Here is a 114,518-nt window from a genome sequence, read left to right on the forward strand (position 1 = left end):
TTTTAGCTTTCAAGTACTTGAGAGAAAATGAGGATTGACAAAGAAAATGACAATATAACTTTTTAATCACATTGATATGTCATTTCTTGCTACACTTCATTTGATGATACTTAAACCTACTACTAATGTGATTAATTATTTACAGACTTTGGACACCTAATTTTGATTAGTGTGAGAAAATAATGTGGGACTAACCACTGGACCCATAATAGGAGGTGTTCATAGTTAACAAATAACAAGGCTAAATTTCCTTTGCCATCACATTATTAGTTTCTCTCTAGGGTTGCTCCCATTAAAAACTCTAGAATTGGAGCATGTGGTAAGATAAAGGAAGGTTTGACTTTTGAGTTTCTGCAAGTCATGCTATGCAGAAACGATTCTCATCTTTTTTATCATGTCTTCAACAAGTAGGTGTTACATCGGTGTTCTATACTCATAATTTACTTCTTGGTAAATTTATTTATCTTACATTGTCCTTATAAGACAATTTTCAAAAATGAATGTAGAAAGTCACAAGAGATAAAAGAGAAAGATGAATAGTTGAATGGTTGTTGTACATATATAGAAAAAATGTTTTTGATAGTATTGACAATGAAAAAAAATCATATAACATTTTCAAAATATGAAAATTACATAGAGATAAAAGAGAAAGATGAATAGTTGAATGGTTGTTGTACATATATAGAAAAAATGTTTTTGATAGTATTGACAATGAAAAAATTCATATAACATTTTCAAAATATGAAAAATACATAGAAGGCAATCATAATTTGTAAAACATTAAGTATTTTAGATTTTTTTATCTTGAAATTATGTATCTTGTATAGATTTATAATATATATTTTTTTGTGAAAATATTTAAGTTATTTTCTTATCCCCACTAAAGAAAATTCTAGATCTGTCATTGTGTGTAATTACATTAAATACTAAAATGAAGAGTTTTGTTACTTATAGTAATCCTACATGATTTAAGCACGATGACCTAGTCCTAATGAATTATATTTTAGATCTGTATCAAAATAAAGCAAAAGGATAATGTATGTTGACATACAACTCTTTTATTTAAAGTAAAAATGTCTCTTAGATCAACCTTTAGGACTAGTCTTGTTTTAGGTTTTTCTCAATCTTAAGCCAACCCTTAGGACTAACTCAATGGTAAGTGAAATCTAAAATAAATTTTAAGAAAAAAATTATTACTTTAATTAAAAGTTATATGTTAAGTTTTTTTTTTGTTAATATGAGACTTTTTGTCAACATGAGACTTTTTTGTTTTTATAATATCTAAGAAAAAGTAATGTTGTTGTTGGTACGACTAAAGTTTGAGTTTCAATTATTTGCTTTACCTTTGAGCCAATTGACCTTGTACTAAAAAAGAGAATTTTATTATTTACAATAATTCTATAATTTGATATGACATGAGTAAAATTATCTCTTATGTTACAAATTCAAGTAAATAAATTTTCATATACGATGAATATAATTATCTTTATATCATCAACTAATTAAAAACTATTTCAAATATAATTTAAAAATAATTTTATTATATATAAATACATAATATAATAATTCATAAATAATGTCGTATCCAATTCAACAGACTATCCACGTTTTATGGCTTTTCCAAAAGGCAAAATATGATAAGAGATTATTTAGTTAAGAAGTGGGCAACCATTTTGTTTTTGTTTTGGAAAAGTCGGTAGTGAGCTATGTGGCATGAATGGCACCACGTGTCGAGACGAAGCCAAACAGGTCATATCCGAGGAAGCCGCAGAGCCACGAATATGGCCGCCGAGTCAAGCGTTCAAATTCTTTTACTTGATTGATTTTACTCTAAACTAATAAAAAAATTATGTAATTGCCTCTCTTCTCTCTTATTCTAGGTTTGTTATTCTTTGCCTCTTCTGGAAATGCAACTTTTTTATAACATGCTAACTCACTCTGTTTCCCTATATTATGTAATTGCAAAGTCACTCATTTCTCTCAAGGTCAATTTTAAGATTCACATTTCATTCCATTCTACACTGCTCTTATTTTCTTTAATCATTTCCGTCTTCTGATTTTTCAATGCTTTAATTTGTTCTAGAGTTTCATATCATCATTATTTTTTTCGCTTTAGATTTTACTTTTATTAAATATACATTTTGGCCTTTTTATTCATTAACAGTAATTGCAGAATTTGGTTGAAGTGGAATCACTGTTCGGAACACTCCATAAATCAGTAAAACTAGGAATAATAATAATAATAATTTCGACACATAAATTTAAATTATATTATTAAAAATTAAACAAATATTATTTAAAGTAAAATATTTGACTATTTTAAAAACCTTATTTTTAATTTTTATGATATAAAAAAACAGTTGCATAAATAAAATATAATTTTGTATAGTTTAGTTATTTTTTTTAATTTTCATAGTTTATAAAAAAGTTGTAATAAAAAAATTAAAATTTTATTTTTAGAAAATTATAACTAATTGTTATGAAACAATATTTTTTAAATTTAAACATATCCTATCGTTACGTGGTGCATACCAAACATTAAATAGAATTAAAGATTATCATGCTAACATATCCTATTATATCGTATTCTATTTTAACCACCAAATGAGTCCCTTATGGGTCAATTCAAGCAAGGGTATCTTTCAAGATGGAAGCTAGCGTGGCAGACCCAAATCAGTGAAAAAGTAATTTTTCCATTAGATTTATTAGTTTTTAAAATCAAAGCTAACATTTTTTCTTCTCTTTTTCTTCTTCCATTTTTCAGATATACCCCTTCCCCAACTCTCTCTCTCTCTTCCAGTTACTCAAACCCTTGAAGCCACCTAAGATTCAAACTTACACACCAGGAGGACGAGGAGGAGTTTCTCCTCAAACGCGAAGGTTTGAGATCTTAGAATTTTCATACTACAGTATGATAATCTCATCTGCAACATGAGGTGTGATTTTGACATGTGTGGCCACGTCGAAGATTGAAGATGGCGATGAAGTCCAAAGGTGGCTAGCATCGCCAGCAAATCCGACGACGAATGGTGGAGGGTGAAGCGACATTGGATTTGTCGGAGTGAGATGACGACACTAGTTGGTGGCTGTGGCCAAAGGTGGCCGGCAGTGTTACAGGTTAAGCAAATGATACTACTCTGATACCATGTTGAAAGGGTATACTAATGTGTTGTGTCTTTGAATGACCATACTTGGACTATGTTTGAATATTTGTTCATTGTCCTCCCAACATACCTTGAAAGCAAAAGTAATGAATTACATCTCTAACCGTAGGTTGAAAGCCCCTCCACGTATTTCCAAACATGTACTTAGTCTTTATAATAAAAAAATATAATCTATATTGATAGGATCAACCTAATAATGAATAATAAGGATTAAATTCCTAATTGCTATCTAATAATAAAATAGAAGAATAAAATATAATCTGATACATGCTTTGGAATAACCAAGTTATTCAAATCTAGGAATTTAAATCCTCTAAAACGATGTATAAATTAAGAGTGAAGATATATTCATCATTCTTTAAAATTATAGTACCTTACAAACTTGAGTACTTAACAAGCTTCAAATTGACGATGGATACATAATTTCTCAATTTATGCAACTAACTTTAAAGAATGAGTCGACCAATATCACATCGCAAAAGCTTACGATAGCAAAAAGTAGCTTGTTAATTTGATACTGATTAATAGTACCCATCCACAACAGCTTCATCTTCCTTTACTTTGTAGTAAGAAGCATCATTATTAGGCATCCAGATTACGAGAGAAGCCCACTAATTAAAATCTCAAAATGCCAAATCAAAATATATTCAGATACACTGAAATGGCAATGAAGCATAACAAGAAGTTGGGAAGAGGTAGCTTTTATTTGCAAAATGATGGCATTCCATCCCATAAAAATATAGATCCACACAATTTGTAATGAACAAGAATGTAATACTTCTTTCTTTAAACCATGATAACACAGATTGTCAGGAGCAACTGTTGTCTTCTAGATGTTGGCAATCGATACAGGCTCACGGAGGATCCTCTCCATCTGTTGTGCCCTGGTCTTAATTGACATGTCAAAGACCTTCTGGCTAAATTCAAGCACAAGACCACCAAGTATGCTTGGATCAATCTGAAAAACCAAAAAGAAAAAAAAATCCCAAATTAACAACTTGAACTCAGAAGACAGGCGTGCGTACACATTATCAGACGGGGGAAATGGAGATACAAGGCTGGCTTGGTGGTTGGGAATGGGTTTAAGGGGTTGAAGGGAGGAGGGGGAGAGAGGTTGTGGATTTGAATCTTTCCATTAACATTATAACAAAATATCTTTGGCTGATAAAATATAAAAAAGAAATTGAGGCACGAAAATATCACACTAGTACCTTCTGTTCAAGATGAACCTTTGCTCCAGAACCTATTATTTCCTGAAGAGTCTCCTTCAATGCCTTTTCCTCTTCAGGGGGAAGAGGCTGTTATAAAAATGTAGTTAGGTAGTGGAGTAACTTCATATCACATATCCAACTAATCATTCAAAAGCCAATGTTTATATAATTTCCAAAACACCAGCATACACAACCACCAATATAAGCATATGGGCATTTAGTCAGTTTACAACAGGAAATATGAAGCAATTTTTTTTTGGTCAGCAGGAAATATGAAGCAATAAAACAGCAATGATCTGTAAGTTGCAGAAATTCAAAAACAAAGAATGTCAGGGGGGTTGGGGTATGCTAATATACTAGCTCTTGCTACAAAAAGGGCATTTAGCAAGCTACAACTTGAATTTGTGAAAATACTCTCAAAGGTGTAACACTACTTACAACAACAGTGGTCACAGTTGCTTGCACTTCTCCTTTATATGCCATTGACAACTGCGCAAACCTCTTTGCAATGGTGTCTATGTTTTTAAGCCTTCCATTCTCAGCAACAATAACTTCACAAAAAAAAAAAATAATAATAATCAATGATATGAACCAAAGTATTAGAAAAATAATGTAGCTAGCATCTAATTAGTTTTAGATAAATGAAATCATCCGAAGTGCTACAAAAGTGGCAGCAAACTAACTTGCAGTCTTCCAAGACAAGAGTTTTAAAAATACAAATGCATGTTACCTTTAAGACTAACACTATTATTATTAAATGGCATCCTCATCAAGGTTGTCAAAGTTGAGTTTCAAATAGGAATGAAGCCAGGGGGGTTGGATCATAACATGTCAGTTTCAACTAAAATGCAAAATTTTAAACACGCACACAAGAAACCTAATAACACAGCAACCTAACAGAGCACACAGCAATTACCTAAAATCACAGAACACAGCAACAACACAACCAGAGAAGAAGAAAAAGACGCAGGCACACAGCCACAGCAAACAGAGGGAAGAATGTGCTGTCGGTTAGGTAAGTGAGGGAGAGCAATTGAGCAAAGGTTAGGAAGGGCTGGGCACGAGGGAAAAGAGGGGAACCAGCACCCAGAGGCAGAGAGACAATTATGACTTAGGAAAGGGTTGCAGAGCAATTTAGGCACAACATATGCAAAAATAGGGCAATTTTTGCAAACCAGGCTGCACAACCCAACCTGCCCAATTCACGCCTGTGGCACATGTTTTGCACACCTCTCCAATGATCTAGCACATTGGAGAAATGATCCGGAGCACTCCACCTATCTCTGTTATCCAGCTTGACACTCAGGAGGAAAAACATGGATCGTCAAACAAGTAGGTGTGCATTTGACAATACTGGTTTTCGTACTTAATGAGAGAAATAAAAAATTGTGATACTTCAGAGTTCACACCTTTTCTTTTTTATGTACTATGTAGCACTCTCAAAGGCATTTTTTTAATGGTATTATTCTAAATGGCCAAACAAATTTATAATTCACCCAAAATCAGCCAAGTAGAATAAGAGCATTGAATTCAGGTGACTCTAGTAGGTCCCAATTTGTGGATTAGGGAAGTGACCTAACGTTTAGAGTCTACACTAGGAGAGGTCCCCAATCTATCAAATAGAAACCAAGTCCCCAACACAGGGACCTGGACCAGTAGCTCATAATAGATGACCAAGGGAATCTATAATCTATAATATGTATAATTAATTGAATATTAGTATTTGAAAAACTATAACCGATTTTCCGATGTTTTATGATTCACATGCAGACAAAGCAATGTAGGAGACCTCTGAATTCAGGTGACTCACACAGATACAGTCAATTGATGTTCTAAAGTCAGAAGGAAATTGCTTCTTTCAGGATTAATGTTCTAAAGTCAGAAGGAAATTCACATGTGTCATGCCAACTAGTGGATTGAAGATCAGATTACACTGCTGTTTTATTATATTAAGGCTTATGTAATATCTGTCTCTAGGGATTAACCCCAAAATAGGTCAACCATTGAAGTGATATACCTAAGTTACATTAGTATTGATCTTATGAGCCCTTAAATGTTAAACAACTAGGAATTCTTAAAAGAAATTTAATTGAAAAATCCCATCAAATTTTCAAGGGGTCATCAGTGCAAACAAAATTTCCTCTCTCTTGTTTGAAGGAAATTCTTTTTCCAGTGCAACAATAAAAGGAAGTCCACTAAGGCTAAGAGAGAAAACAAATTGCAACTAGGAAGGAGATCTTTCAAAGTAAATAAATTAATAGAAAACAAAGTGCCAGAAAGGATCTAAATGCAAGAAAGCTATCCAATCTCAGCATGACAAATGAACTATTTCTCAATGCATTATAATAGGGTCAGAAATACATTCTTGAAAATTTGGGCACTCCAACCAATTCACAAGAGAACAACGAAAATGTTTGGTCTAGGTAAAACTAACCTAATGTGGAATTGTTGATATTGGTTTACAATTTACAATAAATCTTCACATCCAAAAGGTGCAAGTAGAAGCCAACATCATTGACAGCAAATATGTGAATAATTTATCTCACTCAAGCCATTAAAACCACAAAGATTTAAAGTATCTCAATTAATTTTAGCAATGTAAATGTGAGTATAACTTTGTAACAATCATACTACAATACGAAGATAATCATACCAAGGAAGTTCTTTGTAACGTCTGAAAACTTAGCTTCACCACAAATATCCTGGATGACTTTTACTCTAACATCCTTAGCCACAGACAAGTCCCTTATAAACTGTGAAAATATGGGACTATTCTTTACAGCCTCAACAAATTGCAGAAGCTCAGACTCAACCTTTGCCACTGCATTAGCTTTCACAGATGCAATATACAAAGCAGAGGCATAGTTTCCTGAACCTCCAAACAAAGCCAGAGGGACCTAAAAAGCAACGAAAAAAACAAGACAAAGAAAAACCAGATCAACCCATCTATAACAACAATCAAAGCAGGGGAGAAAAAACTATTTATAAACATTCAATTAGCCCTAACAGAAATACACTATACGGTGAAAAAATAATATTCTTTTGGTTCCCCATAGGTATCCTCCTTCGGAGATAAATCTAATTCGAAGTGCCGTCAAACATTAAATATGAACACCTCTTCTAGCGAGGACCTGAATCTTAATTCGTCACGGTGTGACTGGGGCAACTAACCCCTTCTGCTAAATATAACCACTCCAACTAACAAACTATTTAACCAAAAACATATCGAATTTAGTCATTGCAGTTTTATACTTTTATTGAATCGAATGCACAGTTTTCCATACATCTTATTTTCTTCTATGAATCACATGCAAGAAAGTCCAATTCAAGACCAATGTATTATTACATGTATTATATTACCTTAACTTTGTTTTCCTTTTGCCCCGGCACGTTGGCGTAATTTCTGGAGGCCTGCAGAGCACAAGATGCACAAGTTATTCCAAAAATAAAAAAGCAGAACAATTAAAAATCGTAGATTTCGAATTTTAACGCGAATTAAGGGCATGGAAGCGAAATCAGATTGGTTTGGGTTTTTTGGTTCTTACGAAGGAAATGGAAGGGGCAACGAGGAACCGTTGGAGAGTGGATCGCTCGGAAGTGAGGAACGTGGATTTGGTGAAGAGAGAGATTCCCGATCGGACGCGGTTGGACAGTGCCATCACTGCAAAACCCTAATTTTTGCGAGTTTCAGTCAGCGAGTTCAGTTCTGTTTTGTTTGAAGAGAGACGCGAAGGGGAACTGAATCTGAATAGGGCAAATGAGGCCCCAGGTGACGCAGCAGTAAATTTGAACACGTGACTGTTCTATTTCTTTTTAACCTTATTTCTTTTCTTTTTATACTACACTCTTGCATGGTACCCATGAGCACCCATTAATTGATATATGCAAATTTTTAATCTAAAATTTAGTTATAATTCCGGTAAGAATGTGTTTTGTGAAAAGAAATTATTTATTCTACAATTATGATAATTATTCATGTATAATCGTTCAATCATGTCATCAAATTTTCTTTCATAGAAGTTAAAATTATTGTTTTCTACTTAGAGATTTATAATAAATTTGAATTAGCTTGGGCAGAGAAGGCAAAACTTGTGTGCAGATTTATTTGTCATGTTGTTTTGATTGGTGTGGTTTCTATGTCGCAATTTGTCTCAACCGAGATAGATATTAAATAGAAATATAACAATGGTCTTTCTAACTAGATTCAAATAGTTGCTTCTTCATGGGATTGATTTTGCCCCCCATGTTCTGTGTATGTCTCATCTTTATTTTGATTTATGATATTTGGAGTGCAACAAGTAGAGTTTGTGTTAATAATGTGAACATAGTTGGAATCACATCAGCTAATGTTTAGCTGGTTGTCACCCTCTTTTTTGGGCTAAAAAAATAATGGGTTGGGGGCAGAGCGTGGCAAGTAACGATAAATAGGCAATAGTCTCCCATACGTTGAAATTTATATATGTCTAATAAAAAAATTAGAGCAATTTATCTTATATTTTTAAGAGTATTTAAATAATTCTAAAATATGATTCCTAATTTAGTACCTTACTACTTGTCCCTCATTTCGTTAATAAATAAGATTTTGAATAAAATTTTAAATTAAACTCACATTTTTGTAAATAAGATTTTAAATTTAAGTTTTATGGATAAAAACTAAAAGAATTTTATTAAAGATAATTAACCTAATTCTCAGGTAGATATTAATTATTTATAAAATTGATGAATATTTTACATTAATAATGTGATAACTAAAATATATAATATAATATAAATAATTATTTATTATTTATTTTCACAATTGATCATTCAACATCTTAGAATTATAAGATTTTATTAGTGTTGTCAAGGTCACTTTTTCTAATTTAATAATAATAAATAAGGTGGGTGTTTCCATAAAAGAATAAATTTTTAAGATTTAATTTTTATATGAATTTTATTTTTAAAAACTAATATTTTAACAATTATAAATTCAATAATGATTACAAATAATTTAAATCATCCTAATCGAATAATTATATAAATTATTATTTTTATAGAATTTTATTTAAATCTAATTTTTAGTAATATTAAATAACTATTTTATGTAAAATAATGGATGAGAAAAATAATATATTTAAATTTTGAAAAAAATATTATATTCATAGCTAAAATAAATTTTTAGTAGTCCATTTAAGTTAAAAAATCAAGCGTAAAGATTTTTTTAATAGACAACAAATAATTAGTGTAACTTTCAATTATGAAACTTTCAGTGCAAAAGTAATAATATAATAGAAGTATTAGATTTATAAATTAAATATTATAATTATTTTTTAACTAAATAATTTTTATATGTCATGCAGTATAATAATAAAAAGAAAGAAGGGAAAAAAAGAAGAAGAAAAAGTAAAAGGTGGGAGGAACAAAAATTCCTCACATCTTGACATGTGGCATCTGAAATGATGAAATGTGACATTCGAGGTTTTGAAAAAATAATATTATAATCATAGTTAAAATAAATTTTTAGTAGTCCATTTAAGTTAAAAAAAATTAAGCGTAAAGTTTTTTTTATAGATAACAAATACTTATGGTTTAACTTTCAATTATAAAACTTTAAGTCCAAAAGTAATACTATAATAGAAATAATAGATTTATAAATTAAATAATTTTTTATATGTCATGTAGTAATAAGGAGAAGAAAGAAAAAAAAAGTAAAAAGAAAGAGAGTAAAAGGTGGGAGGAACAAAATTCCTTACATATTCACATGTGACATCTAAAATGATTTTTTAGATGACATGTGTCACTAGATGATTTACTTTTATAATATAGTAAATAATAATAAATAGTAAATAGATAAATTACATTGACATGCTATTTTTATGCTTACACGAGTCGCATTAATTTTCACTCATATTTTAAAACGATTTATGTATATATTAGTTGTTGTAAAAAAAGTTAATATATATTAAATTTCTTAATGTATTACAAAACAATAAATTAATATATATTAACCCTTAATCACAATCTTAGTTGTAGTTATTGTTTTTCATTCTTTGTAGTAATATGTTTTGTGAGAAATTTTTTATTTATTCTACAAGTATTTTAATTACTTGTTCGAATACAACAATTTGAGTGCTTATTTATTTGTATTAATTCCTATTTGTTTTAACAATTATAATTTAAATACTACTATAATTTTTTTATATAAATAGATCCACCCCAAATGAAATCCTTGTTCATTTGTTCCATCTTATTGCATATACCTTTTGGAAGAAGCACTCTCTACATGGCGAAGGTAGGAAGGGCTCCTATGAATGATTGGGCAACACTAGGGATCTGTTGCAAAATTTGGTTTGAGGCAAAAGTAATTTTGTCAATGAATCAAGACTCTTTTTTTGTGTTTACTTTTCTTTTAGTCATTGAATTTATATTGGAACGCATGTCAGAACATTTTCTACTACAAATCAAACATGTACTAAGTCGCGAGTATGAGTTTTACAAGGTATATGTATGACTTATTACACCTCCTACTATAAAATAATAGGAACACCCGGTTACTAGCCTAAGTCATTCTTGAGGGGAAATCCTGATTGCTTTTGTTGAAAGCATAGGAATTGAAATTTCCTTATCTTGTTTTTTTTTCCATCAAAATAAATAAATAAATAAATTTAGATTCATGATCACAACGCAACTTTTTGACAGAAGTTGGGCAATGATATTAATAATTTGGGTCATGGCCCTTAATGACAGAGATTCATAAATCTAAATCCTTTTCTAAACCTTTGTCAAAGGTTAACTTAGAGTGTCTTCTTCTGCGATGTATCTTTGGGAGATGCTTTACATGAAGTTTTTTGCAGCATCCCTTATCCAACAAGTTTAATGTTTTTTCTCCACACACAAAGTAGTGAACTTTTTGTTCCCTCAAAGCTCAACAACAGGGGTATCTAGGATCTTCCATTAAATTTCAAGCAGTGAGTCATCTTTTCTATTTAACAACCTGAAACGACTCAACCGGAAGTAAGTTCTAGTGACAGGAAAAACACCATATCAAACATATATTTAACACAGTCCATGTGCAATCTACAATAGATAACTTTGGTTTACCATATGAGCCAATTGGCACCTCTCAATTAAACTACTGTCAATGCTACAAAGTATCAATTATCTACCCAAAGATACTTATCTGGTTGAAGTCACTACTTCTTAAATATCAGCGATCCATATGATGGTGCTGCAGTGCTTAATTAGAAAGATAGAAGAATCGACGACCCTTGGGGAAATGAACAATCATTTTGCACGGATGATGGAAGGAACACCAAATCAACTTGAGATAATTATTCTGTGATGCTGGAGGCAGGAAGTCAGAAACTGAATGAGCCGCATATTATTGAAAGCTATTTCAGGACAAATGTGTTGTGTGTTCCTTGTTTGGCTCAAGGATTCTTATTGAAATAAAATAGGACAGCACCGCAGCAGTAACGACCATTATCAAGATTTTACTATCATACAATTTTACTATCGCTAATGTTATGGAACCCTAGCCCCCTTAATCCCCATTGAAAATTAATAGCATGATATATATCAACTGAAATTTGATAAATGATTATTTTGGAATGGGTTAAATATATTTAAGGTCCTTGATAAATAGTTGAATTTTGTTCTGAGTTCCTAATAATATTTTTTATTTTTTTGAGTCCTAGGTATATGAAAAACTTTTGTTTTGAGTTTTTGCTATTAATTATGCAATGACATGTCACCTTATCAATTGATCTTTTTAATATTTTTAGCGGTGATGATGATGTCACGTCATCACTTAACTGATGTCCGTGACTCAAAATAAAAATTTTAAAATATCAGGGACCCATTACAAAATTCAGTCATGTATCGATGACCTTTACCATATTCAAGTCTCTTGGAATTTATTGAGATTTGGCTAACTCAAAAGTGTTCAAACAGTCTCTTGTGTTGCACTCTAATTAAGGCAACATGTTTCAAACTTCCAATGGAGTTATACAAGAGAACAAATTGGAAAATCTTTACAAAAAAAGTTCCCTCAGTACAAATTTTCCTCATCTAATCTATCTCAGTCTCCATTAGCATGATTTACAACTTATTCAAGCAAGAGGGGACGCTTAGGAACTCATCCTCTTGACATGGAATTGTGAGACCACCTGTTGGATGATCATATCAAAACTCTTCTTCTGCTTGACTTAATAATTCTTGTAATGAGGGTTGGTTCAAGTACAATGCATGAATCACAAACCGCCTTATCTTGTCTCCAACATAGACTGCAAGATGGCCTTTTGGGACTCCGAGTCCCTTGTGAGTTGCTTTGGTTGCAGAAAATGATGCTCGTCTAATAATACCTGATACGCGGAAACCCATTGATTGTGTTGCTCCCCACAACAAATAATATAGTGATGTCTAAGAACTTGTATAGGAAAGAAATAGTTGAATTCTGATACTTTAGGAATGCGATGACTTGTGTTGCTCTAGAACCAAAGAAATATTGTATGTATAGTTGTCAAGGGCATTTGCAATCCAAATCCATACAATGAATGATTTTTGGTGGGGCTATGATGTAGTCTACCCGAGAGACAATGGATAACAAGATCTCTTTGAAGAATTAGGAAGTTCAATGAAAGTGCATACCCTACCTTCTGTGATAATGGTCGACAGATTTACCCACTTGAAATTAAAAACATCAGCAAAGGTAAAATCTAATGCTTCTTCCTTTATTATGCTATAGCTATTTCAAAGATAGACATGCTTTAGACATCAAACATGTTTCTTTAGATAAATAAAATTGCCATTGATACATCTACCATCCACCAACTAATATCAGAGTTAGAGTAAGCACAACTTGTAAACCATTAACAGACAAAATCGAAATTGGAGGTAAGAAGAGAACCAATGTTTAACACAAGATCTATGAACCACATTTTTGGTGTACGTGAAATTTTAAGCAACACCATGTGAAAAGTACATGGAGTTTTTGGTCCTCTCCACCCCAAATAAGTGTCAACATCATCCTATAAGATTTTCTTTTACATGGATACGTGGACTTGTTTATCTACCATAACATGTTACTTTCCTCTAAGACATTATCATATGTCCTTGTCTCTCAGGTTGTCCCATGAATCATATCACATAGCCCTCCTTTCCAATAATTCAAGTAGCTAGTCTCCTTACATATCCCTTTTTATCTATATATATTCATGGTTTCAGTAGCAACATATCATTCACACGCTGAAGTAGTCGAAATACATAGGTCTGAACTTTCAAGTATTTTTTAGACCATTTTCTTCTCAAGTCTAACCACATACAATACAAAAATGGGTTTTCGTTTACCCAGCATCAGAAGGTCATCATTCGCTGCTAACCAAACATCTTCAAAAGCTGTGGAGGTGCCAAAGGGCTATCTTGCAGTCTACATTGGAGAGAGAATGAGGCGGTTTGTGATCCCCATATCATACTTGACCCAACCTTCATTCCAAGACTTGTTGAGTCAAGCTGAGGAAGAGTTCGGATATAATCATCCCTGGGGTGGTCTTACAATTCCTTGCAGCGAAGATGTCTTCCAAAGCATAACTTCACATTTGAATGGACTATAAATCTCACTGTAGAACACTGACATAGATTTGTAGAGACATTGCAAAAATAGGCATCTTCTCAATTTGTAAAGATCTCCTTTTTGAGAAATAGAAGAGAAGAAAAGGCCATTAGAATGACAAATTTGTTCCTTTTTTTTGTTTAATGACAATGAATTCAATTACTCAAGCAGCTCCTCTGTGTTTTGTGCTTATTAGTTACAATGCCAACGTTCCCTTCACCCTGTATGAGAAGGGTTGCTTGTTATAAGTAAAACAGGACTTGGTTGTTCTGATAAATTTTTCAACGAATCAATTGAACATGTGATTCCTAGCAAGGAAGAGCAGAGTATTTTTACTAGGACCAAGGAGAAAGATTAATTTACTTGGGGGCAAAATTAAAATGTTCTTATAAATAGATATTCACAACGTGCATATGGAATTTAAATTTTGGGACCTGATCACACGAGGTGTACCTTCCTCGATATGGATGGTGTGCAATATTAATAACAATGGATCTGACATCAAGGAAAACATGTGACATGCCCAATGTGTGTCAATGGAAATATAGAATAGAAATCACATTTCATTGCAAGTACCATTGTTTTGAGTTTTGAGGATCTTAGTAGGTTATGCACTCTTGTACAACTTGATCTCAGTTAGGATCAAGGAGAAATATATCATATTTGGGATGAAGTTAATCCTTATTAAAAGATGAGATAATCTGATATATATAACTGAAATTAGATGATGATATATAAAGTTGTATATAGAAGAAATAAGAATTCACTAAAATTGGGCAAAAGCAAAAAGTGTTTATAGAAATGTCTAGTTTTAACATTGAGATCAAAATTTCCAACTTCAGTTGGATCACACAAGAAAAAAATAGAAAGTATTTGCAATAAAAGAAAACTCCTTCTGTACAAATTTGACTCAACCAATCTATTTGAGTCTCCATTATTGCATGATTTACAGCTCATTCAAGTGAGAAGTGAGGTTTAGAAAGTCATCCTCCTTGCAAGGAATTGTGAGACCACCTGTTGGATGATCATATCCAAAATCTTGTTCTGCTTGACTCAGTAATTCTTGAAATAATGGTTGGTTCAAGTATGATACTGGAATCACAAATCGCTTCATCTTATCTCCAACATAGACTGCAAGATAGCCTTTTGGGACTTCGAGTCCCTTTTGAGTTGCTTTGGTTGCAGAAAATAATGTCTGTCTAATAATACCTGGTATGTGGAAACCCATTGTTTTTTATTTCTCCACAAACAAATAATATACTGAGAGGCGCCAAAGGACTTGTCTGAGAAAGAAATATTTGAATACTTATGCTTCAGGATGCAAATAACTTGTGTTGCTTGAAGACGCAAGAAAGTGTATATATAGTCGCTAATGGGTAGTTTGCAACTGCAGTTCAATTCCAACATCGATTTAACTGAGGGACAAAGGATCACATGGTATTGTCTTAGAGATCTCTTTCAAGGATTAGGAAGATAGATGGAGGAGCATACCATACCCCACCTTCTGGGATAATGGCCAACAGATTTACTCACTTGAAATTAAATATGTCAATAATTCATTCATTGTGTTGTCGCTACTTCAATGATAGACATGATATAGACATGCTTTAGACATCTCACATGTGTATTTAAAGAAGATGACATTGCAATTGATATATATCTACCATATACATCAACTAATATCTGGATTGAGCAGACCTTGGTGATAGCTTTGAAACTGTTGAGAAAAGAAGAGGACCAATATTGAACACATGATCAAGCTAAGAGGTCCTATGAACCACATTTTTTATGTACTTCAAATTCTAAGCAACGCGACATGAAATTTGCATAAATGAAGTTTCTGCCCCCACACACTCTTAGTTAGTGTCAAGATGAACCATTTAGGCTTTCTTTTTCATAGATCCAGAAGGCTGGACATGTATTAGCTACTATAACATGTTACGTTTATTCGTAAGATAAGTCCTCTTAGACAACACCATATGCCTTGTCTCTCGTTTTGTCCCATTATCATATCCCTCGGACAATAATTCATTTAGCCAGTGGTTTCTTACATATCTTATTATTATATATATTCATTGTTGCAAGCATTCAGGACCAACCCAAATCATTCACATCCAAAAGCATTCAAAATCCAGAAGCATATTTTCAAGGACTTTTCTCAAACCATTATCTTCGCAAGTCTCTAAGACAACCATTACAGCAATGGGTTTCCGTTTACCTGGTATCAGAAAGGGAATATTTGCAGCCAACCAAGCATCATCAAAAACGGTGGATGCACCAAAGGGATACCTTGCAGTTTATGTTGGAGAGAAAATGAAGCGATTTGTGATCCCTGTGTCATACTTGAACCAACCTTCATTTCAAGACTTGTTGAATCGAGCTGAGGAAGAGTTTGGATATGATCATCCCATGGGCGGCCTCACAATTCCTTGCAGCGAAGATGTCTTCCAACATATAACTTCTTGTTTGAATGGACAATAAATCTCACACTTTAGGAAGCTGACATAGATTAGTAGTGACATTTTGTACAATAGGCATCTTCTCAATTTGTAAAGATCTCCCTTTCTTCAGAAACAGGGAAAGAAAGACAAAATCTCAATATGTCAAATTTTTTGTTTAATCAGAATGAATTCTATTGCTCAAGCATCTTCTCTATGTTTTTCGTTTATTAGTTGCAATGTTCCATTCTCCCAGTATGAGCAAGGTTGTTTGTTGCAAAAAAGCTAGACTTTGCTCTGGTAAACTTAAAAGCAGGAAAATAATACGTGATTCCTAACAGGGTTGTGCTAAATTAGTTTCCCTAGGACCAAAGAGAAAGATAAATTTATTTGAGACAAAGTTAAAGTATACTTTTTCTTAATAAATATACATATGAAATTAAAATTTTGAGGTGCCAAGGCAGCTTAAAAATATCCCTGGACTTAACATCAAAACAATGTTTACATATTCCCTTGAATAACATTGGCCTACTCCTACGGCAAAAGCCTTCACTTATACCATTGACATATGGTTTGGCTTTAACTATATATCTTCAAAAGTCAAAGAACAATTACTTTCTATAAGATATGTCATTTAGATAGAGTGAAACTATGACCTTCATATGCAAGAGTTGCCTTAAAGCAAAACAGTTGGTCTGGGTCTGTAACAATTATGACTGCCAATATTTATATCATAAATTATCATCTGAAAATATTCATATGGCAGGACTTGGAAGCCAGAGATCCATATTGACAATTATGCTGATAGCCTGACATATATCAACTGGAATTAGATAGTGATATTGTAATATATTTTAAAATTCATTAGGATTTTGCAAAAAGTGTTTAAACAAAGTGTTGTATTCTCTTAGGGAACAGCATATATCTATACCAGCTGAGCTACTTGACACCTTGCAGTTATACTAATGTTTATGCTGCTAACTATTTTCCAAAAACACTAAGTATCTACTTTTTAAATATAGAGGTCAATGTAATGGTGCAGCATAATTAAGATAATAGAAGAATCAATGGCCAGGGAAAATGATGATTGATTTCGCAGGGATGATAGCATTGGGAGGAGCATGAAATTGACTCAAGATAATTATTCTGTGATGCGGAAAGCAGGAAGTCAGGAACTGAATGTGTCCACAAAAAGTGTTTAAAAAATGTTATGTGTTGCACTCTCATTCAAGCAACAGGTTTGAACTTCCACTGGAGTTATACAAGAGAAGAAAATGGAAAATCTTTACAATAAAGTGAAAATTAGCCTCATCTAATCTATCTCTGTCTCCATTAGCTTGATTTACAACTCATTTAAGCAAGAGGTGGCATTCAGGAACTCATCCTCCAGACATGGAATTGTGAGACTGCCCGTTGTAAAATTCTTAGCAGGGACCAAATGTAAAATTCGAGTATATATAAAGAATCAAAAACATATTTAAGCATAAAATTTAAAGCATATGTATTACAAATGGGTCCTTTTATGACCATAATTAAATGCTATTGTTTTGTTCATCAATCATAATTCTATGTAGAATAAATTATCATCGTAATATAAAAATAATAACATGTACAAATAAACTTTATTGTTTAATTGAATACTTCACCTTTTTTTTTTACTAAATTACTAATTTATTCATTTAAAGATTTACTTAACATTAATTTGGTTCTCCAAATGTTTTTAGTATATATGAAGTAATTAAGTTCTCCAAATATTTATAGTAGCAATCTCCAAACATAGAAAGACGTACATAAAAATTGTCCTTATTTTTTATATCAAGTAAATTTTTAAAAAACTAAATAGGTAGTTTAGTATTTTAATTTGGCCATCCATTGACTTTGGAAGTAATAGATTCCAACTTCTTTGAAAGAAAATATAGAAGAATGAGAGAATCTTGAACATTATGAAAGAATTCCTAGTGATAAAATCTTTGAGATACTTAAAGTAAGCTTCGATGCTTTGGGGAAAAAGAAAAGAATGTTTTTCTTGGCATAGCTATTTTCTTGAAAGGATGTGAATTGAAAGAGGTTGAACATATACTTCGTCCTCTTTATGATGACTGCAAGAAGCATCATATTGGGGCGTTGGTAGAAAAATATCTCTTGAAGGTTAGGCATGGTACAGTTGAAATACACAACTTGATTCAGGACATGGGTGGAAAAATTGACCAGCAAGAATCACTGAAATTAAAGAGCTAGGAAAGCGCAGGAAATTATGGTTACCGCAAGATATAATTCAAGTTTTAAAAGACAACACTGTAAGTGAGACTCATGGGTAGTTTGCAACTGCAATCCAATTCCAGCATAAACGATTTGACAGAGCTAAGACGGGTCTACTGAGGGACAAAGGATCACATGGTATTGTCTTAGAGATCTCTTTCAAGGATTAGGAAGATAACAGAGGAGCATATCATACCCCACCTTCAGACATATAAACATGGTTTAGAAATCTCACATGTTTATTAAAATAAGATGGCAATAAAAAACTTGTAATCGTTAAGGATTGAGCAGACCTTATTGATTGCTTTGAAACAGTCAAGAAAAGAAATTTATCGCATGATCAAGATGCCGTATGAACCACATTTTTTATGTACGTCAAATTCTATGCAACGCGACATGAAGTTTGCATAAATGAAATTTCTGGCCCCCACCTCTCTGAATTAGTGGAAAGATGAATCAATTATTAGACTTTCATTTTCATAGATCCAGAAGGTGGGATATGTATTAGCTGCTGTAACATGTTACATTGATTCGTAAGATAAGTCCTCTAAGACAACACTATATGCCGAGTCTCTTCTTGTTTGGTCTCATTATCATATCCCTCCTTCACCAATAATTCATGTAGCTACCGGTTGTTTTGATATTTTAGGGATCTTAATAGAATACCAATAATAACTGAAAACACATTACGCTAAATTATCAAGAGGGGTTGTGAATAAAATACCTGGATCCATAATAAGCTATCGAAATTGATGAGTCCGAGGAACTGTTGATTTTGTGTTCTTCTTCAACCAAATCATCGTTTTCCTTCTGGGACCTTAGGTTTCTGTGGTGGTTTAGGGAGAAAAGAATACAATTTCTGATTGGCTACCACAACCTTACTTTAGAGTTCTCATTATTTCCTACCTGAACAAACTCGTTTACTTAAGCCCTCATGATAGTGCAAGCTCACAAAATTAGATCACTTTTATTGAGCCCATAAATATAAATAACATAAATATAATATATAATATGTAGCCCACACTAATTACTTAATTAGGAATTATAAAATTCTTACATATCCATTTATTTATATATATTCAAGGCTGCAAGAATTTAGGACCAACACAAATCATTCACATCCTAAAGCATTCAAAATTCAGAAGCTTATTTTCAAAAAAATTCTCAAACCATTCTCTTTAAGTCTCTAACACAACAGTTACAACAATGGGTTTCCGTTTACCTGGTATCAGAAAGGGAATATTTGCAGCCAACCAAGCATCTTCAAAAGTGTTGGATGCACCAAAGGGCTACCTTGCAGTTTATGTTGGAGAGAAAATGAAGCGATTCGTGATCCCTATGTCATACTTGAACCAACCTTCATTTCAAGACTTGTTGAGTCGAGCTGAGGAAGAGTTTGGATATGATCATCCCATGGGCGGCCTCACAATTCCTTTTAGCAAAGATGTCTTCCAACATATAACTTCTTGTTTGAATGGACAATAAATCTCACACTTTAGGAGGCTGACATAGATTAGTAGTGACATTTTGTACAATAGGCATCCTCTCAACTTGTAAAGATTTTTCTTTCTCCACAACTAGATTTTTCTTTATGTTGGAGAGAAAATGAAGCGATTCATGATCCCTGTGTCATACTTGAACCAACCTTCATTTGTTGAGTTGAGCTGAGGAAGAGTTTGGATATGATCATCCCATGGGCGGCCTCACAATTCCATGCAGTGAAGATGTCTTCCAACATATAACTTGTTTGAATGGACAATAAATCTCACACTTTAGGAGGTTGACATAGATTAGAAGTGACTTTTTGTACAAAATTACAATATATCATTATTATTTTTTAATGAGAATGAATTCTATTGCTCAACCATCTTCTCTGTCTTTTCCGTTTATTAGTTACAAATTACAATGTTCCATTCTCCCTGCACGGGCAAGGTTGATTGCTGTAAAAGAGCTAGACATTGTTCTTATAAGATAAAAAGCAGGAACAGAACATGTGATTTTAACAAGGGTAGTGCTGAAGTATTTTTCCTAGGACCAATAAGAAAGATTTATTTGGGACAGAGTTAAAATATATTTTATTAGTATATATATACATATATATATATATATATATATTTATATATGTATATATGAAATTAAAATATTGAGGTGCCAAGACATGTGCAAAATAACAATGGACTTTTCATCAAGGTTTGCATTTTCCCTTGAATAACACTGGCCTACTCCTCCAGCATAAGCTTTCTCTTATACCATTGATGTATCACTTTAGCTTATTATCTATATATAACCCTATATCTGTAGAAATCAAAGAATCAATGCTTTTTATAACTTTTGTCTTATAAATGAAATTATTACCTTACAATGCAAAAAGCAAAGGTTTAATGTCTTCAAACAAAACAGAAAATTTTGCCTTAAAGAAAAACAACTGGTATGGGACTGTAACAATTATGACTTACTAATAATCATATCATATATTATCATCCCAAAATATTTATACAGCAGGACTTGGAAGCCAGAGATCCATATTAACAATTATGTTGATAGCCTGTTATATTAAAACTGAAATTTGATACTGATATTTCTATATATCTTAAATTCATTGCGATTTAGCAAAAGCAAAGTGTTTAAACAAAGTCTTGTGTTGTATTCTTATTTAGGGAACAACATAGAACTACCAGCTGAGATAATTGGCACCTCCCAGTTACACTAGTGTTTATGCTACAAACTATCCTCCCAAGTCCCAAAATACTTCTTAAGTTAAACTATTTTCTTCATAAATATCAGGGTCCATTTGATGGTGCTTCGCTTAATTAGGATAATAGAAGAATCGATGGCCCTGAGAAATGAAGAATGATTTTTTTGCAGGGATGATAGCATTTGAAGGAGAGCACCAAATTAACTAGAGATAATTATTCTGTGATGCTGAAAGCAGGGGATGTCAGGAACTGAATATGTCACATGTTACTAAAAAATCTAGAAACAAGTGGTTAAAGCTGTTTCAGCACAAATGTATGTGTTCCTTGTTGGGCTCAAGGATGGATATTGAAATACAAGATTGGCTAGTGCACTTAATCTCTACTCTCTAGTAAAAGCTAATAGCCTGAAATATCTCAACTGAAATTTGATAACGATATTGTTGTATATATTAGAATTCATTGAGATTTGGCAAAAGCAAAAAAGTGTTTAAACAATGTCTTGTGTTGCACTCACATTCAGGCAACAGGTTTGAATATCCAATGGAGTTACACGAGATCACAAAACGGAAAATCTTTACAAAGCTCCCTCTGTACATATTTGCCTCATCTGGTCTATCTCAGTCTCCATTAGCATGATTTACACTTTGTTCAAGAATTTAGGAACTCATCCTCCTGGCATTGAATTGTGAGACCGCCCGTTGGATGATCATATTCAAATTCTTAAATGACAATGCTATTCATCTATCTACCATCCACCATTTAATATCAGAGTCTATTGGAATTGGAGGTAAGAAGAAAACGGATATTGAACACACAATGATGAGGCATTATGAACCATATTTTTTTTGTCTGCCAAACTTTAAACAACATCATGTGAACTTGAATACATTAAGTTTGTGATCCCCTCCATCCCACGTAAGTGTCAACATCATTCTATTGGATTTTCTTTTACATAGATACATGTGTTTTATTTCAAGTAGGGTAACCTGTTACTTTCCTCTAAGACATTACCATACCATATGCCCTTGTCTCTCAGTTGGTCCCCCGACTCATATCTCATAGCCCTCCTTCACAATAATTCAAGTAGCTAGCCTCCTTACATATCCTTTTATCTATATATATTCATGGTCGCAAGCATTTTAGAAACAACACAAATCATTGGCATCCTGAAGCATTCGAAATACATAAGCCTGAACATTTTCAAGTATTTTTTAGACCATTTTCTTCTCAATTCTAAGCACATACAAATACAACAATGGGTTTTCGTTTACCTGGTATCAGAAGGCCATCATTTGCTGCAAACATAGCATCTTCAAAAGCTGGGGAGGTGCCAAAGGGCTATATCGCAGTCTATGTTGGAGAGAGAATGAAGCGGTTTGTGATCCCTATATCATACTTGTCGCAACCTTCATTCCAAGACTTGTTGAGTCTAGTGGAGGAAGAGTTCGGATACGATCATCCCATGGGCGGCCTCACAATTCCTTGTAGCGAAGATGTCTTCCAACATATAACTTCTTCTTTAAATGGACAATAAATCCCACACTATAGGAGGCTGACATAGATTAGTAGTGACATTTTGTACCATAGGCATCTTCTCAACTTGTAAACATCTTTCTTTCTCCACAACTAGATTGACAAAATCTCAATATATCAAGCATCTTCTCTATTGTTCGGGAAAAAACACACTCATATCTTTAATATTAAAAAATCACACAACTAAGAACAAAAGACAACATCATAAACGAAATAGAAAAAGATTATAAATTTATTTAACATGATTTAGGTCCTCACTTCTACATCCACAACTTCAACTTCAATTTGTTTATGGTAATTCGAACTCTCATTCTTACATCCACGATCTCTCTCAAACAAGTTTTTAGGATAAGTTACACAAACTTATAAATTTTCCCTCAATATAACCTCTCTCTCATGTATGGTGGTGACCATCTTCTCATCTTAAGAACCCCTCTCTCTATATATAGATTTAGTATCATAATCTTAAAAGAATAAATAAATTTCTAATTTAGAAAATATATCTTTAATTCTAAACAGTATCCTAAATATAAGATAATATCTTTTTTTTAATCTAAACAATATCCTAAAAATTTAAAATTGCTTCCCAACATTTATGTTTTCCGTTTATTTGTGTTGCAATGTTTTATTCTCCCTCTATGACCAACATTATTTCTTGTAAGAAAAAACTAGACTTTGTTCTGATAAATTTAAAAGCAGGAACAGAACACGTGATTCCTAACAAGGATGCGCTAAAATTTATTTGAGAAAAAGTTGAAATATACTCTTTTATTGATAAATTTACATATGAAATTAAAATTTTGAGGTGCCAAGGTAGGTGCAAAATAACAAAGGACTTAGCATCAATGTTTACATTTTCCCTTGAATAACACTCGTCTAGTCCTATAACAAAATCTTTCTCTTATACCATTGACGTATGGTTTGGCTTATTATCACTCTCTCTCTCTTTCTCTCTCTCTCTCTCTCTCTCTCTCTCTCTCTCTCTCTCTCTCTATATATATATATATATATATATATATATATATATATATAATAAATTATCATTCCAGTTTATTAGGCATTATTAAGCCATATAAGCCCGAGCGGTCTGACCAATTTTCCACGGAAGAAAAATCTAATAATTCCAGTGCTGGTGCTGCATGTTTCGCTAAATGGAAGAATTGATGACCCTTGAAAAATGATAATGATTTTGGCGTGAGGATACAATGCAAGGGAGTACTAAATCATAGGACAATAAAGTAACTAGTAGCTATAAAGCTGTTCCAGGGCAAATGTGTTGTGGGTTCCTTGTTCAGCTCAAGGATGGATATTGAAATTGGTATCCAAAGATTTAGTGCACTTAATCCCTATTAAAAGCTAATAGCCTGACATATGTCGATTGAAATTTGACAATGATACTGTTGCATATATTAGAATTCGATCATTAAGATTAGGCAAAAGCAAAAGAAGTGTTTAAACAATCTCGTGTTGCACTGTCATTCCGGCAACAGGCTTGAACTTCCAATGGAGATACAAGAGTAAAAAATGAAAATCTTTACAACAAAAGTGTCCTCTGTACAAATTTGCCTCATCTAATCTATCTCAGTGTCTCCTTTAGCATGACTACTTGTGTTAAGAGTTCTACATTGAGTAAAATAAACTACTGGATATGATACTTGAACCTTGAGATTCTCTCACCTTATAGAATAGTCTTTTGGGTTGGACTCTACTCTTTGTGCTTAAGTCCTAACAATTGGTGTTTTCGTTGAGAGTCGGGCTAAGGAAAGGTGTCTTTGTTGTACTAAATGATATGCCCGTCTAATAAAACCCATTGATTTCGTTGCTCCACACAACAAATAACATACTGACGTTGAATGATTTGTATAAGAAAGAAATATCTGAATTCTGATACTTGAGGAATGTGTTGACTTGTGTTGCTTGAGAACCCAAGAAAAGTTGTATATATAGATGCCAAGGGCCTCCGTAATCTAATACCACAAATGAATGATATTTGGCAGTGGCTACAGTGGAGTCGAGTAAGAGACAATGGATCACAAGGTATTTATTTGTCTTCAGAAATATATTTCAAGGATTAAGAAGTTCAATGGGAGTGCATACCCCACCATCTGAGATGATGACCGACAGATTTACCCATTTGAAAAAGAAAAAAAAAAATCAGCGAAGGCACAATGAACCACATATTTTGTGTACGTCAAATTTTAAGCAGCATCATACAAACTTGCATAAGTAAAGTTGTGATCCCCTCAACACGAAATAAGTGTAGCATCATTACTACCTTAACATGTTAATTGATTCATGGGAGAGTCCTCTTAAGACATTACCATATGCACTTGTTTCTCAGTTGGTCCCATGACTCCTATCTCATACCCCTCCTTCACCAATAATTCAACTAGCTAGCCTTCTTACATATCCTTTTTATCAAATATATATTCATGGTTGTAAGCATTTTAGAACCAACACAAATCATTCAGATCTTGAAGCCTTTTAAATTTATAAAAAAGCCTGAACTTTCAAGTACTTTTTAGACCATTTTCTTCTTTAGTTTCAGCACATACAATAGTACAATACAACAATGGGTTTTCGTTTATCCAGAAGGGTATCACTTTCTGCAAATCAAGTGTCTTCAAAAGCTATGGAAGTGCCAAAGGGCTATCTTACACTCTACATTGGAGATGCCTCTCAAAGCATAACTACATCACGTTTGAAAGGACAATAAATCTCACACCGTTGAAGACTAACATAGATTTGAAGAGACATTTTGTACAATTGGCATCTTCATAGATTGTAAAGTTGTTTTACTTTTTGAGAAAAAGGAGAAAAGAAAAGTTCATTAGAATGATGAATTTTTCCGTTTTTATTTAATGAAAATGATTTCCATTACTCAATGCCAACGTTCACCTATTCCTATATGAGCAATGCTGCTTGCTATAAGAAAAAACAGACTTGGTTGTCCGGATAAATTTTAAGGTATAAATAGAACACGTGAGTCTTAGCAAGGGAAGAGCAGAAGTATTTTTTACTAGGACCAAGGAGAAAGATTAATTTATTTGGGGCCAAGTTTATTTGTTTTATTAATAAGTATTCACAACATGCATATGAAATTCAAATTTTGAGGTTTTAAGAACAAATTTTGAAAATTTGAAATACAACAAAGATCTCAACTTCACTACCGGTCTAGCTGTTATAAGTCATTTAAAGTCTTTAGTCTCAAATTTTACTATATATTTCAATTACTTCAATTAAATTTTAACTTACTAGATTATATTTTCAATGTTATTTTATTTTTGAGTTTGAAAAAATGTACAGTTGAACTGTTGAAAATAAATGTTTTATTGGTTTTGTATGTGTTTTTTTTATCATAAAAAATGTAATATTTAGGAGGTTGCTTCCGTTACAGAAACTGATGTATGTCTAAGACATGCTAAGCAGAATCACATTGTGTTTTGTTACTTCACAGTTCGCACAAGGACAATATTGATATCAAATGACTTGCATAAGAAAGAAATACTTATCACTCATCAAAAAACTTGTATTGTTGAACTAGACATGACATGGACTCTTCTCCCGAATTCAAAGCCAGGAGACAAAAATAAACAAAATATATTATGCCAAATATAATAACCAATTTTACCACTCAGTATCACATTGTTGTTGAATCAGAAAACAACTAAAAGAAATAAGCATTTCAATGCAACTCATCACGCCATCGGTTCGTAGGATGTCTCTCACCTGCATGGAAGGACACACGAAAAAAAAATCACATGGAATATAAATATTACAAGCTTTTTCAGCCAATGTTACTTGTTTTAGCAATAATTTTCGCTAACAAAATTAGTGATCAAATTTATTTTAAATATTGGCGCCAAGTGTAGAACAATCAACAATGCATTCTCCCCCACCATGTGGGTGAGAGACAATGCAACAGATTGAACTAGAAGTAGAGACTTGTACATGGGATAAGGGGAAAAATGCTCGAAACAATTAACTATGCTCAGGTTGAATTCATTAGGATTTCTCAAAAAAAAAAAAAACACTTAACTAACCTAACATGAACCAACCGATTTAAATTTAGATCAGGATAGATTTTTTAGTGTTAGTGGATGTATTTAAAAAATCAAAATAAAATTAAAAAACAAGGAGGAGATTTCAGATTGTACATATATGTACTTAAAAGAATTAAAATTATTACTTATTGAAGAATCCAAAATAAAATTGATAGAATAGAAAGAAAGAAAAAAAAAAAGTTCAAGTCAGGTTGAGTTCAACGGCTTCGACTCTATAACCTAACAATGGTTGGTTACACTCTTGTAGACCTGATTTAACCTGAATATCTAAACTAGCCCAGGGATTTTGGTTTGGATGAATTCAGTATCATTGGGTTCACCAATATATCCAGATTCTTTATCACCCAATAGGTAGAAGAACATCCAATGAAATATTTCAACACAAAGAACTACTTAAATCATCGACACTGACCTTTAAGAGTTAATACTTGATGTCCCATAGCAAAGAGGAATTTTTGGTATTAATTGCATATTTCAGTTCAAGTGACACCCTCTCAGACATTCTATGTGATGACAACCTTGACCTCAAAATTGCCAGCAACTCCTTATGTCGTGATTGCTTTCTCTTTAGTACTTGTACAAAAGCATGAAGTCCAAGCCATTCCACTTCTTCCTTCTCCAATACAAGAATCGGCTGAATTTCTGAATTAAGACTTATGGAGTGCATTTGTTTCTTTATCAGCTGGTACATGTATCTGGCAGTTGATCATGAAAGAAAACTTAAATGACTAAAGGTTATAATTCCTAGTATTAGAGTATTCTATTCAGAAAGGTATACATAATCATTTGATTGAGAATTTATGCATGGCATTAGTTTGATGCGGAAAATCAATCAAATCAACAATGAGAAAAAGGCAGTCTTAATATCAGTTCAACGGTAAGATCATATTACATTCATACCTCAAAGAAATTTGTATGATGTTAGAACAATATCTTTTGTGGAGTTTGCATATGAAAGATAAATCCCGGATATAACAATGGAACTTCATTGCACATAACAAAAATATTTGATAAATATTTAATCTCACAACAGCTGCTGAATTGATATTTGAATCAAAGAATATAGGGTGGCATTTAGGTCTTAGAAAGAGACGCAGCTTCCCCTTGAGATTAATGCCTGGTTTACCTTGCCAGCGAACAGTAAGCGTCGAGCTTAAATGGCTACCCAAGTACCTGTTAGGCATATGGAAATACTTATTCCAAGAAAAGAAACGGGAAAAGTTCCACATTATAAATAATACCTAACACTAAATAGCTTTCAGACACATACAACATCAATCAGATGACGACATTAAATAATTTGAAGTTCCAATTACGATAACAGGTAAACAGTCTAATAAACATCCTGCACCTGGACACATTTCAGTAGAAATTTGTCTGACCAGTTTATCTTAAAATAAAAAATGAACATCTCAACCACCAAACCATATAATCTGTAGACTTCTCATATTATACCTATCCCAAAGTAATCTAAGTAACCCCTGCCACAAGATCCTACTCCAGATAAGAATAGATCAACAGAATATCAATTACAATTCAGTCATGCACAAGTCACTGCCAGTGAAATTTTAACTAAAATAAGTCACTTACGTTACATCTGAAAAGCCATAATATGGAACTATATGATTAAAAGCTACAAGTTTAACTAGCGTAGAAACCTTTTCTTAACCAGAGCCAAACTAAGACAAACAAGCATATTATGCTAACAAACTTATTTTACTAACTTGGTAAAAAACAACAGATGGAATGGAGAGCTATTTTGGAGTCAACTTTTATGTTTCTTTTGTTTAAATTTCACAGGAGGATATTCCACTATAATTTAACATTGAAATGTTTTCTGTTTTTTTTCTTGATTGTACAGGGTAACTCAAACCACAAATCACTAACCCCCTTTCAGTGAGACTAATCTTCATTCACAGTACCAAGTCACTCAAACCACTAACCCCCTTAACCTCTAAACTGTTCAACTAAACACCAATTACCAAATAAAAAAACCTATATAATTATTTGCTACACTCGAACATCAATGATCAATAAATACAGAAGCAAACTTGTATTATCAAAAATGCTAATTATGACAATAAGTTGAATCAAAAAGCTTTTAATTATGACAATAAGTTGAATCAAAAAGCTTTGAATGAAGATTAACTTAGTGTAGTCAGCCTGAATTTCCATAGTGGAACAATTGATAAGAAGACCACTCCATTGAAGAAATGAAGTAGCACCATCTTCCCCCACATAAACCCTGTTCAATGGGCAGTCTGATATATGTTCTACATCAAAGTTTGCACCAAACTTTTTCTTATTCATGTGGCAGTTGTAACCACGAAAACCTCTTTCTAGCCTGGAGAAAAAGCTAGCTGCTTGCTTCTTTGAGGTTGATATAAAAAGGAAATCATCAATAAATCGCATTAGCATGTAAGATGAGACTTTATCATCATAATTGGTTTGCCCAGCATTATTCTCCGTGCAACTGCCACATTCAAGAGTCTTTTCAAGAAACGGAAATATTACATGTCTCTCCAAATGTCCATAATACATGGAGCAAAGCAAGGATGACAAAACCCCTCCCTGGGGAATACCAACATCTTGCAAGTAAAATTTTCCATTAAACTGCAACACATTGCGCTTCACATGCTGCATAAGATCTGCATTCAGAGCTTTCTTTTTCACGGTGTTCCATCGTTCCTGGGATAATATACAAGTTTAAATTAAGTATAGTATAGGAATCTTATTTTGCAGAAAACTCGCTTTTATTTGAAGCATCCTGTTATTGCTTTAAAAAAATAAATAAATAAACAAAATAAAAAAAGCAATGGTTCCTATAATAAGAAAGCAATACCAAAAATGCATTTAGTCTTATTGGTGTTAGGGATGGACCTACACTAGTAGTATTAGCATAGTTAACAATGTTGAATAGCAGCATGGAACAGCTGACCCCAAAACAGCTATAATGGGATACCAAATAGCAAGATGGCCACTGTTATGAAATTTTAGATACAAGTTAATGTATATTTATATACTAAACATACATGTATGCTCAAATATACTAAAAATAAATTATACAAAAGAAAATATGTATTCATTATTAATAATATAAATTCATAATGGCAGAGAATAAAGAACAAGATCAAAGGAAAGGGTAAAGAGAGTAGTTAGAGAAAGAGAAGGGATGACCAAAAAATGGCCAGAGGTCAGGGATGGACACAAACTACAAATAACAGAAGTAAAGAATATGACCACTGCGCCTCAGGTAAGGGATTGCCAGAAATCATCACTGCTGGCAAAAATTGTTAAGACTGGAAAATGCTGAGAAATGTCACCACTGGCCAGAAACTGTTACCAGAGAAGAGTTGGTTTACATGAGAGAATTTGTTTAAGGGTCGGAAAATTAGGATTTTATTCGAAACCTCTGATTCAATGAAAGGGAAGCATTATGAAATTACACCCCAAAAAAGCTTAAGGTGATACTGTACTGTCATATAGCTAAATTTGGGAATTTAGGGGTACCTAGTAGCAATGGCACCCTGAAAGATGCTGTGATATCATCTGGCTATTGCACAGCTGCAACAGAAGCTTTTCAAAACCACAATGCTAGTTCCATAAAGACTAGGAGCAGCTCCCCAATGTCATCTCACTATAGCATGCTATTGACAAGTACGGATACTACTACTAGCACTGTCCTAATTAGCAACAGAACTGTATCAGGTTATCATCTTTGTGTAAAATTGTATTATTAACGTCAGAATACCAACTGCCATTCTCTCTTTTTCCTTTTCCAAACCCTAAATTTTCAAAGGAAAGACCCCAATATACCAAAAAGGGAAACAATATTATAATTAACTAGAAATGGGGATGTTGTGTGTGACAATAAAGAAACATGGAGTAGAAGCAGTAACCAAGAATAAAGAAGAGTGAAAGAAGAGAGAAGAGAGAAGATGTCTGACTGTATTCATTCCAAATTCCCCCACCTTTACAGTCTGAATCTGCAGTGTACATATTGACCTGAAACTAACTATTAACTGTCGACCTATTATTCTTCTCACATAACCCATACATCAATACTCCTCCCCCTATTGAATTCCCTTGTACTCAAGGGATATTAAAGTAGACTTGAGTTTATCAAACCATGCTCAAGGAGCCTGCTTTAAGCCATAGATGGCCTTATTAGAAAGTTGATAGAAATTATAAACATGGAGTTAATATTGATTGATACTGTTCTAGGCAAAATGGAGGCCTTGTGGCACACAAGGCCTAGATAAGGCATAATGGACCACTAGCCATCATTAACAAAATGAATTGAACATACAATTTCCTAATGTATCACTAAATAGTTCAAATTGAATCATGTTAACTGAATATAGAAGAACGACTAGTTCAAGTTGTCTTTTGTGTCTCAGTCACTGCCTGGACCAAGGGATCTAGTATGAAGATAATTATATTAAAACAAAACCTCAGTTTAAAATAGGAGTAACTTTAGTGTCTTTGTCAACTAAAATATGGGTGAACAAACAATATGGGAGTAAAAGACAATTGAATTAATATACCTGTCTGATACTCACAGGATGGTGTAAATTAATCATATATAGGAGGAAGAGAAAGATCACATTCAAGGTACAAGGCATTTATGCTTGAATGTGTAAACTTGTTATTACCCCAAATGAAACAGAACCAGATAGTGACAGAATGTGCAAGTATACTGTATACACACCCTGATGACTCTCTTATGAAAAATGATACCTGGTTAACAAAGACACCATGATGGGAATGAAAGGAAGCAAATGAAGTGAATTGTGTATCGCTATTGTTTCTTGTTTCATCCAGCATCGTAAATTGCTTTTGAACCCACAGAGACTTCTTTGTGCAAACAACTTCATCATACTGCTTAAGAAAATACACATCTTTCAGTAGAAAATCTTTCATTATATCAAGAAGCTTGTCCTGATTAATAGAATCAAATGCTTTCATCACATCAGACTTAACAATGAACAAATTAGGCATAGATGCTGATCCCTTCTTCTGGCCAACCAAAAATGGGCATAATTTTTTGTAAACATCATTGTAGTCAAACACTGAAGATCCTAGTTTGTTGGGCTCCTTGAACCGAATTCCTTTTAGTATAGTATGGGCATCACGGAGAACAGAATTGACAGACGGATAATGTTTATACTTGGAATGGTTTTTTACCTTCCCCTTTGTTTTCCAATTTCGAACTCCCATAGTGGACATAAGCAGTGGCATTTTTGAAGAACCTTTCAGATTGGCCACCATCCTTACTCCATTTTCTTTTGGTTGAAGTCTAAGTTTTGAAAACCCAAATTTTCTACCTCTAAGAATATTACGTACAGCCACATCATCCAGGCAACTGTATCTCCAGTCTTTAAAGCAAGCAACAGTGCTAGCAGCCAACTTTTCCCAAACTGGTTTTGGATAATAGTAAATATCTTGTTTCCCTTGCTCACTTTCAGTAACATAGAAGTTTGATTGCACCAAAGGTACAACCAGAAAAGAGAAATACCAGAAGATCCACTTCTCCAGAAGCTTGTGTTTGACACCATGGACTGCATCATTCCAATTCTTGAATTCCTGATGAAATAATTTATTTTTCCCTTCTATATACTTTAGAACAGAAGCATTTTGACTATTTAAGAAATATTTATTTGATAAGAAAGGAAATGATGATATTTTAAGTTTGTGCATACATAGCTTTAAAGGGAATTTCTCAAATCTCCGTAAGTGTATGAACTTGGAAATATTTCTCCTCATTATTCTCCAAGTAGGAGGAGTACCTAATAATTCAGAAGGAAGTAAACTCCTAGAAACAGCCCATATAAAAGATACAACTTGACTTTTTGAACAGTATGACTTAAATGCCTCAGATGGTGAATCTATTGTTTCCACAGTATCTGCATGGTATTTAGAACTTCCGATTGTATTTTTATCCAAATCAAATGATGAAACAACACAATGCTTATTCAAGAGCTTTGTATGCTGGCAATAGCGTGTCCTACGAATGAGATGCTTAAACCACTTAACAAGGGAGTGATACCTGCAAATAAGTATTAAAATTAAAATAAGTACAATTTACAAGAAATTAGAGCTTTCCTCGTTGACTTTGACTTCTAAAGCATATAAAAGGCTTATCTTATGATTCAGCCTGATGGGAACACTTGTAAGTTTACATTGAAATTAGTTTCCAATCTCCTCAAGAAGATCAAGTGTGTATTTCCTTTCAGAGATAAAATACCGTGCTTTGAGTAGGCCACCACAATTCCAAGGAAAATCTAAGTTTCCCAGGGGCCTTCATTTCAAACTAACAATTTTTTCCTTGAGTAGTTGTTTCTCAATTGGCTCATCCCCTATAATAATGATAGCATCAACATATACAAGTAGAATGGTTTACCTCCTTGTTAATGTATGAAGAAGAGGATATGATCTCCCAAACCAAGCGTGGGGTGATTTCTTTAATTGGTATAAAGCTTTCCTTAACTAGCATAAATTTTTTCTTTCACTGATGTCTGATAGGGCCAAATCTTGGTGGAGTCTCCATTCAAGAACTCATAAATGCCATATATCCAAGCCAAGTGTATCCCTTAGCCACTAGTTGCACTTCAAATTTATCCAGAGTGTTTGTCTGACTTGCACTTGACAATAGGGATGTCAAAACAAGTTGAACCCAATGGATGAACTCATTTAACCCACCTAAATGGGTTAGATTGGGTTGCATGATTGAACCTACCACCCAATGCAACCTACCAACTCAGCAGGTCAACAACAGGTTGGGTTGACCTGCCAGGTTGAGTTATTTTTTTGTAATTTTAAAATTGAAATATTTGAATTTGGATGGTTTATTATACTAGTAGCATAATTTACTTGTATTTGCTTAGTGATTGATGTATATAACAGTGAGTTTTGTTTTTTTATTTTCTATTATTTAAAAAAATTCAAGTCTCACATCAGTTAGAGATAGTACAAAAATAGAATATATAAGTGAGGGAAAACAAACAACCCTCACCTTATAAGTCAATGTTATAGGGTTGAGTTAGACCCATAATCCAAATTCTAAGATGATATCAAAGTCTATTCTAGATCCATTAAAGGATGACCCACATATCATCCATACACCAGGCCCGATAGTGTTTGGCGTAAGAGGATGTATTAGGAAACCCAAGTTCTATATCGGCTAAAGATAGTGTCAAGATAGTATATGGGTCTTAGGATTTGGGCTTAAGGCCAAACTCAACCCCACAAAACTAACTTGTAAGGTGAGGATTGCCAAGATTTATATATACAACTTAGGCTTTATCTCTAATTGATGTTGGATCTGAATCTCCTTAGAGACGAAATCCCGATGGCTGTACACTACGATGCTTCACTTAGCTTTTCTAGTCAACCCTTCATAGCATTAGACTTCGTAGGGGAAACCTCAATTAAGACAGCTTTCCAACAATAGGCATGTGAAATAATTGGAAAAAAATACTAACCTAGAGATATTAAGCTACAAATCTGTACATAATAACAGTAAGAGGGAAATTAGGGAAGTCTAATCACAATTACACACTACAACACTTACATTCGAAGACCCCTTTTTATAGAAAATTATCAGGCAAAAAGTAGAAACTTGAAATCAAAGCATCTTCTATACAATTGTAAGAATGGTTTTAAATCAGGCCTGCAGTATCATGAAATTCAAGTTCCAAAGCAAAAAGATAGATGGATAGCAAAATAAAATAAACTTCAAATATATTATGAGCACAAAATACAGGACATGAAGTTGGGTTCTTATCATTGATTAATAATTAAATTTAAAAATGTAATAACATTCAAATTTAAGAATGTATTGTAATTAAAAGGGCCTGCCTGAACTTACAGGCATCCAGAGTCAATGAGACATGAGCCATTGCGGTGCAAACAAGGTATTATCTGGGCATTTGAGAAGCCAAAAATATCGTCAATGAGATGCTTTGAATAAGCCAAATTTGGCTTTAAGGAATATAAAATATCTGAAGATAATTTGTGAAGGAAAAGTATAATACTTTAATTTAGAAGAGGAAGCAACGCAACATTATAACACTAGGCAAAAAAATGTCTCAGGAACTTGAAGGGCAAGTGATTATGAAAAAATTCATAAAACAATTCACGTTTGGAGCCTGTAAACATAGGGGCAATTCCATATAAAGTATCAGTGAACCAAAAAATCCTATTTCAAGAAGGGACATGTACAACATGCAGGTTCAAAATTCATTGGTGGATACGTTTCTTCGGAAAAACTGCATGAGAAGACTCCAGGTTATAGAAAATAGATTGCCTTTTGATGTCAGTCCTCTTAGGAACAGCTGGAAGAGATTGCAGGATTAAACAGCAAGAACATTGCCACGGCATCTGCAGCTAAACAACATATAAACAGCATGTGAATAAAAAATAAACAATCGTATTGGAAGATCACCAAACCAAAATTGACATGGTAAATTACTGTTGCTGAAGATTAAGACGAATCCCACTGTCCTCTTGCACTTCAGCATTAATATTTTGGGTAATGCAATCATAATCTACCATCAACATCTCAACTCTCACTTCTTCATTAACATATTAGGCTTGAGGCAAGGGGATCCTTTAGCCCCCTTACTTTTCAATATAGTTGGAGAAGGCATCACAGGATTGATGAGGGAAGCAATTCAGAAAAACTTATACAGAAGTTACATGGTTGGGAAGACAAAGGAACCCACTAATATTTTACAATATGCAGATGACACAGTCTTTGTGGGTGAAGCTGTTTGGGAGAATGTCTTAGTTTTGAAAGCTATGCTCAGAGGTTTTGAATTGGCTTCAGGTCTGAAGATTAACTATGCTAAAAGTCAGTTTGGGATTATAGGAGGTAGGGTCAATTGGATAAGTCAGGCTGCTCAAACCCTGAATTGTAGACAATTGGAAATCCCCTTCTGTTATTTAGGTATTCCTGTTGGAGCTAAACCCTCAAGCAGGGTTGTGTGGGAGCCTTTGATCACTAAATGTGAATCCACATTATCTAAATGGGCGCAGAAAAATTTATCCATGGCAGGAAGGGTGACCCTAATCAATTCGGTCCTTAATGCTCTACCAATATATCTTCTATCCTTCTTCAAGATCCCCCAAAAGGTAGTTCATAGATTGGTAGCACTGCAGAGAAATTTTTTGTGGGGGGGAGATAAGGACTACAAGAAAATTCCTTGGGTAAAATGGGAGGTTGTTTGTCTACCTAGGGAGGAAGGAGGTTTAGGGATTAAAGATATTCCTAAATTCAATGAAGCTTTGTTGGGCAAATGGATTTGGGCATTAGCTACTGATCAGCAGCAGTTATGGGTTAGAATCATAAATTCCAAATATGGAGGTTGGAATCAGTTCCAGAGGGGCAGAGATAAGAGGGGAAGCTCATATTGGTGGAGGGACCTGAGGAAGATTTATCACCAGCCTGAGCACAGCATTTTTCATCAAAACATGGCATGGAGTGTTGGTGGGGGTGATAGAATACAATTCTGGACAGACAGCTGGTTAGGGGAAGAATTCAATCTGCAGCAGAAGTATAATTCACTCTATATGATTAGCAGACAGCAGCATAGTATCATTTCAAAAATGGGGACCTTCTATGAAGATAGTTGGAGATGGGATTTTAAATGGAGGAGGAATTTATTTGACCATGAAAATGATTTGGCAGTCAACTTTATGGAGGAGATTAATTCTATTCCTATCCAGAGATACTTGCAGGACACTATGAGGTGGAAAGCTGAATCTAGTGGTGTGTACTCCACCAAGTCAGCTTATAGATTAATGCTGAACAACAATGCCTCAGGTTCGGATGTCAGCATCTTCAAATTAATTTGGAAGTTGAAAGTTCCTCCAAGAGCAGCAGTCTTCATTTGGAGACTTCTTAAGGACAGGTTACCCACTAAGGGTAATTTGCTAAGAAGAAATGTGCTTCTCCAAGATGAAGGGTGCCCTCTCTGTGGTCAAGAGCAGGAGGAAGTGGGTCACCTCTTTTTTAATTGTAAAAGGATTATGCCCCTGTGGTGGGAATCCATGGGGTGGGTCAGGGCTGTAGGACCTCTTCCAGCTTCCCCAGCAAGCCATTTAGCTCAATTTTGTGAAGGATTTGGTGTTAATATAAATCAAAGCAGATGGTGTGGGTGGTGGGTGGCTCTAACTAGTACCATATGGCACCATAGGAATATCTTGATCTTTCAAGGAAAACCTTTTGATTACTCTAAAGTCATGGAGGAGGCTATGTTTACAGCTTGGTCTTGGATAAAAGCTAGAGAGAAAGGTTTCAACAGTAGTTTCAACCATTGGTCCTCTAATATATCGGAGTCCTTTGGTTAACCTATGTGGTGATGTTCTCTTGATGGGTTAGTTTGGGTTATTTTGGGAGGCAGCACCAGAGGTGCTTTGTATTTTCTTTGTTCAGTACCACTTGTACTGTTTTATCTAAATCAATAATATAATATATATTTCGCCTTCCAAAAAAAAAATATTGCCACACCATAATATATATATATATATATATATATATATATATATATACTGTAGAGAAACTAGAATCTGAAATGATAGTTAACTAAACTCCATCAACAGCTTTTATAAGACAGGCTAGTTTTCCATGCTTCTTTGGAGCTTTTGCTAATGGGATTTTAAAGGGTGTTTCTGGGACATGCTTGCAAAAGGAGTAGATCTTTTGACTGAAGCAATTTACTTTTCCCTTTTCAAATGTTACTTTGTAATGTTACACAGATCATTATGCTCCAATTTCATATTCCCTTCTATCTTGATGAACTTCTCTTTTATAAAGAAAAAGTACCAAATGTGAAGCACTTGCTTGTGCCTATTGTAGATAATGGCATAATGCTGGCTTTCTAGGCATTTATTGCATGTTGATCATTGTGATTAGTAGGTTACTTTGAGCATTTACCTTCAACCTGATAGGAACCAGGCTACTAAGTGGGATAAACCCTTCAGGGTGTATCAGCACAGGCCCAAAACCAATAAGTGAATAGCTTGTATTCTCACTAGTGATAGGAAGGGTAGGAAGGGAATTAGCCTGGCTGTTAGATGTGGAATGCGTGAGTTTATTCCGTTATAAAAGAAAGTGCTGTACTGATTGTGGAATCATCGAAGAGGATCATACTAGAATATTGGGGCAGAGAGTTTCTCTCTCTTGCTTGGGACAGTGTTGACTCTCAGTATCAATTCTCTTCTTCTTCCTCTCTCTATTTCTATTTCTGCTCCTCACCTCTGTTTTGCAGGCACCATTGATACGAATTGTATCATTTGGTGCTTTCATTGGTACGAATTCGTATCACAACCACAGTACAAATTGCTACAAGCTAAATTCTGGGCTATTGAGAATTACTGTTTTCAATATCAAACTCCACTTATGGTTATAAATGATTATTGGAAGCAGACAGTCTGAACTATTCTAGCATGTCATAAAAATATCACAACTCCATCAACAGAAAAGAACAAAGGTAAAAAATTATCAAATATAATGGAAATAGATTAGATGGTATTTCCTATTATTAGAAATGGATTGAGCCTAACTCAACCACAAAAGTTAGCTCAATGAAGGAGGGTTTGCCAAGTCTCAGAATGAGTATTCTACCCATTCCTAGCCAATGTGGAACATCTTAACCTAAAATATAAAATTACAATCAGATGTCTCTAGAAGTTTAATTTATTCTATTTGTCCATTGTATATTACTTTACTGTTACTTGAAATTTTGTATGATTACAAAGAGCCAACAATTAATAATCTTCCACTAAATCCAAAAGTAAAACAGATTAAGGATTTCCTTCATACCTATGAATCAGTACAATTATAAAGGCCATCGCACCAAACATTATCAGTATTTTGGATTGACGCAAACTACAAATTTGTGGAGCATTTGAAGAATACAAGCTTGACAAAGAAATGAATCTAATGCCGACCAAAATTTCAGGACAAAAGAAAGTGGCATTCTACAATAGTTCATAGAAACAATTGATCACCTTTGCATGATAGCTTAAGCTTGTGGTGTTGGGCAGAGAAGTAGCACGCATGCAATCTGTATTTGTAGGAAGTACATTGCAATGTGTATTTAGACTATTTTCTTCAAGGTTTAATTGCTTTTGCATTTTGCAACTACGCCGCTGCCATTTAAATGGCCTAGAACGTTTTCCAAGCCTAGGTGTAATACAATTTGAGCCTTGTTTCCCTTCTGACTCCAACTTCCTTAAAACAGTTCCAGTTCTAGTCGACTTAGGAACTTCAGAGACACTGACATCATAATTCCTGGTCCCATGATGCCTGATCAGTTGCATTGAATACTTACTGGTTAAGTCACAGTTAATTGAAAAACCCAGAGGACCAATGGTACTGTAAGAATTATGGCACTTTTGTTTCTTCACTGGTAGGTCATCAGCATCAACTCTTTTTCTCTTTTGTTCACCTGTTGCAAATTAAACCCACTATTGCAACATCTCACTAATAGTCAAGAGGGAAAAGGATATTCCCAATATGTCATGTTTCTCTAAACTCATCACAGAAATAAGTTGTCAGGAAAGAAGACATGAGATAGCAATAACAATAAATTGGTTCAATAAGACAATAATAGTAGACAGTTCATTGCTTCATGAGTTTGTCCAATCACTGATATACAGCAGATATGGCAATGGTTATCAAATTCTCAGATGTAGCAATTTACATTCATTCTAAGAATTTTAATGACAAGACAAGTAATTTTAAGATTATAGTATTAATCAACAGTCTGGCATTATAGCAAATTGAACATAGGATTAGAAGTCTAAATGAATAAAAAAACATTCCATTTTTTATAAAACAAGATGGATTTAAACATGATTTTATAGCAATAAAAAAAAACCATCTTCACAGAAATTCTTTGTTACATTTAATATGTTTCAATGAGATCATAGTGTGATAGACAGACATTTCTTATTACCATTATTCTGATAGCAAAACTTGGATGAGCCCTTGAGCATTTTAAAGCATAGATCGTTGATTGGAGGACCTCCCACCTGGTGGTGTTTTCCATGGGGAGCTGGCAAGAATACATATGTATTCCTTAGTAGGTAAAACATAAAATAATCTCCAACCTGCATGGATGAAAGTTTTTACCTAGTTTTAATAAGAAAAAGAATAGAGAATTAAAAACTAGCTTCATCTAAATAAATATCATCCTAAAAATCTTGATGTCATCACATACCCTGCTTAACAGAAGACACCAAGATGCGCAGGATAAAAGCTCCACAATAGGGCTTGAACATTTACTCTGCATATGAACTAAATAATTATACAAGACATATACACTCATACATATATACAGACTAGATGCCTGCCTAACCAGTAACCACCCTCTAAAAATAAAGGAAGAAATAAATCATATTAGTCTTCAGAACAATTATAACCCTAACATTATTTCTTGGATCACAATGAATCCTCCATTTGCCAGTTTATATTATGTCAACACTCAACAGTTAACTAAAATCAGATAAGAGAAATGTGCTAACACCATCCAGAACTATGCAGTGTTGAGGCATGCAATAGCACAAAAGCCATTCAAATCACAGTGCATAACCATAGTTGAGGATTTCAGGATCAACAGCACTTAATTAACATAGCAAATTATTTTATGTAGTACCTAATGAACTCTATTTCATTGTAACTCCTTGAAACATCTAATCCAACATTAAGAATACCCTCATAATGGAAAAGCAGCAACAGAAACAACAAAAAAGAATAACGCCGGAGAGTAAAAATGACACAGATAACCTACAAAATTGTACAGCACTAAACAAGAAAGGAAGAAATTTGTCACCGGATCATAACCAGAACACAACACATTGGAAGATTCATTTCGAAGCAGCAGCATCGGTTCAATGGTCCTCCGTACAATCTGAAAGTCAAAATCAGCATTCGGAAACCATTATCTCAAGGATTCTATCCAAAAGCCAAACAAGTAAACTTATAGAAACAGCAATCAAGCAGTAATAACAATAATCTACAATATTCAGAATGAAGAGAAAAACAGTGTATTAATCTCAGTATCAGAAACCTAAAAGGAAATTAGCAGAAAACAATCAAGGAACCCTCTGTTTCCTTGCCCAAGCCTAAGCCGAATTCTCAATTACTAATTTCCTCTCCACCCTCTCTCTCTCTCTACTCCTCCTCTCCCTCTCTGACAGATTCCTCTCTCCCTCAACCATCATGGCCACCCTTTTTCCCTTCTAGAATATACTTTTAACCCCTTAGTTTCACAGTTCACCTGCTGAAACTGTAATATTTCCTTATCCCTGGAATTATTGGACTCAAGGATCTCATCATAAATCCTCACTTTACTCCCTGATATTGTATGCATCAATCATTTTAGCACTTACTTTACTAGCACTTCACTTTAGTTCCTGATTTAGAGAACACCATTCATGTTAGTCTTTTTTTCACTTCCTTTTCTACGAAAGTGAATGATTCTTTTTAAAGTGAGAACTAAAAAGAAGGTTTACACTTTTTGGAACACAAACTCATGACATTATTACTTAATGTCAAAAAACACAAGAATACAAAAAAGAATTTAATCTCCATGCAATGCCATTGCAAAGATATGTATCCTGTTACAACCAATTAGAAAATCATTTTAGGTATGATTTTAAAACATTTATTAGAAAACTACGCAATCTTCTTATCTTCTTTCACAACCTATAAAGTCTAAAAAATGCATAAAAAAAAAAAAACCAAAACACTTCTTAACCTATAAAAGACTCATCATGTCAAACGCCCAAAATTAAAAAAAAAAACAGCACTTTTTATTATAAGAAGAAAAAAAGACATATTTCACAAAGCATAGGAAATTGAGACTGGAGGGAGTACCATATATTGGGACAAGCGGGAGGAGGGCGGAGAGAAGAACGGGAGCGGCGAAGGCGCGTTTCTTGGAACGGCGACGAAGCATTTCGAGAGCAGTTCGCGGTAGTCCGAGGGATCCTCGGGGCGGAGAAGAAACTTCTCCGCGTCGACGGCGCAGCCGAGGCAACCGCGGCCGCGGCAGTGGCAAAGCGCCGGCGGAGACGGCGGAGGGAGCAAGGAAATGATGGTGCTGGAGAGGGTTCGCGCTCGGGCGCCGAACATGCGCCATAGCACGCCGGGAACCGCAGGCTTCTTGTTGTGTTTTCGCGCCATTTTTGGCAGGAAAGAGGAAGAAATGCTGTGTTCTATTTATAGAGAAATAATATAGGAAAGAAATTTTGTCCTGTATTTCGTGGGATTTACACATTTTATCTTTTATTTTAATTTTAATTTTTTTTTCTTTTATCTATTTCTCTTCTAAGTAAAAAGAAAAATATTTCAAACTGGGATAGGAGGGAAGTATAAGCGGGATTTACGTGTGACTGTCGTAATTACTTTTAAGTGAGACGGAGGAGTGACTTAGGTTATTGGAAGTTGAATTTGAAAAGATAACAAGACGTTCAACTTGTAAAATATATATATATGGAAAAATTAAATTCCATTCATATAATTTTGATAATCTTAATATAATTTTCTAATTTATTATTAAATTTAAAATTCTTTTTACATAGTTTATATGTAAAATTTCATATTAACTTAAATGATTTGTTTTCTTTTAAATAAATTAAAATTAACTTAATATAAATATTTTAAAATATGAATCATTTAATTATTATTTTTATCGTTATTTAATTTTGATAAAATTTAACATAAATAATCTTAATAACACATAAATATAATTTAACGATTAAATTAATAAAAATCATATTTTATATCAAATTATAAAAATAATATAATAATTATAAAAGTTGCATATCGGTATAATATATATATAGAACCTATGAGAAAGATTATTTATATGAGAATGTGCATTAGGGGCAAGAAAACCTATAATCAAATAAAATGGTATCATATCAGAATGGTTATTTTTATGGGAAAATGTGTATTAGGCACAAGAAAAGCTATAATCAAATAAAACGGTATCAGCACAAAGAAGAGAAGAAAAAGGAAGAAGTAGAAGTATACGGAACTGCGGAAGAGGTGTTTGAATGGCTGAGAAGAAGAAGGAAATGATTGTTGATGGGTAAATGTGCAAGACTTTGAGTAGAAGCTGTAACGGATACTGGTTCCTGGACGGTGGTGAATCAGAATTTTCTTGTGATTGTTGATGGTTCCTTACAGCATTATTGCTCTTCAAAATGTTGCACTACCATGATTTCATAAACCAACATTACGTATATTTTATTCCCAAGCCTTTAACGCTTTTGATCTCCTGTAATCATACGGAATGTTTATGTGGAGAAGGATTGAAAAACCAAACCAAGCTTTCTTCAGATGTGATTTTCTGTTGGCTCTTAAAAAAAGGAAAACTGTATTTACTTGGGTATTTTTGGAAAAGAAAAAACAAAGGGGAGTGTCTTAATAAAGAAGGGAAGCGGAAATAGTAATTTTCCTCAATAAAAAGAAGCATTTGTGCCTGTAAGCCCTTCCAACACAATTCAAAATGGGATATTACTTAACACACCTCATTATTTGCTTTAGTACCCCAATGGTCTACCTCAAGTATGTTACGAATTGTACAATCCATAATACATTGGATAATATTACGGATTATCCAATATATAAAATTGAATTTTGGACTATTTCAATCCAATCTATTTCAGGTTACATTCAAGCTACATTTAAAACAAAATATATATATATATATATATATATATATATATAAAGGACATAAATTATGAGATGAAATATTTTATGAAACTGAGAGAATTAAATATGGACTTGATAATCATATATAATATTTAATAACATCTAATCACATGAAAATAAATAATGAATAGTTAGTGCATAGATATTTTGATAATAAGATAATAATGATCATAAAAAGAAAAAATCAACAAAACTAAAAATATTATAAAAATGATTTTTATGTTCCAAAAAAATGTGTTAGTTGTGTTTTCTATTCTTAATTATTTTTTTATGTTCTATTTTGATATATACTAATGGAAGGTTGTTAATTTTATGTGGCTGTTCTAATTTATATATATTAGTTAGTTATTATTTTTATATGTATATAGATGAAAAAATTGCAGTAAAAAAGATATAGATGGCAAACAGTAATAACATGAAAGTAGAAGATAGGGCGAGAGAGAACAAGAGATAAATGGATTGCTACTTTGTTACAGTTTTCTACTCACAATCATATCGTTCTAAATCTTAATGTAACTCCACTACTTAATAATATGTTTAGTTTCACATCTTGGATATAATTTTAAAAGTTTTTTTATGAATAATTTTAAGAGTTAATAATTATAACTTTCAAACTTGTTTATAATTCTTTATTTCTTAATGGTTTTTCAAACACGTTATTAACCGGTGTATACCTAACCCTTTTCAGTTTCATGATCATCCACAGTTATTAAGAAAAAATATTGTAATACATTTGTTAACCTACTTTTTTAACACATGCATTCTACTATAAATTAAAATTTATTAAAAATATAATTTTTTGTTGATTGCACTTCTTATTGAGGAGGCTTACTCATAATTTATAGTTTTTAATAAATTTAAATCAATAATAATGAAAAAAGTGTGCTGAATTTATTTCTAACACTCCTCTCATTCCAAATTTAGAATTGGAAAGCTTCACGCAACCACAAATCACACATATACAAATAAGAAACTAGAATGATTGAAAACCTCAAAGAATATTTTATTTGTCTTATTAATTAGTAAATAACAACAATAATGAGTTGGGCCCGGCCGGGGGTGTCTCTAATTGGAGGCCTAATCTAATCATAACTAATTCAATAAATTTGTCTCAAATTCCATCTTAATCATATCTAAATCGAATTGACGACTTTCGTTTCTAAACTCTGTCTTTAACTATATTCTGTTTCTAAAGTCTACTGATGCACTTACAAATTGATTTGTTTTGTATATATTCTATCTATTTTTAATAAGTTGATATTTCATTCCTTGAATTTAATATTTGATCCTATTTAAAAATATATGATTATATTATAAGACTTTTTGTCTCCAAAATTGAATATATGATCAATATTTCAAAAATATGAAATATAGTAAAACATAATAAAAATACGTCCTTTAAAGAGAAAATATGATATATATATATATATATATATATATATATATATATATATATATTTACACTCACAAAAGTGAGAACTAAATCTTGTCAGTGTTTCACTTGTTAAAAAATCAAAAAGTGGAAGTTTTTATGGGAAAGTGTAGCATATATGTTATTAATATATTTTTTTTAGTCTCCATATGACATTTTATCCAATAAATCTACTAATAATTAATTTTTATTAAAAATCTAATTGATCACCTTTGAATTTTTTTCTGTTAATTATATTTTCTCCATTACATTTCTACCGTATAACTTCTATTAAAATATTTGTATTTATTAAACTCCCTGAGTGTAAACAGCATGTAATTAAAGAGTTTCGTCCACAAGTATTCAATTTGTGATGATGGTGAATATTATTCACTGTTTCAACTACTGTGAATGTGAATTTATTTGTCGATGCTAAATTTTGTTCTTTATGTTGACGCCAAGACTTAGAATGAAGATCATGTGGGGGTTTTGATTGAAGGTTTTCATTCAGCTGCCAATTTAAGGAGAACCATATGTCCTCCAGTTGACCAAACTGTTTTATGTTTTGAGCAATGATTTCAACAATATACGTTAAACTCTCTGAAGTCATGTGTTGATAAAAAAAATATGTATGGGTATCTTTTCATCATCATCATCATTATTTTTTCTAATCCTAAATTCCTATAAATTGAGGCTAAGTTGGAATCATGCCCAAACAGACCATAATTTATCTGTTAGATTCTTCCCTTCATCTATGACTTATATATATATATATATATATAATACATATGATAATATTTATTTTATTTTTTGAATATTCTTTTAAATTATCTTTCTAATATAAATTTAGGTTAATTATATAATTATCTAAACCATTATATAGAGGAAATACATTTTGATAATTGTTTTTTGTGTCGACTTTTGTTTAATTGTTTTTTGATGTCCACTTTTGTTTAAGACCATTTTACGTTTAGTAATTATATATTATCATACTTAATTTATAATATTACTCCTGAAAAAGCTGTTTAATAGATAAATAAATAACAAATAAGAAAAATAAAGAATGTAATCACACCTCATGACCTATCTCGCTTTAGTCTCCCTCACTCTTAAACCAACTTCTTTTCCCACGTTAGTAAAAATTGTAACTGCAATCTCAATTATAGTCAACTTCCCTTATCTGTCCTCTTCTATCTGCCATAGTGCCACCCCTATTTTTGTGTCGAGCCATAACAATTAATTCTTACCCCAGTGATTTCCTGCGGCTTCACAATAAAGGGAAAACCAAAGCAAAACAAAAATGGTCATTGGGAGGGTGAGTAGGTTCTGAAGGTTGATTCCAAATTTCATTTCATCATTTTTCATTCTACACATCTCCTTTTTCTTTTCTTTTTTTGTCAATATTTGGTTTATGATTTTTCATTACTTTGATCAAAAGTTTCAGACATTATTAAAATGGCAGTGCAGTTTGTACTTTATAATGTATTATGTTTTTCTTTTTTAAAAAGTTCAACTTTTTTTTTTTTGCATGTAACCGCATATATTGGCTCATCACATTAATAATCATAAATATCTCTATGATTCTGAATTGAACATCACAACTTGATCTTTCAATTAGTAAGCAAAATTTTTCACACTTTCTTCAAAACATGGTATCTGACTTTTCATATATTATGTAATTGTAAGACATCTAACTTGGTTTTTATTTTTGAGAAGGGTCATGACAATGACAAGTAGGTTCTAGATTCTACGCAACTCTCATATTTCTAACTAAATTAATTTTTTACTTTGATTTCCAGTGCTTAATTTGTTCTAAAGTTTCATATTATCAATCTTCTTTTCACTTTAGATTTTACATCTGTTAAGTACAATATTTCATCCTTTTTATTCATTAACAGCAATTGTAAGATTTGGTTGACAAACACACGCATAGTTATTAAAATTTCAGCATCTTTTCTTTTATTTCCACTTATTTATCTGCGCCTGCATAATTTTTTGTGTGCAGATACACAGTTTAATTGGAAAAGAGGATATGGATACAACATTCTTTATGTATCAAATGACATTGCTTTCTTTTGAATTGAGTAATTATACTTATCTCTTAATTAAGTAACTAATATTATCTCTTGAATTTTTGTTTTTCAAATTAAGTAGCCTCGCTTATTTGTATCGTTGTATGTTTGTTGCAGGCAGACATGGGAGAGAGTGTGAAGGACGAAAATGCCAATGAAAATGTAAAGAAAATTGAGGAAAAATGAGTAAAGAAATAACTACTCGCAAATTCTCCCTGTAGAATCTTTCCAGAGAAAGCAAACCACTTTGCTTGCATGAACAGTTCATTTTCTCCTATAATTCAGAATTCTTTCTATTGAGTTGTGGTTGGTTGTTAATATTATTACTTGCAATGTAAATATTGTGATTTATTGGTTCTTGATGCTTTCATTAGGTTTGACTCTAAGTATATGATAAGATTGCTTTAAAAGGCCTGAATATCTTTGATATGCTTGCTAGGCATAAATATTTCTTTGTACTTGATTTCCAATGTGTGTTCCTATGTTGTTTATGACTTTATTTTTCATCATGATGTTAAATTGAGACATGATTTATTTTATTTTCTTTAATGCAGAATAAAAAGGCTACTGCTTTTCCTGTTGTATACGGCTGCGGAGGGCCTTATGTATATAGGAAGTTCAGGATGAGAATTTAAAGATGTGAAGTAAACATGAAACAAAACTGGACTATCAGTGTGTATGTATCACAACAATCTGTGGTCATGATGTTAATCAACTATTTCAAGGCATTCATTTTTTTCCTCACATTTTTGTGTTTGCTTTTCTCTTTTCTCTATCATTTCTGTATTTCTTTTTGTAAATTTTAACAATGTTTTTGAAACTTTAGTGTATAATTGACAAGTTTTCTCTCATTAATATAGAATGACAATGCAATAACTAACAAAAAGTAAACTAAATCTTTTATTATTAATTTTTGGCTTTTTTATATTGTCTTTTGGTTCTAAGCATGTGTATGCATTCTATATCTATACATTAATTACTATCTCTCATCTCATCTTTCTTTCACTTCATATTTTTTATGATTTTACATCTTAAATCTTATTTGAATCTTGATGTGAATAAAAATACAAGAGAATTGAAATTTTCCTCGCAACTAATGAATAATCATTTTTATTTCTTATTAGATTTCAATTAACTACTGCTCCTTATCTTTTGCTCTTTTAATTTAAGTTCACTTCTAATGAATAAGGTTGTTGGTTTTTCTTTTTTCATTTTATCTGAGTTAAAAATTTTAAAATAAAATTAGAAAAACAAAATATTTTAAATTCTAAAGAAATCAAAACAAATATATGTTTTCCTTTTTTAAACTATTAAAAGTATTATATTAAACTTATTAAATATAATTAATCAATGTCTTCAATTTCTCTATATTTTTCCCATTTTAAATATAATTATTTTTGTTATGCTTCTTTATTAAAAGGGGTGTATTTCATGAATGAGATTAGAGTAAACTTATAGAATAAGTGATATATTATTTTCGTTGAGATTTTAAATATAAAAAATTATACGATAAAATTAAAATAAAATGTATTTTAGTTGAAGTTAAATCCAAACTTATATGACAAATAATATTAACTTATTTTAGTTGAGATTCTCAAATTTTTTAAAAATATTAAAAATTTCTTGATAAGTATAATCATCTGAGAAAATCTGACGTAACAATTATTCAAGTTTATTATTTTCATTTCATTATCTGTTTTAGTTATAGTACCAATCACATGTTATTTTAATTGCCAAAACAAAACATGTTTATGAGATACAATTATTATTTGATTTCTCAGTTAACACAGTTTCAAGGATGGAAAAACCATTGATATATAAAAAATATTAAATCTTTCAAGAAGTAAAAAAAAAAACCCTTATAGTTAAACATATATTTAAAAATATTACTGTAAAAGTAAAACTAATATACATGTCAATACATAATAATAGAAAATGTTAAAATGTATCAAATTTAGCTCAATAAAAAATGTCAACACATGCACAATAGTAATTGATTATCATGCTATGCACAATAGTAATTGATTACCATGCTTTGAAGTGAGAGAAAAAAGCAAAAATAGACACACTTCAAATTAAACTAAATTATTTTAGAGTGTGGCACACTTAATATGTATTTAGAAATAAAACACTAAACTAAAATTAATAAACATGCCAATTAGAATGTGGTATATTAATTTTAGGAAAAAAATTGTGAACATAGTTAAATATTTAAAAAACATCTTAAGCGAAAATTAATATGTTCATCAATATATAATAAGATAAATTGTTGTAATTTATAAATTTTATCATAAAAATATAATAGTAAAATAGAAATACGGACACACAGGTGTGTCAGTGCTTGTGTTTCTGTTTGTATATGAATAATTAAAATTATAATTTAATTAATGATTACATCATTACATAAAATGTCATATATTTTAATTTTAATAATCCTGATGATTGAAATATGATATAATTATAATATTGATTATACAATTAACTATTCTCATTATTTTTTTGCATTCTTAGTGGATAGAAGATGTTTTATTGGTACGACTTTATTGCACATAAGCATATATATCGTTTAGTATTGATTGTGATCTGAATAATGAGCACAACTACAGCGTGCGTGTATCAACAACAAATTAAAGATCAACATTGACAAGGAAGCACAAATCACTATCAGTAATGACTTGTTAATTAATCAATCAATGAGATGTTCCGTATGCTTCTCTCTTTTTATTCCATCTTTGAAAAATTGCATTCCAACTAAACCTGAAAACCCACAGAAAAAAATTGGTTAGGATACAACTCCAAAGAAGAGCTTTCCAAAGGCCATTCTTAAACCCAACAAGGATAGCAACACTTTTTCCCTCCTTTTTCCAAAGTTGGAAATGTGAAATTCCTCACTCTAAGCAAGTCACTATAGTCCGGACTATGAGGAGGCCATTTTGAAGAGGAGGGAGTTGAATTCTATGACACCCTTTAACTCTCTTTAGTATGGTGGTGGGAAAGTGAATGCATGGGGTGGTGTCAGATCTGACCCAATCCTCCTCGTAAAGATCTATGTTCTTCCATTTATACATAACTATTCTTAAAAGTTAGTATCCTTCTCTAAGGGCATTTCCCCACCCTTTTTATGCTCTTACATTAAATCCTTCCCTTGTTTCTGACTGGTTCTGTTGTGGAATTCAACTAAGTTCCCCTTCCCTTCAATATATACAATAATAACTATATTATGGTTTTAAATTACAGTTGCCATAAGTCAAAAAACTTTTATAATAAAACAATTGCAGAAAATTACAGCTAATAGATCGTAATTGCGGCCACGATGCGATTATAAAATGTCAAAATACTTTGACATTATGATCACAATTGTAATTGCGGACCATAATTCAAAATTATATGAACTATATCATATTTCGAGAAATAATAATAATAATATATAGTGTTTTATTCAATAAATTTCCTAGGATAGTAAGCAAAATTTGAATGGCAAACTAGCTAGCATATATATATATATATATAGCACAGCTTTAGAGTAGTGCTTATCTTCTTTATATATTAGTAACTTTCAGTTTCACTACCACATTTACATGGACTTGGTTTCAATATTGATCCTTTGATAAGTCTATCTAAACAACGCTAGCTATTCTTTGTATGACTAAATGTCTTATTGAGCGTGAATGGAATCATCCAATTGTTTTAACGTGTGTGGTAGGTCCACCCTTGATTATTACTTTTCAGGTTTCAATACAAACTTTCGAAAAGTATGTGTAAGACCGTAAATGCTAATTAAATTGGCATTATTTCACCCTTCCCCTCCGTAAAAAAAAGGGGGAAGATCCCCTGATCATGAGCCCTTTACTCTGAAACACGTACACTCATATTTTGGTAGTGATATAGTGAATTTTTTATCATATTATAGAATTATAAATTAATCTTACAATACAGAATTATTTTATATTGTGACACATGTGTTGTGTTTTTATTGATTTAATGTACTATTGTCAGATTACACAAAATTTCTTTTGTTTTACTTGTCAACATGATTATTAATGAATGGTCTTGTATGTCAATAAATTTCATCTCAAGATACAAACACTGCACGTACATTCACATGGGTGGTACGATAAATGTAATCGATAGTGCAATAATTTCCAAACAACCAAAACAAGGAAAAGAAAATAAACTTAAATTAAACACCAAGAAAAATAATTAATTGTAATTAGTTTACAGGTTTTGTTTCAGAACTGAAAAAATAAATAGAAGACCATGCTAGTACGAAGGGGAGGAAATATCATTGTTCGTAAAGAAAGCTCCATTGATGAGTTTTTATTGGTCTCTCAAACCAAATCATAGAACATAAATATTTTGTCTTGATAATTAAATAGTATGGAGTTCGTACGTGAACCCACCTGCAAAGGAAGTTAGGGTTTGTATATCTTTACATTGTTTTTTTTAAGTGCAAACTCCTTTGGTTCTTCATTCTTCCACCGACGCTGACTTGCTGACCTTATCATTAATCTTGAGGAAAATTTTCTTAATTAAGGAACATTAATGTATACGTAGCCAACTACTGCGTGCACCTATCCAACAATTATTAATAACAACAAGAGTGATAGTAAATAGTACGAAATAATTCACACGAAAAGCACGAAAACACAAATATTTGAATTCTATTGAATACAAATAATATATTAAAAAATAAAAATAAAAAAGAGTCAAAATACACAGTAATAGCAATTCGTTTTATATTATTTCGTATCAACAACCAATTTCCTAATAACAATAATGTCACTAAATTATTATTAATTATTCTCTTCCTGTTTCACATTTTCTCAACTTACCTCCACTGTAAAAAAACAAAAAAAAAAAGTACCTCCTCAATGTCCCTATATTTCCTTACATGTTAATTACAAACCACAAGTCTGAGACCATATATAGTTAAGCAAAGTTAATGAAATTTAAAATTTTTTATTTACTTCCAAAATTTGGGGAGTTTAGTGACAAAAATTGAGAAAGTGTAAATTTTCGTAATGACAATATCAATAATAATGTAATAACGATGGTGATTAATTTTTGCTTATGAATTATGATCCTAGATTACTAATAGTAATAGATATGTTGAGAATGAGTAGCTGACAGAGAAAAGAAAAAAGCCAGGGAGCCAAACCTGCGATAGATTTGTTTTTGCACCCAAAGCCAATTAAGTCATGAGATAGAGGAAGGAAACCGTAGCCATCACAAAATGATTGCTTTGTGCATGCGCATAGAACAACATAGAATTATAATATATAGATACAGTGAAAGTCATGCGCAGGTGTGTGTGCGTGTTGTACTTGAGAACTTTGAAAAATGATTAAGAAAAAAAAAAAAACAGAAGAAGAAATGATCACACAAGTCACAAGCAATGTTCCCCACCCTCTGATCATATATATCATCAGCCTGAGGCTGGATGATGTAATTTGGTTTGGCATATATATCATAAAGTTTGTTGCTTCTCACTTCTCATTGTATTTGAATCTTCTAAGTATTCATTACATGAAATATGTAAGATTGACTTAATGAGAATGAGTGAACAAATGAGATGTGGTGAGTTTGAATTTATGCAATTAATATATTTAATAAAAATTAATAAATTAATATTTATAGATAAAAAAAAATATTATTACATGTAACTTGTTACACTTGTCTTGTTCTGTGCATGATCACGCACACAAAAGACGTGCTTCGGTGTGAATCATCAGAAAGATAGCAGCACTACTCCCTTTTCACTTTCCTTGCTTCTATTTAATTTCAAGTCCGTTCTCTCTCTCTTCCCACTTTCCTTCATATGTTCAGAACTTTGTGACCCGTATATATGAGAAATAATTGAGAATTAAATTCATCTACATAAAAAGTGTTAGGTAACTATTTCCTGCTCAGAAACAGAAAATCTTGTCTGCTTCAAAACCTGGAATTATTTGCAGACGCCATCATCTCTGATCTTAATTGAATCCATTATTGCTTCATTAATGAGCTTTGATTTTTTTTTATACGTAATTAGCTTTGAATATATACCAGCTATATATTTCAAAGTAGATAATACGCCTTAAACTAATTCATGTCTTAAGCTTCCTTAATTTTGATGACAATGCCTTCAATTAATTCAGGTCTTAAGCTTCTTTAATTTTGATGACCAAACAAGGTTACTTTATTAATATCTAGAAACCTTAGCAGACTTTAAATCATTTTGTTGAGAAAAATCACTTTGATCGGTTATTATAGCAGTGTGTTGCATTGAATTAATTTGTTCGGCAGAACGGTTTTTCTTTTATTAAACTAAATGACATCAACATTTCAAGGTTCTCAAGGTCCGTCAATGCTAGATATTAAATTGGGTTGTGTATATATCAGTATATGGTTTTTAAATTTTTCATTTCCATATGATGGATTATTTGATAGGGAAATCGTTCCACTTTTGGAAAATACAGCATCAGCTTCCTTTTTAAAGATTAGTTGGCTTCAAGAACACGATACGACCTTAATTATTTGGTGGTAGGCTAAGTTCTCACTAATTTACTGCTCATGGATGATATTGATATTTTAATCATCTTATATGTTTCTTGACATTAATGATCAATAGCATTTATCTATGATTACATACGACACATATGCAGGTGATGTCAAAATTAATTATAACTTTGGAATTGTATTCTGAATCTGCATCAATATGCTTTAATTATAACTTCGGAGTTGTCTTCTTATACCCATCCAAATTAAGCCTTTGGTTGACTACTCCAACCCATTACTTACAACCTTAAAATAATACTTCAACCCATTACTTACAACCTTAAAATAATAGGGTAAATGATTTGTTCCTTTATTTTATTTTTTTATTTAGTTTGACTGTTTATCTTTAAAAAGATTTAATTTAATTATTTTTTTTGTTTAGTTTATTCATTTATTTTATTAAAAAAATTTATTTAATCTTTTATCTTATTCTTTTGATTCAGTTTGATTTTTTTATTCATTTTAATCTTTTGATTTATTTAAAATTAATGTCGCTAATCATTTAAAAATAAATTATTTATTCACTTTTCTCCCATTTCAATCCGGCCACTTCATTTTCAACAAAAAAAATATATTCTTAAGTGATCAATTACACCCATCTTAAATGGACCAAAGATCAAATTGAAAAAAAAAAGATAAATGACTAAAATATTTTTTTAAAGATAAAAAATTAAATTGAAAAAAAAATAAAATAAATGATTAAATTAAATTTTTTTAAAAGATAAATGATCAAATTAAATCAAAAAATAAGATAAATGATTAAATAGATTATTTGACCAAAATAATAATATATGAAGCGTACCTATAACTATCAAACGTGAAAATTAATTGATATAGAATTGTTTAAACTTAATCAGTAATTTTAAAATTGAGTCTTAAATATGCAAAATTGTCACTAATAGTGATTGCATACATACTCAAGACAAAATTTAAGAATTTTTTTAAGAGTACCCAATTAATTAATATTGTATCTGTACTTAAGAATATTTTAAAAATATATATAATAGATAATTTAGACGGAACCTTATTATAAAAAAGATTAACACAAACTTTAAAATGTTCTTATAAAAAGGATCGGATAGTATAATTTTGAAAAAGAAAATAGAATTGCACATGTATCAAATAAGAAGACATTTTATATATGTAAAAGTAAAAAAATATTAATCATTAAATTTTATTATGTAGTTAAGATTAAAAAAACATCTTATGTGACTTTTTTTAAAAATATATATATAATTTTCTTAAAAATAATCTTAATCATTTATATAATTCTTACAAGAAATTTTGCTATTACAATGAGTCAAATTGAAAAAATTCACTATATATTGACAGCTTATCCACGACTCCTCATCCCTCTATAAAACTTCCGCGGGTAAAAAATTATTATGAACACTCATATAAAATGACTTATAATGATCTGATTGATAATTAATGTGTTGAAATTAATTATTTGAATTCAATTCTTGATAGTAATAATTATTGATCAAATTATATTTATCTTTGAGTCAAACTTTAGATTAGAGTTTTTGTTCCCTAAATGGTTAAAAAATATATATAAAATGACTTATATGAAACTAAAGCTACATCTAAACTGTCATTGGAACAAAGCTTTTCTCAGTAGCATTTCTGGGATATATTCAAACTTGAAACAGTATAAACATAGTTCGACCAGAAACACAATTTATTTTAAATATGAACAATCATTGCTGAATGTCAGGAAAAGCTTTAATTTAGACCTTTGCATATAGTTTTCATATCTCATTTGATTGCTTGGTTCACCTATGAAATCAACCTCATTGTATTTTGTGGCCAAGTTAATTTGTCTAATTTTTTCTAGTTCTGTAAATATAAATTAAAAAATGATTTAAAAATGTTTCACCTGATCGAAATATTTTCTTTTATTATTCCTAATACATATTTGAATATATAACACAATATTGAATAAATATTTGTCAATAATTATTTTCTTAAAATTTAAAGAATACCATAAAATCTAATAATATATATATAAACTATTCTTATAATTAGGGAAATAATATTAAGTTTAGTAAATTATTCTTATAATTAGGGCAATAGTGTTGGAATTTTTTATTTCAATAATTAATGTGGATTATTATTATAAGATAATTATATTAACTATTTACCATTAGTGAATTTTATTTTATGTGATTAAATTAAGTGAATATGTTAAACAACTATCTACATCAGATGGACGTAAATAAGCATATGTCAATATTGGTCAATTAAGAAATAATGAAAATACTAACTATTTAGTTTACACATTATAAGAAGGTCATGATCCTAATATATCAAGTTGTCACATATAATTTTTTTTTCTCCCCATATGAAGTTACTAAGTACTATTGAGGAACAAAGAGACTCTGATCCGGTTGAGAAAAAATCATGAAGCCACCGATCATGCTATTAATCGATTATCTATTATTTATCTCTATAGTATTCCGTAACAGATCCATCCTAAAAAGAGTGCATAGATCAAAAATCACCTATGAATTCAGATTTTGTTGCGTTTATTTAATCAATCATTATGAATTTAAGTATTCTTAAAACTCTCTTATTCATAATCTAACGTAGTGTGTTCTGGATTGTTATTGATATTTTATAAGAATTTTTTAAAATTTCAACAAATAGTTAAAAAATATAAAGTTTATACTAAAAAATATAACACTTAATATTATTAATACATTTCTAAAAGGATTTTTAATAAAAAAAATTTCATATATTAATTTTTTACCATTGTTTTAAGGTGGCGGATGTTTGGTATAAAGAATTTTTTAACGTTCTTGACACAAGAATAATTAAAATATTTTTTATTATAAGAATAAAAGTTTGTCATATCCGATTGAAAATAATAACCTATAATATTATGGATATGAAATATTCTTTAGAATGTTACGTTATGAATAATTAAGATTAATTTTGTCACTTTCATAAAAATTTTCATGGTGGAGTACTTGAATATAAACAAATTTAATTAACTTTATCTTATTTAATTAATTAAATAATTATAAAAATATATTTTATTTAATTGTGATTCTATTTTTAATATCTTTTCTTTATTTAAATATTAGATTTCAATAAAAGATATTGTAGAAAAAATTATTATTTTTTATCTTTATTATATAATCCTTCTTAAAATATTTTTTGTATTACTTTCTTTCTACGAAGATATCATTGATTAAAGTTAATTATAGAAGGATCTAATAATGAGAGATACATAATCTATTAATATTTTGTAATTTTATTTGCAAGAATAATTTTTGAAAAAAATATTAAGTTAAAACAAATTTAATGTTTTCAACTAAATTAACTAAAATTTTAAATCTTGATAAATTAGTTAATTGAAACTTATAATAAAAACATAAGGTAGTAATTTTTAAGATTAATAAAATAAATTATGTTAGTTGGCTTTCTCAAAATAACTATGATTTTAATAAAAATATAAGTAGTTATTTATTACCTTATTAATTAATGTCTTTACAACACCGATGAGCAAGACACAAAGTATGATTTTAAGTTTTTCCTTATGTTTTTTCTCTCTCTTTCAAATGCTTTTTTAATTACTCCGTCATTTTTAGGAGTCATTTACTTTAATTTTATGACACATAAATTAACAAAAAAAATCATTTATATTTTCAGAAATCATTAAAAAATATATGTTTACACTTTCCTGTAATATATGTCATTTTTTCTTAGTGTGTCATTTATTTTTGTCATTAACTACTTGGACATTTTATACATTATTTATTTTTCTTTTCTTGATAAGAGTATTATTCACAAAATAATCATTAATATTATCTTAAAAATTTAAAATAAAAGATGAATTAAAAACATATTTTTTTTTATCGTGATAGATAAAAATAACTGAAGGTGCAGTAATCATTAACTTTGTTAATTAAAAATACCTTAAATGAAAAGAAACACCAACAAGCGAACCTTTAGCTTAGTTAGTTTTTTTATTGAACAAGGATTAACGATATACTGTAGTAAGAATTAAATGGATTCAAGAATTAACCATTTAATTTGGTCTTAGATTTTTCAATGTGTAAGGCTGTAAGGTGTGACTTTTTTTTAATTTTATTTTTAAATTCTGTGTGAGGTGTGATTTTGAGGACGCCATATAAGTGTTCATCAATCCCGAATTGAGCGAATTGAAGGAGACTGGAATATACCAAAGGGCAAGAGGCATTATTAAAATGGTGATAAAGGAGAAGTAGCCCTAGGATTTCAGTGCCCCGAAAATCAAATTGGAGAGAGAAAACCAGCTAGTCTTTCGTAGGTGCAACTCTTTTCACCGCTAGCTTTCTACTACGAGTCATGCAATTGCTCATTCTAGTTTAACCTAATCTAAACTTGATACGATAATTTGGTCGTGTAAATTTTGTATGTCTCAAGTAATAATTGGATGTTTGACTTAATTTCTTTTTACCAAAATATGTAAAATTTGTAATTTTTAAAATTTTATTGTATTTAAAAGTAAAAAAAAAATTATTTAAAACTAAATAATCTGTAATAATTTCTAAATAATAGTAAACTATATCAATATAAAAGGTGTTAAATTAAATTAAAAATGTATTATTTATTATCACTTGTTAAAATATATGTTTCTAAAAAAACATTTGGTCAATATTTTAAATCAAAATATATTTCTAAACCTAGTTCTAGTAAACGCAATTCTTATACAACTTTTGTATTGGGTTGTAAATTTATATACAAATTTACTGTAAATTAATTCTTCAGATAGCTAGAAAAGCTTTTAAATGTACAAATTAATTACTTTACTTCAATGTTTGGATCTATGCCAGAAGATGCGCTTATATTTAGATCCGGTCGTGTCTTAAACCGAATTTTCTCCAAAAAGAAGATACATATGGAAAATAAAAAATAAAGCCCCAAACACACTGAAAATACTTAATCCCAGCTAGGAAATCAAATTTAATTCATAGAATGAAAATGAACTAGCTAGGTATTGGGAAGATTACTTATAATTTCCGTAATACTCGATACAAAGATGGTTGATATTTCGTAGAACCGCGCATTGAATCCCCTTTAATTTGCTTTACCACCTTTTCTTTTTATTCATTCATGTACATGCTTTTTGCAGTCACTCCCCTTTCAGTAAAAACCCGTTCCCTAATACTTACTTGCCCTCGGGCCCCCTCTAGGGTCTAGCCACCTTTACAACCTTCAATCAAACTTGTTACTAATTCTGAGAGAGAACGATAAAAGCTTCAATCTAGCTAAGGCTAATTCAACGAACCACACAGCTGTCATCCTCTTATACGCACTACTTAGATTATATATTTATAAGTGCTGTGCTTCATTTCAAGTGATATGGTCATACCCAAAATTAAACCTCTCTCTAATCTCGTTATTCCCTTTTATCTTTTTCAGCCATTAATCCTTAGCAAATTAAACCACCAAATTAAACTTCAACAACACCCCCAATCTGAATAAGGAGCTAGCCCCATCCCATCTTATATTTCATATTTGTCAATTTGGTCATGGACACCAACACTAGTACATTATTCACAAATGTGAACAGCACTTGGAATCTTGAAAAGATGGAAACAAATGAACAACAACAACAACATGATGACCATAGTATTATTCTCCAAGTTCAAGACCCTATGGGTTCTGGGATTTGGCCCATCAACAACTACCACAACCTTCTTCAAATGCATCAAACACCCAACACAACAACCTCATCCATGGTCATAGTACCACCCTCCTCCTCATCAGGGTTCCTTGGAGACATACTAGGTGTTCATCACAACCTTGAAGAAGATGAAGAGCCAGAAGAAGAGCTAGGAGCCATGAAGGAGATGATGTACAAGATCGCTGCTATGCAACCCGTGGACATCGACCCCGCCACGATTCGAAAACCAAAGAGAAGAAATGTTCGCATCAGTGATGACCCGCAGAGCGTGGCTGCACGCCACAGGAGAGAGAGGATCAGCGAGAAAATCCGAATCCTCCAAAGACTCGTTCCCGGTGGAACCAAAATGGACACTGCTTCAATGCTCGATGAAGCCATTCGATATGTTAAGTTCTTGAAGAGACAAATCAGGTTGCTTCAATCTATTCCTCAACCTTCACGTCAACCACCACAATGCATTGGTGTTGCCAGTACTACTCCTCATGCTAGTACCTTGTTGTTAGCCCCTTCTTCTGATTGGCCTTTTGCACCAAATGTGCTACCCCGTTCCACCGCCGTCAGCGCCTCCATGGACATGTCGGCTGGACTCGGATTCGACGGCCATGCTCATGCTTGTGATGGCTCCTCCAGCTTTAACCATCATGAGGTAATCAGTGAATAATTAGTGGCTTTTATTACATGTGAGAATCAAAAGATAGAAATTTATAATAATTCACACACTGTGCTCAATTAATTGAGCTAGACTATCCTGATGAATAATTAGTAGTTATTGATTAATTAGGTTATAATTAATTGTATTGCTTTATATGTGTACGCATATGGAATTGAGGAGTGCTTGGTTGGTATTAGTGTATGTGTATGTTGATGATGTTTTGAGTTTGGGGGAAACTAAAGAAAAAAGAATAGAGTAATATTTTAGGGGAGGGGAGAAAGGTTTGTTAGGATATTGTTGACTAAAGGGTTCTGTAGAATAATCATAACGGTTGGCTTGGTTACGTACAGCCATAGAATAATGTGTATGCCAGTTTCGGTGTTCGCCGGAAAGTTTGTTTAGCTGACTCTCTTCCGGGAATAAATTCAACTGTGACGTTATAACCTAGTATTGAATAATGAATAATATTATTGATTTGTGAACAAGATATCTTGTATTACTTTCAGTGCCCTTTTTCTTTCTCTTTCTCTCTCTGTGCATAATTACACATATACATGCTTATTGGCGTGTGTGCCAGCAGATACATACACACACGCACTCAAGAGTGATTTCTACTCATATCCAACAAGACAATATATATAATATGTGAGTATCGAATTAACTTGGCTCATGCTTGTGTCCAAAAATGTTGATTTCAAAAGGGGTCAAAGAGAAAACTCATGGTGATCAGACAGATTAACTAAAGCTGAAAATCCCTTTTTAATTATTTATATGGGGGAGTGGGGGAGATGACACCTTTGTAGTAAGGTTTTAATTAGTTGCAGATAGTGTGAAGAACTGGAATAATTTTGGATATATATATATATATATATATATTGGAGATTATCACCTAGATATTCAGTTGTTTTCTTAGATTGACATACATTTACATGTTCTTAATTGGCTTCTTGTTAACCATTGTTTAAGGCCGGCTGTTCTGTCATAAAACAATTAATATCTTTCTTTAAGTTATTTTAAGCATTTAAACAATAAAGTATTAAATGTTTTTTACGTTTTAAAACATTAAATTGATTCTTTATTTATAACTTTTTTCATAAACTCCTTAGCAAATTTTTGTTTATCTTTTTCTTTTAAAGGAATTTTTGTTTGTCTTAGTCCCCTCTTTCTAGACTTTCTTTTCTGTGTGAGAAAATCAAACACTTAAACAAATGTGGGTTATGGGTTCAAAACCTAACGGTTTTCATTTGCACTGAAAAAGCAACCTTCTTCTTCTCCCTATGCTTTGTTTCTTTTTTATTTTTACCTCATCGAGTCATCTTTATCCGCTTTTATTGCATGCTTTCTTTCTTAGTGAATAAGAATTCTGGGACACTTCGATGCTGGTATGTGCGTATGGGAATACTTGCATTGCATGCACATGAATCATGATCATGCCTAAATTTTTATGTATTTCCTGTAAAGTTATGGCACACTGACGCTATAGCTAATTGTATATATGAATATATGTAATTTATAGTTTAGTATAGTTAATAAGTTGCGTTGTTGATAAATAAAAAAATGCAAAAATGGGTTTGAATAATATAGTTGGATTTATGTAATATTAAGTTATATATGTAATACATACAAAATCATATATATTTGTGCATTAGCTTAGAAAGGTGCCGAGGCATGTACATTATTCATCCAGTTACACACATAAATATAATAGATGTAGAGTCTTTGATGGTCTTTTAACGCACTTATGTATACATGGTGAATTGTCGTTTGTATGCATAGTTATTTTGTAATCTTCACTTGCTTAATTGACATTATATATCACTGTAAATGAGGTCTATATAGTTTAAAACAATAATTTATAAAACAAAGAAGTGAAGGAATATGAAGTCTTATAGGAGAGACATCCCCTCAAGTATTTTGATATATATATATATATATATATATATATATATATATATATATATATATATAAGATCACAACACTTGTCAAAAGTATTTTTGAAAGAAAAGATCAAAGTGCTTCTTCTATATACTTGAGATTTAATTTCCAAGTCACTTAGCAATTGGTCACCATCAAGTGTTAATACATGGCTTCAATTCTCAAATAGTATAGTGCTTCAGTTAGAGCGATAAGAAATAGTGGTAAGAAAACATATTTTTCTAATACACAATTTATTATTAATTTAAATTGATTAAAACTCATGAAATTATAAGAAAAATATTAAATAAAAAAATAAAGTACACATCATTTCATCAATTAATGGTAAAAATGTTTTTTTCATTAACATTTTCCTTTACTAAAAAATATTAAATATTTATTTTTATATTTTTGATATAATAAATACTTTTTCAATAAAAAGTTTTAATTAGTTTCCTTAAACATTTAATTTATTGTATACAAAAGTCATGCTGTTACTTCCTAATATTTCTCTCCTAATATTTCTCTTATCTAAATATTATTTGAAACAATTTATTAAGAGAGTGACTGCTAATTATTACAGACTAATTTTTTTTTTCGATACAACGGACTAATAAATTTTAGTGCTTGGATTATTATTTATATATATGATTTGCTATAATCCTAAGATAACAGATTTAATGAAGGCACACTCGTCTATCTCAAGCACAATAATGTTTCTTGCCTCCATCTTTTAATTTTTAGCTCACATGTATACTTCTTGCAGTGATACATATAAAAAAGTGTTTAGGGTTAATCATAAATTTTTTATTTTTTTAACTATATGAATCTTTGGACTTCTAATTTTATTTTTTGAGTCAATAAAATTTTCTATTTTTTAAAATAATGTAAATTTGGTTTTGTTGATTTTCTTTTTGCCTAAACATCTCACATTCTTATTGTCTTGTGCAAATATTTGGGGTTTATTATGAATTTGGGACATGAATTTTTTTAAAACTTAGATCTAAAAAATTTAGTGTAAATTTAGTAAATTTTTTAAATGATATTATATGGCATGAAATAAGGATATGAAGAACGACAATTTTGAGATTTTTTATTTTAATTTTGGTGAAATTTAATGATTTTGTTTGTGAATTTTGAGTAGAATAAGGTTTAAAACAAAGTAATTGATTTAATTTATGAAAAATTTAAGTAAAACGTAAAATTTTGAGGATTTTATTTAGAAGAATGCAGGACAGAGAAATCAAATTTGTCTAATTTTAAAAATATAGAACTTAAATTATTAACTCAAAAGACTTAAGACCAAAATTACACACGGTATAATTTTTTTTTGTCAGTAAAATTACACACGGTATAATTAATTTAAAGGAACAAGAACAATATTGAACATCATTACAATTGAATAAGGAAAGATATCAGCATAATTTATTCTAAAGATATACTAGTATATATTGAAGATTTATCCAAATTAAAATCACATGTCTCCTTTTGGCTATTCAATCGAAAGAAATGTCTCATCTTATCTTATGCATCACTTCTTGAAACAATTAATGTTGTTCTCTAGCCCACTTTCCCCCCTCATGCCATTTATATATATATAGTACTCTTCCTTCACCATATTGTACACCCAACCCCACTAGAAGTCTATCTCTTAACTATATTATTATTAACACCAACTTCACAATTCCTCTCTCAGCTACTCATAAACAAATATTGAACACTTAGAAATTAAGCCCCAGATATATAGTCTTCAAAATTCCCTGAATCAAAGTTAAACCATCCTTAATTTTCGTTTTTACTATTTTTTTAAGAAACAAAATCACTTAATTTGATCTCATGTTTACTTTTGATGCGGAGATTATAATGTTGTTGGTTGCAAAATTGTCATATAGATGGCAAGGTTACGACCTGAAAAATCAGAAAGAAGTACAAGAAAATTTACAATTGTGGATTTGCAAGCATATCTGATGGTAAAAGGTAATCGTATGATCTTGCACCTATTGCCAGTGAGGTTGCGTGTGCAGACAATGAAGGGTGAGTGGATGACAGTGGTGTTATTAATTAGTCAAATCTTCAATATTTCCACTAAGATACCAAGTCATGACTCGGTCATTTCGTTTCAATACAATATATAATGGAACAGTATAATGTTCAAGTATATAATAAATTAAATAATGAGAACATTAACTTGCGACCTCTTCAAATTGGTTCACTAATTTACTGAATACTGTACTGATCAAACTGGTCAAGTCTAGCCAACTTTTGTACTGATCAAATTATGTCAACACTAAATAGAATACGACAGAATTAGTTGAATAAAAGGATAATATAGTGAAATAAACTTATATTTTTCTAATGTAAAACCTTAAATGATTCGTTACATATGTATATAGCATTAGTATGCAAATTATGGCCTTACTTAGGATCTTTGTCAGTGTACTCTAAAAATAGTACGGTTCTTGAATCTCAAATTAAAAAACCAGCTGTGAATTCTTTGGATTTTTCTCAATAATATAACATAATTTATTTAGAGTTAGATACGCCCTGTGTGTGGGTTCTAATTTTGTAAAGAGTTATTAGAGGTAAATGAATTATTGCCGAAGAAGAATATCATCATGGCGAAGAAAAGTATGAACTGTGTCATAAACTCGGATGCTTTGCAGATCGATCGATCTCAGCTAAGCATGTACTATAAAGATATCAGAAGTATGAAGTTTACCATATATATATATATATATATATATATATATATATATATATATGATCGATAGAGAATGGCTGCGTGTAAAAATGGATTGTTTTGCGGCAACTCAAATCAAATCATGTCATTTTAAGGAATGAGAATCACTTATTTAGACTGCAGACACACACAACAGTTATAAATACTTACAGGTGATATAAGATTGATCAGTAATTTAGAAAGGAGAAGGGAGGGAGGAGAGAACGCAGGTTCGAATCTTCCTATCACTTTTAGCGAAAACTAACAAATAGATTAACATTTTGATAAAAAAAATTTATAAATACTTATGATATACGCGCCCGCACTTGCACTCAAAAAATATAGTGGCTGTTAGTTAACTTGCGGGTATGTCAGTGGCTTTTTCCCTGGTGGCGGTGCATGTGCTTACTACTACATATTGAAAAGTATGCTAAATTAAACCTAGCTTTCCATGTTTAACCCTAATAAACATAACGAATCAACAGATTTTAAGGTTTAAAGAAAAAAAAAAAAGGCGAACTGAACATATTGTAATAACAAGATAAGAATTAATAGAGTGCATGCATTTATTTGATATTTTTAATATTGATTAAGATTTCGTTATAAGAGAGATTTAAAGTTGTTATTGATCTATATTTATTGATGGAGATATTGGAATGATTATTTATGTGTGTTGTTTGTTGAGACCGTAAAAGAAAAATATTGAAATTGAAAAATGTTATTGGTCCATATTTATTGACTGAGATAATAGAGTAATGGATAAATATATTAATAATGGTCTAAAAAAAAATATAAGTTAATAATTTAGGTTAAATATTTAATTAATTATTAATAAAGTTAGTTGAATGTGTAATTATGTTAGAATATAATTAAAAATTTATTTTATTTTAGACATATTCAATTATTTAATTTTATTTCTTTTGATGATTTTGTTAAAAATGATCGAGGGAGTATTACATAATAACTTTTTGAAGCACTTATACTTGAAAACGAAAAAAGTCATCATTCAACGTACACCGGAAGTTTAGAGACTCGTGAATCGTGATACTATGAAAATACGCAAAAATTAAATTTTAATATTTGACGTCACTTTCTGAGATGAGAAAATCCTTTTTTTTTTAATGTGTCCTTGTATATACTGAGAAAAGACGGTTATCATGTATGACATAATAATTATATTGAGTAATGAAATTGAAATAAATTAAAGACGCCCCCCAGGACTTTGATATTTTATTATATTAAAAAACGTTCACAGTTTTAACTCAGTGAGTCAATAAGTTCAAGTGGCTAATTAATTAACCTAAATAAGTTACAAATGTTTATTTGCTACCTTCACTATGGATTAGCATTATGAGAATCAATCCCCATGAAATCAATCAATATACAAGAACACCCTTTTATCTAATAATATAGAATATAGAAGACCACAAGCAAAAGAGGAGCAGGCCCAAAGAGAAGAGAGACTAAGACTTGCACGGAATCCAAAGTCAGTTTTCTATTAAACTTTTTTTTTATATATTGTATTGATTAATTTTTCTATTATTTGGTATTTTTCATTTTTCTTTCTAATTTCATGATAAATGTGTAATTTTAATGCACCGTTGTTGTAATTTTTCTCTTAACCACACGTTATATTACATAATTAAAAGAACGCTGGCCTATAATTTTTTTCCACAAGTAATATAGTACCTCACAACGGGAAAGAAAATTATATTTTCATTATTAGTTGGGAATAGAAAAAATAGAGATGAGAAAAAAAAATATGCATATAATTTTATTTTTCTTCCATTGGTGAGATCTCATGCATATTGGATTGAGAAAATTGTCAAATTGTGAAGCACATTTTTTTAGTATAAGTTAAAATTTATTCAAAAGTGAAAAAATTATAGGCACAATTTATTAAATAAAAGTGAAACTTATATAATTTATTATTTTCAATAAATTTCAGTTAATAATATTAAAATATATTAAAAAATTATGTTGCTAAAAAAAATTATCTATAAATTACTCTAGGTGAACTCGTCTATTTTTTAATAAGAAACACAAATGCGTCATTTTATATTATAATTTTTTTCCTTGAAATAAATAAGAGGAAAGGTAGTGTTTTATTTTTTCCTAAAATTAAGAAAATTAAAAGTTACTTTTTTTTCTGTCTCGTTTTTCTCCTTTGCATCAACTAATTAATTAGTTCGATGATTGACTGTTATTAAAAAAAAGAAAGAAAAGAAGAAGTGGTGAACAGATCATGCCATCCTGGTGGCTGGCAAGTGTGCACTGTTGACGACATCTAAACAGGCAAATGGTTGTAATATAAAAACATGATTTGGCTTTGGAAATTAATCTAAGCAGCTACGGCAACTCATGTTGATAAATTTAAAAATAATAACTATCTTAGAATACATATTACAAATTCAAGGTAGCAAGCACCCTTGAATACATATTACGAAAATAACTATCTTTTATAAATAAAAAAATCATATAAGTAATCTCAATAGGAAATAAGAATACAGTATTTAAAAATAAAACTGTCTTGCAAAAAAATCATATAATTATGAAATTATTTTGCTGTCTTAGTCCTGGATATTATTTCCTCTCCTAGATTTTTAATTAAAAAATATAATTACAAAATTATTATTTTATTTAAACACATAAATACTGATTTATTTTTAATTTATAATTATTAATATCTCTATTACTATTAGTATCATTATCAACAATAACATTATAAATATTTTCATTATCATCATAATTACTATTATTTTTTATTATCATTATTATTATAATTATAATTTATTTTGACATACTATAATTATAATTATCATTATTATTAATGATATTATTATTTTCATCTATCATTGTTAACATGAATGTTACCACTTAATAGTTATTTAATTAATACGCAGTCTGATCTTTAAGGTTTGAGCTGACAAAAAGTGAATATATTACATTAAAATTATAATATTTTTATTTTAATTAAAATCATTTTATAAAAAAAATAATTATATTCTTAAAAACATTTTATTTAACCGAATATAAAAATAAAAGTCAGTTAAAAATTATATTATTATTTCTTAAAAAAACGAGATTAAATTTATTGTTTAATAATAACAGTTCTGAGAATGGAAAAGTAATTTAGTCCATAATAATAAATTTAAAACTTTACCTAATACTAGTGAGTTGTGGTGACACATGTTGTCGCCCCACCATAATCAACCCAACAACTCTTTCTCTCTCCGTTCCTCGGACTTCGATTTTTCTGTATTTCCCATACTTTTTCATTTTTGGCATCTGGGTTTTCTTTCTCTCTCTCTCTCTCTCTCTCCAAAATCGAATCTTTCTCATCTGGGTCACTGAATTAATTCCCCTTTTCAACTTGCTGAGCGGTTGCTTAGCGTGATGATGGCTGTTTTCTGTCACAACAATGAGTGCTCTGAATAGGACTATTATTTCCTTCAACAAAACTTCATCCTTCAATCATCGAAGGACTCTCGGCATTGTAAGTCCCAGAGTGATTCATAACAACCGCTTCGGATGTGTCTCTCTGAGGCTTCAGGTTCTTGTCATCTTTGTCTCTGTGGTTTCCTTCTTTTTAGCCATAGGTGGCTACATGTACGTGCTTCCAAGCCTTAGCCACGCGTTTTTCAATGGCCAAGTTCCCTTGTTATTATCTGAACATAACAGCAACGGATCAGTGAGAGAATGTGATGTATTTGATGGAAGCTGGGTGCAGGTTAAAAAAGATCACACCTTGTACAATGCCACAGAGTGTCCTTTTGTGGAACGAGGATTCGATTGTTTAGGGAATGGGAGGAGTGACAGGGATTATCTTGGTTGGAGGTGGAAGCCAAGGAGTTGTGAGATTCCAAGGTTTGATGTGCGTGGTGTGTTGGAAATGTTGAGAAGCAAAAGGGTTGTTTTTGTTGGTGATTCAATGAGTAGGACGCAGTGGGAGTCTCTGATTTGTATGCTGATGGCTGGTGTTGAAGATAAGAGGGGTGTTTATGAAGTGAACCAGAATCAGATAACAAAGCGGATCAGGTTCTTAGGGGTTCGGTTCAGTGCCTTCAATTTCACCATTGAGTTTTTTCGCTCGGTTTTCCTTGTGCAGCAGGGTCGAGTGCCTAGACATGCACCAAAGAGGGTCAAATCGACGCTTTTGTTGGACAAGTTGGATGATATAAGTGACCAGTGGGTTAATTCAGATATTCTGATTTTCAATACTGGACATTGGTGGGTGCCATCTAAGCTTTTTGATATGTAAGTTTCCCTTCCTTTCCACGTTTTGATGTTAAGCCACTTCCTAGTACAGTTGATTCTAATTCTGTGAGTGAGAGCCAAGGGTAGTTTCAGGTTGGACTGAGACACGTACCACATTATGTCCACATTCTATTTTCAAAGAGAACATAGATATGCATATATCCCATCTTGGCATCTATCTTAAATATGTGTAGTTGCTCCTGAATCCTCTTTTTATGCAATTTTTACTTTTTAAAATTACATTCAAGAGTACTTCCCTTTGTGAACAGAAAACTGTCATAGTTAAAATCATGCACAATTGGTTAATATTGCAACTATCTTCCCTGAGAATGAGGGATGTGCATAGCCTCATTTGAATGTTCCTAACTGTCAGGATAAGCTATCTGTCAGCTTTCCTGTTGGATGGGAATTGCATCTGGCTACTTTTTCTGAGCATATTTTTCTATAAATTGAATATAACTTACCGGCAGCAAATGTTCTATTAGCAGAAACGTGTTTATTAGCATAACTAGTTTGCCAAATCAGCAAATCCTTCTAGACTCTCCCATTTTGACCTTTTTTTTGTCTCTTCTGGCTTATACCTATCAGATTCTAGGCCTTTGATCTGATTCATTAAGCAATTGACCTTGATTTTCCCCATCAGCCCTAACAAATTCATTATTCATTAAATATTCATTCAATTGCTTTTTAAATTTATATTTGTTAGGAATAATCTGTGCCTTCAGATTTTGATATCTGTTTTTTTTTTTGTTCCTGTGTAAAATGCTCCTCTTCTTTCTTTCAACAGGGGCTGCTATTTCCAGGTTGGAAGCTCTCTGAAACTTGGGATGACAATTCCAACTGCCTTTAGAATAGCACTTGAAACTTGGTCATCATGGGTTGACAGAGAGATTAATAAAAATAGAACACGTATCTTCTTTAGAACTTTTGAGCCTTCCCACTGGAGGTATTTCTACTTTACCGCTAACATGATTCTCTATTTAAGCATGTTTATCTTTGAAATCTCACTTGCTGGCCATGCCTTATGTATAACTCAAATATTTTCTGGTTAAAATCTGTTCTCTTCAACAATTATTGATCCAGCCTTCATGATTGCTGCAGTGATCTTACCCGTTGGATTTGCAATGTGACCCAGTACCCAACATTAGAAACTAATGGAAGGGACCAAAGCTTGTTTTCAGATACAATTTTACAAGTTGTAAAGAATGTTACTATTCCTATAAATGTTCTTCATGTTACTTCTATGTCTGCTTTCCGGAGTGATGCACATGTTGGTAACTGGAGTGACAACCCATCTATTCAAGATTGTAGCCACTGGTGTCTTCCTGGGGTACCTGATATGTGGAATGAAATTATCCTGTCCCAACTTTTTACTGAATTTGAAATCCCTTCTCAGCAAATTGAATCACTCAGTAAGTTCAGTTATCTTCTAGTAGACTAATACTCTTTCACTTTTGCCTGGGAGCCTTTGGTATGATTTAAGCGCATTCATGATTGGCTAAAATACACAAACTGCCTTTGACTTCTATTGGTGCATAGTCACTCCCCTTATCTAACTTTTATCTAAATTGATAATGAAATCATTCTACGTAAAAGAATTGTAAAACATTCACCTCTTATTGATCTAGTTTACACTTTAATCGTGATGGAAATGACTAATTCTTATGATTCTAATCTTTAATAAAAAAAAATGGATTGCAAATAATTTTAGAGGTTTTATGTTAGCTACTATTTATTTAGATTGAATTATTATTAAGTCTCTCATATATTGTTCAAACAACACTACTTTTATAGTCAAGGTATCTGGGTATGTATTTCCCTAATCATGAAAGCATTGTAATTGCAAGAACTATCTGCCCTTAACTGTAACTTTGTGTAGCCTCAAAATAACTACTTGCCATTGCAATTCTATTTGTAGATCAATCCACAATTACATAATATATCTTAAATTATATGGCCTTTCTACTTCACATGTCAATGTATGGTAATTTATGCCACTTTATTTCTCAGTAGCTTTCTGTTCTCAGGTTGACCTATGCATGGCAGGGTAGCTATGTTGTTATTCTCATATATACCCTGCATTTTTTTTTTCTCAAGTCCGATGAGTTTAGTTATAACTTTTCTTAGGTTGGATACTTTAAATGTTTCTACTCCCCACTGTAATTAATTATGACTTCAGTCCTAAGCTCAAGTAGAACCCTTAGCCCTTGTTCCACATCAGAGTGAGAGAATACTTTTCTTTTATGAAGTAATGCTTCATCATTTTTAGAAAAGAATTACATTTTTCACATACTTTTTTCTGGGTGCAGATTAGAGAGACAGGGTTCTTAGTAATTGCAAGCGTACCTCAAAAAGTTCAGATGCCTCCTAAGTATGGATCGGATTCTAGCACCATAAATCTGGGGCCATCTCATTCTGCAATTTTGACCTCTGCCATCTACCATGGTTTTCTTCAAAACTCAAACTGCACCAGATTTTGTAAAAGTAAGGCCAAAATACACATACCATTTGTCAAAATCCAATGAAATGGAAAGTTTTTTTTTTTTTTTTTAATTTGCCAATTCTTTGTATCTCAGAAAGGATATTGTCTGGGATGCATGTCATGATTTTTGGATTGTCATGGCAATACTGTTGTTCTACATAGCAAAAGAAGAAAAGGATAGTACGAATCAATCAAATTTTCATTTTTCTGATTGCCTTGTCTTATTTTTGGTTGTCATATTTCTCTTTATTTAAATGAAACTTTGTTTAATTTTTTGCTTCATTTGGATGCCACTTTTCTTTTGGCCTCGTGAAAGGTTAAGGCAACATTTGACAGGTTCAGATCAGTCATGTGATCACCACCTATTCAGACACTTCATGTTAATATCTATACCTGTATTATGCACAATACAGTGCATTAAGAACAACAGTAGATAGGTGGAGACCGATCTACTCAAGTGTAATATGTGGATAACTACACTTATAAAAAAAAAAACTGGAAAACAAATATGCTACAGAATATTAGTCACATGGTGAAGAAGTCTAGGTAGTAGGTACATTCTAAAACAGAGGATGTGCTTATTCCAGAAGTTGACAAAAATCAGTTGAACTTCGTATTGATGGGATATTCATTTTGTATCTCGCATGGAAACATAATCCTCCTTTGCTTAAAGGTATGTTTGTATCAGATTATCATCACCACAAACAGATAAAAACCATGATCCAGGGAAATTTTCCAAATTTACTTGCGTTCCCTAAACAGCCTTTCCGGTGAAATACTGGCTGTAAGATAATGAGAAAAAATTGAGAACAATAATTCAAGAATCTTTGTTCAATCAAAACGATTATTCGAGTGCTTTTAACATGATTGATGTAATATTCAACTTTTTTGGATAATTGTCAAGTACATACTAGAAAGTATTCCCTTGTAATGTCTTTTAGCCAATTTCCAATTACCATTTTGTACGGATGGAATACTGATTCCACAATAAAAAGTGCAATTCTAAAAATGTAATGTATAACATGAAATAAATCACACGTGGCTGATTGGATTGGATTAACTATTGAATAAAACAATCATTTCATAGCTTATGGGAAAAATCTTTGTAAGCTAAACTTATGGAAGAAATAATATTTTTAAAAAAATAAAATAAGATGGCATAATCATGCACAATAATAGTATATTTATCAAACTAAGCAAAAAGAAAAAAAAATGTTTCTTTTAAAAATAAGGTAACAATCATGCATCAAATTAAGCAAATTTTACCTTAAACCTGACACGTCCAATCTAAAAATACTTGTAAAAAAGATATTTTATGCTATTTTAGTATCTTACCAATCTTTGGTAATGATCTTTCGCCTCTATCTTGTTCGCTACTAATTTCATCCGTCACCCCAGCACTCTTTTATCTTCGAACATTAGATAGGACACAAGAAGTAGAATAACAGGTCCACAGAGAAGTCTCCAAATTGAAGATTGTTTTCACTAAATGATATATTGGAATCTATATTACAGAATATGTCAACGAAAACTATGAGAAAAACATTAGAGGGGGAAATATGACTTCCAAAAAAATGCCGCACAACAGATGTATACAGGCATGCATGGAAAGAATTTCTCAGGAATTGAAAAATCATGGATCAATGGCAGTAGGAGTAATACGCTTCTTGGCTGGCTTATTTGATATGGGTGTACTCTTCGGATTGAACAATTGTGGCCCTGCCTTTTCTTCTGCCCCTGATTTTATACCGTCTAAACTTGATTGCAGAGTCTTTGTCTTCTCCTTTGCTTCCGTTTGTTTACCATCTGAATCTAGATTAGCTGGCTGTTTCTCTGCCTTATCTTCTGGCTCAGCTTTTCTTCTATCTAATTCAGCTGCATCAATACTTCCAGTTGTTTCAATGACCATGTCATCAGTTTTCTCTTCTGCTTCATTTTTCCTAGTATCTGCTATAACCCCTCCAACATCCCCTGTTGCCTCAATGACCATGTAAACAGCTTTCCCTGCTGCTTCATTTTTCCTAAAATCTGCTAAATTCCCAGTTGACTGGATCATGCCAGCCTTCTCTTGTGTTACAGTTTTCCCACTTTCTGTTACAACAGCACCAATATTGCCAGAGGCTTCAATGACCACGTCATCAGCCGTGTCTTCTGATTCCATTTTCTTGCTCTCTGCTAGAACTGCACTAACATTCCCAGTTGGTACAGTTACAGTGTCATTGGTTGTCTGTACAGTGCTCCTACCATCCTTGTTTGAGACTTTTCCTTCTAGAAAAATATATAAAAGGGAAATTAAAAACGTCAGAGTGGTGACAATATGACATCAGAAAAAGGAAGGCTACTTACCTGATAAAGAGTAAGGTGATCCAAGTTCGTCATTTTCAAATTCCACCAAAGAGCAGAAACCATCTTGTGAGGACAATGCCAAATAATGAGCATCAGATGACCTTATGAACAAATAACAGTTAGAGTTAAACCTTTCCCTAAAAATTCATCTTAATTCTCAAACCAAAAAAGGAATTGCTAGCAACTAAAATTTACCAGGTAATATCTGTTATTGCGGCATAGTGAAGGCCAGCTAATACAGCTATCGGAGAGGTGCTCTCAGTGTCATAAATGTACAATGAATTCAAAGTGGCAACAGCAAATATGATGCGATATGGGAATTTAAATAACCCAGCTGCAGTAAGCAAAATGAGCATTATGCATCTGTTGAACAATAATTTCTCCAAGACAGGCAAAATTTTAAGCAATACTAATTGGCAGTGCAAGCTTTGATTTAAGCTGACCCCCAGGCCACTCAGGCAATTCAATTGTAACAGTACAGTCAAGCACCATTATATATAATAGCTGTTCATAAAATATAAGTATACCAAGTACACAAATACCTGAATTTGTTCCCCGAAGTTTAAAAAATATGGGGCAGAATCGGACAGCTACAACAGCTTTGCTTGCACAGGGAAGTTGTATAGCAGGCCTGTATAAAAGGTCAAATAATAAAGTAACACATCACAAACACATACTTTTGTAACTTGATTCATTAACTTAACACAAATAATTGCACATAAAAGCCAGAAAATTGTATAGTTTGTGGCATTGAAATTTAACTACTCATCTAGAAAGCAAAAGATTAGAAGTCTGTTTTGGTTTTGCATAAAATAGCTGAAATTTTACCTAGAAAGATCTTTTCTAGAAAATATGTAAGCCGCATTCACAGATTCAGATGCAGTACTAATTTTGTAAGAGCCTGAAATAGGTAAAGTGAGACATAAACTTATCAGTAAGAAACCGAGCATATGGTAAATGTTATGCAGGGTTCAGGCCTCAAAAGGAAGAAATCAATAGATATGATTCAACCCATAAGTTGAAAATATCTATTGATTTTAAAAACAGTCCAGACATCAGAATGCAACCAACAATACATAAATCAACAATTCAATCTCCTTTGACCAGAGACTCGTCCACTTCCTTGTAAGATAAAAGATGATAAACTATGAAATATTCAAGTGCTGGCCTGATTCTAAAACAATCTCAGCATGCAATTACAAAAGCTCGTCCATGGAACTAGCACAAAAAGTAAGATTAATTGAATCATGATCTACTACTGCTGAAAGCAAATACCTGCGGGCACAAGTAGAAATGAACCATCAGGAGACCATGCTAATCTCCTGAAGAAAGATGGCAACGTCTCATCATGGAAGAGATGAAATTTTGTCTCCTACATTAAGAAAATTAAGCCTGATGTTCAAGTATGCAACAACCCATCAATGATGCAAATAAAGACAAATATGGACCTCTAATAAGCTAACCTTAGAATTCTTAAATAATGGCTGATCTGCCTTGGAAATGACTTGCTGACAAACATAATTGATTTTCTCAATGCCCTTTGATTTATGAGGCTTATTCATGTAAATTCGGCAAGTCCTATCAGAACTAAGAGAAGTAACATATTTCCCTAGAGGGTCCCATGCAACCCCCTGAACATAGTGTGCATGGGTATCCAACGTCTGAAGGTTAGTTCCTGACACACAAGGATCAAGTACTATAAGAACATAAACCACACACTACAATTGCCATTGCAATTACAGCATATCAACTGCCATGTGCAACAGTTCAAGTGTATTGAGGACAGTCAAGTCTCATCTTTCTTACCTTTGTTAACATCCCATATAATGCAACAATTATCAACTGATCCAGAAATGATATACGTGGCATCAGTAGACCACTGCAGGTCCAAAATGTCCTTGTGGTGAGATCTAATTCACAAAAATATCTTTTATAAGCTGGAAATCAATGCAGTAAAACAGGAATGTTAAAATGAATATTAAAAAAAAATTATGTCATTGCTCTGTATGAATGATTCCTGAATTGGTTTTTAATCAAACCAAATAGTGTTGTGTGATCCATGAATTGACCTCACCCAGAGGAATAAGGCTTTGTTGTTGTTGTTGTTGTTGTTCTTTATGAATGGGTTGTAGTCATAGTTTGTAATTCTAATTTAATAATACTCAATCTTTCCTTACATATATATGTGCAGAAATAAATCCAGCAAAATCATTACTTAGTTAAACTGAAACAGGTAAGCACAAATTCAGCATTCCCTTTCCTAATAAACTATGAAAACCGTGGAGCTTGTTTAGTGTACAATTTGACAAATTGAATGGATATCAATCAGCTAAAATATGGCAAAATCTGCCATACGGCTGGTTTTTTTTTATAATTATTTTACAATGCTTTACTTTTAAATTTTAGTGCTTCTAAGTGCTCATTGACAAATTAAAGCAAAGGCCTAACCGTAACATCTTGAGAACCTTCCATGTCTGGCCAGCATCAGTAGAATGCAGCTTCCAAATTATCAAGTCCCCTCCTGGAAAAAAAAATCCAATTTAGATGAAACATTGCCTAATTACATTAACTCTAGGAAAACATAGCTGAACACACGAAGATCGTACCATCAGCACCAGAGGCTAGCAATTCCCCTGCAAAAAAAAAAAAATTGTTACTAACAGAAATTGCAGGACAACAAATGAGGGAAAACAATTCAAATCTCATGAACAATAGCAAAAATGATTAACGAGATACATTTCCGTGACAATCAAAGTATATCCGTGCGAATTAACAAGATACTAACTAGTTGATCCAATCAAATTTTGACGTATCCTATTCCTAGGAGGAGAAGCAGAAGCAGCAAATTTGACTTACCGGAAGAAGAGAAGCGAATAACATTAACTGCAGAGCTATGGTAAGAGAGGTTACTAAGATAGGAAACCACGGGAAGCTTCTTCGGTGACCCCGCTGGTTTTATTTGCCAAAACTGAAAACACAAGAAGACGAATGAAATCGAGCGAATGATTTTCCCTAATCTAAGCGAATGCGAAGCGAGAGAGAGACCTTGATGTCGAAATCGGCGCCGGCGGTGGCGAGAGTGGCGGAGTGAGGGTGGAAATCGAGGGTTAAGACGGGTTTGCCGTCGTGCCAGCTAATCTGAACCGTGCCACCCTTCATTGTTTTCCGTATCGGAGTTTTTAGGTTTGGAGTGTAGAAGAAAGAAGAAGAAGCCGCATAGACACTGAGAAATGGATTTTCGCGCCCCCCTTTTGCTCTTGGCGGGAAGTGCAATATGGGCCTACAGTACCACACTTCTTCTATTCCATTTATTTTGTTTCTTTTTTGCCTCAGAACTCCTACCATCAAAATTTGCAAACCATGGGTTCCCAAAATATAGTTATGTTTCTGTATTTTTTTTTTTATTAAAAAAAACTCATTTTATAAGAGAATTTTTTTAAATTGTATAAAATAATATCTCTTTTCTGATTCAAAAAATAAAATAAAACATCTTCAAGAAATTAATCCTTCCTTTATTACTTAATACAGGATCAAATAAATGGCCAGAAATTCCTCCCCAAAATTAAGGTTATTTTTGTAATTACAACAATATTAACATATAATGTAGCCTTTAAATAATGATATATCAATTGTATATTCATTGCAAATAAAATTGCCTTAATTGCAATTAATTAAATACAAGTGATTATGTGTAATTTAGGTAAATATTTTAAATAGAGAGAATATAATTATAATAATTGATTTGAAAAAATTACTCGAATTACATTAAATATTGGAAGAAGAAAAAACTATTCGTAAATAATGGAAATAGAGTCACTAGGATTGTTGAAACTAGTCATCTGATACATCTTTTTAAAATAGTGGAAGTGTGGTCTCAGGATCAGAATCAGCTCCAATATCATTCTCTCGCTTATATATTTTAATGTGAGATTATTTTTAACGGATGTGAGACTTGAATTCTTTCTAACACTAATAATACAAAGACTAAGAAGCAATGTGCTACGTTACTGAGTCGTGGACTAAGCGAAGTAGAGAGCTAGAGAAGCCGATCCAGATAGTTATAAGTGCCCGTAAAACCAGTCCGGTTAGTTGAACCGGTTTGAAAAAGAGTTTGGTTCGGCTTTTAAAAAATCCAGTTTGTTTAACTGAAACTAGTTTTTGGCCCAGCTAGCCAATCCGAGATTATTAACTTGAGCCAAATAAGCGGAGCAATACTAGATTAACATATCAATTAACAAGCTCTTATATAAGCTTTGATCGTTGTTTTACACCCAGCTGTTGCAAACATTGAGACGCAGAAAGAGAAATTAAAGTATATAGAAGAAAAACACACACCACCAGATAATTTTAGTGGTTCAAATTTGGCATATGATGCAAATGCAAATGCAAACTAGCTACCGATTAAGATTCTCAACAATCCGCAAAGCAACATCACATAAACACTTCAAACCATCCTCTCTAGGAGCAAGCTCAGAAGGATAAACCAAACCCAAGTAGAGTTTGAACAAGTTGTGACAAACATTGGAGTAATCATAGGCTGCAATGATGTGCATGGAAGCATAGTCATATTCCTCATTAACCAAATCCTGAGCAGAAGCTTGGAGGGCATCACTGGCATACTTGTACTTTTCTGCACACTCCTTCAGCACCCTTTTGAATGTGGAATCGTTGTTGTTGGCAGTGCCAAGCATCTTAGAAGACAAATAGAGAGAAGTGGAAGTGGCATTGGCCATTCCAATCCCAACCATGATCACAGCCAAGCCCTTTGGGTCCGCGTTTGCGCTGCTTGGATTGGATTTCAGGGAGGAGAAACACAGATTGTAGTACTTGGTGTTCTTGCAGGTTTTCTCTATCAAACTGCCATCTCCTTTAACAAATACGTGTGGCTGAAGAAGGTGTGCTAGCAAGAGGAGAGATAATAGATAGAAGATCTTAGAAGCCATTGAGATTGAGATAGCAAAAGAAGAACCAACACCGAATTATCATCACCAAGCACCTAAAGGTATTTATAAGGGGATTGAGAGTTTTTCAAGAAGGTTTTAAGGGATTTCCTTTTACTGTTAAATTCTGGGAGATTTGCACTGTGACATGATTTGTTAAAATCTTTTAATTCAATTTTAATTTGAACGTTTGGAATTTATTTTAGTTTAAGGGAAACTTTTGTTATAACTATTAAATTAATTGTCTTATGATTTGTGTGTGGTTTCCGAAAATATGTTTCAGCTTCAAATTCCTTCTTAACGTTCAGTTTTAGTAAATAAAAAATGTGCTTCTCTATTTTCCACGCACAGTGTTAAAATTTTAATGAAAGTCGAGGCAATAATTAAAGTCAAGAGGCAGAATTATGTTCGGATGTGCTTTTACGTCCGGTTTGTCTTGCGTTTCAAGAATTAATAATAGTTTGCCTGAATTTTCGGCTTGAAATTGGACGACAAATTCTTGCAATGTTCTATGTAGGACTCGTGACATGTAACACGAGCATTGATTGGTTTGGTCCATGTTCTTGTGATAAACTAGGAATATCTTGTACCAGTACTAGTACATTATTGTTGGTTAATTATAAGCAATGATGTACATATCTTTAGGGCGGGGCATAAGTTGTAAACTATGCATGAGTTGTTTTCTTGTTGTATTTACCGATTATGCTACCTTTTTTGGGAAAACACCAAGCTACTCATAAGGCATTGCTTGTCTTCTAGCACACATCCAGAGCCCAATTAATTCACGGGTCACAACCAACAAGAATCTAGACTCTCAATCCCATGTCTATCCAGTTCTGAAATGTTTCTCATTCACCACTACTTGAACAATTAATAAGCTTCAACCACCATCCTTCTAGATTTTGCTCACTCCGAAAGGCTACAAATCTTTGAAGTTGCTCTACTTTTTGTCAGAAGATTTTCACTTATTTCAAGTTCAATGATCTCCAATTCTTATCATCAATAATATTCACATAAGAGTAGTAATTAATTAATCTTGTCATTACGGGTAAGATAGTTTAATTTATTTGAGAAGACTTTTGATAGATTTCTGCATACAAATTTCAAAATTCAAATCCACTCAGCGATGAAATATATACTCCACTCATGTAAAACCCGGCAGTAGAGCAACACCTTAGTTTGTTTTGTACAAACGCAATGAAACTCAAAGGAGAACCTTGAACTTTCTTATACATTGACTATTATCCTATACATATTTTCTTTCTGACATCAAAAATGAATAATTTGAAGTGTTTGAATTCACGGGGATGATACAACACAGGTTCTTCACTTTTTGCAATGTATTTAAAGGCTTTATTGATTTCTGAGAAAGGCACTCATGGCTGATAAATTTTGATAATTTCTCCGGCTCAAGTTCTTGTCACATTAGAAATAAATCAGAAGAAAAAAGTGTATGATGACAGGTGTCTAAGATAAAAAGTTGATTTAATTTAAAGCTAATGCCTAATCCAACAATATCATTATACTTTTTTTCATCTAGAAATTGTTGTCAATTTAATTATAGCTTTTGCACCTCAGTTAATCCAGAGTTCTCATGGTTAGTGTCTAAAAAACATGTGCCTTCTTGAGCTTCTCAGCTCGTGGGACTTACAACAATATGGGGCTTGAGTTTTTACGAGTTTCGTTCGTGCAAGTTTGCACAGCCAAACTCGAGTCTCCAAAATCACACATTTTTATACCCTGTAGCCTATGTTACTTATAGTTCTCTAGACACTTAATTAGACACTCTAATTAAATTTTAAAGTCCTAAATTGCATCATGTATTCATGTAGCTTAGCTTTAGATGATTAACAGGGAAGTTTACAAATTGACCTAAGTCCTTAGACTAATTTCTCCAAGTGTCTTCAGTCTTTCACCTTTTGGCCTTCGGCTTTGTCTTGGTGTGTCTTAGAATGATTTAAGTGTTGGATTTGTAATCATCAAAACTTTTTATGAATGTCTTTTGGAAGTCTTCGGCTTGGGAGGTTATGGTTTATATTAACATTAACACTTTAATCATCAACTACTATGATTTACATACCAATCTCAAGCTATGCTTAAGATTTTCTTCCACTGACAATTATAAGAGTATTACAGTAATTTGACCTTTTACAATCAAGGAAACCATCTTAAATAACCAAATACCCCAAGATTCAATGTTTAGTTTGAATCTTTGCTAGTAACCTCAACACGTCATTATTCATTGTTGTTCTGCTGGATGATATTAAGGATTAAGGAGTCTTTTAATTCTACCACTTTTTGTTGAAAATAATAATAATTACTTTTTTAGCAATATGGTCCTCGTTCCTAACCAATTAATAACTTGTGACAAATATTAATGTCTCTCAACCATGGCTTGATTGCATAGCTAATAGCCTATATAATATAAGTAAAATAAAAACTTTTATCTTTTATAAAAGACTAAAATATATTTGTGATTTTTATTATATATATCTGAATTTTGATTTTAATTTCTGATAATTTTTTTTATTCATTCATATTTAAAAAGTTTTATTTTTTACTCGTGTCATTAAAATTTTACCGATTAATTGGTGATGTGATTGTTAATTTCTTAAAAATATGATTTGTGATTATTTTAAAACCATCAATATTTGTATTGAATTATAAGGTACAAGGGATAAAAACCTCCCGAAACAATTGAAACTAAAAAAATAATTCCACCCACAATTAAAAAATAGAACTCAGATTCAAAAGGATAGAACCTCCTTTTTTTTTTCAATTGAAAATTAAATGCCTTATCAATTACTAGCAGCAAAGCGAGAAATAGGATATTCATGAGATCTTACAAAAATAATTCCGCGGTTGCTGCAACAAGAGTAAGCAATTGCTACACAACAGAATGGCACAAAAATCTATGAGAAGAGCCTTTGAGCTTCTTGGCGAGGTCATCGGCGGCGGAGTCGTTCGGAGAGAAATATTAAACACTCTTCCCATCTCAAAGTTTTTTTAGTTTCAATTGTTTATGCATGACAATTTAAAATTCAAATAAATCTTATAATTTTAAAAAGTTAACACTCTATCATCAGTTGAGTTGACGGAGAAATGCTAACAATCAGGATGAAAAATGAAACTTTTTAAATATTAAGAAGCAAAAAATTATTAAAACTAAAAGTTAAATATATATATATATATATATATATATATATATATATATATTATAAAATGAAGGGAAGCCATTGCAATGAGAGAAGATGTAAGCACGAATGAGAAGTCCCATTGACAATCTATTTGTTGATCAAAAAGTTCTCTTGGAATTTTAATATATTATGGATGAATCAACTTTCGAAAAACGCTTCTTTGATATTGCATACGTAAACGACGTCACATTATTAAACCAGATCATAGGTAACCACATTGTTTTGGAAGAAGAATATTTGTCTATGCTGATCACACCGCCTCCGCTCGCAGCCTCAACTACAATCAAAACTTCATCTTCTTCCTTTCTATGCTTTCTATGTTAATTTTCAGAGACACTTCAAGAATAAATCAATTCAAATTCAAACTTTAGAGTTTAGATCAACTAATAAAAAAAACTATTTTTTTAAAAGCAAAAACATCATATTTCGACAAAAATCTTATATATATATATATATATATATAAGTAGAGAGAGGGAGGCTAAATTAGGACAAATCTAATTAAAATTGTTAGCCCATGAAGTTGACTTCAATCGTACACAAGTACGTACAAGATGTTATCAAAATTCATGTACTATCACATCGAAAAAACTTGTGTGTATTAATATTCATTTAATAGTATATATATATATATATATATATATATGACAAATTTAATTAAAATTGTTAGCCCATGAAGTTGACTTCAATCATACACAAGTACATACAGATGTTATCAAAGTTTATGTACTATCACATCGAAAATAATTAAAGAAAACTTGTGTGTATTAATATTCATTTAATAGTGGGCCAATTTTGCATGTGTATTATAATATTCGTTTAATAGTGACTCGAATTGAAATTCATAAATGTCTATGAAGAATAAAAAATCCAAAATTCTCATTGAAACTTTTTAATGAGAGGATTTACTCCACAAATTCATTTTATGCATTTATTCATTTTGGAAGAAAAAAGATTATGAATTAATAGGGTAAAAGAATTTATATAATTGTCCAATCTTACCTCAGTATGACAAGTGTATAAAATTGTTTTATATTATGAGTGCATAACATTAAAATGTAAAAAAAATGAAATTACCAATCAGATCCTTGCTCTTTATTAAAATGTATATTCGTCTTTTATCTTTTATTCGGCTATGACCAAGGCATGCATTCTTGTCTACCCCAAAAGGCACAAACTATTAAAGTAAGAAATCTAGCAAACAGAAGTGAGGATTAATTGTCCCCATTTGAAGTTATTCATTCATTTAATTAAATTTTAACCGACATTAGTTCAACTTTCTGTGGGTCCACTTGTCCATGTCAAATTAAACTTGTGGGTAAACTAATTTGGTAGGCGCAGCTTCTCAGCAGACACTATTTTTGTTTTTTTACGTGAAAACTTCTAAAAGACCCGTAATACTCAATACCTAAGAACAATTTTAAAATACGAATCAACACGCAATAAGAAATTTAATTTTATGTAACTAATAAAATAGTAAGTATTATCCTTTTTTTTTACGCAAATAGCAAGTACTATCCTACTAAATAATAATAATTTAATTTTTAAATGTAATTCAAATATTCTTAACAGTGACATAATAATTCCACCAAAAAATACTAAATGACATAATTATTTTATTTTTTTATTTTAATATAAAAGTTTAGTTATATTAATCACTTTTCATACAATATTATTTAAGTTAAATTATAATTTTGGTCACCCTAATTTTTAAATTCATGATTTTGATCCCTTTGATTTTTAATTATAATATTTAATTTCTTAATTTTATAAATTAATGATTTTGATTTCCTGATATATTATCAAATAATAATTGTGATTATTAGAGATATTAAATTAATTTTAAATTAAATAAAAATTATGAATTATTAAAAACTTTAATAAAAGACTTTTTTATCTTTAATATGGTGTTGCTGTCTGTCGGTGGAGTTGTGACAATGGAGGAGGAAGAGATATTTTGCCGAGGAGAGAAGAAACACATTATTATAGAGAATCATGATTATTAATATTTTTTAATAATTAATTTATAATTAAGTTAATAACTTGATTAATTATAATTATTTATTAATAATTTATTAGGAGGATCAAAATAATCAATTTATAAAATTAGAAATATCGAATATTATAATTAAAATCTAGGAAGACTAAAATCATTAATTTAAGAAATATGAGAAACCAAAATTATATTTTAGCTTATTACTTATAATTATAGTTGCATTAAAAAATTATTTTATTTGTACACAGAATAAATTTTAATATATCAATGAATTTTATAAATGATAACCGATGTAGAAGACTAAAGTTTATGATTCTACTGGTCCATTCTCATTTATATTTTTAAATTGAAATTTTAAAATAACAAAAAAAATATTTATGTTTTAGAAATTTTATGTAAAATAAGAGTTATTTATTATTTATATATAAATATAAACACCACTTCTATTTAATATAAATATAAACACTACTTTGAAAATTAATTGCAATTAATTTTCTCCTAAGTTACACAAAGTGGGTTTTTATAATAATACAAAATATAGTATATGTTTTGATAATTTTGATTTTTTTAAAACTTAAATATAAACACGGTAAAAATTTGTAAAACTATTTTTTTAACATAAAACGATTTTTCATAAAAAAACTGAAAATACCTGTTCTTAGCTTCTTATAATCCTTGTTAAAAAATAAAAAACTTCTTATAATAAGCTAAACATATGGGACACGTCCTTATCTTAAAAAGTAATTAAAACAAGACCTTATATTCACCACGCAAAAAAAAAGACCTTATCTTATGTATTCTATATCATTACTGTTTATTATGAAACTCCCCAAACTACCGTTCCTTCCGGTTTACTTTAGGGGGAAAAAATTCTCCCAAAACTAAGGTCAGGTAAACATACCACATTACCTACCATTAGCTGGTTCAAGAAAAAGTAAGAAACCATTACCGTGCACTTGGTGGTCAACAGAAAGGAAAAAAAAATTATATCTATATCAATATACAAACCAGATACAATTTTATGTAATTGTTTTGAGTCTTCATATTTTTTAGATCATTTTATTTATATTTTTAATAATATTAAAGTAATAATAATAATTAATCTTCACGTATTAAAACTGATCAACTAATCAAAATTAAGTAACCACTCACTAATCACTTTACATTTTTATTAGACAATTTTACCTTTTAGATCATTTTTTAATTTTTTTTAACTTATATTAACTTTCCACTACTTTTATATTATTAATTTTTTTATTAACTGTATTTAACTTGTATTCTTTTTATTATTTAAAAAATCCATAGAGGCACGTCTTCCCCTGGTTATTATAATTGTAAAGAAACGTTACATTTAAAAGTAATGTTCAAATACAATGTTTGCATGTGTTGTCTAGTGGGCGAGCTACCTGAATTGTACACATATCCACAATAAAGAGGCTCCACAGGTTTGTCCAGCCCATAATATGCATCCCACTGAAACAATTACCTCTAACCAAAATATAAATCAACAAAATTATTTTGCCTTCTCTTAATTAAAGCCTTCTTCTACTTGCACCCTTTCTTATATGCTGCGTTACATAAACAACATCATACAACATTATATTCAGTTGTTCTTTCTAATGGAGGTACTAGAGCATCCCTTATTGGCAGAGATACCCGTATTAGCCGAACCATGCATGGATCAAAGCGTGGACAAAACCAACAACGAGGTTGGAGTGTTATCCAAAACAAGCATATCATCTCATGACTTTTGCAACCACTCTGAGTCCTTCAAGAAGCTCGTGGAGATGGGTTTGCCGTGTAATGAATCAGTGGAGGAAAAGCTGCATTGGTTGCGGTTACAAATCATAGGTAATGAAGCAGAGTTCGATTCCCCATTTGGAAAGCGAAAAGTTGTCTATGCTGATCACACTGCTTCAGGCCGCAGCCTTCACTACAATGAGAATTTCATCATCAAACACCTTCTTCCTTTCTATGGTAACAATTCACATCATTACACCAAGCCACCCTTAATCATTTATATATACTATAAGCTCTGATTTGATATAAGAGTAAATAGTGTATACACTTATTATGTTATCTAATCATAAATTATCACGCAAGTTTGTTAACTTTAACCATGTCTACCTCAAAATTATACTTACCATTTTTTTTTACTGTGCATGGAAATTAAACTCTTGTTATAATATGTTGCTAGCTTATTTTTTATTATGTATAGACTATGGAAGGTACGTTGCTCAACTTAATCTTCCATATTAAGGAAGCAAGCTATAGAGGACACTAGAATTTTAAATGTGAGAACATGTCTGAGTCTTGTTATTTTGTGTATAGGTAACACGCACACATGTGACAGTTATGTGGGAAGCAGGACAACAAAAATGGTACACGAAGCAAGTGAGTACATTAAAAAGTGTTTAGGTGGTGGAGAAGATGATGCACTTATATTATGTGGCTCGGGCACAACTGCAGCTATCAAGAGGCTTCAAGAAGTGATGGGAATCGCTGTGCCATCTGTTTTGAGGGAAAGGGTTTTGAAGAGCCTTGGCACAGAAGAAAGATGGGTGGTTTTTGTTGGACCTCATGAGCACCATTCAAACCTCCTTTCTTGGAGGCAAAGCTTGGCTATGGTGGTAGAGATTGGTCTTGATGATAAAGGGTTGCTTGATATGGATGCTCTAAAGCTACAACTTGAGGCCTACAAAGACACCAATCGACCCATGTTGGGATCTTTCTCAGCTTGTAGCAATGTCACGGGAATCTACTCAGATACACGAGCAATTGCTCAGCTTCTTCATCGGTACAAAGCCTTTGCATGCTTTGATTTCGCAGCAAGGTATTCAGTTAGATCAATAATTGTGGGCATGTGTTGTCGATTCTCTTACTTGTTCTACTTGAATTGATTAAAATTATCAACATTGGTTCACACAAGTAATAAGGACTTTATGTTCTTTAATTTTACAGACAGGTATTGTATAGAATTTTTGGCATGTGTTGTGCTATCTGTGTACATGGAGAATTAATATATAGTCTTAAGACGACCAGATATATGTCTATAGTTCTTACTAATCTCTATATGACATGAAGTCAAATTTTATTCTTTTTTTTATAAATCACAAAACTCAATTACTTGTCATGTGGAAATCGATGAGGATCATAAACATGTGTCAGATCATACAATAATTTCCCGTTGTGCATGAGTTTGTGTGTTAGAAACATTTGGAAAGTTGGTAATGCTTTTATTTGTTTGTTTAGTGGTCCATATGTGGAGATTGACGTGAGGTCAGGGGAGAGTGATGGGTATGATGCAGTGTTCCTGAGTCCACATAAGTTTCTTGGTGGTCCTGACTCTCCTGGTGTGCTCCTCATGAACAAGGCCCTGTACCTGCTAGGATCTTCACCACCGTCCACTTGTGGAGGTGGAACCGTGACTTATGTCAATGCCTTCAATGAACAGGTAAATTGCCATTCTCATGTTGAAAATTTTGGAAAATCATTCGCTATGAGCCTATGACAGAAACTACGATTTGGATCGAAAAATAACTCAAAAGTTACCTAAGAAATTGTATCTAAGTTTTATCCTTTTATGCCATCTTACCTATGACAGAAACCACATTAAAATATGTAGACATACATCCATTTCAATATTCATTTTGCAAAGCATTTTAAAATCTTCTTCCCCTTCACCTTATATTCATTCAAACTTCATCAGTCATCATCATCAAATTTAATGCAGGATACATTATACTTGGAGAACATAGAGGAAAGGGAAACTGGGGGGACGCCTCCAATAATCCAGACAGTGAGAGCAGCATTGGCATTTTGGGTGAAGGAATATATAAGCTATGAAGATATTGAAAAACGGGAACAACTGTACATTAACAAGGCACTCGAGAGACTTGGTTCAAACCCCAACATTGAGGTTCTAGGAAACTTAAAGGCCAAGAGACAAGCTATATTGTCATTTCTGATATACTCTACCACCACCAATTCTTGCTCAGCTGGTGAGTGGAGTGATGGTAACAAAGAAAATGAAGGGGAGCTTGATTTGTGGGCAGAAACGGGGAACCAAAGAGGTAAACCACTTCATGGTCCTTTTGTTGCAGCATTGCTCAATGACCTCTTTGGAATTCAAGCTCGAGGAGGGTGTGCTTGTGCTGGACCTTATGGACACGAATTGCTCCACATCAACAAGTCTCATTCACTTGCCATTAGATCAGCAGTTCAAGAGGTGAAAAACATGACCCCCATCAACTTTAAATATTATGTTTTAAGTGTGTAAAATGTGGGTTACATTACTTAAGATTTTAGTCCTTACAATTTAAAAATCGGTGGTGTGGTTCTTGCATTTCTGAAATGTGATGGATTTTGTCCTTGACTTTATACTTCATTTCCAACTAATCAAGGACAAAATCTACCATGTTTCAGAAAATACAAGGACTAAAACTATTGATTTTAAAACACATTTGATTTGTTTTAAAACTAAAATTGTTTTGTTACTTTTGCCCAGGGCTATATTGGAGTAAAGCCAGGGTGGACTCGAGTAAGTTTTCCATACTACATGAGTGAAGAGGATTTTGAGTACATTCTGAAAGCCATAGAGTTTATAGCTGTGTATGGCCAACGATTCATTCCTCTATATAGTTTCAATTTGATAAATGGCAGCTGGAGATTGAAGACACAGAAATTTGAGGCACAAACCAAGGAAGGCACTGACAAATTTGAGGTGGCTAAATGTGTTGCTAGTAGCCTCCGCAAATTCCCTTCTCAGGGTATACTCCAGGAGGAAGTGGATCCCAATATCTTCTGCTTTAGAATTTAAATTTATTGTCAATAATACCAAACACCATTTGTTCCATGTACAAATATTTCACGAGACTTTCCATTGCTTTTACACCATGATTGGGATCTACATTTCCTGGCACCCCTTGCTGGTTTCTATACTTTAAAAAATTAAAATAGTGAATGACTGGTATTGGATTTAGAAGTGAAAAACTCTTGCTCGCAAAACGGTCAATAATTCAATGCAAGTAAGGCTAGTGAATGATTGGAATGGTGACAGAGATTGGAGTGAAGAGGAATAGAGTGGATAAAAAAGTTGATCCAATTGTTTGTTTTGTAATAAACTAACTATAGATCAGAATCGAAGGGGATGAGTCTTGTTTTCTTAGTCTAGTTTTTATCAAACTTTGGAATTGAATTTGCATTCCACTCCATTATAAACATTCAAATAATAAAATAATATTTGTAATCCAATTCATTTCATTGTATTATGTTTCAATTCACTCAACTTCATTCTCTATCATCAATGTAAACAACTTGAAGGAAACTTGAATTTACTCAAAAAAAAAAAAAAAGAAACTTGAAAGAAGTTTATATGGGACCTTTTTTTTTTTTACAAAAAATTATATGCTACCTAGACCCATATAATCATATAGATGGATATTATAGTATCTAATGTATTCGAAGGAAAGTCTGTAAAAAAAAACTTTTGAAGGAAGTTGTAAAGATGAATTTCAATAGTTTCTAACCCACTCTTTTAATTATATTATTTATTATTAATTTAAGTTGATTGAAAATCATAAAATTTTATCGATTTTACTTTTTATTTTAACGATTCTCTTTTATAATTTTGTGTGTTTTTTGATAAATTTAAACTAATATTAAATAATATATTAGGAGGAATATAATGGGAAGGATATTAATTACCCAAATTCTAATCTAGTTGGGCTTTATGAGTTTAACAACCCTTTTATCTTTATAGTTACAATAACTTTTTTCTTTTAGTTTTTACGGTTAAAAATATATAATTTTAGTCTTATATTCCAATTTTCCAACCTATTTGGTTTTCGCTGTATAAAATCGCCTAACATAGTTATATTTATATTTTTAAAACTGCTACAACATGGACAATAATGACTCATAATGAAAGACTAAGGACTGAAATAATTTTTTAAAAGAAACAAAAACAAAGAATTTTAATAAAAAAACAATAAACTAAAAGTATACTGTATTTTAGCCTTAATTTTATTACGAAGGTATGAATATGAATGATTTTTTGTTTCTTTTTATATTTTGATGACTCGGACCTCAACTTTGTCGGCTTTTTACTCTGAAAAAGTAACGACGACCTCCACTGCAGAGCACCGTTGTCACCGCAACAATCATCGACAAAACGCCGTCGTTTGAAGCAGCTACGGAGATCCACTGCGATATTCGATTGAATTCCGCGCTCTCTTACAACTAGAAGAATCAGGTTCAATTTTCCATCGCAATTTCGGTATCTTCTCTTCCTCCAATTTAAACTCGCGTTGCAATATTCAGGGTAATTCCTCAATCGTTTCTCCTGTAGCTTCAGTTTCCGTTTTCCTAGAACTTATCATTGTTAAATTGTTGCTCTGTTATTTTATTCGCATGACTGCTGCAAAGGTTTCTGCTCAGTGTCTCGGTGCTCGGGTTTTGCAGTAGTCGTCAGAATTGGGCAACTGCAAAGAGGGTAGTATCGATTTGTGAGAGGATTAGGGTTTTCACCATGGTTTAAGGGATTTATAGGGTTTATATTGATAGAGTAGCCAGTGTCGGTAGCATTAACGTACTTTAGTTGTTCTGGATTTGATCCAATTGAAATTAGGGTGTCCCTTCGATGATGGTAAATTGAGGATGGTGAGGTTTTTAGGGTTGACTCTTGGTTATGCTGAAGAACCCCGTGAAATAGCATCGAGGTCGAACCTGACCAGTGATTCTGGTGAAAATGGGTGGCTCATCAGGTTCTTTGACTCGGCATTCTTCTGCGAGTGGATTGCTGTTAGCTACTTGTACAAGCATGATCATGCCGGGGTGCGTGATTATCTCTGTAATAGAATGTATACTCTTCCTTTGCAAGGTGTTGAGAGTTATTTGTTCCAGATATGTTACATGATGATACACAAGCCTAGTCCCTCCTTGGATAAGTATGTGATAGACGTGTGCTCGAAGTCGCTTAAGATTGCTTTGAAGGTGCATTGGTTCTTGATGGCGGAACTTGAGGACTCTGATGATAATGAAGGGATTAGTGGGATTCAGAAGAAGTGTCAGATTGCTGCCACCTTGATGGGTGAGTGGCCACCTCTAATACGGCCCCTAACTGAACCCCCGAGTCCCGGAGGCAAAAGCCAAGTTTTGAATAGGTTACTGTCGTCGAAAAATCTCTTGTTGTCACTAACATCCTCACCACCTGCTCAAAAGCCTTTATCATTTTCACCGTCCTCAGGAAACAATTTGCAAGAGGACGACAAACCACTTTCTCCTGATGAGAATAAGATATTCAAGAAGTTTATGCCGAGCCCGAAGGTTAGAGATGCTTTGCTTTTTCGGAAGTCAGTGGACAAAGACGATGATGGTTCAGAAAAGGATGGTTTTTTCAAGAGGCTTTTGAGAGATAGCAAAGGTGATGATGAACTGGGCCAAAAAATTCGTGATTCATTTCTGTTTAGGAAGTCGTCTGTGAAAGATGATGAAGACTCTGAAAAAGAGAATTTCTTTAAAAGGTTCTTAAGGGACAGTAGAGGTGACGATGAAGACTCGGAAAAAGATGGTTTCTTTCGAAGGCTCTTAAGGGATAGTAGAAGCGAAGATGAAGATGTAGCTTCAAGTTCAGAGGGATTATTTAAGAGGTTGTTTCGTGACAGCAAGAATGATTCTGAGGACAGAACACGTACTAAAACAATAGAAGATGAAGATAAAGAGGGATTTTTCCGAAAGTTTTTCCGGGAGAAATCTGAAGATAGGAAGGATGGGAGTCATAGGAATGATAATAGAGATGTGGCTAATTTTGAAGAGAAATATGCCAAACCTGCTGAAGAGGATGAAAAAGAAGGGTTTTTCCGGAAATTATTTAAGGATAAATCTGAGGACAAGAAAGATACAAATGATAAAATTGAAGAGGGTACTGCCAATGGTGAGGAAGAAGAGTCTTCTGAGTTTTCCTTGTTCAGAAGACTATTTCGCGTGCACCCTGAAGAGGCTAAAAGTAGTCTGTTCAATGAAAACAGTAATAATGGCGGTTTATTTGAAAGTAGTCCAGGTACAGAGAATTTTTTCCGTAAATTGTTCAGAGACCGTGACCGTTCAATTGAAGATTCAGAGCTATTGGGTTCAAAAAGACAGAAAGAGGTCTGTTAAATATTTGTTTATAATTTGGTTTATTTCTATGGTAAAATCAGGAATATAAAGCAAAAAAGTGTGAATGGAACCCATATATACAGAATCCTAATTATTTTTTTAATCATAAAAGATGCTTAATGGCTCTCTGTGACTTCATGATAGAAAGTCTGTTTTACAATGTCCATTTGGACTCTGACATTGCTTAAATTTTTGTAACAGCCACTTGATTGGCTTGACTACCTGCAGGCACAGCCTCTGCTTTGAATAAATCAATTTAAATAAACATGGTACAATTCATGCATGATAGCATGACGTCAGAAATGGTCCATATATGCGACGTCTCTGATTGTAGTTGTAGGTCTGAGGGCTACTACTACTAGTATCAATGCATTCTGAAATTTATTTCCATTTTCTCCTTTATGTTTTGCTAGTTTTTAATCTAAGATAAAGATTATTTCTCGTATATCACATTATTATGGCCTCGTTTGGGGGTTATCATATTATTTTGGCAGAAGCATCCTGGATCCCCAAAGCAGCAGAGTGAAAAGTCGAGCACAAAGCCTCCATTACCAATTAGTTTGTCTCAGTTCCGGAAAGGGGCTTATCATGACTCATTGGAGTTTGTGCAGTCATTATGTGATACATCATATGGGTTAGTGGATGTATTTCCCATTGAAGATCGCAAAAGTGCTCTTCGTGAGGTTATTTCCTTAAATTCTTTGTAAATGCTTTTTGCATCTAGTTAACATTGTTAAAGACATAATTGCAGAAATATGTTTGTATTCTATGTATGTGTTTATAGTTTCCTTTTCTGACTTATTCTTTGCTATTCTTTTATTTCTAGGCACTTGTAGAAATCAATCTACATGTAGCAGAGGTTCAGAACACTGGAGGTACTTCTTACCCATTATTTATATTTTTTAAATGATGTTCATTTAAGGCAAACAGATTCCTGTATATTTTTTTATGTTTCAACTGAGGAGGTTAAATGTTATTTCCAAAGAGTGGAGTCTGAATTTTTTTAGTGCCACTGCTGCTCTCTTGGTTCAGAACGAGAGGTTTTACATGTGTATTTTCTTTGTTCCTTTCAATATTTAACAAAATAATTGCCTTGGGTGGCCGAGTGAAGCGTCATAGTTTGGAGCCACCGAGACATCAACTCTTAGTGGGTTGAATCCCACATCAAACATTTTTTTTTCTTAAAACAAAAAAAAAATGTTCTAGAAAACAGTAATCAAACAGGCTCTAAGTTTTTGGTTTTTGCTGACAGTCCATTTTTAGGAGGATCCTTGGAAAAGTATTTCTATAATGTGAATACAGTTACTGTAAAGTATATCCTTTACATGTGTGCTGAACACCAATTATGTTGCTGCATTTTCCATTGCTTATGCTAAGTAGATTTCACTTATCTCCCTGCTTCTATATGAATTATAGGAGTTTGTTTTCCATTGGGAAAGGGCATGTATCGTGTGCTTAATATACCTGAAGATGAAGCTGTTCTCTTGAATTCTAGGGAGAAGGCACCTTACCTGATCTGTGTAGAGGTTTTGAGATGTGAAATGCCAAGGTAATACATGGATAATACTCCTCAACATTGTGAAGAATAATATTAAAGTGAAAAGCATATTTTTGATATGTTCGATTCACTGCAAATTGTTTGTTCTAGTAATTCCAAGGAGGCATCCAGTTCTCAGAAACTTTCTCAAGGGGGAATCCCTTTGGCAAATGGAGATGCTCTCATGCAAAAACCACCTCCTTGGGCTTATCCATTACGGACAGCACAAGAGGTGTACCGCAATAGCAACGATAGGATGTCCAGTTCAACTGCTCATGCAATTGACCAGGCGATGACTCATGTATCTGAGGCAAAAATCAAATTTGTTAGTGTGAATTTTTCTGTGGAAATGCAGTTAAATGGTCAGCCAGAGGAGATTGAAGTGGCCGATCTACACGGTGGCAGTCATCGTTCTGCTTCAATTCATAGAGAGGGTGTGTATGATGCAGCAGCTGCAGGACATGTCAGTGATTTGGAATGGGTACGAGTAGTGTTGACAGCCGATCCTGGGGTTAGATTGGAAGATATTGAGGATCAAGCACCGCCTCGGAGGAAGGAACATCGCCGTGTTCCAAGTACGGTGGCAATAGAGGAAGTAAAGGTGAGATAGAGTGCTTTTTCACTGTTATCAATGCTGCTATTGTCATTACTTTTGTCTAAGCTTCTACTGATCTGTTTTTCAGTCTTAATTTGGTAAAGAAAATCAACCATGTCTCCTTGATAAATTACTTGTCATATATATGTCTGTTGATCTGGTTCCTCATGGCATTGTGCAACCTATGATGAAAGAAATTTAATGTTGTTTATTACTTTATTTCTATTTTTAATCAATCAATGGGTCAATAAGGATTAGTTTTTCTATCAATGGTTGTCAAAGTGGACTGTGCTTTAGATTACCCAAATGATATGCATTAAAAGAATTCCTTAATTGGAAGAATATTTTGTTTTTAATTGTCAACATTTGAACCTTTGGTAGGCTGCGGCAGCTAAAGGGGAAGCACCTCTTGGACTCCCTTTGAAAGGTGCTGGTCAAGATTCATCCGATGCACAACCAAGGGTAAGCCATACTTATTGAAGTTTACTTTTAATTAACCTCAGGGTTGTTTAGTTGTCATATATAACATGATTCTTCCAACAGGTTAATGGAATTACTCCCAAAGCCAGCGATGCCTTGTCTGGTGAACTTTGGGAGGCAAAGAAGGATAGGATATGCAAGGCTTCCATATATGGGAAGTTACCTGGTTGGGACTTGCGATCTGTAAGTGCATGTTTTAAGTAAAAGAATTTGCTTTATATGTAGTTATTACTTATTTTGGAAACTCATGAAGATATGCACTTGCTATATTAATAAAACTATAGAAGTGGTAATATTTATGCATAATAGGAAAAAGGAATGAACCCAAGGATCTGTTGATCAATTTATTTTTTACTATAATAGAAAATCACCATTTGTTACATTCGGTGCTTTGTGTCCTTGACACAAATATATTACAGTCAAATTATTTTGAAGATGGTTTTTACAATTAAACTTGATAATTTGTGCCTTCAAAAAGTGCTTAAAAATGTCAGCGTAACAACAATTTGAAAGTTTCACTTGCTTGGTGGAAAAAAGCATCGTATATTTTAGAATTGAAGGCTTAAGACTCCTAAGAAAAAGGGCTGACTCTGAATATTGTCTCTATACTGCTATTAATAAAATAGTTACTTAATTCTTTGTATGCTGATAGCTTTTTTGTGGGCAGATCCTAATTGTACATAACATGGAAGAATTCTCATTAGTCATGACAGATTCAGGATTGAATTACATACTGTACTTAGCAAACAATATTTTCAGTGTCAAAAGCAGTATCTAAAGCACATTATCGTGTACTTTATATATTATTATTATTATTATTATTATTATGGTGGTTGGCTTTTGTATTTTATTAGTTATTTGTCTTTTAAGCATGATGATGCAATTTTCCTTTTCTCACATAGGTTATTGTAAAGAGTGGTGATGATTGCAGGCAGGAGCATCTGGCTGTTCAACTTATTTCTCACTTCTATGGTAGGTGGTCTTTCAGATGCTTTTGTTTTCCCCCTTCATGTGCAGAATTTAATCATTGTTGTTCCATTGATGTTCATTATGTTGCATAAAAGTTTTTCTCAATTCTTTTGTCTTTTATACTTGTTTCCCACGACTCTTGTTTATATGATGAAGTTTAGACAACATGTATTGTATCTGTGAAGGATTAATATCTATGTCCAAATGGAACAAGTATAGAAGGTAAAATTATGACCTCCTTTCCTTTTAATAAACATTGGTTTATAATTTTCCTATGCATGCTTGAAGTTAGATCGAGTAAGATCTGAATGACAGGAAACAGTTATTTTGTTAAGAATTTGGAAGTATCTAGTTGTTTTACATCTATTAGATATGAAACCATTCTTGTGCCTTTAGTAGGGCTGAGAAAAAGCTGTCTTAACCAAACTAAGTTAAAACTGAACTGAACCAAACCAAGCCCTAAATGACCAACCTTCTTGTAACTGTTTCTTTTCTAATCCAGTTATTTTAACTCCAAATAAATACAGTTATTATTGTATATGATTTGGTGAGTTTAAACAACAAAATTCTTGTTCAAGTTATTGTATTGTCTTCTCTTTTCACCTGCTTCCCTGGATCCAAATGAAGCTATTTAATCTTTAAATATCAGAACATTTTATTAACTATTCCTTAGAAATTTCATTCCCATTTCATTTTGTAAGTCACGTAATGCTCTCTTCGTATAATAATACTATGTTATTCATGATCTCATTTAAGTTCTGTCGTGGATGTCCACTTGGAGAGTTGATAAATCTATTTTTCTGCAGTTTTTAATGCAGTAGTTGTAAGTGGAAGTGTGTACTAAAGCATGGATGAAATTGTCTAATAAGCTAGTTGGATTATATGCACTTAAGAGCTGTTGTGGAAACTTATTGGATCATATTTTTATTATGTTCTAAATTCTTATGAGAGTTTAAACCACAATACAAACTTTTGTCTGTATTTCATTACATGTTGCTTATAATCATTGGATTTTGATGCTAGATATTTTCCAAGAAGCTGGCCTACCCCTCTGGCTGCGCCCATATGAAGTTTTGTGTACTTCATCTTACACAGCTCTTATTGAAACAATTCCAGATACGGTAATTCTGTGCTCACATTTTACATGTGTTGAAATGTCCAAGTTTTCCTCTATTATTAAAAAATATTGGTGCTTTCTAGGCTTCTCTACACTCTATCAAAAGTAGATATCCCAACATCTCAAGTTTACGTGAATTCTTCAATGCTAAGTATCAAGAAAATTCTCCCAGTTTTAAACTTGCCCAGGTAATTTAGAGATGCAGATGCATTGAGTTATTGTAGACTGAACTTGTTCATCTTATGATTTGCATGAACTTCTTATTGGCATTTGTTCCACTAGTATACTCTCTTTGAGTCCCACTAATCTATGAATGGGACCCCCCAAACAGGAAACAGGATCCACATTAATTTCACCACCCAATAAAAGTCTGTCGAAAAGAGGGTGTTGGAAAGTGTGTTTAGGGTTTAGTCAGTTAGTTAGCTATAGGGGACTTTTGTGAGGACAAATGTCTGTGAAATCCCTATAGTTCTCTATATGTGAAATGTGATGGTTGTGTCGGAAAGAACAGTCAGCTAGAATTAAGATACACATGTGGCAAGGTATATTGGATAAAATATCAAAACTTATTTGCCTAAAAATGAAAATATATACTTATAGATTCATCAAAAAATTAGATAATATATGAAGAATTTAAATACTTCGAATAAAAAATTTAACACATACAAAATTAGATACTTTGGAGTATTGCTGTGCCATTTTCAGCATTCTGGTTTATTGTTCTTGTATCATGTACTAGTAAATTTTAATTATTAAGCAGGGGTTTTCTTTTAGGTTCTACTTCTCAGCACCCTTTTCTGGGGGTGTACTAGAGTTGATTTGTTTTGATCAATGTAGTCTTGTTGCTCCTTACTTTCCCTCTGTCCTTGTTCTTTAATCTGGCATAGTTGTTTAATGCCATTTGTTTCAGTTTAATTGTAGAGGTTATTAATTTTTGAAGCTGTTTGTTTAATAATTTTACTAATTTTAACTTGTGTGATTAAGAACACCTTGTTTTTATATTTAAAATGGAGACAATTTCATTTCTGTTATTGTGTTTTACTTTGATAATTTTACTTTCTTTGTTTCAGAGAAACTTTGTTGAAAGTATGGCAGGATATTCCCTGGTGTGCTACTTTCTGCAGGTGTGAACTTTCTTATTAACTGATGCTTTGAGTGACAATTTGAATGATAACATTTTACTGTTTATTGTCATTGAATGCTTTTTGTTCTTCCCATTTCTCTTTTTCATTTCTGGTCATTCAGGTGAAGGATAGGCATAATGGGAACCTCCTATTGGATGAAGAAGGTCATATCATACATATCGATTTTGGCTTCATGCTTTCCAATTCACCTGGTGGTGTTAACTTTGAAAGTGCACCTTTCAAATTAACACGTGAACTTCTTGAGGTAAAACTCAGATTATTTACTTTTTTATTATACTGCCCATATTCAAAATTCCATTTTAATAGATATTAGATTTCCTCTATACAATGATCACAAGTTCACAACAATGTGATTGTACTAGGTTATGGATTCTGATGCTGAGGGTGTTCCAAGCGAGTTCTTTGATTATTTTAAGGTGCTGATGAATACTCTTTCTGATTGCAGATGATAGATGCTATTGTTAGCTCTAATTTGACATGTTGCTTTGTCCTCTGCATTTCAGGTTTTATGCATTCAAGGCTTCCTTACTTGCCGCAAGCATGCTGAGCGCATCATTCTTCTTGTTGAGATGTTGCAGGTAATATGAATGTTAGCTCCCTGTGGTTCCATGGTCATATAATATTTAGTCCATCTGTGTTCTGTCTGGTTGTGATTTGTACTTCCAGTTTCTCAGAACAGGAAAATAGGTAGCTTACAATATGCTTTCTCAAACAACCTTGCAAATTTTACTGACTGAAAATATCTCATTATATGATAGAAACTTGGTATCGTATTATTTAGAAAGAACAAGGGATTTCTCCCTCGAATATAGTGCCTAATTTGCAGAACTTCAAGGGTCTGCACCCCAATGCCCAAAGGCTCCAATTATCTCACAAATGACAATTGACAAGTTATTCTTCTCTTTTCACCTCTCTTATTTATTGGCAATCTGCCTTAATTATTTTTCTCAGCCCATCAAACAAATAGATACCAGCAACTAACTAACAAACTGACACTCTAATTACTAACAGATAGATGTTATCTAACATTATATTCTCACCAGTACATGTACTATCGTATGCCACTTAGTGCCCCCCCCCCCTTTTTCCACGTCTGGCTCTGGAAATACTCTCCTGTTCATGTTGGATTTAATTTTTCTCTTTTTTTGGGTAATGTTGGTATCAGGATTCAGATTTCCCATGCTTTAAAGGTGGTGCTCGGACAATACAGAACCTACGAAAGCGATTCCATCTCAGTTTAACTGAAGAGGTTTCAATATTAATAATGTTACCTATTTAACTGTCACATGTTTTTAGGTGTGATTTTTAAGAGTGAGTGTTATAATTTTTTTGGCAGCAATGTGTCTCCTTGGTGCTTTCACTCATTAGCAGCAGCCTGGATGCTTGGAGGACACGGCAGTATGATTATTATCAGAGGGTTTTGAATGGAATATTATGAGATAGTTTGTCATGGTGATCACTTGATTTTCGACTTTGGCCAACCCTTGTACAGTGAATGCTCGTCAATTCAATTAGTATTGACATTTTTAAGTCACTAAAAGGGAAGGTTGGTTCACCATGGAGTGGCTTTAAAGTATTTAACAGAGGGAAGAATTAATAGGTGGGGGCGTCCAGCCTCTTTTCTCCCAGGAAAATCCTAACTGGCCTTAAAATTTGTACAGTGTACCAGGCTATATTTACTGGAGCTGGGTCTTTTTTTATTTCATTTCCCTCGTATCATACGAATGAAGCTCTGCTGCTTGGAGAAGTTACTTTAGCCTCCTAAATGCAGAGAGATAGTGCAGAGTGTACAGTGATTTGAGCGGGACAGACCACATTTGAAATGGGTGTTGAAATGGTTGCTTTGTAAACTGATTTATTGTCTTTCGGAGTGTTCAAACTCCGAAGTGTTGGGAAGGAAATGATGGACAGGCCTAAGTGTAAGCAAACTGTGCTGTAATTTTTCTTGATCTCATTCTCATATGTTCAATTCAACGGCGTCTGTCTTCTCAGAGTTGATTGCTTGACCCTGGAAAATTGTGATCCAGATTCTTAAAATGATGTTTGATTGTATTATCTCCTGGTTAATTTCACGTGAAATTTGTCTAACCTTCGTATTAATCGTATACAATGTTTCAGGCTTGGTGACATTGTATCTGGATCACAGTTCTTGAAATTTACTTATAGTGGAATGGTAAAGTTGTCTCTGCCTGCTGCAACAAAGTCAAATGCGACATTGAGAAAAAATAAAAGGGTCTTGAAAATATTGGTTAAAAGGAATAATAATTAAAAAAGTTTTTATTAAAAATTAAGATAAGGTTAACTTGGAGATCATGGTAGGAGTGTTAATATTTTTTAATTTTTAATTCCTTAAGGGCCTAATAAAATATTTTAGGATACTGTTGGTATTTTCTAAAAGGATTAAATATATATTTTTTCTACAATTTAGTGTTTTTTTTATTTTTGTTCATGTATTTTTTTTTTTGCTTTAGTTCTTATAAAATGTATTATTTTATTTTGTCTTTAAAATACTTTAGATAACTTTTTTTTATTATTCAAAATATTTATTTTTTACTATTTAAAGTATTGTCTAAAATGTTTTAAGAAAGAAAATTAAAATAAACATATTTTATAAGGATTGAAACAAAAGAAAAAAAAATTGTAGGGATGAAAATAAAATAAGTGTTAAATTGTAAAATGTATTTAAGTCTTTCTAAAAATAAATCATTAACATGAAGTTGGTGCACTTGAATGCACTAAGCTAGTTAAGTGCCGGTATATTGATAATTTATTGTAGTAAGTTAATTGTGGTGATTTTTAATTGATAATGTCTTCATAATTTATTGGTTTAATAGAATCAACATGGATGTCAGGGTGTGTACACATTTAGGCAAACACCATTTTGACTTGGGTTGGGAATGTGGAATTGCAGAGAGATCTGAAATTGACATTAACGATGATAAACTTATGCTTCATCCATTCACTTTTATAAAAAAGAATCATTGTTTCTTGATCTTAAATATAAATAAGTATTAACTATTTTGTTTTATTTAATCAAATTATTTTTAAAATGTTTTTCATTTAATAGAAAAGAGTTTATATTTGATATCAAGTTTTAAGTTTTAATGAAAGCCTGAAAGGCTGATTTATGAACTAAAATTTTTTAATTTGACCACTACTTTATTTGGTCCGAAAAAATGGAATGTAAAAATTTTTGAATTCGCCAAAATTTATCTGATGGACAGTAATTTATTTTGTTTTACAGTTACAATCAAAGATTCAAACATGTAGCTAAGTAATTTTATGTTGGGCTGTCCTTTACTACTTTTTTATTTTTCAAATCGAACAACTTTATTTTATTTTAGAACTAAACTATTGTTTGCGGTTGGTGGGCCAGGATCTTGACCTTGACCTTGGTGCGCGTTCCTTATAGAGATTATAGCATTGGCAACTGTCTCTTCTCTTCTCTTCACTTTCCTTGCAATTCATCTTCCTTTCATTTTTCAATAACGAGAGAGAGAGAGAGAAACGTAGTTCAGTTCAATTCAATTCACCACTGTCATTCCCAAATCCGATCGCAACTTCAATTCTTCTTCATTTTTCTCTCTTCTCTCTCTCTGACAACAATTATTTTGTGGTGACAAACTCACTCACCGGAGTAGCTTCTTCGCGTTTCGTTCCGTCTCCCGAATCCGTTCGATTTCCTTTTGAGGGTTTGACCGCGCCGACGCCGATGTCTGTTTACCTCGTAATCGGAAGCTCTTCATCCATCATCGGTTTCAGATCCTGCTTCACCAACCGCGCCAGGCTTCGCTGTCCCGCTAAGATACGCTTTCGCCACTGGACTTGACGGCACTCCCTACCATTTTAGGGTTTCCTTTCCGCTCAATCAAACTAACAAAAAAAAAAAACTTTTGGATTCTGAAGCAAAGCGTTGTGTTGTGTTTTTTATTTTGGATTCGATGGTTAAAACTGTTGGAGTTCGGTTCCACCCTACTGGTGTTGAGTTAGTTGTGTACTTTCTGAAGAGGAAAGTGATGGGAAAAAAAATCTGCGATGGTTTCATTGCTGAACTTGACATATACAAGTATGCTCCTTGGGATCTCCCAGGTACATTCATTATACACTAATTTAGCATAGTGTGACTCTTTCGATAAATTTCTCTTTAAGCAGTTACAGGATTAAGCTTCTGTCATAAACTATAATTAATTTATCAACTAAATTTCTCTTTAAGTTCTTCTATTTAATTTCTCCAAAATGGTGCATAACTTGATTTTAAGTTACAGGAGAAATTTAATTCATTTTCTGTAAGTACTAATTGAAAACAGAATCTATGAATGCCATACCAACAAGGTCCACCATAGTTGGTAGATGGCTGGGTTCCTTAAGCATGTTGACAGGAGTTCGATTCCCTGGCCGTGTGTATAGAGAAGACTTTGTTGGGAGAGGCAAAACCCACTTTCGTGATCTCTACACTTCGAGGGTTAGTCCCATGGCTTCTGGCTGTGGGGATACCTTGCTTCCAGCAAAAAAAAAAAAAAAACTATGAATGCCCTTTTGTTTGTTTGAAAATTGAAATTAATGAGGTTTACTTTTTGGTGGTTTGTTTTACAGATAAGTCTTGTCTGAGAACTGGGGAATTGGAATGGTACTTCTTCTGCCCGCTAGAGAAGAAATATGGCAGTGGGAGCAAGATGAAGCGTGCTACTGAAATTGGGTATTGGAAAGCTACTGGGAAGGATAGAGTTGTTCAGCACAATAATCGAACTGTGGGGATGATAAAGACACTGATATTTCACACGGGTAAATCGCCTCGTGGCGAAAGAACTGATTGGGTTATGCATGAGCATAGGCTTGAAGATAAGGACCTCGCTGACAAAGGGATTGCTCAGGTATTCTTTCATTTCTCAATTGTAATGTATCTTTAAAATTTTGGGTTAAATATGTTTCTAGTCTCAGTAAACAGGGCAAGATTCACTTTTAGTTCCTAATTCAATTGTCTCCTTATTATGTAAATGTGTCATGTGTGATCCATATATTTCTATAGATGAGAGACTAAAAACGAAACAATTTTCTATGAAGGACAAAGACAACCAAAAGGAGATGATTACTTTTTAAAGGGCAAAATGCAAACCTTTTCCTATTTGTAAGGATTAAAATCAATTTAATCGTAATTCTTTTTTTCTGGAAGAGCTTTATTTAGGAAATATATGTATCAGTTTGTTGTGAACTGTTGGATATGTGGAAGTTTGTAGAATTTGTGCCTTTGATTGTGAATGCACATATGACATAACATAAGGATATGTAAAATATTCTTGCTACTGTTGGTATCTATTACACAGCAACAGTTTAACAGATAATATATGAATACATTTTGATGTTGAAATTTAGAGTGGCTTTTATGTTGCCACCTATTGTGTTGCTATTAGTGGCATCAAAATGGAATCTGTTGTTTCATGTTTTGTCTTATAACTGTTGAGAGATTTGTTGGCTGTTTGTATATGACAACCCTTCTCACCTTCTTTGCATCATTTGTTGATTATTTTTTTCCATCTTATTGTCCTTGCAAAAGTATTTAAATTAGTTCTCCTGGTGTATTTCTATGGCAGGATTCCTATGTAGTCTGCAAGGTATTCCAAAAGGAAGGTCTTGGTCCCGGGAAGGGAACACACTATGCGAGACCATTTAATGAGGAAGAGTGGGACGATGAAGAAATTGGAATACCTTGTGCTGCTTTGACTGCACAAGTTCCCACCTTGCCTATTACATCTGATGGTTCTGTTGCAAATGACAATCATCTCCCTGCTAGTGGATGTATTGGGTCAGCATCCACATCATGTCTATCAGGATCAGTGCCTTCTCTGGGCACAGTAAATCCTACTGGTCCAAATGATCAAGCTGTTAATGATGATATTTTACCAATGCTTCATATTTTTAATGATGACAAATGGTTTGAGGTACGCTATATATTTCTTGTTTGTGCATTCTTTTGGGAAATGCTGTAATGTTTGTTTTTCGTTGTGTTATGTTTCATTGCCTATTATCTGTAGTCTCCTCATAATTTAAGTGTCATTTTAATTTTTATCATTTGATTGTGATGCATGGGTTAGTGCTAGTTGGATACACGTAATTCCAGTGACTTATTTATCTGAATTTAAAGCCTTATTATATGCATATTGTCTTGTAATATGCTTGTGTATACTCATTTCTTGACGTATGTTGTTATGCTTGTGGGATAACAGGAGATTTATAATCCTGGTCAGGAAAATATTGTTGAAGGTGCACCACCTTCAGATGATTTTTTTGCGGGCTTGGAAGACTACTTTGCTGGTTTCTCCTCTGGCCAGAATACAGGTGATGTTGGGAACTCTGATGACTTGGACTTCTTAGAGTTGAATGACCTAGACACCCCATTATTCTATCCGACCACACAACCTTGAAGTTAATAAGAGTCGCAATAAAGGGGTTGTTTTGGTTATGACTTACGACTGACCTTTGGCAACTAGCTAGAGGACAATTTAAATTATTGTTTTTTTTTCTTATTCTGTGCTTTGAACATTGACTCTCAAGTCCCGTGAGTGATTGTGTGTATATGTGCTTGTTTTTTTCATTTTAGAACTTCCTTCTCATAACGAAAATTGTGTATTTCAACATATTCATATTCATTTGGGGAATATCTTAACGTGATATCAAGAGATTCACTAAAATACCCAACGTCTTGCTATCTGGTAAGAATATTGATTAAGGATCATAAAAAATACGTTTAAATACTTTTAATAAATGTCTTTTTTTCAATATCTATTTTTGGCTTGTTGCAAAGGGTCATTTGTCAATAAGAAATAAACTATTTAAGCATGCATTTGAAGAATGCATTTTTCCCTAATTAATGTTCAAGTGAAAAATTGAAGGTAACCAACACATCTCGCGTCTAAGGAGCATTTAAGATATTTTATTAAGTGCTTTTAATTTTTATTAAAGTAAATATTAAATGATTATGTGTGTGTTTAAAAGCAATCCATTTTCCGATCTTTTTAAGGCAGTGTGTGTGAAGTAGTAGTATCTGTCTTATCTATATGAGCCCTAATGTTGATATTAAAATAATGTAATACAAATAAATAATAATTTTTCACAAGTTTTATATAGAAGATTATTCGTAGAATAATTTATTGTAAAGAAGAAATAATTTATTAGAATTCTGAATTCAGTGTAACAGCTGTTATTTCCAAATTTATAACGGAATAGCCATCATCTCTGATATTGGGACATTATTTCTCGATAAAATTAACTTTAAATTAAAAGTGCTTGATAAGATTAACAGTTGAAATATCTGAAAAGTAATAAATAAGAAAATAATAATATTATAATTTATTTTAAAAAAATAACAAAATTGACGTTTAAAAAAATATTATTTCAAGTAATATTTCAAAAAATATTAAAAAATATTAAGAAACTCTTAAAATAAATTTATTTATCATACCATCAAATAAACTTTTAAACTAGTAAAAAAATTAGAAATTAATTAAAATATTTTATTATGCCGCGGAAGAGGTAGTTGGTTAGGAAGAATTCTTTTATTGAGTCTAATATTTATAGAGACAAATAGATAAAAAGTTAAAATAATTTTATGCCATTCTCTGCCCTCTGTTTAATTAACTTTAACCCCTATGGTAGATATGGAGATGCCAACTTACGCTCTCTGTTTTAGAATTTCTGTTTGGCGAGAAACAACAACGTTGATGAGGGTCTTGACGATGCGATCGTCGTCTTCAAACATAAGCTCAATGGTGTCTCTGAACACTCCCAAGTTTGTTTGGGGTGAAGAAAACGAGGACAGCTTGTCTCTGCTTTTTTTTTTTTCTTTCTTTTTCCAAGTTTTGAGCCTCCAGCCATTGCATTAATAATTTATTTTGAGATAGTACATAAGCCATAGTCAGCCAAAGCCAAATTGCCATATTAGTTAGAACGGAAATCAAAAACTCATCCTCAAATTTTCAGTATAATCATTTAAGCGCAGAGAAGAGCAACCAACGACGATTTTGATACGCGAAGAATAGATAAATTTTTAAAAAATTATGTGGGACTCACGCTTTTGAACTTCCTCTCTAATATATATGCATGGATGTTGTCTCATCGTCATAGCAGGGTAGTTAGAAAAAGCACTTGTACAATGAATGAATCACATAAATATCTCGAAAAGAAAAAAAATGGAAGATGACTCAAGATATAAGTTATTTATTTATAATTTATAATAATAAACAAGGAAAAGGATAAATGTCCACCCCAAAATTCATTAGATAAGCTATGGGAGAATATTATTGATGAAAACCAACACGTGATGTTTTTAATGGTTAAAACTTCCTTTTATCGATGAAAAAAATCATAAAATTAGAAAATATCAAGTATAAGAACAGAATAGTATTTTAGTAATAATATATTTATTTCCTTACCTAACAAATCACATTAATTTAAATATTTTTTCAATTTTATTTTATTTCTGTTCTACCAAACCACTTAGGTTCTTGTATAATTGTAATATTTATTCTCTCTCCAACTATCACTATAATAATGTTGAGTTTATTGCTATTAGTTTATCAAGGTCTTTTTATTTAAATAAAAACATACTTTTCAGAAACTAAATGATGGATAAGCAATGTAAAAGTTTACATTATAAAAATGTTTCCTAACTTTCTATAATGTAATTATATATATATATATATATGTTACAGAAATTGCATATTTTGATCTGTTCACTCAAGCAATGACCACAAAAAGAAAAATAATACAAATCATTAGTATGAAGGTTTGATTATGGTTCAATACGCAAAGGAAAAAGATATGGATAAATAGCTGACAATCAAGAAACTTGCTCGATGATGACTCTGTCTCGTAGCTTCTATGTTTGTTTTCTCTAAGACGTTGCACATGTACTCAACAATATGCATTCCAATCACACAAGAATCCAGTTTCTCAGTCACTTCCTCCATGAATAAAAAATTGTAGAATGTGGAGATATTTCCAAAAATAAATGCATCCAAAGATAATTATTTTATGACATCTTAACAAACATAGGAATACATTTTCCTAATTTCATATTCCCAAATCACAAAATGGTATGAATAACAACTCCCAAGTCCATTAAGTAAGGAGTCAATATCATGCCTAGTTTAGGAGCCCAATCTGCATACCCCTTATGGGCTGATGGGTTGGGCCTGGATAGAGACAATACAACCGTCCAACAGCTCACAATTTAGACCTCGTTTGGGTAAGTAAATATCATCATATAGGTGAAAACGCTGGAAGGAAAAAAGAAGAGGAGAATGAAGCAGAAACTTTGAGAGGGATAGGAAAGGAAAGTGACGTGAGATGGTATTAGAATAATTGACCCCAACAATAGAATAGAATATTAATATTGATGAAGCCACCAAATCAAAATCCAAAGCATCCTGGGCCTCATTTTAGGGTCCAAGAAAATCTTACGTCCCCATCAAAAACGATACCCACCATCAGAAGCGTACACGTTTATAAGCTCATGTAGATCAACGTGGCCCAAGCCCATGGCGGTGCCCTTCCACCTATTCTAAACACGTAAAAGTGCGTTCTCATTTGCACATACATATCCTCGATCACTAATTTCCTCTTTTAGAAACCATACAAAACACGTTTGCATGCATCATTTTGTCTATTTGTACGATGCCATCTTCGAGTGCCATGTGTATCATCACCCACCCAATCCATTCTGCCACCTGCACCCCCACCTTCTAGGGTCGCCACGTTGTTGTTGCGTGCCGCCATCAATGGGTTTTGTTCTTTGTTCCCCCTACTATATAAGGGAGCCAATACAATTTGCATTCTTGTTTCCATAATAACAACTACTCCACCATTAGTGAGAGAAGCTTAATTTCTATTTTCATGTTTTTCGGATTTGCATCGGGGCAAAGGAAAAAATGGAGGCATCCATTATGTTACCTCTTGAAAGGACTTCGTCAATTGAAAGAGAGCCCAGGACTCTTAATATCAACCAAATTCAATCCGCTAGGGTAAGTCATGCTTTCTTTCATTTCTTCTTTTTCTTTTCTCTACTCTCTCGCTAAGGTTGATGCTACATATAAAGATAGTTAATTAATTTAGGATTTAATTTACAGGAGTTAGCAATATATATATTGAACACAAAGACCATAGAAGAAGCGTCCAGAATTTTCACGGAGGTAGATACTTCTGTTCCTTTATTTTCCATATTTTCAACGATATTTGGCTGTTGCTACTCAATGGAATATGATTGCCGAACAATCTATTACGTGATAAATACGAGGGAGGATGGGGGGAGTTGTATTGTATATACCAATAATTAGTTAGGTGCCTTAATCTGGACCATGAACGTGTACATATGATTTGAAGATGCATGCATGATGCATACTAAAGGTGAAAGCTTTCTGGTAATTAATTTAAATGCTTTATACTTTGTATATGATTTTGTTAATTTGCACCAAGATTTCCGGCTCTTGGTCATCCATATAGAGAAACACCCAAGTCATAAACAATCCTCCTCATCCTATCCTATTATAAACTATAAACTAAGTTTGTTAGGTCCAAACTCACACTCTATAATCTTATAAGACAACAATTGCAAATTTTTAACTTGAAGGGGACGGAAAAAAGAATGGCTATGTAAGTAGAAAAATCGCATGAGCAAGTGTGTCTGTGTTGTATTGATATTTTGGATTTACATGAAAAAAATGTTATCGAGTGGTGGGTCTAAGGAGTGAAGTTTTGAGTTCGGTTGTATGTGGAGAAAATTGGTTAAAGGAGGACAATCCACTTACCAATACATTCAAATTTCTAAAATGAATTAAATAGTTTAGATAAACAATCGAAAACATTCCTGCAAATTCTATGCAAAAAAAAAAAAAAAAAAGTCTCTTTAAAGAAGAAAGTCAAGAATTTGAAAATAAAAAGTTATAGAAAATATTATAAATACAATTTTGTTGTGATTTTTAATTCATCCGACAGTTTAATTTCATTTTTATAAATAGGTAGAAATCACAAAATTTTGCATTGAAATTTAGGAGGTACATGCAGAAAAATACTAACCAATGTCTTTCAAGTGTCTATTAAGAATTTAGAAAAAGTGAAAACAAATTATAAAAAGCATCATTATTAATGTCTTTTCATTTTAAATACACCTGGTCATATTTTATTTAGAGTTTGATAATATAATTATTATTAATATGTGGTAATTCGTAATGGAATGAGATGACGAAAATTGTAGTTAATTATTATTATTGGGACAGTAATTGAGGATTTTCTCAATTAATTAAAAATTGGCACGCAGGGGTTGCAGCCGGTGGTTAGTGCTGCTCCAAAGATGGGTTTGGGTGAAGAAGTTGAAGTGTTGAACTCCAAAGACGCAACAACACAAGTAGCCTCCGTAGCAGCATTCAGGGACATAGCATCTGCACCTTTCTAGCTAACATTGTTGTGCTGTTGTGCAATAATTGCAGAATATATTACTCCACTTATTAGTTAGCTTGTACATATCATCTGCCATACACGTTGAAATTTTGGGTTCCCAACTATATTTCATTTGATTCGTTATCCCCTTTTTTGGATGCTTTTCCAATAATTAACTGCCTCATTATACATCATGCATGTTTTGGTACACGACAAGGTATTGTAAAATAATTGGAACTCAATTACTATATACTACTATTCAAAATCATGGGCGGTTTGGTTTAGTGGAACAATATATAATTAATTAATTTGTCTCTTGAATTTGATTTAGTTAGGTTGCAAAAACAATGTACTGTAAATTCATCGTTAGTGGAGAACCCTCGTACTGGCAACAAAGATTGGAAGAAAGCATAAAGATGAATTAATAATTCACATCATAGATTAAAACTGAAAAGTTGTACCCTCGTAACAAAGAGTTGGTAAGAGATCAAAATGTACAGCGAGAGTAGCCAATACATGTGGGAATAGGCATAAAACCATTTTAGCCTACTTTGGCCTAATTATGTGCTTTTTTTAGTGAATGCCCTAATTATGTATTTAACAAACATGATAAATTTAACATTTTAAAAATCATACTTGACAAAGCACGTTAAGTTCATTTTGTTTTATAAAAAATTAACATATTTTTAAATCCATAGAAATCCATCGAAGATAAATATAATTTTTTTACAACAACTCATATATTCTATCTCTTTATCGACAGTGATAATCATAAATTATAATTTATATTTTTTAACTAAGTGATATATGATTTAAATTTTGATAAGTGATAATCATAAATGATAATTTATATCTCTTAACTAAGTGATATATGATTTAAATTTTGATAAATAATTGGTATCAATTAGTATACATGTAATTATGTTTAGGTTCCCTCAACTTGAAAAAAAAAATCTCACATATTTTATTTAATCAACCATTATACATGCGTAGAAAATTAATTAATGTAGGATTATTTAAATTTAATCATCCCTCTCAAGTTTAAATCCAAATATATAACTAAGAAATGTAAAATAAATGTAAGAATCTATAGTTGATAGGCAGAAATAATACATACATATGATCTATGTTTGTTTTATCCTTAGATAAAAATGGGCCTGTTTATACGGAAGAATTTGGGGAAAATTATATCTTACTTCTTTCAAGGTATAAAATTGTATTCTCAAACACATTCTTTAAAATATTATTCTCATCAACATGTTTGGTTTAGAATATTATTGTCGTAAAATGTTTGGCCAACATTAGTAATTTCATAAAAAAAATATTTTTTTCAATTATATTATTTATTTATCCTCCTATTATCCAACTTTAGCTCTTCTAATCAATAAATGTTATTTTTTTCATTATATACAAGATTTCCTTCAAAATATCTATGTTATTCAAAAAATATTATTTTTTAATTGTATTATAGATTTGATTGATTATTGTATTTTAACATTTCATAATTATTTTACTTTATCCTTATCTTTCGTAAATTATAATTCTTATTTTTTTCAATTTTTTCGGTCTAAGTATTATTTTTTTGTTATTATTGTTATATATATGTATTTAAAATTTTTATATGCTTATAATATAATTGTTAAACTTACTATGCGCGCGTAACTACACAAGTTAAGGACAAATTTCAGGTTTATTTGTCCTATTAGGGAAAATTTTATTTAATCGAGCTAGTAAAAGTGTGAAACATGCAGACGGTTATACTAACAAGTAACAACTTCACTATTGCCTAAGTGACCCTTAATCCTGATCAATCTTCAGTGATGTTACACTAACAGACAGTAGTTATACTAACAAGTAACATATATTTATAATATATAAATAACGTCATATAAATATAAGCACCATTATTGGAGATACTATTAACCCTCCTTTCATTTGCAATTTTGTAACCAGGTAGAATGTATTTGTAACCAAAATTCAATCAGAAACTTTAAAATTATAGTTGTGATAAATTCTCCTGTGTGATTGGTGGAAATATTATAATATCTGTTACAATTAATATTAAGTAACTAACAATTTAAAATTGTATTTAATTAGTAGTTATATAAATTAATTATTGCATTAAATCGTAATTAAGAGACAGAATTTGGTAAAACAATAAGTCATAAAAAATAATAAATACTGTAATTATTATTAATTATAAGGAACAGGGAAGTAATATTTTGGTCAAAACTCTGCCGTTGCCTCTTTTAGTATTTTTTTATTGACTAGCTAATAATTTGAAATTGCATTTAATTAGTATTATATATTAATCATTAAATTAATTGTAATTTTTTCAAAAAAAAAATAATAATTGCAGTTTATTAAGAGATTCTGTAGCTCACCATTATTTTGTTTGGACACATTAGTGGTGTTGGCAAGTCGGCTTTGATGAAATGTAAGACACAATTCAATTAAAGTTGATCACCTTGGTTCAGTTCGATTTTCAATTTTTTTTAAAATCTCAACCCAACCCATTTGTGACCAGTTTGGTTCAGGTTGGGTAAACATGTTACTCATTTAAATTTAATTTTTTTTTTAGAATTACTATTTTATATCATGATTTATCCAAATATTCAATATAATTAATATTACAATATTATTAAATATCTGAAAATAATAAAATTAATTCATTTAATATTATCATTATATTCTAAAATAAACCGATACAAATGAAAACAATATTCTTTGACCAAATTTAGTATAACAGTATGAATCACAACTATTTTCTACAACCTAATTTCTTATAATAAATTTTGTTGGGACCAGATTTGCTACAATTTGTTGCAAGAGATTTGCTGAAATAAATAAATAAAATATGATTCATTAATAATATAAAAATGATAACAAAAATAAATATAAAAAAGGTGAAACAAATAACAATGTACCTGATAGTAAATTAATAATATCTTAAGAATAAACAATTGAAGTTTCGTATTTAAAACGAAACCAAACAACTCTACAACTTTTGATCAATTTTGATTGGTTCAGTTTGATTTTGATCAAATTTAAAAATCTAAATTGTGACACATTCCGTATATAAATAACTCAACTCAATTTTAATTCAAATACATAAATAACTCAATTCAAATTATTCGGATCTATAGTCGAGTAAACACACCGGTGGATGATAGTTTGACAAAGGGAGGATTATAAACAATAAAAAATCATTTTTTTTCGGCCAAAACCTAAAATCTGGACCTGTATGTCTGATTATGAATTTGTGGATAATCCCATTTCAAGTTTCACTCAAACTTTGGGGATTAACAAATGATCATTCTTTTCTAAGTGAACTGGAAGTTTTTTTTTTTTTACCACGAAGTGAATTCCTGAACAATATCTAGAGAAAATTAATAAAGTGAATTCCTGAATATTTTCAAAGAAACACGTATAGAGAAAAATAACTAGTTCTATGAGCAGGTCATTTTATCAAGTCAGATATCTACACAGGGCATCAAATCTAAATTCATAAACCCTAAAATCAAGCATATATGAACTGTAGAGAAACCAGTAATGCCTTAGCCGAGATTAAACATGCTATTGATGGGATCCAAAAGCTGTGGCTGTGGAGGATGTTGCTGCAGCTGTTGTTGCTCTTGTTGTTGGTGCTGGTGATGGTGCTGCTGCTGCTGCAAGCCAGCATCGGTGGCTACCGCCACCGCACTCGAAGGAGTTCCCTTGGCTTCAACAAATCTCCACATGTACCACGAAGCAACGGACCGGTAAGGCCTCCACTTGTCACACAACTGGTCCATCTGCGAGGGCAGGGGCAAGTCCTCGAGGTTGTAGAGTGAGAAAGTCCTCACGTTGGGAACCGGCAGAGTCGCTCCTGCGCTTCCGGTTGCCAGTGGAAACCCTAACGGTGAAATCAAGGATTGCATCGTGGCCGTTGTCGGAGTCAGAATCATCTGCTATAATGTTGAAGACATTGATGCATGAGTTCTCCGCTTTGGATTCTGGCGTTACCACATTACGGTCAACCGCCACAGCCACGTTCTCATTCTTTTCTACTGAGTTTTCTGCTTTTGTCATTGTTCTCTTGAGAATCTTCTTTCCCGATCTTAGGTTGAGAAAGCCCTCACGCTGGTAGCCGGTTGGGTTCCGGAGGCTGTGGCGGCGGAGGGGGAGAGAGGCGGAGGCAGAGGCGGAGGTGGAGGAAGAAGGTTCGTGAGTTTGGGAGGGGGTGGATGGCTTCGGGTTTCGAGGGCTTAGGGGTTGTTGTTCTGGTTTGGACCATTTTGTGGAGAACATCGAGTCTGTGGAGTGAGAAAATCATGAACATACCAAGGAAAATGAAATACAAAGGACCCACACGCGACAGTGATGGAAAATCCACACGATGACCTGGACTGTATAATGAACACCAGTGTTGGAAAGCCTTCATGACGAGAAACAAAGCTTCCAGAGACAAACGACACAAAATGAGTGAGTGCCAGAGGGAAAAAGATTTAATCCCCTTCAAGGACAGTGTTTATAAAACCCTTCTTTGAATAATTGAACTCAACAACGGTGTGTTGAGCACCATCTTTGTAATACGAATACAACGTTGTTTCCCTTGTAAATGTCGTTGAAATACATTTTTTATTTACTAAAATGCCACCATGTCTAAAATGACATTGTTTTTGAAACACCTTTGTTGAAGCCGGGTTGTAGAATAAGCTTTTTGTAATAGGGTTTAGATATCTGAATATTGTTTCTAAGAATGATGACGATTACATGTATGAGACTCAATTTAATTCCATTTCAAGTTTCACACAAGCATTCACATAAGTGTTAAAAAATTATGAGGTATAAATTAATATAATATTTAAATGGAATAGTAAACAATATTTTTCTTTAAAAATGAATTGCATTTCAATTCACTCATATTTGTGGTTGCTAAAAGACGATAATATATAATATCAACGATGGATCCAGAATTTTAAGTTGTGGGGGCGACAATATATATATATATATATTGGTAAGATTAATAATATGATATAATATAATTAAAAGTACAAACATATATCACAATATTACTTCATAAATTTAATATTTTTACCACGGTTTCGCATCAAATTCTTGATGATATTCGTACGTAGCATGAAAAAATAAAAGAAGATACTGAGCAACAAAAGTGAAGCATAGGTCATGCAATTTCGTAATATTATTTTCTTCATGTTTTTGA

At 32.2% G+C, this 114,518-nt stretch overlaps 11 protein-coding genes across 14 annotated transcripts; 7 read left to right on the plus strand and 4 right to left on the minus strand.

The window, feature by feature from the left end:
• Positions 1–3,490: 3,490 nt before the first annotated feature.
• On the minus strand, positions 3,491–8,173 carry LOC114422007 (ATP synthase subunit O, mitochondrial-like). Its single transcript, XM_028388174.1, has 6 exons — positions 7,921–8,173; positions 7,736–7,786; positions 7,029–7,272; positions 4,814–4,926; positions 4,376–4,462; positions 3,491–4,122 (listed from the first exon to the last, which is right to left on the minus strand). Exons 1-6 carry the CDS (start codon positions 8,032–8,034, stop codon positions 3,994–3,996), a joined length of 738 nt encoding a protein of 245 aa, XP_028243975.1. The 5' UTR covers positions 8,035–8,173; the 3' UTR covers positions 3,491–3,993.
• Positions 8,174–15,831: 7,658 nt separating this feature from the next.
• LOC114424335 (auxin-induced protein 15A-like) lies at positions 15,832–16,620 on the plus strand. The gene has a single exon (XM_028391178.1). It carries the CDS (start codon positions 16,167–16,169, stop codon positions 16,443–16,445), a length of 279 nt encoding a protein of 92 aa, XP_028246979.1. The 5' UTR covers positions 15,832–16,166; the 3' UTR covers positions 16,446–16,620.
• Positions 16,621–22,522: 5,902 nt separating this feature from the next.
• LOC114424661 (auxin-induced protein 6B-like) lies at positions 22,523–23,003 on the plus strand. Its single transcript, XM_028391524.1, has one exon. The coding sequence runs from the start codon at positions 22,613–22,615 to the stop codon at positions 22,889–22,891; it is 279 nt and encodes a 92-aa protein (XP_028247325.1). The 5' UTR covers positions 22,523–22,612; the 3' UTR covers positions 22,892–23,003.
• A 3,361-nt stretch (positions 23,004–26,364) lies between these two features.
• LOC114422476 (telomerase reverse transcriptase-like) lies at positions 26,365–42,179 on the minus strand. 3 transcript variants are annotated; one of them, XM_028388853.1, is made up of 12 exons: positions 41,842–42,177; positions 40,796–40,873; positions 40,184–40,249; positions 39,920–40,073; positions 38,970–39,409; positions 35,210–35,336; positions 34,825–34,957; positions 31,695–33,003; positions 29,104–29,642; positions 27,855–28,127; positions 27,367–27,649; positions 26,365–26,619 (listed from the first exon to the last, which is right to left on the minus strand). In XM_028388853.1, exons 1-11 carry the CDS (start codon positions 42,148–42,150, stop codon positions 27,376–27,378), a joined length of 3,702 nt encoding a protein of 1,233 aa, XP_028244654.1. In that variant the 5' UTR covers positions 42,151–42,177; the 3' UTR covers positions 26,365–26,619; positions 27,367–27,375. The 3 variants fall into 3 exon arrangements, with proteins under 3 accessions (XP_028244654.1, XP_028244653.1, XP_028244655.1); XM_028388852.1 differs by having other exon boundaries at positions 35,210–35,342; XM_028388854.1 differs by lacking the exon at positions 26,365–26,619 and having other exon boundaries at positions 27,572–27,649; positions 28,081–28,127; positions 35,210–35,342; positions 41,842–42,179.
• A 16,803-nt stretch (positions 42,180–58,982) lies between these two features.
• Positions 58,983–60,520, plus strand: LOC114421502 (transcription factor HEC3-like). The gene has a single exon (XM_028387452.1). The coding sequence runs from the start codon at positions 59,229–59,231 to the stop codon at positions 60,042–60,044; it is 816 nt and encodes a 271-aa protein (XP_028243253.1). The 5' UTR covers positions 58,983–59,228; the 3' UTR covers positions 60,045–60,520.
• A 7,338-nt stretch (positions 60,521–67,858) lies between these two features.
• LOC114422686 (protein trichome berefringence-like 7) lies at positions 67,859–71,620 on the plus strand. The gene is made up of 4 exons (XM_028389165.1): positions 67,859–68,926; positions 69,714–69,872; positions 70,028–70,338; positions 71,236–71,620. The coding sequence occupies exons 1-4, from the start codon at positions 68,091–68,093 to the stop codon at positions 71,238–71,240; spliced, it is 1,311 nt and encodes a 436-aa protein (XP_028244966.1). The 5' UTR covers positions 67,859–68,090; the 3' UTR covers positions 71,241–71,620.
• Positions 71,621–72,850: 1,230 nt separating this feature from the next.
• LOC114422008 (chromatin assembly factor 1 subunit FAS2-like) lies at positions 72,851–77,034 on the minus strand. Its single transcript, XM_028388175.1, has 12 exons — positions 76,800–77,034; positions 76,611–76,722; positions 76,361–76,387; positions 76,203–76,275; positions 75,561–75,664; positions 75,218–75,429; positions 75,030–75,126; positions 74,583–74,655; positions 74,297–74,385; positions 73,950–74,088; positions 73,755–73,855; positions 72,851–73,676 (listed from the first exon to the last, which is right to left on the minus strand). The coding sequence occupies exons 1-12, from the start codon at positions 76,911–76,913 to the stop codon at positions 73,042–73,044; spliced, it is 1,776 nt and encodes a 591-aa protein (XP_028243976.1). The 5' UTR covers positions 76,914–77,034; the 3' UTR covers positions 72,851–73,041.
• Positions 77,035–77,973: 939 nt separating this feature from the next.
• On the minus strand, positions 77,974–78,881 carry LOC114424631 (cell wall / vacuolar inhibitor of fructosidase 2-like). Its single transcript, XM_028391496.1, has one exon. The coding sequence runs from the start codon at positions 78,695–78,697 to the stop codon at positions 78,149–78,151; it is 549 nt and encodes a 182-aa protein (XP_028247297.1). The 5' UTR covers positions 78,698–78,881; the 3' UTR covers positions 77,974–78,148.
• A 6,549-nt stretch (positions 78,882–85,430) lies between these two features.
• Positions 85,431–88,781, plus strand: LOC114424658. The gene is made up of 5 exons (XM_028391522.1): positions 85,431–85,862; positions 86,217–86,718; positions 87,138–87,339; positions 87,619–88,113; positions 88,393–88,781. Exons 1-5 carry the CDS (start codon positions 85,451–85,453, stop codon positions 88,702–88,704), a joined length of 1,923 nt encoding a protein of 640 aa, XP_028247323.1. The 5' UTR covers positions 85,431–85,450; the 3' UTR covers positions 88,705–88,781.
• A 1,167-nt stretch (positions 88,782–89,948) lies between these two features.
• On the plus strand, positions 89,949–100,012 carry LOC114422010 (phosphatidylinositol 4-kinase beta 1-like). The gene is made up of 17 exons (XM_028388179.1): positions 89,949–90,207; positions 90,312–92,033; positions 92,537–92,725; positions 92,869–92,917; positions 93,459–93,591; positions 93,691–94,180; positions 94,556–94,636; positions 94,718–94,837; positions 95,557–95,626; positions 96,647–96,744; positions 96,824–96,928; positions 97,811–97,864; positions 97,986–98,129; positions 98,248–98,301; positions 98,389–98,463; positions 99,051–99,134; positions 99,222–100,012. The coding sequence occupies exons 2-17, from the start codon at positions 90,543–90,545 to the stop codon at positions 99,321–99,323; spliced, it is 3,339 nt and encodes a 1,112-aa protein (XP_028243980.1). The 5' UTR covers positions 89,949–90,207; positions 90,312–90,542; the 3' UTR covers positions 99,324–100,012.
• Positions 100,013–101,316: 1,304 nt separating this feature from the next.
• On the plus strand, positions 101,317–104,571 carry LOC114422011 (NAC domain-containing protein 82-like). Of its 2 annotated transcripts, none has more exons than XM_028388181.1 (4): positions 101,317–101,974; positions 102,479–102,756; positions 103,474–103,821; positions 104,128–104,571. In XM_028388181.1, exons 1-4 carry the CDS (start codon positions 101,827–101,829, stop codon positions 104,302–104,304), a joined length of 951 nt encoding a protein of 316 aa, XP_028243982.1. In that variant the 5' UTR covers positions 101,317–101,826; the 3' UTR covers positions 104,305–104,571. The 2 variants fall into 2 exon arrangements, with proteins under 2 accessions (XP_028243982.1, XP_028243981.1); XM_028388180.1 differs by having other exon boundaries at positions 101,318–101,974; positions 104,107–104,571.
• Positions 104,572–114,518: the final 9,947 nt, after the last annotated feature.

Source organism: Glycine soja, chromosome 8 (genome assembly GCF_004193775.1).
Source record: "Glycine soja cultivar W05 chromosome 8, ASM419377v2, whole genome shotgun sequence".
Lineage (NCBI taxonomy): Eukaryota > Viridiplantae > Streptophyta > Magnoliopsida > Fabales > Fabaceae > Glycine > Glycine soja.

Bases quoted from the DNA above. Each gene is read 5' to 3' on its own strand.
- LOC114422007 (XM_028388174.1), bottom strand. From the start codon at position 8,034: ATGGCACTGTCCAACCGCGTCCGATCGGGAATCTCTCTCTTCACCAAA. The intron at 7,787-7,920 runs GTAAGAACCAAA...TGTGCTCTGCAG, and splicing joins TTGCCCCTTCCATTTCCTTC to GCCTCCAGAAATTACGCCAA. The intron at 4,123-4,375 runs GTACTAGTGTGA...TTGGTTTTTCAG, and splicing joins AGGTTCATCTTGAACAGAAG to ATTGATCCAAGCATACTTGG.
- LOC114422010 (XM_028388179.1), top strand. From the start codon at position 90,543: ATGGTGAGGTTTTTAGGGTTGACTCTTGGTTATGCTGAAGAACCCCGT. The intron at 95,627-96,646 runs GTAGGTGGTCTT...TTTTGATGCTAG, and splicing joins ACTTATTTCTCACTTCTATG to ATATTTTCCAAGAAGCTGGC. The intron at 97,865-97,985 runs GTGTGAACTTTC...CTGGTCATTCAG, and splicing joins TGGTGTGCTACTTTCTGCAG to GTGAAGGATAGGCATAATGG.
- LOC114422011 (XM_028388180.1), top strand. From the start codon at position 101,827: ATGGTTAAAACTGTTGGAGTTCGGTTCCACCCTACTGGTGTTGAGTTA. The intron at 101,975-102,478 runs GTACATTCATTA...TTTGTTTTACAG, and splicing joins TGCTCCTTGGGATCTCCCAG to ATAAGTCTTGTCTGAGAACT. The intron at 103,822-104,106 runs GTACGCTATATA...GTGGGATAACAG, and splicing joins ATGATGACAAATGGTTTGAG to GAGATTTATAATCCTGGTCA.
- LOC114424335 (XM_028391178.1), top strand. From the start codon at position 16,167: ATGGGTTTCCGTTTACCTGGTATCAGAAAGGGAATATTTGCAGCCAAC.
- LOC114424661 (XM_028391524.1), top strand. From the start codon at position 22,613: ATGGGTTTTCGTTTACCTGGTATCAGAAGGCCATCATTTGCTGCAAAC.
- LOC114422008 (XM_028388175.1), bottom strand. From the start codon at position 76,913: ATGAAGGGTGGCACGGTTCAGATTAGCTGGCACGACGGCAAACCCGTC. The intron at 76,723-76,799 runs GTCTCTCTCTCG...TTGTGTTTTCAG, and splicing joins GCGCCGATTTCGACATCAAG to TTTTGGCAAATAAAACCAGC. The intron at 76,276-76,360 runs GTACGATCTTCG...TTTTTTTTCCAG, and splicing joins GCTAGCCTCTGGTGCTGATG to GAGGGGACTTGATAATTTGG.
- LOC114422476 (XM_028388852.1), bottom strand. From the start codon at position 42,150: ATGGCGCGAAAACACAACAAGAAGCCTGCGGTTCCCGGCGTGCTATGG. The intron at 39,410-39,919 runs GTAATAAGAAAT...AATTTGCAACAG, and splicing joins GTTTTGCTATCAGAATAATG to GTGAACAAAAGAGAAAAAGA. The intron at 34,958-35,209 runs GTATCCACCAAT...AATTATCTTCAG, and splicing joins TGCAGTTTTTCCGAAGAAAC to ATATTTTATATTCCTTAAAG.
- LOC114422686 (XM_028389165.1), top strand. From the start codon at position 68,091: ATGAGTGCTCTGAATAGGACTATTATTTCCTTCAACAAAACTTCATCC. The intron at 68,927-69,713 runs GTAAGTTTCCCT...TTCTTTCAACAG, and splicing joins CCATCTAAGCTTTTTGATAT to GGGCTGCTATTTCCAGGTTG. The intron at 69,873-70,027 runs GTATTTCTACTT...TGATTGCTGCAG, and splicing joins TTTGAGCCTTCCCACTGGAG to TGATCTTACCCGTTGGATTT.
- LOC114424658 (XM_028391522.1), top strand. From the start codon at position 85,451: ATGCTGCGTTACATAAACAACATCATACAACATTATATTCAGTTGTTC. The intron at 86,719-87,137 runs GTATTCAGTTAG...TTGTTTGTTTAG, and splicing joins TGCTTTGATTTCGCAGCAAG to TGGTCCATATGTGGAGATTG. The intron at 87,340-87,618 runs GTAAATTGCCAT...AATTTAATGCAG, and splicing joins TCAATGCCTTCAATGAACAG to GATACATTATACTTGGAGAA.
- LOC114424631 (XM_028391496.1), bottom strand. From the start codon at position 78,697: ATGGCTTCTAAGATCTTCTATCTATTATCTCTCCTCTTGCTAGCACAC.
- LOC114421502 (XM_028387452.1), top strand. From the start codon at position 59,229: ATGGACACCAACACTAGTACATTATTCACAAATGTGAACAGCACTTGG.